The 131,243-nt window shown below is 44.5% G+C and overlaps 1 protein-coding gene across 1 annotated transcript; it reads right to left on the bottom strand.

Annotated features, from left to right (window-relative positions):
• Positions 1 to 49,038: 49,038 nt before the first annotated feature.
• LMCD1 (LIM and cysteine rich domains 1) lies at positions 49,039 to 106,967 on the bottom strand. The gene is made up of 6 exons (XM_081072372.1): positions 106,579 to 106,967; positions 79,085 to 79,173; positions 73,125 to 73,380; positions 66,168 to 66,497; positions 51,384 to 51,599; positions 49,039 to 49,696 (listed from the first exon to the last, which is right to left on the bottom strand). Exons 1-6 carry the CDS (start codon positions 106,618 to 106,620, stop codon positions 49,538 to 49,540), a joined length of 1,092 nt encoding a protein of 363 aa, XP_080928498.1. The 5' UTR covers positions 106,621 to 106,967; the 3' UTR covers positions 49,039 to 49,537.
• Positions 106,968 to 131,243: the final 24,276 nt, after the last annotated feature.

The raw sequence follows: 131,243 nt of genomic DNA, 5'->3' as shown, positions 1-131,243 counted from the left end.
GTCTCTAGGAACCCACCTGCACACGGCTAGACCAGATGTCTCACTACTGCTCAGGAGTCTGGGAGGTGGGCTGCATCTCTAATAGACCACAGGGCACTCCTGGAAACTTCCCTTTTCTTTTCTAAGAGAATGAAACCCTGAGTTTATTTGCTGGTGGAGTATTTATCAGAGTGAAAAGTGCAAAGAGAGAAAAAACACCATAGAAAGTTCTGTCTAGGGGTACTCCAGGCAGTTGGTATTTTTCCTGTACTTTGGAGCAGAACGGCCCTTTAACCTGGTCCCCAAGCTGGAGCAGAGTGTTGCTACCTATCTTTAAGTCTTCAAGTCTGGGGCATTTCTTTGCTTCCCCCCCCCCACATCAGCTGATGGAATTGAAATTTCCAGCTAAAAGAAAGGTATGACCTGAACGTGGGGAGCTCATCTTTTAGGCCAAAATTAATCGCTGTTATTTTAGTGACAGTTTCTATCGTGCGATAGGAAAGTCAGGCAGTTTAAGAGGCCTGGGACACAGGAGGGGGATATTTTATAGGGGACACGAAAGTATGTACAAGGCCACACAGTGTGGCCTCCACAGTCACAGCCTGGGGGTCACATCCTGGCTCTGCTGCCACTGCCCGTGTGGACTCAGGGACCTCTGCTCGCCCAGCGTCACACCTGTAAGACGGCAGTGCCGACTGTTGGGACTGAGGGAGATGAAATGAATAGTGTATAAGGCGTGCACGGCTCACGAATTTCACGAGGTCCGAGCTGTTAGTAGATGAGGGAATAACGGAAGGAAAATGTTGGGAGGAAGAGACAGATCCTCAGCACTGGGGGTACAGGGGAAGAAGGGTGTTATAGACTGAATGTTGTGTCTCCCCTAAAATGCATACGTGGGAATCCTAACCCCCAATGTGATGGTATTAGGGGGTGGGGCCTTTGGGAGGTGCTTAGGTCATGAGGTGGAACCTCATGAATGGGATTGGTGCCCTTGCCCTGTGAGGTTGTAGAGAGAAGATGGCTGTCTATGAACTAAAACACGGGCCTAAAACTGACTCTATCTGCTGGTGCCACGATCCAGCCTCCATAACGGTGAGACATAAATTTCCTTTGTTTATAAGCCACCCAGTCTGTGGTATTCCATTATAGCAGCCTGAGCAGACTGAGACAGAGTGTACGTAAACACAGAAGCTGAGGCCACGTGACACAGGCAGTGGTTCCCAAAGCCGGTCCAAGTATTGGGACCTGAGTGTACCAGCCTCACCTAGAAAGTGTGCTGGAAATGCGGATTTCCAGTCTCGCCCCGAGACATTTGGGGTGCTGGCTGAGATTCTGTAGTTTTAACCAAGGCTCCAAGATGATTCTTATGCACAGTCAGAACAGAAATTGACAGAAGTTGACATTTGGAATAAAAAATATTTGGATTTGGAATCCAAACTCTCAGCCTTAAATTTCAGTTCTTGGCTACCCATGGGCTTATCTTCTCTAAATCTCAGTTTCTTCTGTGCAGTTGGAACAAGCCTGGCCCTACCTGCTTACCTTGCAGGGTTGTTTGAAGGCTCACATAGACAGGATGTGAAAGTCCTCTGCAAACTAAAGCACTGTATAAACATTTTACTTATTGGGAAGGGTAAAGACAACCTGATGGTTTCAAAGGCTTCCTGCTGCCTTTCAGTCTGTCCACCAGAGGGCAGCAGGTGCACACACATGAAACCTCAGAGCAGTGTCTCCCGCACAAGCGAGTTCCCTGTGCAGTGAAATCAGAACCCTAGGAGGGTCTCTCATTCTCAGCGGTCCCTGGGCTGTTGGGTCCCTTGCAGGGAAATTGGGGTGGCTCCACAAAGTTCCTTCAGAAATGCATTTAATATGTCTTCTATTATCCGTAGACTCCAGTTAAAACTGTTTTATGCTTCCAAAGGGACACCACAGGAAACAATAGTGACATTTAGAAAGCCAGGCTTAAGATACCAAACCAGAAGTTAATGGTCTAGGTCAACACATTAGCTCTTGAATCCAATTCATTCATTCATTTCTTTCTTTCATTCATTCATTCATTCATTCATTCTGGACATGAACTAAGCCCCTTCTCTGCTGGGCATTAACTAGGCCAGGCACAGGGAGCAAAAGATAGATCAGGCATTGAACTTGCCTTGAGGACTTCTGGTCTTCAAAATAATGGTGAACATCTCTGGAGTACCACCCATATGTCAGGTGCTGTTTTCGGCTCTTTATGTGTGTCAACTGACGTGAATCCTGCTAGGTAAGTATTATTGACAGAGAAGGGAACTGAGGTCCGGAGATGTTAAACCAAGGTTCCCCATCTAGAGGCAGAGATTTGAACATGGGCAGTCTGGCTGCAGAGCCTATGCTCTATCTCACTTATTGGGGGAGGCAGACATGGTAAAGACTTAGCAATAAGAACTGTAAGAGACTCTTGCCTCAGTCACTCCTTATTCCCAGGCATACTGATGATGCTTCACTGAGCTGGGCAATGGGAAGTGCTGGGGAGATGATGTCCCTGCAAGCAGCCCTCCACCAAAGGCAGGGGAGAGAGTTGGAGGCTAAACGGGACAACTCTGAGGTGTGTTCTATATCGTCCCCTAGTTATCCCCAGTGGGACTGACCTCTAGGTGCCCACAGCAGTACCTTGCTCAATGATCCAAGCTTCCTGGCTCCTTCCCTCTCTGTCTCACTTCCTCACATTCCTACCATTGTTTCCTGGGATCACCTTCCAACTAAACTATTCCCACTGGAATCCTTGGCTCAGAGCCAGCTGCTGGGGGAGCCCTGCCTGTGACACTGTATCTCCTTGAATTGCGTATTCCTTAAGGAACAAAGGGCTAAGTGTGATTCATAGCTGCAGCCCCAGCCCAGAACATGCGAGGGCTGAGTGGACTGGAGTGAGAGGCTGCAGAGACCGGGAGTGCATTGATTTGGCCCCGTGGGGAGCAGTGAATGCTCTCAGAAGAGATAACATTTGAGTTGCTGATCTGGACTCCTCTTTACTCTTTTAAAGGCTGTTCTCCCTCACGATTTTCTCCTTGCTTTTGGAACCTACATACTTCTATTAGGTCTCAGAAAGTCATGATCCTATTCCCCATGATTCCAGAGCTTTCTGAGCCCTGATTGTTTACTCTCAAAGCATTTACTTCTGACATATTTATCAGACGTGTTAACCAAATGATTGCTTCTCCTTGACATTCCTGAGGCCACAGATTCATTAGGGGCCTCAGTTTCCACCTCTGTAAGAGGCACTTGCGAGTCTCAGTGTGATGAGGTGAGAACAGGTTCTGTCAGCTCATGGTGGCTTTGGGAACTCCCTGAGTGGGGGGTTCCACCCTGCCCCTCATGTGGGGCTGTGTCCAGCACAGAGCTCTAATCATGTGACTGAATGTAGTCCAGGCACTGGCCGCTTCTCTTCACCCCTTCCTGGGTGCCGGCAGTCTTTCAGTCTGGTCCTTGACCTCCTTGAAGGTGCCCTGGGTTCCTGGAAGAGACAGGAAGGAGAGATGCTCTCTACTTCTTACCTGTTTCTTCCAGATGCCCCCAAACACCCAGAAGTCCAAGCCTCTCACCTTAGAGGGTCATGGCCAAACAGTCCTCCCACCTCCAGGAGACCTGGCCCACATCTGGACGCTGTTATACTAACAGCCCTGGTCTCCTCCTTCTGGAGTCACTGCAAAGCTCTGGGATTCCTCTAACCTGGCCTTGGCTGGCTCCATGACAACTCCCAATTCCTGTTTCCCTTTTCCACTGATTGCAACAGACAATGATTATGGCAAACATTTATTAAGTGTTTATTAAGTGCCAGATGCTGTTCTCACCAGCAAAGTATAGAGCAGGATGTCTGGCTTTCAGTCCGGGGTGCAGATGCAGTGTGCCAGCACAGACGCTGTGCGTACGTTGTGTGTGTGTGTGTGTGTGTGTGTGTGTGTGTGTGTGTAAGGAGGGTGATCCCCGGGGACTCCAGGGATAAGTGTATAGTCCAGTTGACAGGAGCAGCAGGCTCGCACTCCTGCTGAGGCTGGGTGGGCAGGGCACCTGCCTGCTGGTGGGTGGCTGGTAACAGCTGTGGCTCTTGGGAGGCCCCAGCCTGCGGCTGCTGAGCGGAAGTATGTTATTCTTCCTGGGTAGAACATTTTGGGCCCAGCTTTCTCTGCTGCCAAAGCTGGCTTGGTCTCCTCTCAAGATGGGTTGGTCCCAAGTTACCTCTTTAACCACCCCCTAGAGCAGAAACAGCTTCATTTCGGAATGCGAGCATGGGTCCTGTCCATGGCTTCCTGTTTATGTCACTATTTTGGGCAAGGGACTAATAGGGCCCTGTGTGATCTTTCTTCCTGCCAATCATTCATGGGACTAGAATTACTTATAGATTATACAATATATGATTTACACACTCACAACATATATATGATAAGTTGTAAAATCACCCTAGATTTGAATAAATCCCAGCTATGCTCTTCTAAGCCCTAAGACCTTGATTTATCAATCTCTGTGAACTCAGTCTGCCCATCTGCAGAATGGGTTATTAGTAGTATATACTCCTCCTACGGCTCTTGTGAAGACTAATGATATGTAATGCCTGGAGAGCCCTTAGAACAGAGGCTACCACATACTACCGTGTTTCCTCAAAAATAAGACCTAGCCAGACCATCAGCTTTAATGCGTCTTTTGGAGCAAAAATTAATATAAGACCCAATCTTATATTATATTATATTATACCCGGTCTTATATTAAAATAAGACCGGGTCTTATATTAATTTTTGCTCCAAAAGATACATTAGAGCTGATGGTCTGGCTAGGTCTTATTTTCGGGGAAACACAGTAAGCACTTGATAATGATTATTATTATTAATCTAACATCTGATTATTATTATTCCTGTTACTTCTGTCTTGGAGAGTTGTTTGAGGATTTAAATGAGATAATGCTTGGCATAGAGTAAGTGGTCAGTAAAGGGCAGTTATATTATCATTATTATTATTTTGTCACTGTATTTTACTAAGTTCTTTTGCTCTCATTTGGTCCCTACTCTAGATCTGAGGGAAAGCTGGAATTCCTTTTCTCCTTTGAAAAAATGTTGAAATAGATGCATAAAAAAATCCACGTGTCTTTTTCTAAGTTTCCTAAAGAGTAAGAGTCAAAATCATGACTGAAATTTACACTATTTGGGCTCAAAAATCCTATATCCTTCCTACGAACGTCCATGAATTCCTACTTTGGGATAGGCACTGAAGGCTCCTTTAGACTATGCTCTTGTTTTGTGGGAAAGAGCTTTTGAAACCACTATTAAGTGCCTATTTATGAAACACTTTTCCATTTACCATCTCAATCTGATGCACTTATTCTTCTTTTGAGGTCCATTTATTGTAAGACCTATTTCAAACGTGAGAAAACTGAGGCTCACAGAGGATGAGCTTCCTGCCTGAAGTTATGCGGCAGGTTGGACCAGAGCCAGGGTCTCCTGGCTTCTCCAGTGTGGAATCTGAGAGAGTTCCCTTAAGACCAGAGGAGGCTTGTGTGTCCCAGGAAGCTCAGACCTCCACAGAGCACGGTTCTTCCTTCCCTGTCTTTGCTACCCTGGTCACCCCTGGCAGCTCCGACTGTTCGTGAGGCCACAGCCTCTGATTCTGGCTCTGTCCCCTCTTGTGACTGATGACTCCCGTGCGCTAGCTCTCTCGTAGAACCTAGTCGCACCCCACTTCTGCCTGCACAGACCACGCATGGACGTCCCGAGCCTCCTCTCCCAGTATCTGACCCCTGGCTGTCCCTCCTAGCTCTCATCCCAGACCCGCCAGCTTGCTGCACTGTCTGCTGTATGGCTGAGCAAGGACTCGCTCATTGCATCCTGCTGCCTCCAGACCATGGCAGGACACCCAAAGATGGAAGACAGAGGTGTAGGGAGGTGCAGAGACAGATGTTGCTGACGTCACCAAGAGTGACGCAGAGCCAGCAGAAGGAAAGTGTAGGTGCACATGTGGGCACAAGGACACTGGGTTGTGAGTGCCAGAAGCCCCGCGCACCCTGGCTGATGGACTTCGTTGGCATGCAGAACTGACTCCTGGGGCCTGGGTGTGCCCAGAGGTTCAGACAGTCTGTGGGACCGTGTTTCTCTCCACCTCTTGTCTTATTGGTGGCAAGCTGTCCACCTTAGGTCCGGCCTTACCCAGACTCTCTCAGCAACTCCTATAGCCAAGAGGACACAGCTTTCCTGGTTGCTCCAGAAAAGGTTCCAGAACTGAGACTCACTGGGCCAGCCTAGAGCCAGTCCTCACGGCCTGGGTGCTGGAATGGGATCCAGGGAATGGGATCAGCCTCAGGAAAACCCCCTGGATCCAGAAGGGGAGAAGGCTGGTTCCCTTAGGAAAATCTGGGTTCCACTCCCAGAAGGGAAGGGGGACCCAGGCAGCAAAACAACTAAAGACCAGGGCAGCTTTTGTGTGTATTCTGGACACGGGGCATGCTGCAGCCAGCCTCTTTCCCTGTGAGATAGTAAGCTTGGACCTGTCCGGTCTCATACATGAACTTGAGAAACGCTGGGTGGGGTGTTTTCTCTGAGGATGCAGGCGCTGGGCTGGAGACTCTGTCTATACTGGCCTGAGTTCAGTCTGGAGCTGGGCAGGGATGTCAGGCGCCTAACTTTCCTTCTTTCCTGCAGCCCTCACTCTCCACTGATAGTTGCCCTGCCTCAAAGCAGGGAGATGGTTCTGGAAGGCAAAAGGCCAATTGCTTCAGGTGGTGCAGAATGTAGCCTCTTCCCTTAGAGAAAGTGAATGAAGACTGGCCAGGCTGCAGAAGGCATCGTGGTCTGGCTCTGGGCAGTGACAGGCAGAGGTGGGCAGCGGGCTGTGAGTCTGTGGTTGTTGTGGAGCACAAGGGAATCTAGACACTTGCAGGGGAACAGACCAGATTTGATTATCCAAACACGAAACCCCTCCTGGTTCAAAGCATCTGCTTGTTGTTCTCATTCCCCTAGCTTGACTCAGACAGAGTATTCTCAAAGAGAAATCTACTCAGTGGCTGCTCATACAGCTGCGGAAAAGCCTCCTTAGCCTTGCCCTGGAGCAGAGCATGTAGCTGTCAATGCAGCAAATGATCCATGGAGAGGTGGGGTTTGTATTGACAGACACATGTTTATCTGGATCAATTAGGGGGAGATATATATATATATATATATATATATATATATATATATATATATTTTTTTTTTTTTTTTCTTTCTTTCTTTCTTTCTTTCTTTCTTTCTTTCTTTCCTTCTTTCTTTCTGTAGGTATTGCCATTTTATTATTCATAATTTTGATTTTCTTTTTCTGTCTAAAAAAGTCCCTGTAACATTCCTTTTACTACTGGTTTGGTGATGATAAGCTCCTTTAGCTTTTTCTTGTCTGGGAAGGTCTTTACCTGTCCTTCGATTCTAAATAATAGCTTTTCTGCGTAGGGTAATCTTGATTGTAGGTCCTTGCTTTTTATCATGTTGAATATTTTGTGCCAATCCCTTCTGTCCTGCAAAGTTTCTGTTGAGAAATCAGCTAAGAGTCATATGGGAACGCCCTTATAAGTTACTAGTTGTCTTTCTCTTGCTGCTTTTAGGATTCTCTCTTTGCCTTTAATCTTTGCCATTTTAATTATAATGTGTCTTGGTGTAGGCCTTTTGGGGTTCATCTTTTTTGGGACTCTCTGTGCTTCCTGGACTTGTATGTCTATTTCCTTTGCCAGGCTAAGACAGTTTTCAGTCATTATTTATTCAAATAGGTTCCGAATCCCTTGCTTTCTCTCTTTTCCTTTTGGTTACTCTTATGATGCAAATGCTGTTACTGCCTGTGGGAGAGGCCACTCTGCTACCCGGGGACAGCTGCCACCAGTACTGGGCCTGGGGTAGCTCCGCCAAAAGCCAGGAAACACGATGCCTACTGCCACCTGCTGGCTCCCTTAAGGTTCAGCCATGAAAACCTTGTGTGGTATACAAATTAGGTGAATCAGTCTCAGGGAATCACTAGAGAGGGAAGACTTGTGGTCACTGAGTTAATGTAGACTCTAGTTTGGTGCCAGTGCTGACTCTGGAGCTACTCAGCAAATGTCTCAGAGCACACAGAGACCAGTCACTGGCCACCTGGGGCTTGCAGGCTCTGATAGTTTTCCAAGAAAGAGTGCAATGCGGGGTGGTGGACCTGGCTTCTTGCAAGAAAATGCCTCCAGCATTGGGGGGGTTGGGTGGGGTGGGGTCACAGCTGAGTCAGCAGGGTGGAGCAGCAGAGCTCACCAGCCAATCAGACTCAGATTTGTCTGTGTGGGGGTGGGCTCAATACAAGAAAGATGGAGCCCATCTGCTGGCTGCAAGGGAGGAGGACTTCTCATAGGGAAAATGGTGTCCCCCAGCCCCACCCCCCTGAATGCCTCCGACACTTCCCGAGTCACTGCTCCTCCTCTGGAGCCCAGGGTGAGTGACTGGGTGTGAGAGTGTCTGTGCACAGGCTGTTTAAGAGGATGTCTGGGTTTCTGGCAGCCCATCCCACCTGGATGGTCAGAATTCCCACTACTGTTTTCACAGCCAGATGTTATGGGGGCTCCTCTCCCTGGCACCAGTACTCTGGGCTGGGGAGGCTGGTGTGGGACTGAGGTCCCTCTCTTCTCTGAGAGAAACCTCCATGGCTGAGATACCCCTCACAGTTCTGAACCCCACAAAGAGGTGTGAAGCCAGCCTGCTTCTCGTCTCCACTCCTCCTGCCAGTCTTTACATGGCTTCTTTATATCTTTAGTTATAAAACTTCTGTTCAGCCAGACTTCAGATGGTTCTCCAAGTGGATTGTTCCACAATTTAGTTGTAATTTTAATATGTTCATGAAAGGAAGCAGCCACAGTGTTTATCTACTCTGCCATCTTGGATCTCTGTCCAGCAGGGGCTTTCTTGCCCTCTGGCTTCCATTGAGTTTGGCCAATGGGGAGCTTAATTTGGGTTTGGCTAATGAGGAGCTTCCCTTTGGCCTTGGCAAACAGGGAACTTTGGGTTTAGCCAATGAGGAGTTTTCATTTCTGTCTGGTCAGGGCATCAGAGGGAAGAAAAGAGTGATGTTGGGGATATTTATTTCCCTGCTTCTCACTTCCGCCTTGCCTTGGGTTGGCTGTTGCTAGTTCCATGGAACCACATGACCCTTTGGGGGTTCTTTACACACTGCTCATACCTTTGTAAAATATCCTCTATTAAACACCTCTTAAATGATCCTAATTTGAGTGTGCGTTTCCTGCGGGGACTCTGACTGACCTGATTGGTGTGAGTGCATTCTCATGCAAACCTATAAAAGGGTGAGGTTCTGTCTCCTGGGTGAGGATTGAAGCAGCAGTTCACACAAAGGAAGAGCTGTCTTCCAGTTACAGCACATACATTCAGGAGCTCTCTAGGGATCTCCTGGAAGCCTGGCTGCTCCTTGCAGCCACAGTCAGTTGGAAGTAAAAAGATTTCAGTCTCAAAGTATCAGACTGCTCTAGGAGCTCACCCAGGCTGGGGCCCATTGGGCCATCAGAGAGCATTGCTACTATGACTGAGGCCGGGAGCAACCAGAATCTTGAGACCTACAGGATGGGGAACTGAGAATTGCTGGGTGTGACCATTTCACTGATGTGGAAACTGAGGCTGCCAGAGGTCCAAGTCACATGTCAGGTAGATAGTAGCATTGAAAATGCTGTAGGAAAGTGAAAACACGGCTTGGTCTAAGAACAGATATCATGCCAGCCAGAGGAGATGTCAGACAAATAAACACAGAATTGGAGTTGGCTGATGGCAGAGTATTTACATAACACTCTAGGCAAGTCAGCGGGGAGGGTTCTGTGGTGCTGAGGTTGAAAAGATGCTCCTCCATTTTTCTGATTATAAAAGCAATTCAGATTAATTAAAGAACACTTGAAAATCATGGCATAAAGTAGAAATCACCCAGGATCTTACAATTTAGACTAACTCAGTTACTACTTTAGTATATTTCCTTCCAGGGTTTTCTCTTCAATATAGCTGTAATCCTTCAGCTCTTATAATTTTGTATTCTACTTCTTGGCATTGTGAGTCAACATGATGAATAAACATGATATTTTACACTTTCTGTTTTTTCTATCATATAGATTGCTGTAATTTGTTTATATAACCATTCCCATGATAATAGACATTTCATATTTTTCTTTTATAATTTTTATTTGTTTGGTGTTGTAGCTAATAGTACATATACAGAGGGTGCCAAAAACGGTATATACGTTTTAAGAAAGGAAAAAAACTGTATTAAAATTGTAATGCTCAATATGTACCGATAGCAAAAGATGAATACGAGTCAGGTGTATGCATTATACACCCCCAGGTGTATAATGATATATATTATATTAATGTTATATATATACACACAATCTTGTACACAGACTTTATAGTCTCGTTTATGTGTTTCTCTCTCATCATTTCCTTTATTCAGAATTTAAAAAGTGGAATTATCAAAGGACAGGAACATTTTAAAAACTTTTGGTACATAAATTGCCTTCCAGAGAAGTCCTAGTCCCATTTCTCTTGCCAGTCACCTAAGAGAGTGCACATCTCAAAGCAGCTTTTCCTTTATGGAGCTTGGTAGGGCCTCACTTCAAGGCCTGGCCCTGCCCCCCAGGTTGTGGCCCCGCCCCCAGATACTGGCCCCGCTCCCAGGTCCCACCTGCATGTGTCTTAAAGATGAATCCAATGCCTGTTAGTGAACACGTGCAGTGGGTGAGGGTTGCTCTGGTTCCAAGAATAATATGTATCTGTTTTCGACTTTCCAGATGTTTCTTCCCTCTGGGGCCAGTTCCATGGCTCCCTGGAAAGTGATATGATGACCTTGGGCTTGAGTCCAAAGAGCATGGGAGATTTTTGGCAGGTTGATGGTTGGTTGGTGCCAACCACTTGAGCAAAAACACTGTATGTTGGACTCACATAGAAGAACGTGTGTGCATCTGCCCCCAATGGGCTCAGAAGCACCAGGGCCTCCCCCAGGAGACTGCCCGGGCAGCTGGATCCCTTTGGAGCAAAAGCAGGAAGGATGTGTTTTAGAAAGGATGTATGTATGGGGAGGTGATGGAAGAGGAGGTACACAGTAGGTATGGAATCAGGAGATCTGAGCCTATAGAGACCATCGGTACAAAAGCAACAGTAGTGTGAAAATTGGATATTTACCGATTTCCTCATCAGTGTAGGTTAGTGTTGGGAAGTTTTCTAGGGCCTTTTCCAATGAGTGTGCATACCCTCATGTGTGCACACACTCACAGATGTCCAAAATATATGTTCTGTTGGTTAATCCACTTGCTGGATGGTGGATAAAGTCCAACTCTGATCCATTCTTAATTTTCAACTTCCTCCTGCTTACCCTGATGCCGGAATGCACTTAGTGGATTATTAGTAGTAACTATTGAAACCCAGGGCTGTTTTCCCCCCAAACAATGACCTCTTCCTGTCATTACCTGCAGCATTTCCCCACCATTTCCTGTGACTGAGTCAAATTCATTTTAATATTAACTCTAAAAACATGATTAAGAAAGTGGACCTACAGAGCTTGTGTTTGGACTTATTCAGTGTTTATGCAGTCGCCCTGCATCACTATTCTCCCTGAGTATAGGAAACTTTGAATTGCTGGATGTGACCATCTTACAGATGTGGAAACTGAGGCTGAGAGAGGGGGCATGTTTAGCCCAAGAACACCCAGCTGGTGAGTGGTGAAGCCAGGAGCTAGAATGTAAATCTCCAGATTCCAGACTGGTGCTTTATTTATTTAACCAGTGGTTTTTAAAAGGTAGAACCCCTTAAAAATGAGTCTTACGTGCATCCTCTCAACTCAAACAACAGACAGATGGAAGTAGTAGGGAGAGGTTATGTGTGGCCCAGACCCTTATCCACTAGGGGCTTCTGAAGCAATTCCATGGATCTGTATACTTCTGCTTAGAAACTGCTGATGTTCACCAAGGAGCCTGACCCATTCATTCACTTACTCTGTTATTCAATTTTCTCTTCAGGAAACACATGCTGAATACTTATTATATCCTAGGCTCCATGCTTAGCTTAAGTGACCTACCTAGTGTTCTTCCAATAAATCCTCTGCCCTTGCTTTTCTCCTTTCTTAAATTATTCAGAATCATTTCTGTTGCTTTCCATCAAGGAGCCTTAACATTGGTAGGTGCAAAGAGTTTATACTAACTATCTTGATGACGGAGCCCCTTTGGGAGGATTTGAGCAGGGGAGTCTCGGGGACAGATTTGAGTGTGAGATTGATCATGCTGGTGGCTGAGGAAAGGATGGTTTGGTTCCCATGGGAGTTGGGGCTTGGGGGAGATAAGCAGGGAAATTGGTTAGGTAGTACTGAAGACCAGGAAAGAAATCACTGGCCTAAGCGCCAGTGATTGCAACAAAGGCAGGGAATTGCAGTGATTAAGAGCTTGGACTCTGCTCATAGATCTGGGCTTGAATCCTGCCTCTGCCACTTACTTGGTATGTAAACATGAGCAAGTCTCTTAATCTCTCCAAGTCTATTTCATTATCTGTAAGATAGGCTGGATAAAAATATCTCTGCTCGTGGGGGTGTTGGGAGGATTCACTGTGGTAACTAAAGTGGAGGCGAAGTGTGGTGCCTGGCTCACAAGAAGCAGTCAGTAAATGCTGTTATCCACTGATGATGATGATAGTGACGAGAATGATAAGGATGGTGATGATGATGGTGATAGTGATGATGGTGGTGATATGATGGTGATAGTGGTGATAATGAGGATGGTGATGATAGCGATGGCGACGATGATGACAGTAATGACGGTGATGATGGTGATGGTGGTGATGATGAGGATGGTGGTGATGATGATGGTGGTGATGATGAGGATGGTGATGATGATGGTGGTGATGATGATGATGGTGGTGATGGTGGTGATGATGGTGATGGTGGTGATGGTGGTGATGATGGTGATGATGGTGATGATGGTGATGGTGGTGATGGTGGTGATGATGGTGATGGTGGTGATGGTGGTGATGATGGTGATGATGGTGATGGTGGTGATGATGGTGATGGTGGTGATGATGGTGATGGTGGTGATGGTGGTGATGATGGTGATGGTGTTGATGATGGTGATGGTGGTGATAATGAGGATAATGATGATGGTGATGGTGGTGATGATGGTGATGGTGGTGATGATGAGGATGGTGGTGATGGTGGTGATGATGGTGATGATGGTGATGGTGGTGATGATGGTGATGGTGGTGATGATGGTGATGGTGGTGATGGTGGTGATGATGAGGATGGTGGTGATGGTGGTGATGGTGGTGATGATGGTGATGATGGTGATGATGGTGATGGTGGTGATGGTGGTGATGATGGTGATGGTGGTGATGGTGGTGATGATGGTGATGATGGTGATGGTGGTGATGATGGTGATGGTGGTGATGATGGTGATGGTGGTGATGGTGGTGATGATGAGGATGGTGGTGATGGTGGTGATGGTGGTGATGATGGTGATGATGGTGATGGTGGTGATGATGGTGATGGTGGTGATGGTGGTGATGATGGTGATGATGTTGATGATGGTGATGATGGTGATGGTGTTGATGATGGTGATGGTGGTGATGATGGTGATGGTGGTGATGGTGGTGATGGTGGTGATGATGGTGATGATGGTGATGGTGGTGATGGTGATGGTGGTGATGATGGTGATGGTGGTGATGATGATGATGATGATGATGGTGGTGATGATGATGATGATGATGGTGGTGATGATGGTGATGGTGCTAACTTTCAGGGATGGAGATGATGAGTGGGATTTGAAGGAAAAGTCAGGGATGACTCCTGAAGTTCTAGGCCAGGTGACGGAGGAAGCCCTTTTTAAGAAAAAACCAAAACCACACATATATTCATAGGGTTCTATACTTTTTGTAGAATTTGAAAAGTTGGATATTGGATATCCGAACCTCAGTTGGTTAAGATCACCTTCTCTCCCGACTCTGCCCCCCTCTCCTGCATGCCATCTCTTATGTCAGGTGGTGCTGGGGCCACTTCAGGGAGGACATGTGCTAACTTCATTAGCTCTGTGTAAAGTCTGTCTGTTTACTCACAATTTGCGGAACACCTGAACTAAATTTACTTAACATTTCTTTACATTGTCTTATGGGTGGACACGGGAAGCTAGCATCATTTCCATAAATAAAAAGTGGCTACAGATTCAAATATGATGAAAATCAAAGTTATTCAGTTTTAGCCAGACGACCTAACGGTGGCCTGCAAAGACTCCAAACCTTAGGCTTGCTGTCTTTTTGTTCAAAAGAGAGGTTAACTAGCATTAGAAAGGTGTGGAAGACCTGGCTCCAAACTGAGACTCTCCTTGCAGTAACCAGCAAGATTTGAAGAGAACTGATGGTGGAACGTGGTAAATTTCTCACTGTGTGAGTCCATGTTATTTAATGCTGGGTCCGTGGACCACCCAAAGCCATGTTCCAAACTACCAATGGAACTCACCCTACACCATGGACAGTCCTGCCCCAAAGACAGGCTGTCATAGCACCATGCCATGTGGCTGCACTATTCAGGACCTGTGGAAATTGACATCGACAGGTGGGAACAGGTAAAAATTAGCTCAGGATTAATCAGCTTGGCCTCTCAGCCTGGCTTCCTCAGGCAGGCAGAAAGGAGGCATCACCACACAAGGCTTCTATTTAGAGAAGGCATCTGAGCAACTGGGTTTGGGATGGGCCAGGCTCTGCAGAGGGGTTGCTTCAGACTCCAAAGCAGGCTTGCTGGTGGTATCACTGGAGCCAGGGCACAGCTGAGAGACCACCATGAAGCAATTAAAGGGACAAGAACCCCCCCCCCCACACACACACACACACCTTCTAGGAGCTTCCACAGAGATACCTCTTTTCACAAACCAGGCGGAAGCCAGCAAATTCGCCCCTGCAAATGAGAAGTGAGGATGAGCAACTTTTCTGATATGTTTTAATGAATGCGCTTTTCTCAATCCCTGCCTTGCTCAATAGCAATTTGCTCAGATGACTTCCAGAAAGACTAAAAAGCACTAACGTAATCACGGACACCAAAATTGACCTTTGCAAAATATTAGCATCCTTTTAAAATTCTGTTTCTAGGCTGTGACATTAGCCACAATGTTCAAAATATTGGCAACATCTCCATTTTAAATCTTTAATTACAGAAAATGTCAAACAAACACAAGAGTGCAGAGAATAGTTAAGAATAATGAGCCCCTTGTACCCAGCACCCAGTTTTAGCAATTATTAACTCAAGACCAGTCTTATTTCACCTATTACCACCTCCCTCCTCTATTACCTAGTGAGGTTATTTTGAAGAAAGCCTGGAATCATGTGACTTCATCCACAGTTGCATACTCCGTAGACAACTGCTGACAAACACATGTTTATTTCCAGGGGGTTTATTTGGCTGAGGATGCAGTGCAGTCCACCCATTTTTGGAACATCTTACTGCTCCTTCTCCTCCCTCCACGTGTCTCCATCCTTCTTCTCATATCCCCCATGTTTATAGTCATCCCAAAAGGGGAATTTGGGAAGAAGGTAAATCTGTTTTTGGTACTTCCAAGCTCTTCTGGGGGTTGTCTGCTCTCTGGGGTTCCTGTCGACCTCCTCTAGGCACTCAGAGATTGTATATTTTCTACTTATTGAGGAATTTTTATTCCGAACAGATTCTGGTTTCCTGAAAAAAAAAAAAAAGATTCCCATGAAAGGACCCATGGGAAAAAGCCAGTATATTGGAGAGTGGAAGGGGGCTCCTTGGTGCGTCTGTGCCAGTGGGCTGACATTTTTGTTTAAGAATTGACTGAGGCCTGGCCACTGCTTTGTGGCCCTGGCCAAATCACTCGACCTCTCTGGGCTCCCATTTCTTCGTGTGCCACACGAGAGAATGTTTGTTCACTTATAATTCCTGTTCTTTCCCACTATTGGAATTGAGTGTTCCCTCTTATTGCTGTAGCAAAATACCTAGCATATAGCAAGCGCTCATCCGTCTGTGGAGCAAGTGGATGAAATACTCTCAGGAACCCCTTCGGCTCTGAAGCCCCGCTGTTCCAAGACTCACCGGTCCTCCTCACCTTAAGGTGTCTCACTTCCTCCTCCTGGCTGGGGGGGTCATCTCCCATCCCCGACTGTGCTTGGCTGACTGAGAAGAAACCGACTGCAGACACCCATGGAGGGAGAAGTGGACAGAGAGGTTGGAGGCCACTTCCGCAGTGTCCTTGACTGAACGTTCTCTTCCTGGGTGACAGCCTGGGTCCCAGTGCTCAGCTCTATTTCGGTTGCCATTTGGCATGTGTCACCTTGCAGAGGCCCGGGCCCTCAGGGACAAAAGGCCAAAATCTGCTACAAGAATGGTAATTTGAGGAAACTTGGCTCCCTGCCCCTGGGGCTTCGGTGTTCTTTGGGACAAGTGGAGTGATGATATCATGGATGTAATTACTTTCTGGACTATGTAGGGTCCTTGTGTCTGGGCTCCAGCCGGTGTGAGGCCCCAGGGAGCCTAATTTAGGAAAAGGAATCAGCAGGATGACAGCTGTTAAAAGTGCTTGGCTCCACCTTCAGCCAGAGAATTTAAGAAAAAGGCCCTTAGAAACACCTAGCTCTGAAGGTAGGTCTTTCCTTCTGATGGCTCTCAGGAAAAGGCTCAGTTCTTGGGGATGAAAGGGCCCGTAGAGGTCATCTTGGCCAGCAAATACCCTTCCCAATACCCCTAAGAGGTGATGTGCTTGATTACCTCCAGTGATTCTGTGTGATTCTGGATGTGCTTGATTACCTCCAGTGATGGTGAGCTCAGCCTCTCTGGAGACAACCTGTTTCATTATTGGAGAACTCTAACTGCTAGACTGTGCTCCAACGTGACTTCTCCATTACCCCCGAATGTATTGATGCCACTTCCATTGCCCTGGTTTCACCCTTGGAGCCACATAGAACATGTTTAAATTCCTCTTCCTTGTGACAGCCCTTCAGATATTTGAAAGCAGCTCTTATGTCCCCCCTGGAGCGTCTTCTCCAGGCTAAACATAGCTCTTGCAGCCATTGCTCATATGACATGGCTTCAGTTCGCACCACTGTCCTCATCATTTTCCACTGGATGAATACCAGCTTTTCACTGTCCTTCTTAAAATGTGGGGCCCTGGAGGCGTTGAGCGAGAGGAGTCCGACACTCACTTTATTCCTACCCACACACGTCTACTATCATAGCCCTGTTTGGCACACACCCCATACTGTACACCAACAAAGTCCCCTCCATCTTTCTCACATAAGCTGCTGTTAAGCTGCACCACCCTCTCTGGGATTTGGGCAGCTGTGTTTTAGGGCCCAGGCACAGGTCTTCCAACCATCTGTCCCTATTACAGTTTCGCTCTGTAGGATTCATACAATTGTTCCAGGCTGTCTGGATATTTTAGGGTCCTAATTCTCTCATTTGACACTTGAACCCCCTCTCAGCTCTGCACTGCCTGTGTTTGCCTGGTCACTGAAACACGACCTATGGGACTGGGCAAACGTGTTCCTTTCAGGCTCATGTGCTCTTCTGGGGGTGATCATTCAACACATTACATGTCGCTCCCATTTCTTCACCCGCTCACAGGGTGCCTGGGGAAACCGGGTTGCAATCCATTTATTCTGTGTCTACACATAATCCCTCCGTACTGATAAAGGCAGTGAGGTGAGTCTGCGGGGTCCCATACAGTTAGCCCAGGTTGCTCCTGCTGACCTCTGCTCTCTCTTTGGAGGGCCACCCAGTCTCCAGATTGCCCTGGAAACCAGGGGGACGCACACCCCGAGGCAGCAATTTGGCAGGGCCGTGCCTGCTGGAGTCCTGGGGGCTGATCCCCAGTGGTGAAGACTCTAGGTTCCTGGTTAAAGTCGACAGGAAGAGCTGGGCCCGGGGTGACAGATGCAGGCTAAAGAAAACCCCCTACCTTGTCTAGGTCCGCTCACCTGCGGAACCTTTTCCAGAGGCGGGACTCAGTGGTTGTATAACTGAATGACTGTATCTCTCACTTTTCTCTGGCTTCTTTTCCTTCTTCGTTTCCCACTTTCCCTTTGTTCCTTTCTTTTTCTCCTTCCTTTCACCTTCCTTTCATTTTGCTACTTGAGCACCGTCTGTCTCTGTACTCACTATTGTTTAGGGTGCCTCTGTCCTCCAGGTCACAGGCCACTGGGTGAGACACCTGTCAATCACCAACATCCATGCCTGCCCATGGTGAGAGGCGGGCCCAAGGTGCACCCAGAGCGGGTATGCTATGGGAATAGGAATTTCTGGATAGTCCCAAGGCCTGAGGTTCTGCCTTGTGGTCTTCATAAGCCATTGAATGATCCCTGAAATAATCACACTTGAGTATCCAAATGACAACTTCCCAGATTGACTTTCCCACCTGAAGGAGATAAAATTCTTTTGTTAAACCCTGGACTTGTTTTTTGGTCTAGAAAATATGTCCCCATAATAAGTGACTTTCAAGTTAGCCCACATCATTTTGGGATTAGAATGCTATTAAATTTGGGGACAAATCCCAAAAGGGAGCTACTAACCATAGATTAGTATGATATGCTGGACCAGGGCCACTTATGGGCCAGGAACCTGAGGTGGCTAGCAACTCTTAGGACCTTCTGGAGATAGTATGGACTCTGACATTAGTTTTGGGTTTGTAAGTGGCTCTTTCTTTCTCTGGCTGTGTGACCTTTAGCATCCTAACCTCTCTGGACCTCAGTTTTCCACATCTGTAAAATGGGGGTAATACTTTGCTGATCATTGTGAAGATTTATTGAACTAATTCAGTTCCTGGTACATAGCAGACATTGTATTTATTACCTCACAGCTCTGCCTCTACTAGCATTACAAGCTCTTTTTAAAAATCTGTGACTCTTCTAAAACAGGAAAAGAATGGTGGAGAACATGAATAATGTAGATTCCATAGGATGCTTGAATTAGTTCCAAAATAATTTCTAATTTGTGTTTTCTTCGCTTTTCTTCTGTTAGGTTTTGTTAGAAAGTCTTTTCAGAGGAGAAAGTGCAGCTACATTTCAAAAGCGAAAACCTTCCACGCCTTGTAGGGCTCCACAGTCTAGGAGTTTGTCCTGTTGAGCAATGACAGGTGGGCCAGGGCCTGTGTTGCCCTGTGCAGAGAAATGCGGTATAAATCAGGGAGCCCCCAGGGTGCTGAGCTGGAAGTGCTTTTGCATGCCAGGACAAGAGGACGGGACGGTGCCATGGAGAGCCCACGGCAGGCGTAGGAGGCTTTGCCCCGCACTTCTCCTGGGCTCCTGGCCAGGATTGGGGGTAGAAGAGTATCCAAGTATTCCTTGTGCTCCTGTGACCTTCACCTCCCCCTCACCCCCCCATTTTCGAGGCCAAGATCTGAGTTCCAGGTTTTCCATCCTTGCCACTGTCCCCACCTAGCTACTGGCAGGACTCTGACCAGCCTGGCTGCCAACTCCCTACAGGTCAAGCTGACCCTTGTCTGATGATCATTTCTCTCCTGGACTTGTCTCCCACCTTCCCCTTCCTCCTGAGTCCCAGAAGTGCACCATTTCATGAGGATTTCCCAAGTCCAAATCCTGTGATATGGCCAGCGCATGCCATTTGCACTAAGTCCGCAAATTTCATTCTATTTATAGGATGGTGTGGCAATTCAGACCTGGCGCCTTGTCTGTCGGCCTGGAAGCCACAATAGACTTTGTTTTCTTTGCTCTTTTTTCTTTATTCTCTAAATTTTAAAGGTAATTATTCTCCCAATAATATGCAAACATATTCTTGCTGGAAGAGATCTTAAAAATAGAGAAATATAGAAAGAACACAAAGAGTAAAATGTTTAGGTGCCACTTCCATTCTATTCTGTTAACATTTTGGTATGTTTCCTTCCAGTATTTCTTCTATGCATTTACATGCTTATCCATGTAAATACAAATGCAAATATAGATGTGTGTGCCATAGAGAGTTTAACATTGCCCCAAAGGAGTCTGGCCTTTGCTCTTGGCTCCTGGGAGGTGATCTTTGTTTGCCTGGGGGCCTTGGGCCAGCCAGATGGCAACAAGGTGATTGAAGGTAGGGCTGGTCAAGCCAGAAAGACCAACAATGTGATTTAGGGTGGTGGCTTTGGGTCATGCGATATCAGTTGACTAGACCAACCGTATGGGCAATCGATCAGTCAATCAATCAATCATGCAGATGTAATGGGGCCCCAGTAAATGCTCTGAACACTGGGCTCTGGTGAGCTTCCTTTGTTAGTGATGCTCTGTGCGTATTGTCACACAGCCATGCCAGGAGGGTAACCTGTCCATGACCCCAGGGGGAGACGACAACGGAAGCTCCATGTTTGACACTTCTCATGGACTCCACCCTGCCCACTTCTACTCTTGGCTGATTTTAGTCTGCGTCTTTACCCTGTAACAAACCATAAGTGTGACTATAAGAGCTTTCATTACTTCTGTGGGTCCTTCCAACAAATTATTGAAATTGAGAGTTTTGGGAACCCTCCTTAATTTGCAATTGGTATGAGAAATGAAGGTGGTCTTAGGGAGAGTGCCCTCTAACTTTGTAGTTGGCCTGAACTCATAATTTGTGTGTGTGTGTGTGTGTGTGTGTGTGTATTAAAATATTGCATAATTGGGAATTACGTTCATAGCTCTGGGAATTGAATTATTTCACCTTTCATAGGCTTGGAGACCTTCTTTAAAGCTTCTGGACTCAGTTTCCTTATGTGTAAAATGGGGTTAATAACAACACCTGCATCCATAGAGCTGTTAAGAGGAGTAAATGGATGAATATTTGTAAAGCTTTTAGTACAGTACCTGCCATGAGGTTAGGGCTCCATAAGAGATGATGATGATGATGATGATTTCCAGACCATTGAAGTCTAGCTTATTGCTTTTAGTAGCTGATTAATGGATATTAATTACTTCTATTAGTTCTCTCTGGGTTTCTAACAAAGAGAATTACTGGCTGGAGTGCTTTATGAGAAATGATTCTTTTGTTGAACTACAAGGTCAGGTGAATTAGCCAACTGGTCTAGAACAAGTATTTATTGAGCACCAACTATTTATTGTACAAACATTAATTTTGCACAGACAATGTGCATGGGCCCTGTCCTGATAACTGTGGGACTATAGAGACAAGTGTATTAAGGGAAGAAAAAGAAGGGAATCCATTAGACTATCTACTAAGTGTCAGACACTATGAATTTGTTATTTCAGTTAATCTGCATGACACCCCTAGGAGGAAAATATTATGACCCCATTTTCCAGAAAAGAAAACAGAGACTCAGTTTAAGAAATGTGCCCAACTTGACATGGCCAGAATGTGTTGGGAATAAGACTGAAGTCCAGTTGTACCTTATTTCAAAGCCTGTTCATTTTGAGCTGCGTGTCACTGCTGGACAAGACAGGAATCTTGCCCTGGGAGAGCTATTGCTTCTTTGGAGAAGGGATGGTAGAGGTGGTGAATATGAAACATAGGACAACTGAAGAAAGCTCGGACTTTTATACATACTTCCCCATTTCTTAAGTTGCTTTGTTGCTCGACATGTCATTGGACTTTTCAGAACAACTCTGATGTAGGCAGGCATCATTATTCCCATTTACAAATGAGAAAACTGAGGCTCAGAGGGGCTAAGCACCTTGTCCAGCTTAAGCATCTAAGAAGGGGCAGACCTGGTAGTTGAATCTGCGTGCTTCAGTGAGTGAGTGACCTCCATTGTGACCAGAAAAGTCTCACTCCTGTCGACAGCCCCAAGACCTCTCCACTAGTCCCTGGAAGGTGGGCTGCATTTTCTTTGACACCCAGATTCTTTTTTTCTGGTCTAGCTGCCCAAGTCCTTGGGACGCTGTAAGCATATTCCTTTGGGTTCTTGACAATGGAGCATTTCAAAACTGAACCTAAATTAAAACGAAAAGCCTTAATCAGTTTTCTTTGCAGCTTTATCTGCAAACAAACAAATGGCTGCCTCTGGAAGGTTCTCTCCATTTTTCCAGGCATGGTTCATCGTCAGATACATGCTTCCTTCAGGATCCAGTGGAAAACTAATGAGAACTTAATCTCTGATGAGCAGCGTAGGAAAAATCCAAGTTGAGTACAAGTTGAGTGCAGGAATGGTCACAGGGCAATCAGCGAGTGACTTAGAAAGCTTTTGTTTATGACCTCAGTGTGGGCTTCAAAAGACTGGCTGAAAGGGGGATCAAATATATGGTGATGGAAGGAGAATTGACTCTGGGTGGTGAACACACAATGGGATTTATAGATGATATAATACAGAATTGTGCACCTGAAATCTATGTAAATTTACTAACAATTGTCACCCCAATAAATTTAATAATAATAAAAAAGACTGGCTGAGCTCTGAGCTACCAAAAGAAGATCATGAATAAAATTTATTTTTTTGCATATAGTTCAGTTTCTGAGACACCCTGTGGACGGTGCCCTCCCCATGGAGGGGGCTATGTGGGCAGAACCTGGCAGCCTTTGTAAAGACACCAGCCATTCCTCTCTCTGGCACAGCTGCTATGGCCTAATGGTGTCCCTATCTTTCCTGGAACTCGGGATCGTTTTCGTTTTGGAATCATAAATAAACTTGGGACAAATATTGTGACCATCCTCTCAGGCTCTTGTTCTGAGGCCCACAGGATTGCTGGGATTTGGGGGAATTATTCAGGAAACTTCTCCTCTGACAAACCTTTGCTCAGTGGAAGCAATAGCTATTAATTTGCCCATTGATCCAGCTAGTTTTAATTGGGCCCCTACTATGTCAATGTACTAGGAACTGGAGGGACAATAAGGAATGGACAAAATGTGGATTCCCCAGGAAGCTTGAATACTCTTTAATCACGATAAAGTGTTTTCATAGCCACAGCTGTAGCTGGTGCCCACAGCAAATATGTAGGGAGGGCAGGAGCTGGTTATACCCATCTTCCAGATAAGGAAACTGAGGTTGGAGAAGGTAAAGTGACTTGCTGATAATCCACAAACCAGTGATTTTTTTGAGGAACCAGGTCTTCAAAATTGCAGCTTTTTTTGTTGTTGTTGTTTAAACCTTGGACTTCAAAATGAATAAACTGTGCATATTTTGGGGGGGAAGTGACTTAATATTTAGAGCCTCTGTTTCATCTCCTATAAGATGAGGGTAAGATAAACTGTTCAGCAGAGTTGCCAAAATTGTTGAGTTAGACAATGTGGATGGATATTAATTGATAGATGTCTATTTGTAGAAAAAGACAAAATAGATAATAATATGATTAAAGCATCTGATATATTGCCAAGAACATAAGAATAATCACCATTACAATAATAAATTGGCTAATATATACTGAGTCCTTATTATGTTCCAGACAAGTTCTATTATCTCCATTTTACAGCTGAGGAAACCTAAGCATAAGGAAGTGAGGTAACTCACACAGTTTATTGATAAAAATTATAAAGCAAGTATTCAAAGCTTATAATACAGGTATATATTTTATATAACTATCATCCATGTTTCCCTTTTATTTCATCAGGGGAAAAGGCGATTATTATTTTCGTTTAATTTTTTATAGTTTTTCAATGACAGTTGACATATAATATCATATTAGTTTCAGGTGTACACCATAGTGATTAGACATTTATATAACTTACAGAGTGATCACCCCAATAAGTCTAGTACCCATCTGACACCGTACATAGTTATTACAATATAATTGACTCTAGTCCCTATGCTGTACTTTACATCCTCATGACTAATTTTATAACTGGCAATTTGTACTCTTAATTCCTTCATCTTTTTCACCCATCTCTCCAACTCCCATACCATCTGGTGACCATCAATTTGTTCTCTGTATCTATGAGTTTGTTTCTGTTTTGTGTGCTCATTTATTTTGTTTTTTAGGTTCCACATATAAGTGAAATCATATGGCATTTGTCTTTCTCTAATTTATTTCACTTAGCACAATACCCTCTAGTTCCATCCATGTTGTTGAAATGGTAGTATTTCATTTTTTTTATGGCTGAGTAATATTCCATTGTATATATGTACCACATCTTTGTCCATTCATCTTATTGATGGACACTTATGTTGCTTCCATATCTTGGCCATTGTAAATAATGCTGCAGTGAACATAGGGGTTTATGTATCTTTTCGAATTAGTGTTTTGGATTTCTTAGGATAAATACCCAGGAATGGAATTGCTGAGTCATATGGTAGTTCTATTTTTAATTTTTTGAGGAACCTCCATACTGTTTTTCATAGTGGCTGCTCCAATTTACAATCCCCGACAGTGCATGAAGTTTCCCTTTTCTCCACATCTTTGCCAGCACTGTTGTTTGTTGGTTTATTGATGATGGCCATTCTGACAGGTGTAGGTGACATCTCATTGTAGTTTTAATTTGCATTTCCCTGATGATTAGTGATGTTGAGCATCTTTTCATATGTCCTCTTTGTCCATCTGTATGTCCTCTTTGGAGAAATGTCTATTCAGGTCCTCTATCTATTTTTTAAATTGGATTGTTTGTTTATTTTATGTTAAGCTGTATGAGTTCCTTATATACTTTGGATATTAACTCCTTATCAGATGTATCATTGGTGAATATTTTCTCTCATTCAGCAGATTGTCCTTTGTTTTGTTGATGGTTTCCTTTGCTGGGCAAACACTTTTTTGTTTGATGTAGCCCCTTTGTTTTTGTTTGTTTCTTTGTTTCCCTGGCCCGAGGAGACATATACAAAAAAAAAATTACTAAGAGCAATGTCAAAGAGTTTACTGCCGATGTTTTCTTCTAGAAGTTTTACGGTTTCAGGTTTTACACTTAAGTCTTTAATCCATTTTGAGTTTATTCCTGTGTATGGGATAAGAAAGTGGCCTAGTTTCAATCCTGTTTACAATTGCATCAAAAATAATAAAATACCTTGGAATAAACTTAATGAAGAAGGTAAAAGACCTGTGCTTGGAAAACTATAAGACACTGAAGAAAGAAATTGAAAAAGATATAAATACATGGAAGGATATACCATGCTCATGAATGGGAAGAATTGACATTGTTAAAATGTCCACACTACACAAAGCAATCTACTGATTCGATGCAATCCCTATCAAAATACCAATGGCATTTTTCATGGAACTAGAATAAATAATTCTTCAATTTATATGGAACCACAAAAGGCCCTGATTATTCACAGCAATCTTGAGAAAGAAGAACAAAGTTGGAGATATCACGCTACCTGATATGAAACTATACTACAAGGCTATAGTAATCAAAACAGCATGGTACTGGCATAAAAAGAGACACATGGATCAACGGAATAGAATAGAAATATACCCATGTATATATGGTCAATTAATCTATGACAAAGGAGGCAACAATATACAATGGGACAATGGAGGGAAAGACAGTCTATTTAATAAATGGTGATGGGAAAAGTGGACCAATACATGCAAAGGGCAATTATTTTTAAATTATCAGAGGAAAGGATGACTTATAATAAACAGACTTTTCAGCTATTATGCTGTGTGTAGCCTCCTGAAGGAAGCCTCAGTTGTCTCACTTTTTCAATGGGGATTACTATATTTCTCTCAAGGTTATTGTGAATATTGAATGAAAAGAGTCTGAAATGCTTTTTAAACCCTGAAGTGCTTTCCACAATAATATATGCTTATTCTTGTATGTTAAACCCATAGGGCCATAGCATTCTGTTCTCTAAGTGTGCAATGATGGCATTTGACACAATGATAAATCAGTCGTCTAAGTCTACAGCCCAAAAGATGGCATTTTATTGGGGCAAAAAGACACCCAGGTGGCCATTTTGGAAATTTCAAGTATACTATTTAAATTATCGTGTTTCCCTGAAAATAAGACCTAGCCAGACCATCAGCTCGAATGCGTCTTTTGGAGCAAAAATTAGTATAAGACCCGGTATTATATTATACCCGGTATTATATTAAAATAAGACCAGTTCTTATATTAATTTTTGCTCCAAAAGACGCATTCAAGCTGATGGTCCAACTACAGTGCTTCCCCCAAAATAAGACCTAGCCGGACAATCAGCTCTAATGCATTTTTTTGGAGCAAAAATTAATATAAGACCCAGTCTTATTTTGCTATAATGTAAGACCGGGTTTTACATCACATCACATCACAACACCACACAACACAACACAACACAACACAACATAGTATAATATAATGGTATAGTATAGTATAATATAATATAATGTAATATAATATAATATAATATAATATAATACTGGGTCTTATATTAATTTTTGCTCCAAAAGATGCATTAGAGCTGATTGTCCGGCTAGGTCTTATTTTCAGGGCAACACAGTAGGTCTTATTTTTTGGGGAAACACGGTATATGCCTGGGTATCAATGACCCAGTTTTCAAACTGAAAAGCTGACTGTAATCTCATTTTTAAAGGACTTGTTCAGAAGCTGTTTTCTCTTTTTCATTTTGCCTTTAATAACTTGTCTCTTGTCTTAAAATTATGCCTGGTATCATTGTGTTGAGGTTCATAATTCAAAGGTAAAAAGAAAACAACCAAAAATTAAAATTTCTTGTTTCTCAGGAAATAAGAAAAACAGAAATTCCCTCTACTACTCCACCAAATTTCAGATATGAGACAGAAGAAACTTCAGGTAATAGTTTTTTTTATAGATTAAAAAAAAGTTATTCTTTAAAATTGTGATAGAACACATACAATATAACAAAATTTACCATTTTAACTATTTTTAAGTTTACAGTTCAGTGACCTTAAATACGTTCACAATGTTGTACAATCATTACTACTTTCCATTTCCAGAACTTTTTCATCTTCCCAAACTGAAAGTCTGTCCCCATTAAACATTGACTTTCCACCCACCCCACAGCCCTTGTTAACCTCTATTCTACTTTCTGTCTCTATGAACTTGACTACTTTAGGTAAATCATGTAAGTGGAATCACATAATATTTGTCCTTTTGTGTCTGGATTATTTGCTTAACTTAGAGTTTTCAAGGTTCATCCATGTTGTAGCATGTTATAAGCTGAATTGTGTCCCCCCAATTAAAATTCATATGTTGGGAGTGGCCGGTTAGCTCAGTTGGTTGGAGCATGGTGCTGATGGCACCAAGGTTGCTGGTTCGATCCCCGCATGGGCTACGGTGAGCTGCTCCCCTCTTAAAAAAAAAAAAAAGTTCAAAAAATTCATATGTTGAAGTCCTGAACCCCAGTACCATAGAATAAAACCACATTGAGAGATCAGGTTTTTCAGAGATAATTAAGTTAAAATGAGATCATTAAGCTGGACCCTAATCTAATATGACTGGTGTTCTCATATGAAGAGAAAATTTGGACATAGGCAAGTACAGAGGGAAGACCATGTAAAGACACAGGGAGGAGATGACCATCTAAAACCCAAGGAGAAGGGCCTAGAACAGATCCTTCCATCACAGCTCTCAGAAGGAACCAACCCTGAAGAGACCGTGTCTTGGACTTCTAGCCTCCAGAACTGTAGAAAATAAATTGTTGTTGTTTTGTGTTAAGCCATCTGGTCTGCGGTATTTTGTTATGACACCCCTAGCAAAAAACCACATGTACCATAAATGCCTCCCTTTTTATGGCTGAAAAACATTCTATTGTATGTATAGACCACGTTTTGTGTATCTCTTCATCTGTTGTTGGACACCTGGGTTATTTTCACCTATTGCTATTGTGAATAATGCTGCTGCTTTGATTATCGGTGTAAACGTATCTGCTTGAGTCTCTGCTTTTGATTCTCTTGGGTGTATTCCCAGAAAGAGAATTGCTGGATCATATGGTCATTCTATGCTGAACTTTTTGAAGAACTGCCAAACTGTTTTCCACAGTGACTGCACCATTTTACATTCTTACCAGCTAAGCACAAGTGTTCCAATGTCTCCACATCAATGACAACACTTGTTATTTTCCCTTTTTTGGGGGGTAGGGGTAGGGGTATGTTTGTCTTTTAATCCTTTTTCACCTGGAGGTATTAAATTGAACAGCAAGGAGTTCCACTTCTGGGATGGCAACGTAAGCTCCTAACAGGCGGATCCTTTCTCAGAGAACAGCTGTAAACTCTGAATGAAATACAAAAACCAGTACCTGAAGGCTCTGGAAAGTGCATAAAGGGAGCAGATTTTGAAAAGGGCCAAAACTTGAAAGAAGGGACCAACACGGAACAGTTTCCAGTTTTTATGGTTTTAGCTTGAAGGCAGGGTACAGTCACGGTGAAATGAATAGCCGTTAAAACTCCAATGGTAATTCCACCATCTTTCTGGCCTGGGAACCAGAGCTACATTCTGTGTGACTTCTGTGACCATAGGAGAATGGATAGTGGAGCCCTGGACAGGAGAGAGCTGGAGAAGGGGAACTTCTCCATATTCTTCATACTCTTTCTCCCAAATGCTTTTGATTGAACACTGTAAACATATGTGCAAGTCAGATGTAAGTCACTTCCAGCTGTGGCTAAACAACACCAATTGTGTTTTTACATATTAGCTATAAACAACTGGAAAAGGACATTTTTAGAAATTACAGTACCAACAATGAAGTAGGAATGAATTTAACCAAAGACATTCAAGACTTTTATAAGGGCAGACATCAGCAAGACTTTTACAATGGAAGACATCTTATCGGCAGGAAGAGAAAAGAAAGAAGACCCAAATAAATGGAATGATATGCCACAATCAGAGATTGGAAGACTCAGACTTGTTGTGATGACAATTCATCTCAAATTGATGTATAAATTCAACACAATCCCAGTCAAAATCCAAGCAGGCACTTTTGTAGAAATTGACGAGCTGAGTCTAAAGTTTATATGCAAATGCAAATGAATCAACCAAAACAATTTTGGAAAAGAACAAAGTTGGAAGAGTTAGACTTACCCTGCCTTGTCTCAAGACATACTATAAAGTCACTGTGACCAAGGCAGTGTGGTATTGGCAAAGCGTATACATGCATATATATAGATCAGCGGAACACAAGAAAGTCCAAAATAGATTCACACACACACATATGGTCAACTGTTTTTCAACAAAGGTGCCAAAGCAATTCGATGGGGAAAGAATAATTTTTACATTCTATTAGCCAAAGCAGGCCATAAGACTAGTCCAGATTCAAGGAATAGGGAAATAGATTCAACTTTTGATGGGAAGGTCAGCAAAAGTCACATTGCAAAGGGCGTGCCGACAGGAAGATGTGATGGACTGGATCCATTTTGGAGTCTATCACCCCAGGGAACATGGATGAGCCTTTGGGACCACTCATCAGACAACCCTACTTGTCTGCCCTGGTCTCAGCTCAAAGGAGGTCTCACCTCCTCTGAGAAGCCTTTCCAAATTGCCCTACCTCAAGGTGACTCACAATTACCATTTATCACACTGGCCTGTTTAGCTCCTTCGAAGCTCTTCTAGAATCTTGTTCAGTCATTTCTTCATCTGTTCATTGTCTGTTTTCCCCTTTAGGATGTGATGATAGTTTAAGATGGCTTTGAAATAAGTGAAAAGAATGAGACTGGGAAGGTACCCAGAGGTCAGGCCATGAAGGGGGGAAGGCCCCAGGAAAGAGTTTAGACATTAAGTTACAGAGAAACAAAGAATCAGAAGTTTAGAGCAAGGGGGTGACCTGCTAAAAATCGATATTTTCTAACAAGATTCCTGTGACAAGGGCAATAGTGGTGAATTCCTTGGGAGGCAGTGTGAAGGGAGAATTGGAGGGGGTGAGAACAGGGACACTTGAGCGTGGCTTTGATGGTCTGAGCGAGAGTCGGCCTGCGCGAAGGGCCAGTGGGGTTTGAGAGGCAGGTCCACCAAGGATTATACTGCTTGACTTCTCAACAGAGTATGGAAATTTAGATGTGTTATGTGGAATCTCGACAATTTTTCATTGTTGGCAGCTAATAAAAATGTTTAAACTATGTTGGGGGTGAGCTGTGGCCTGAGCCCCACTGAACAGCCTCTCTGCCAAGCATAACATGATCATGATTTCACAGGCGTAATTGTAGCATAACTTGAGCGCCTGGAATCCCGGTTATTGCTCTGAATGGCTTGTGTGTGCAACCTAAGATACAGCACCTAGGAGACAGGGTCAAGAGGTGGGAGGGCATGGAGTGGGAGGGAGCTGTGTGCTCCGTGGGGAGACAGAGGCCAGCTCTCTGCCGTCACTTGGGGGAACCAGGGGTTCTGATTCATGGGGAAGACTTGATGTGTAGCTCGGCTAATTCTGCACTTCAGTTACCTCCTCTGCAAAGTGGGAATATCAATTCTTACTCCTCAGAGCTGGTGGGTGGAGAAAACAAGAGCATGTAATTAAGTATGTGGTAATGACCGTGAACCACATGCAGTCCGGGACCTGTTGCCTAAATGAATTCACTGAACATTCACAGCAACTCTGTGAGGTCATTACTACATATTCCTTTTTCCTATGGGGACACTGAGGCACAGAGAAGTTCCATAACTTGTCCAAGTCTACATAGCTAGAAAGTGACAGAACAGGATTCAACCCAGGCTTCAGAATCTATGCTCCCCCCCCCATCTCTCACGCTATACTTTACTCCCAGATGTGAAAGTTTCTGGCAGATTTTAGGCCCTCAGTGCAGTTCTTAATGTATTGCATTGGTGGTTATTCCTGTGTACGGGGCTGTGTACTAGGCTTTGGAGGTGGAGTGGCAGGCAAGACAGTCAAGGCTCCTGCCTGCATTTGATCTCTATGGAGTATTTGCTGAGTGCAAGGCTGTGTTGGGGGGGAGGAAACTGAATTTAATTAAAATCTAGGTTTTTTTTATTATTCATGTATGATGAGGCTGACAAACCAGGAGAGACTGCCATTGAAAAGACAAGTTTATTACAGACAGTTCTCAGCAGGAGGGAGTAAGCCACACCCTGGGGGGCCACCCAGGGAAGCACCCCAGTCAGTCAGGAGGCAGGAGAAGCAGGAGGAATGTGTGGGCAGGAAACTGCATTGTGTTTTTCTTGGGAAGGAATGGGGAGGCAGTATAAGCAGGCTGAGGGGTTTAGGATTGGAGAGTCTGAATGATTTGTGCGGCTCTGGGCTACAGGGGCGGTCCCTAGTTGTCCATTACAGGATGGGCTTTGGGGTGATTTCGGGCAGGGGGATAGTGTACCTGAGCTGTAGGAGCCTAAGGAAAGGGCAAGGGGGCAGGACTCACATTGGTTGGTTTGCATATCAAAGGTGTGCTCCAGGCAAATTGTTTGCTGTCTGTTAAAACTGGCTAGCCCCGGAGAGGGGCAGCCCCTCTTCAGTCAGTGAGGCCCTAGAAGCCAGAGCATCAGAGTACAGGACAATAACAAAATACAGTTAATACAGGGACACAGTCTCTGACATGAAACAGACAAGGTTTAGCCCTAGAGGAATTTACAGGCCAGGATGGGTGACCAACCATGCAGGTAATAAACAGTGGCAAACTCAGATGCAGGAATTCTCTTCTTCTTCATTCCTTTATCAAGCATTTATTCATTCATTCGGTCGTACTTACTGAGTGCCTGCTATGTGCCAGGCACTGTTCCAAATACTGGGGAGTAAAGCATAGACAAGGCCCCAGCTCCATGAAGTTTACATTCTAGCTGGGGAGACAATAAGTAAACAAAAAAATAAACAGAGGTACTCCTATCATGATATGTTGTACAAAGAAAATGAACTATAGGGATTATTGAAGAATAAGAAATATATATCGGTCTCTGTGCCTGCTTCCTGAAAACAGAGTTCCCCAAACTCCTGTAAATAGGTATGCTAGGAGCATCTTTTGTTCTAATGAGGGAACTCTTGGTGGGCTTCAGGATGGGGGCTGGTCGCTAGAAACATCAAACCGTGAATGTTCGAAGCTTGGAATTTTTAGCCCTGTCTCCCATTTTCCAGAAAGGGGAGAGGAGCTGGAGACTGAGTTAATAATCAATCATGACCATGTGATGAAGTCTCCATAAAATTTCCTAAAATATGGGATTTAGAGAGCTTCCAGGCTGGTGAACACAGCCGTGTACCAGGAAATTGGTGCACCCCAACTCCACGAGGACAGAAACTCTTGTATTGGGGACCCTTCCAGAACTCACCATATGTACCACTTCATCTTGCTGTTCATCTGTGTCCTTTCCATCTTTTATACTAAACCAGTAAACATAAATTTTTCCCTGAGTTCTGTGAGTTATTCTAGCAAATTATCAAATCCATGGAGGAGGTTGTGAGAACCCTGAATTATGTCTGGTTGGTCAGAAGTATAGGTGACAACCTGGGACGTGAGATTGGTATTTGAAGTAGGGGCAGTCTTGTGGGACTGAGCCCTTAACCTGTGGCATTTGCACGGACTCTAGATAGTGTCAGAAATGAGTTAAATTGTAGGACACCCAGCTGGTGTGGGAGGATTGGTTGGTGGGGGAAAAAGCCACACACCTGGTCAAGATGTGTTCTGTGAGTAGTGAGTGTATTGAGCCGGAAAAACCAGACTTTTCCGTTAGTTGGTGAGAGGAGTTTTTCCCTCATAGAGATGTAACATAGAATGACTGAGGACGGGCCTTTCAGGTAAGGTGGTCAGGGATGGCCTCTCTGAAGGGGTGATGTCTGATTTGATGCTGGAGCTAGCCATGTGATCGGGGGAAGGAAGGAACATCCCTTTGCATAGCAAGTGCAAAGGTCCTGAGGCTGGAGCAGGCTTTGTGTGTTATACCTTAGGCACCTTGAAAAGTGAGGGAGGGAGTGGTGGAAGGTGAAGTTAGAGAGGTTGATATCCACCATGCTATGCCACAGGCCATGATAAAGAGACTCGATTTTATTCTAGAGGGAGACTTCACAGGCTATAAATGAGAAGTGACATAAGCTGCTGCATGTCAAAGTCAGCATGTGGGGAATGGGTCACAGAGGACACGAGTGGAGACCAGTTGGGAGACAAGTGAAGTCCACCTGATGAGTGATGACAAGTGCCTCCTGAGCGCCAGGTGCCACACAGAGCAATGGAGACACCACAGTCCAGTCCCCAGGGGCTCACAGTGTAGTAGAAAGCAGACCATGAGGGAACAGACCATTACAAATGTGGGACAAACATGAGCAGCTCATCCCCACCACCTGCCTTTCCATCGGGGTCAGCTTTGTGAACCTCATCACCCTAACTGGGCCATTGGGTTCTCAAAGTGTCCAACTTTCTCTCATAGAATTGCTCTCCTGCTGGGAGAAGCCAGCAAAACCTCTAGTACAGTGGCCCCTGCAGAGTGTCTGAAGGACTTGCAAAGCCCAGCTCTGCCTTGGAGTACTAGGGCCACCTCTTCCTGAAAGAGCTCGTGATGGAATGTTCTGGGCGAACTGTGAGCAGGGCTCCAGGACCGTCAGCATGTGCATTGAATCTGGGCCGGGATCTTGGGCTGTTTTTCTGCTGCTTCCTGTTATGCTTTCTGGTTGGAGTATATGGCTCAGAATGATTTCCCCCGGCTAGTCAGAATTTTAGTGTGGATTCTGGGAGAATAGAGGTTATATTTCTCTGTCATGGTTCATGGAACCACAGTCAAACTCTGGCTGACATAGAGATCTTATCAGCCAGCAGGGACTAGGCTCAGTGTGGATGAAATTAATTGGGGTAGCAGGATTCTGTTTGTTCTTAAACTGAGAGCCAGGAATAAATTGCTTTGCAGGGAGAGTCTAAGTGAAAAATTAGAATAAAACAAGAAAAACGTGTTTTGCTGGATATCTGGTAATCTATGATGATGAGTCAAAGAAACAATACCTCCTTTGCTTTCCTACCCAATTAAATTCTCTGAACTTTGGTCAAAAATGAAAAAAACAACAACGAAAATAGTGATAATAACATTATTAATAGTTGCTACTTGTCTCATTGGTTGCTTCCATAATTTAAAAAAAATTTTGAGATGTAATTGACATAACTTTTGTAATTCTAAGGTGTACAACATGTTGATTTGATACATTTATATATTGCAATACGACTGCCCCTGCAGCATTAGCTGACACTGCCGTCATGTCACATAATATCCTTTATTTTCTGTATGAAAACAAGACTACAGTTATTCCTGCACCTGCTGATTCTCAATGGCCTTTAGCTCCAAATAATCCATATGGCAAAGAAGCATATTTCTTCTAGTATCCTTCACTAATCTAGGCTTAAATTCTTAAACCACCGTCCTTAAGAAGGATCTTGTGACCAGGAACCAGGAAAACCGGGTTTCAGTCCCAGATCTAATACCTCCTAGCCATGTGGTCTTGTGAAGTCACGTTTTCCTAGGGCCTTGGTTTCCTGCAACACATTTTACCATCTGTGAAATGCTGTGACACCTATACTGGTTTGCCTGCTACCAGCCAAGTGACCCTGAGTTTGTTCCATAACTTTCCTGAGCCAGAGTTTCCTCATTTGCAAAAAAGGAGATGAATAACACCTACTTCCACGTAGGCAAAACACGGGCCCACGGTAGGACGCCCCAGCACATGCTTTCTAGGTTGTACCTTACTGCCATATTTGCCTTCTTACTTGAACGGTCCTGATGTTTTCCCTGCCATAATTTTACTCCTTTCCATGCTGGATACCAGGTAATCTACGATGATGAAGTGAAGGAAACAAACACCGTTGTTTTGAACTTGTTTTTCCAAGTGCTATGGGCTCTGTCAGTGTTGGGGGAAAAACAGGACTGAGCAAGTGTTCACCAGTAATGGGAGGCCAGAAGCTGCGATTGTGTTTCATGTATAAGATCTGTGTCTCCTGGTGTCAGACGCAAGGGGACACCCCTGCGTTCCCTCCGGACCCTTTACAAAGTGGTTCCCTTCCTGCCATCAGCATCTTGTCTGGGATAATGGCTGCGATCCTCTTCCTGGAAGACCCTGAACTCTGGTCTGGCCACTGGCAGCTCAAGGGCCAAAATGCGGCTCCAACTGATTGGTTAGTTAAGAAAAAGAAATGTGGGGAAATTTCCTTTAGTTCTCCTCCTATTCATCACCACATGGGTCGCTTGGACAAAGTTTGGGTGATGGTTTTCACTTATAGCATGTGTGAGGCTGTCATGCAAGGCTGAGCGAGATGGGACTTGAAGGGGCATTATTAAATGTGCTCTTTACAACCTTTGCCCAAATTTCCAACCTCATCTCCAGCCATGGGACTTTTCACAGTCCTGTCCTCAACGACACCCCCTTTCCTGCTCTGCTGGTTTTGAACCATGCACTCAAACTATCTGCTGTGCCTTCTCTTCCCTCTTAATGTCCCTCCTTAAGGAACTTCCAGGAGACGGGTGGGCAGCCAGGGAGGACACAGGGGATTTCTATTCCTGCCTCTCTAGTTAGGCAGCCACTAGCCAGGGATGAGAGCCTCATGATGAGATCTGGTGTAGAATTTTTCTCCTGGTTCCTGGGAACCTGAGGTCTAAAGGGCAACCTCATCTGTTGCCATCAGTTTGAAACATAAGCTGATTGGAGGGGTCTCTAGATGACTTCCTCCTGCTGTTTCTTGCAGCCCTACCTTCATTTATTTCATATATGAGGTGATTGTATAAAATTTCATTGACATAAACAGTTCAAAACATCTTTGAGCATGCCCAAATTAGCCAATTAGGTGTTACTACGAGAATATTCATCTCAAACCAGATTAAGAGAAAGCTGATATTTCTTCTGGGAATATCAAATAAGGAGGCCGTATGCACATAGGGCTCATTCTAATTTACACAAGCCTTTCTTATCTGCTCTCCTATTTGATCTGCTGCCATCCTCAGAGGTGAGCAGGATGGATGGTGTCTCCCCAATATACAGGTAAATATTGAGGTTTAGCAAGGTTTCATGACTTCTCCGAAGTAGGAAGCTCAGATCTGAGTTTAGGCTTTCTGTCTTCTAGGCCAGTGTTCTTTTTTCTTTTTTCTTTTGGCAAAAGAGTGTTTAGTCTATAGAAGAGTTTCATAAGAATTTATTTGAGCCAACATTATAAGGACATGCCAGAAGCAAAATCTCAATGGGTTGAGAAAATGCTCCAGAGAATGGCAGTTTTGCAGCTTATTTTAGACATTAGAATAAAAGGAGGAGAGATAAGGAGGGTTACATGAAATCCCTTGGTGGTAGATTAAGGGGGCGGAAGAAAGCAAAGTGGAAAAATCTCTGGGATTGGTTAAAAAGTAAAATGGAGAGACACATGCTCTTTTTACATTGGTGGGTACAGGATAAGTTAATAGTTAACATTTATAGTACAGAGAGATGGTATGTGGAGAACAAGATAAAAAAGGAGGGGTTCTGTGGTCTTGTGCTCTGGTGTGTGTGGTTGTAACTTTGAGGGGTCTAGAAAAAAATTAGGCTGAAATTTCAAAGGTATGTTACCCTAGATGCACAAGAACAATGGACAGAGATCATTTAAGGTAAAGACTGACCTTTGCTAAGGAAGCTGTAGGCCTGGGCCATAACTAATCTCCATGGCCTGTCCAGTTAGGAATTTATGATCAGAATGTCCTGTGTGGTCTCTGAGTTTGTGAGGCCTGCCATGTGAGCCCTGCCTGAGCCTGTCAGGTTTAATATCTGGCCCCCTTTTCATTCATAGTTTCATATCTAGAACCCCCTGAGAAGAACTGTGGAGTCCAGGGTTGGCTGAAAGAGGACCTTGGCTAGAAAAAGCCTAAACTAATAAAGTGTACCAGCATACACCACCCAAAAATGAATTAAAGGCCATTGAGAACCAGCAGCTGCAGGAAAAGCTGTTAAAACAGGGCACAAATGGAAATTTCTATTTATAAAGTTGTCTCCCTGACTGGTAAAAGAAAGAGAGGACTCTTATCAATGAAGAAAGTTCAGGCTTGAATCTCCCTAACTAACCTTACTAAACAACCCTTGTTTGCTGTACTTTTCCTGGTCACCTTCCCATAATTTGCCTCCCATCGCGAAACCCCTAAGACCCTTTTTCTTTGTTTAGACTAAGATGGTCTCTAAGCCTCATTCATCTGGCCACCTCCTTGAGCCACATTTATTTATTTATTTATTTATTTATTTATTTATTTATTTATTTATTTAGTGAACTGCAAATTATATAATAGGCAGTTAGTTAAAACTATTTTTTTTTCTCTGTTTTAAATCCATCTCTTATGAGTTTGATTCCAGGCCCCAGTCAATGAATCTAAGATGTGTAGAGGGGAAAATTTTTTTCCCTTTCCTATGCCAGTCTGCGGCAGTGCCCAGATACCAGAGCAGCAATGGGACGGGTGCAGCCAGCACAGTCAAAATAGTGGCCTAGTCCTCAGAAAGTTCCTCTCGCGAAGTGACAACTGGGGTTGCCTCCTTGGATGGGTAATTTGGTGCTGGGGTTTTGTGTCTGCCATTTTTCCTTTTCCTAAATTCTTTCCTGCAACACAGCAGTTACATGTTTGCAGAGAACAGCCAGATGTCTGGCCCTAAGTTTATGGGGGGTGGAAACCCCTCTTCTTCTCTGTAGAAGGAAGCCTGATGCTGTATGTATCTCTAAGGTGCTCATTAGAATAACCATTTAGACTGCTGTCCAGTTGCCTGCATTTGACTTCGCCTTTTGGAAACAGCCCTCACTGGAGAAAGGAGCTCTGATTCTGCAAGGAACAGACAAAATCCACATTCGCTCTGTTTCTTATTATTCTTTTCCTTTTGGATAGCGCCCTAGCATGGAGAGTGTCAGATTGTGTCATAAAACCTTTGTCTGGATCTGGGTTTGCCTTTAAACTTGGGATAGAAAGAAGTTTCTTAGAGTGAACAGTGCCCTGACCCCAGAGTAAAATTGATCCCCAAACTCTCCATATGAAACCAGTGGCCCATAAATAGGGCCATGTGTGCATTTTCACGAGGGGAATCCCATTGCAAGATAATAAAAAGCAATCACAAGTTGGGCAAAACACCTCACTCTAACTAGCAGATTGACAGACAGCCTAACAAAACATGAACCAAAACAAATAAGAGTATCCCCCAGAAAGCACTTGTGACTGAATATGAAAGAAAAAATAAAAGTCAAAAGAACAGCTGTCCTCCTTACGCCAGCAGTGGACTGCCAGCTATTTTCTGTGAATGATTCCTCTTCTCACTAGTTCAAAGAAGTGTCTCTGGAGCCATTGAAACTATTGTGTAGTCATTCCAGAATCAGGTATTTTCATTTTAGGCTGTGGGTGTTTCATCTAGACTAGTTGGCATTTTCTTCCAGGCCCCTGTTTTAGTAACCCTCTGATGTACAAAAATACTTTATTTGAAAAATGTGTATATAGGTAGAGTCATGGCTCATTCTTTCAGACCCACACACTAATTTGGAAGTTGTGATAATTCCGCCACTACTGAACTTATTTCCTTTAGTGAAGTTACACTGTACATATATGGTGTGAAAACCATTTGTGGGGGAGTGGGGTGTGTGTGTGTGTGGTGGGTGGTGGGTGGTGAGAGAGAGAAGTTTAACTCCTGAAAGGGAATGGCAAATTTCAAACTCTGGTTCGAGATGAATCCAGTCCATTTACCATATCAAGCCATGAGTTTCTTCTATATGGAAAAGTATAGGTTGCCCGGCCTTAGAAATTCAACTTGTCATACCCTGTCACACTGGGAACTGAGGAGCCAAACAACCTGTGTCTTTAACCAGCTCCCTCCCTGAGGAGGATTTCTTTACAGGAGTTGTTTCCAACAGATCTGATGTCACCTTATCTGTGGATTTTAGTGTCCCATCCATGCCATCCACTTCAGTAATGCCTTTGTAGGGGCCGGAGGAGGAAACTCTAGCACATTAAATGTACATTTTTAACTCTAAGATGAATCCCCATTTTAGGAATGTGGTTTTCCATGCAATGTGTCCTTTGGAGCTGTGGAAACAAGACAGTGAACGCCTGTCCTCCATGTCTGCAAACTCACAGATGACATTACTAATGTGGAAAGACACAAGAGGCAGTTTTGAAATACTGTTTTATAAGGCACGGTTTGTACAAATAGAGACCACCCCTCCCTGCAACCCCTGTTTGTCTAACCAGCTAAGGCAGGATTAGCAAACTATGGCCCACTGGCCAGATCGGGCCCAGCTCCTGATTTTGTAAATAAAGTTTTATTGGAACTCAGCCATGCTTATCTGTTTACATACTGTCTGTGGCTGCTTTCCCATTACAACAGCAGAGCTGAGTTGTTGCAGCAGAGGACACATGGCCTACAAAGCCTAAAATATTTACTATTTGGCTCTTCACAGAAGAAGTTTGCTGAACCCTGGTCTAAGGTTATCAGGGAGGCAAACTGGCTACCAGCAGACCAGTCGTAGCCTATAGTTATGTTTTGCTGGTGTTTTAAAAAGAGAAGTAAAAAGCAGCCATACACGTAGATTGGCTCCTGCTGTTGGCACCTGGACTACTTCATGCATTTACCTCACTGCCTGGATCTTGTAGGCACTGGACTTCCACCCCTGGTTGGCAGATCCAGGAAGGGTGTTGGCTTGGAAGTCAGGAGACCTCGGTTGTGGTCTTGGCTCCTCTACCTTGAGCTTGCTTTGTGACCCTGATAAAACTACTCTACTCTCTGGCCTCAGTTTCCCCACTTCTCAGGCAAGGGTTGGGTTACCTAGCCTCTAATCAACCTTTTCAACTCTAACACACTGCTACTCCCAATGTGGTCTTCAGATCAGCACCATCAGTGCCCAGAGCTTGTTAAAAATGAAGAGTCCCAGGCCCCCACCCAGACCTACAGAACCAGGACCCACATTTTAACAAGCTCCCCAGGTGATTCTTACAAATACGAGGTCTGAGAAGCACTTCTCTAGAATATCACCTTCCTGGTGTGATATTCATAGGAAACGCTTGTCTCCACTTTCCAAGTTGAAGGCCTTTGGGGATTTCAGTTTCTGAGTTGTTTTTACTCCTAGGGTGAGTTAGATGAGACATAAATTGTATGGTCTTATTCATATAATGTTTTCCCAGCCTCCTCCCATGTACTCTTTTAAGACTTTGTGGGACCCATTTTGAGTCTAAGGGTCACTCATCATTCTTAATACATACATAGCATGAATACAGGACAGACAATGCCTGGCTTTGAAATGGCAGGTAGACCTGTAAAGAAAGTGTATTGTGGGGGTGGAAAAATAATATTCCTCCCACCTTTCTAAATTTTTCTGGCTGGACTAATAGTCAAATTAACATGAGACAGATTAACAGGAGAAAATGTTTTTATTGTGTATGTACATAGGGGCATTCCATAAGAATGTGAGACCTGAGGATACATTGAGCAGTGAGGCTTATGAGCCATTTTGGACTAAAGAGAGGGAGTTACAGGTCTGGGAATTCACAGGGAAAGCAGGCAATTCACAAGTAGATGAGAAAAAGCAAATATATGGTAAAGAAATTCTTGCTTGGCTACCCAGAAGCAATGGGACACAGAGGGGAGTCTCACCAACAGACTTGCTTGTATCCTTCCTGCCTGCCCCCACTTAATTCACATATGCTAAAGTGAATATGCTAAGCTTCCCTTCCTGAAGCAGGCTTTTCTGTCTGAATTGTTCAGGCAGGTCAAAACAAAGCAAAACTCTTATTGAGTTTGTTGGACTTTTCCTTTCAGCGTAAAATAACCTGCATGCCAGGGTGGCATGTTCTGGGGAGACTCATTTTGAACCCTTACGGTACCTACATTCACAACTGTGTATGTGGGTATCAGGATGCTGAAATGTCTCTCTCAGTGGGCATTGATGCTTGGGCATTTATAGGTCTCAGAGATTAGAAAGAAGGAAAGGAAGTTTGCTGATGGACTTTAAAAAAACACATTTTTTCTTTTTAAACCACAGTCTCCAAGAGTAGAGGAGACTGCAATTGAGCCATCTTTTTCCACGGTTTGCCATTGGGTAATACAAATAACAATAATAATGATAAAAGCCGGTACTTATTGAATACTATGTGTCAGGAGCTGTTTTAAATCTTTAAACATACATAAATCCATTTAATCCTCAAAACAGCCCTATAAGGGAAATACTATTATTATCTACGTTTTATAATGGAGGAACCTGAGAACAAAGTGAAATGGCTTATCCAAGGTGCCACAGTAGAGTCAGGCTTAGATTTGAGGCCCCTCGCTCCAAAGCCCACCCCGTGCATGGCAGTGTTGCATGGCCGGATGTGTTGGCTTGTCTGGTGAGCCCCTGGGAAACATCATGACTGCTACTAACCTGTTTGCTAGAAAGCTGGGATGGGGGAGGTTAGGGAGGGGAGCGGATCCTGGGAAGGAGCACAGCTGGGATTCTGCTGGAATTACTGTCTGTTATTTCTTGATCTCTGATAGATTGTAACTCCTTTAGCACAGGAATGTGTCCTTTCTCCACTGTTGTATGTCCAATAAGTAGCACGTATAGTAGGTGCTGAGTATGTGCATGGTAAGTGAACGAGTAAAAGCATGAATTATTGAGTGAGTGAGCGAGTGAGTGGCCTGTTGCTTGGAAGACAAACCACGGAGTCTGACATAAGTACAATCTGGTCAAGGGCTAAATCAATTACATAATCGGTTGAGTCTCTGAGCATCTGGTGGAATCAGCAAGGGCTTCCTGGAAGAGAGGGCATTTGTGCCAAGAGCCTGGAAGCAGACGTGGCAGAAGTGTGACCTTTCAGGAGGGGACAGGCACCAAAACTCAAAGTTTGCAAGCCCTGGCCCAAGATGTCACAGACACCTCCCCTGCAGAGGTGGACCGCACAGGCAATGTATTGAGCTGACAGATACCTTCCTACTTGGCCTTCCGTCCAGCCCTGGCACAAATGGTCCCTTGTGTTGGCCAAAGATGCCCGCCTGTTCGCTCCTGCTCCCTCTCCCCTTATCAGCTGAAGATGAACTCCACAGAGGCCTCCTGTCAACGTAAGCCCAAGCCATTCCCTTGTAGGGCAAAGGCTTGTGATTCTTTGCAACCATATTTCATAATGCAGCAGCCTGCATAACCTAACATATTGGGATCATTAGCAGCTTGTGTCACTCTTCTATTTTAAAACTTTCCATATTTGAACTCATGGAAGTACATCCTTCACATTTATTAAACTTTTCCCATAAAAGCAATTTTAGTATGTCCCCATCAAAGTTAGTAAGTCCCCATCATGAATTAAACAGAAAAGGCCACATTAAAACCTTTTAGACATTTCCTTTAGGGAATACCATTTTATTTAGGCCTTTAAAAACATTTGTCTTTCCTTGCCAGTAATTAAAAAAATATCAAGACAAATGAGATTTTTAGTGGCATGATAATTACTTCAAGATGAAGTTTGTGACTTGGCTTCTACGCTCGCTCTTTGTTGCAGCTCCTCCCAGGTCTCTCAGGAACCTCCATTTCCCAATCCTGGGACAATCTTAGTCGCCTAGATTCCTTGGGTTAGTTCTCGTCCAGTTTCTTTGACCGCTGCTTTGCTCCTGTAGTGTTAGCCACCCTCTCTCTTTGGTGAACTGGGCCAGATCCACTTTGCGCCGAGGCTTTTCTTTGCCACCTCCAGCTCTAACAGGGCTTCTCTTTTTCTCAAACGGCCTGTTTCATGTGATTTGGGTGTGGCTGTCTTTTTGAATCCTTTCTCCTCCCCATCAGAACTTGGCATTGTGCTCGAGACACTGCCAATCATAGTACTCCAGCCACCTGGGCACAGTAGTTGGTCAAAAGATAGGCACATGACCCACATTGGGACAATCAAAGTCATTCCCAGAAAGCCCCCAAAATAGACACTTCCTTTTCATTGGGGTCACTTGTTCTAAGGACAAAAGTATCCCTAACTGCTGCTGGTGGTGGCCATGTCTGCTACAGTCTGGGTGAGCCTGCCTGAGGATAACAGAGGTGAAAGATGGAGAAAGGAAGCAGATTCTTAACTTCATAATTTGAACTACTGGGTCCAGTTGTTCCTGAAGCTGGTGCTTCTTTTGAACTTTCTCACTAGAAAGTAAATTCTATAATGTGGATACCTTCCAATTTGGGGGCAGGGTTAAACGAGTTTGAATTGAACTTCCCTTACTTGTAGCAAGGGAGTCCTGGATATTATTTCTTCTGCCTGCAAGTCCAAATCCTTTCTGCTGCTCAAAAACCAATGTTGACAAACTTAGACAAAAAAAAACTCTTTATGCTGATGCCTGCAGTTTTTATTATCATAGAATAGAATCAAACCAAGGGATCATTTTGCTTCAAACTAGTAGAATCTGACTGAACGCAAATAACAGTTGAGAAAAAAGCAAACACAATTCTTTCAACAGCATCATCTCTAATCTTGGCTTGTCAAAGGCAGAGGCATGTAAATGGCCACCCTTTCACGTAACTTTCTCGTATTTTAAGCCAAATATCTGGAGCCAAAATCTGATAACCTAGTGAGTCAAGTATTCATGCCATTATCATTTGTGTCCCCATGGGACAGACTTGATTAAAACTGCAAATGAACTGGGGAGTGTTATGGCCTCAGAAATGTGTAATTCACCCAAGCTGAAATGAGAAACATCTAGGCATCAGTCACATTGTTTTTCACTACAATTAACAAGATCCCCACTAATGAGAAACTCCATGATGAGGAAATATGTTACACAATGAGGAAATGTATCACCCTGCATAAAGAATAAGGAAATAATTGTCTCATGTAACAAGAAACCTACAGGTGAGTTCACTGGCTCGATGACATACGAGGGACCTACGCTCTGTTTCACTCTCATCTCTATCATCCTTGGCTTATTGGCTCGGTTTACTTGTCTCTCCAAGGTTCTAGGATGGCACCAGGAATTTCAACTCCAGAGCACACAGTTGAAGAAGAGGGAACTCCTTGAGAAATGGATGATTCCAAAGCTGGGGAAAATAAAATAAAAGACGAGCCAGGAACTCCTTCTTGTGACAGGATGTAAAATTGTATTTAAAGAATGATGGGGACATGTCAAAAGGACACAGCCAACTTGAAGGAGCTTTCTTTGACCAAATTTGGAACAATTTGAGCATTAAAATAAACGACAGTAGTAGATGAGAAACTATTTGATAAAATAGAAATCTGAAACTCCAAACTGATATCAATAAATGAATCAATCAAAATAGGGAGAAGATAGAGCTTTTCCTTATAGTAGAATGCTAATTAAGAAACATTGAATGAATGATTGAATTAGAGAAATCAACATTTGACAACTATCATAGTAATAATTCAGTCAAGAGACATCAATGTATGTTAAGAACCAGGAGGTGCACTAACCATCAGAGAAATGCAAATAAAAACCACAATGAGATACCACCTCACCCCAGTCAAAATGGCTATCATCAATAAATCAACAAACAACAAGTGCTGGTGCGGATGTGGAGAAAAGGGAACGCTTGTGCACTGTTGGTGGGATTGCAGATTAGTGCAGCCACTATGGAAAACAGTATGGAGGTATCTCAGGAATCTGAAAATGGAACTACCCTATGATCCAGTAATTCCACTCCTAGGCATCTACCCGGAGAAATCCAAAACTCCAATTCAAAAATCTGTATGCACTCCTATGTTTATTGCAGCCCTTTACACAATAGCCAAGATATGGAAACAACCGAAATGCCCATCGGTCGATGACTGGATTAAGAAGCTGTGGTACATTTATACAATGGAGTATTACGCAGCCATAAAGAAGAAAGAAATCTTATCATTTGCAACAACATGGATGGATCTAGAGAACCTTACGTTAAGTGAAATAAGTCAGAAAGAGAAAGACAAGTACCATATGATCTCACTTATATGCGGAATCTAAAGAAAAGAATATGTGAATGAACTAATCAGAGACAGTTTTGAGGACACAAAGAAAAAACCGAGAGTTGTTAGATGGGCGGGGGCGGGGAGGGTTGGGGATAAGGGGAAAGGTGAAGGGATTAGGAAGCAGCTGGTAACCACAAGATGGCCTCAGGGTTTTCTGAAAATTAATTTGGGGAACTTATTCAATAATGTAAAGATTTTGTTGGGTATCCGATGGACATGCGTCCTATTTGGGAGACCACCTCAGAGATAATGTGGATGCCTGATCATGGCATTGTACACCAGAAGCTAAACATTAATGAATGCCAACTATAATTTTATATATATAATGTGATGGCTCGGTGTGAGGTCGGAAGGATAATGGATGGGAGGAAGGGGTTCACAGTGTGAGGGATATAAATGATGAACGTCTAAGTATTACCTTGTCTTGTACACCTGAAACTAATAAAAAAACAAAAGAAAAAAAAAAGAATAAGCATATTAAAAAAAAAAAAAAGAACCAGGAGGTGGAATTTGATGAGGAACAGGATATTAACATAGTCTCAAAAGTACCTTCCTGCAAAATGCTCATTAAATACAAAGGGAAAAAGAGTAGCAACATTGGGAAAATCTTGCATAATCAAGTGTTTAAAATGAATATCAACACTAATGAAACAAATAAAAATCTTGTATCCTCTGATAGAGCACAATGAAAACAGCATCACCTCCATGGCATTCCTACCAAAATGCATAACTTGAATCTAATTATGAAAGAATATCAGACAAACCCAATTTGATGGACATGCTACTCAGTAAGTGGCCTTTAATCTTCTAAGATGTCAAGATCATAAATGTCAAGGAAAGAACGAGGAACACTTCCAAATTACACTAAAGACAACACTAAAGAGAACACTAAAGAGAAAAGATAACTAAATGAAATATGTAATCCTGGACCAGATCTTTCTGTTATCAAAAGCCTTAATGGGTCAAATGGTAAAACTTGAATTAGAGCTGAGGATTAGCTGATAAAGGGTTCATTCCTGATTTTAATGGTTGTTTGTGGTGATGTAGGAAAATGTTCTTGTTTGTAGGAATTACACACTAAAATATTCAGGAGTGATGAGGCACTCTGCCAGCCACACCCTCAAATGGTTCAAGAAGAAAAGTTCTTTGTTTTCTTCTTGTAACTTTTTTGGGGTAAGTTTAAAATTATATCAAAAGAAAAAGAAAGAAGGGCTATTTCCTCCAGAGCATCTCTTTTCATTAAGATAGAAAACTTTTTAAAGCATCTTCCCAATGGAAAAGCCCCTTTGGCTGGGACTGGGTCACATGTCCTTTCTCCAGCTGCAAAGGAGGCTGGGAAAGTGAGTTTATAGAATGGGACGTGGCTCTTCCCACAAGGAAGAAGGAAGTGGGGGTGGAGAATGGCAACATGTAGGCAGTCAACAGAGCCTGCCTCAGTCTGAAGTTTTGATATTTGCTTTAGGCCATTTTGGAATACAGTGCCATTAGCAACAGTGACTCATCCAAGAGCCCTCGGCTGTTTGCTGTTTCCTTTAGTTGCTGGGCATTGAACTAGGATTGGAGAGGCAAACACAATGAGACTATCCTCTCAACAAGTGCATAGGGGAGCCTTTCACAAACTAACAATTTTAGCACAATAGAATCAATGCAATGATCGCTGTAAGTCAGGGTTATTGCTACAGCACAGGTGAACCTAAAATCCCCCAGAGGGGAGGATAAGGCCAGGGAAATGTTCCTAGAGAATGGAAGTGATGCGAATGGTGACTCCTCTGCTGACAAGAGGGCTGAATCATGGACCAGTTAATAGTGTAACATTTTAAAGCACACATCATTCCGATTCTGGCACAGAATCCCACCCAGCTCTGGCGGCCCCATGGAAGAGGCCACAGTTGAGCACAGTGTGGGGAACTCCAGGAGAGGGGAGCAGCCTGAGCAATGGCACAGAGGTAGGAAAGGCGTGGGGTGCATACAGGGAGCTATAACCTGTTCATTTGGCTTCTGAAAGGGGAGCAGGAAGCAAGGTGAATTGGGGCCAGGAAAATGAAGAAACCTGAATGCAAGACAAAGGAGTTTCAATTCTGTGTGTTCCATAGGGAGCCCCTGAGTGTTCTGAGAGGAGGGTGCATGATCAGGCTGTGATTCTGGGCAGTTCACCTGAGCCGTGTGTGGACAGGGTGAGTTCGTGCCAGGGAGACTCACTAGGAGACTGTTGTCCATCTGGGCAGAAACCGTTTAAGGTGAAATATGACCTTGGAGCTGGAGGGAGAGATGAAGGGAGAGAAAGGACTGTACTGAGCGACCCACCAGGTCAGAAGGGGGAGTGTCAGCGACGATTCCTGTGTTCCAAACGCAAGGATGGGGTGTCATTAGTAGATACAGGAAGGCAGGCGCACGCTCCGGGTGGTGGCCCCTGGGGTCTGTTGTGGGTCATCACTCCCACCCTCAATGGTGTGGACAAAGTCATCAGGACAAAGTCAATTAGGCATCATGCTGGGGTTTCAGCAGAGGAGACATCATGTATTTGATAATCTCCCTGTCTAGCCATCACCAACCCCTGCTTTTTAAAAGCTCTTGGAAGGCTCCCCATTGCTTCTAGAACAGAAACCAGTCTTTTCTGTCGCCCACCAAGGTGGAGTACCTCTAATGTCTCAGTGCTAACCAAATGCCCCATCGCTCTTTGTGCTCTGGCTCCACCCATCTTCTCTGAGTCCCATGCACGGGCCATTGCCACCACTGTATCTCCAACCCCAAGAAATAGGTGTTGAATAAGCTGGTGCTGCCTCAGCCTCAAGGCCTGGAACACGTCATCCTCATGTCCTCTTCCTCTTTGCCTACTCAGGTGCACTCGTACTTTAGGTAGAAGTGTCACTATCCTAACAGCCCTCACCAGGTCTAATATCTTTCATATACTTTATAGCAACATGTACCTCCCCTCGACAGCATCCACAGTAGCTGTAATTTTACACTGACTGTGGGAGTATTTGACTAGGGCCCACCTCCCCTACAGACTGTAAAACCCAGGGGGCAGGGGGCACTGTGTTTTCTTTGCGTGCTGTACCCCTGTACTGAGCATGGGAATTGGAACTCCGTAGTGCTCAGTGAAGATCTGCGGAATGAATGAATGAGTGAGTAAATGAGGGATTATTCCATTGGTGTTTCTGGGGGGGGGGGCGTGATCGAAGGGAGTTTCTGAATGTTTAGGAGAAATTGGGAAGTGATAGGTTGGTGCATAACTGAGAAGCAGGTTATACTTGAGAAGTATCTATAGGACAGACAGAATTTCAACAGAAGGAGTGGTCTTCACTTAACCAGCTCAGAACTAGCAAAAGCATGGGGTGGGGAGAGTTTAATCGAAGGGAGTTTCTGAATGTCTAGGAGAAATAGGGAAGTATTAGGTTGGTGCAAAAGTAAACTCGGTTTTTGCAATTATTTTTAACCTTTTAAACCACAATTACTTGTGCACCAACCTAATAGAAGTCTAGAGAAATAATGGGTCCTCAGACCAGAAAGACATCTAACCCAAGTTTTGGAAGGATTCAGATGTCAGGGTGAGAACGTGGTTCTTAATTGTGTCAGTGAGGAGCCATGAAGGTTAGGTGAGGAAGACGACACAGGCACAGCTTCCCGTTGAGAAGACAGACACGACACAACAGGGAAACTGAGTGTGGCTGCAGAGTGGGCTGGCACCTTAGAAAGATATTGCAGTCGCTTTGGTCAAACTTGCAAAGCACATAAATGAGGATATTGCAGGTAAGAGATGATGGCGGAATTTGTGTGGTAACATGTACGAGACTTGGCAACAGATGGGAAGTTTAAGAAGGAAAGAAGCCCCGTGGTGATGGGACCGTAGGACTCGTGTCTTTTTTGTCCTTATAGCCACAGTAGAAAAAGAGATGTCTTTTCTTAGAAATTGTGGAAAGGAAACTAATTTGGGGGCTGCAAATGCTCAGAGAGGCCATACAAAGAGAGGACATCTTGTCCAAAGACCTATTCTATTTGGTTCATTCCATGTTCAGCTGGCAACATTTAAAGGAGAGAGTTCTCATAAAATTCCTGTATTTCTTAGGATCTGTCCACACTTGTCACCATGTCCCATGTGGCACCAACCTCTGGTTGAGCTTAGGTGGCTCTGTTTGGCAGCTTACCTGCCTGGGCTCTGAGGGCAGCTGAGTTGGGTCCCTGCTCTTCAAGCTGCTCATCGGTTCTTAGAAGGCTGCTCTTTGGTATGTCATGACACGTTGCATGTATGCCCATCAGTGATCTGGGGGTGCCTGACACTGGGATGGGGGTTCTGCTCCCAGGACCTACACTCCCCAAGAACTCTGGTGAGACGAACAGGCACACCAGCACTTACAGTGCCTTCTGCCAGACCAGCATTCAGCGTCACAGGGCTAAATGGATGCTGTGAAATCACTCTTCCAGTGTAAATAATTAGATAAAGGCATATGTGGACTGCATAAAATGTTTATTGATATGTTTATCATGCCAAGAAAAGGTTTTTATTTAACATTCAAATTCCATTTGAAAGGAGGCAACAAACAGTCGTTGGGATCCCAGCCTGCTCCTGGAGGAGCTCCCACGCTCACAGAAAAGCACGCACATTCTATAGCTATGTGATTTCATCACTCAGAATTGCATTTTGGGAAACTCCTCCTAGAGATCCCTTGCAAGATGCCAATTGTGTCTTTCACTGGTAGCTGGGAAACAACAGCAACAAAAACAAAATAACTCCATCCTACAACTTCTCAGAACATTTCTGGCTTTGAAACTATTGACTCTCACCACCACCCCACCTAGAATATATGTGTGTATATATTCCCACTGAAAAAATAAATCATTGTTTTTGTTGCTTGCTGGCTGTTGGATCAGACCCTTAGGATGGCCTCAGTGCACCTGGCTTTCCTTCTCGGTGGGCTCCCGTGGATTCCAGCCATGGGCAGGCAGCCTTTCAGGAGCGTTTGGACTTGCTACAAGTTGGGCACAGAAGCTGACCCTTGGTGACGATGTACGCCCGGCCACTCAGCAGCTGCTCACAGCCCTCACAGACAAAGTGCTTTCGGTGCCAGGCCAGGTCTTCCACGCGCTGGTAGTCATCTGAGAATATTATCTGGGGAGGAGAGCAGAAGAAATGAACCTAGTAGAAGCAGTGTATTGAGGGCAAGTTGTAGGATGGTGGTTTATCTTACCCTATTCTTGTTTTGACCCTTAAATACCTCAGTGGAGAAATCTGACATCTTGGTGACGGTTGTGGTTGCCTCTTAGCTTCTTGGATGGAAAATAAAGTCCTCCCCCATCAGCAGGTATTACTTGTCTAGTCTCTGAGATACTCTTTGGGTCAAATGCAAAGCCCAGTTTTCTTCTGAGACAGGATTACATACCCCAGTGAGGACAGCTTCATGATATTAGCTAAGTTACCCATGGCCAGCCTTCAAGAGCAAGAACACACAGGGTCACTCAGGCTTGGACTACAGTGACACTTTGCAATATATATGGTGAGAAACCTCCGAGGCTCAGAAAGAGAAGAATAGCATACTGGTTAACTGTGCCTTTGGATTTTGGGGTCAAACAGGAACCAGGGATGAGGTTTCACTTAAATACTAAACAGCTTCGTGACTAGGGGCAAATTGCTTAATCTCCCTGCATCTCAGTTTCTACATCTGTAGAATGGGGATATAAATGCTATCCATCCCATAGGGTTTTATGAGCTGCTACACATGAAGTGCTTGGTATAGTGGTGGATACAAAAGTCACTGCTGTATGACTATCATTGACCTCTCTGAGCTGCACTTTTCTCACATGTAAAATGGGGATAATGATTCTATCTCCCTAAAGGATTGTTGTGAGATATCAGGGCACATCGCACATAAAAGTATGTAGCAAATTACTGACCCATTTGTAAGCTCTTAATAAAGGATAGACTTATTACAGTGAGTATATTGTTGTGCTCACAAAAATGAGGTTGTGGGCCAGGCCTGCTGACCGTCCTTTTCCTTCCTAATATCGCTTGATGACAGAGTTATTAGGTGAGAGGCCTTAACTTCGCATGGAGACCAATGGTGGAAGGTGGTAGAGGTAGATATTGGCTTAAAGCGAAGAAGACCCTCACGTGTGCCAAAGATGAAGGTAGTGAGTTTCCCGTCACCAGATGCATGCAGATAGTAGCTATTATCCTCCTAATTATTATTGTTATTATTAATAGACCTTAGAATTCCTCTAGTGTTAACCCATATTGGAGAGTTGAACCCCTTTATAGCACGTCTAACTACTGCATTGCATCGTGTTCCGTTAATGTTGTATTATATCACGTGTGGTATCCTCAGAATAACAGCAGCTCCCACTCAGTAGTCACTTGGTCAGGCCCGTGCCAAGCATTTTCATGCGTTTTCATGCATTTCGTGCCAAGTGTCTCATTTATCTGCATAGCAGCCCAATGGGATGGGCACTGTTATCCTTCCCATTTTACAAGTAATAAAACTGAGGCACAGGAGTTAGGTAACCACACAACTAATAGTTGCAGAGTGAGGTTTGAATGTGGGTAACCCTGCCTCCTCGTGCATGTCCCCATGTTCTTCTGAGCACTTACTAAGTGCCAAGGCACTCTGTGTCTCCTGGGGGGCAAGTATCGACCCCATTTTGCAGATGAGAAAACAGAGGCTGAGAGCATGAAGTGAGACCTGAGTCTCAGTTTTCCCTTCTGTGGATCACATCATCAATGAAGCCTTTCTCCCCTTGGCCTTTGGGTCTTCTCCCACAGTAGAGGTGTCATCCCACCATCCAGCCCCACCAGCTCTTACCTCATCACAGCCGGAGCACCGGGGCCGGACACTCTCACAGTAATGGCGGCCACACCAGGGCGCACCGTCCTTCCAGAAGTAGATGAGGTCCACCAGAGGCTCGGAGCACTTGAAGCACACAAAGCAGGCAGGATGCCATTGCTTGTCGTAGCCTGCCCTGTCTGAGTAGACCACAGGGCTGTCGGCAGGGGTCACTTCCTTGCACAGCTCACAGACCTAGAAGGGTAGAGAAGGACCCCAAAGGTAGTCAGGAAGGCGTGGTGACACAGGTTTGGGTTTTGACTCCAGTCTCTTTACTTCCTTGGTGACCTTGAGCAAGTTACTATACCTCTCTGTTCCTCAGTTTTCTCATCTGCAAAGTGGGATAATAATATTGCCTACCTAGTAGGTTGTTGTGAAGACTAAATGAAGTACTTGTTTAGCACAGTGATTATCAAACGTTTTGTTCTCAGGACACTTTATACTCTTAAAAATTATTAAGAACCGTAAAGAGTTTCTGTTCATATGGGTAATAGCTATTGATATTTCCCATAAGAGAAATTGAAACTGAGAAAAAATAACTAATTATGTATTAATTCACTTAAAAATAATAAACCGATAACATGTTAACATAAATATTTGTAATGAAACATAATTCTAGTTTCCAAAACAGAAACATTTAGTGAGAAGAGTGGCATTGTTTTACATTTTTGCAACCTCTTTAATGACTGGCTCAATAGAGAACTGCAGGGTTCTTGTAACTGCTTTTGCTTTTCATCTCTTGCATTATGTTGTTTTCTTTGAAATATATGAAGACAATCTGGCCTTGCACTGATATGAAGTTGGAAAACGAAGGGAGGAGCATTTAATAGCCTTTCCCTATAACTGTAGATAGTTTTGTTTGATTCTATATCAAAATTCAAGTGGTAGTTTCTCAAAAGTTAATGCAGAATTTGAAACCATATCAATCAACCTCTCATCCTTGTTACATGAAAACTCATTGGTCCGCCTTGCACTTTGAATGGATTTTTACCCATGTATGAGTATTTTGCAATAAACTTTAAAGATTAGAACACAAAAATTGTAAAGATAGTAGAGTTCTCATGTATCCCATACCCAGTTTTCTCTGTTCTTAGCGTCTTACATTAATGTGGTATATGTGTCACAATTAAAAGTACTATACCATGTTTCTCCGAAAATAAGACCTACCCCGAAAATAAGCCCCAGTTAAGATCGTCAGCCAGATGGATACATTTACATTATGACGATGCTCCAGAAGAAGATGACATGCCTGTATTTGAATAAATGTAGATTGTTGTACATGAAAAAAATAAGACATCCCCTGAAAATATGCCCCAATGCGTCTTCTGGAGAAAAAAAATTAATATAAGACCCAGTCTTATTTTTTGGGAAACATGGTACATATGTTATTATTCACTAAAGTCTAAACTTTATTCAGACTTTAGTGTTTTTACATTTTACCTTTATTCAGACTTTAGTGTTTTTACATTTTACCTAATGTCCTTTTATTGTTCTAGGATTCCATCCAGGAAACCACATTACATTTAGTTGTCATATCTCCTTAGACTCGTCTTGGCTATGACAGTTTCTCAGACTTTCCTTGTTTTTGATGACTGGCAGTTTGGAGGAGTGCTGGTCAGATATTTTGTAGAATATCCCTCAATGGGGATTTTTATGATGTTATTATCATGATTACATGGGGAGGAAAACCACAGAGAGGTAAATTGGTATCCTCGTCACCTCTTCCTCAGAGTACATACTCGGTCCCTAAAATCTTTTGAGTCGTTTTGGTGTTAAATCTCCTCCTCAAAACTCTGATGGTGATGACAATGATAACAGCTGTCATTTCCTTAGGGCAGGTCTATGTCCAGCACTCTGCTCAGGATCTTGCACTCATTTCTAATCCCCCTTACCAAAACCCTAGGGAGTTACTTTCCCTTCTAGTTATCTCCCTTTTGGAATCATTATTTTCCCCAAGATATGGCAAAACTGAGGTTCTGAGAGATTCAGAGAATGCTTGGTAATGTATAGCTGATAGGAAGCAAAGCTGGGATTTGAACACTGACCAAACCTGCCCCAAAGCTAAGGTTCGTTCTACTATACCACGTGGCCTTTCAATCAGGTTTTGGCAAACTATGGTTGTGGCCAAATCTCGCCATGGCCTGTTCTTGCAGAACCCACCAGTTAAGAATGGACTTGACGTTTGAATTCCAATTCAGTGAAATGTTTTCTGCCCCCAAATAATTCCGTTTTTCTCATTAGTAGACCTGTGGTATGCACTAAATGGTGTGTCCCCCAAATTCCTATGTTGAGGCCCTAACCCTAATGTGACTGTATTTAAAGATGGGGCCTTTCTGGAGGTAACTAAGGTTAAACAAGGTGGTAAAGGCGAGCCCTAATCAGACAGAACTGGCGTCCCTATAAGAAGAGAGACCAGAGATTAAGCAGTTTCCTTTCTTTCTCTGTCTCCCTGCATGTTCACAGAGGAAAGGCCGTGTGAGGACACAGTGAGAAGTCAGCCATTTGAAATACAGGAAGAGAGGCCTCACCCAAACCCAACCCTGCCAGCACCTTGATCTTGGATTCCAGCCTCCAGAACTGTGAGAAAATAAATTTCTGTTGTTTAAGCCACCTGGTCTATAGTATTCTCAGTTCCTAGTTATGGCAGCCCAAACTGACTAACACAACCTGTATCACAAAACTTGTGCTTGCTTATATTTTTATACAGTTGACCCTTGAACAACATGGGTTTAAACTGTGGGGGATTCATGCAGTTTAAACCTGTGGTGTTCAAGGGTCAGCTCTATGTTGAATATAATAAAAAGAAAACGTAAAATAAAATAAAAAAATAAAAATTAAAAAGTTGTGAAAATTTGTTTTCTCTCTTGTTACATAAAGTACCAATATGATATCACTGATTTTGGCTCTTGGCCCACAACCCCTGAAATACTGACTACCTGGCTTTCCACAGCAAATGTTTGCTAACTCTGTCTTTAGATGAGAACTCCATCTTACTAAGCACCACTTACCAATTATGTGTGAGCCCAAATCAAAACAGTTATTGGTTAGCCATGCAAAGATGAGTAGGCATATGTTAAGAGTCTAAACACGTAGTTGTCTTAATTTAAATACTTTAATTACATACTTAGTATACTCCTGTATATAAAGAGGGAATAAAAATTAAGATGGTCAAAACTGAGGCAAGAAAACCAAGGGACAAAGAATGTCCATGTACTGATAGCCGTCCCTAAGCATAGTGGCTGTTGAATGAATGTCTAAAGTACGTATTTGGTTAATTGATCCTGACTGCCTGATGATGTTCCTTAGAACTTGCCTAATTTGTGGTTTCAGTTATGCCCACAAGAACGACTAGTGTGAAAATCCCATGCCTCTGCACATGGCTGAGTCCCTGGAATCCATCAGAGGGTCTGAACCAAAAAGTAAGTGATGAGTCAGCATTCATCCCCCCCCCCCCCCACTCCCATCTCTTTAGCATACCTTGTTCGTGTAAACTATTTGGCAAGGGCTGTTTGAGTACCAAGCGAGCTTTCTGTCTGTCTGACTTTCTAAATTTTACGGAATGAAATTTCCAGTCCTTTTCCTCCCACACAGAGGGACTTACTGTCGATCCACCACAGCTGGTCAGTTATCACCATGATATATCAGTGGGGCTCCTGACTCCACATTTCCAGATGTTTGCTTAACGTGCAAGTAGGAAAAGGGAGGGGTAGAAATGTCTGGATATGTCTGGCGGCTGGCACCCTCGACCCATAGGAGAAACTACAGGGATATGAGGTCCGAAAGGCAGTTTGGGGGTTATCATGGGTGGCTTTGAATCCAGGCTAGAGGTGAGGATTTCCTTCTGGAGGTCATAGAGAGCCATTAGTGGTTCTGGAGGTGAAGAGAGTAGTGTTCTGGTTTGTACTGTAGGGAGATAATTTCGGCGGCTGCATGGCAGACGGAAGAGATTTGAGCTCACAGAGCTTGGTCTCAATTTCTCAGCTATCTGAAAGTCCTTTGTCAAGGGCCTCTCTGAGGCGTGTCTCTTCCCTCATTGTTTCCCCAGAATTCCTGGCTCTTGGCCTGTTACTACCAGTAGCCAGCCCTTTTAAGTAAACAGTGTCACTGCCATTTTATGAAAACAAGATGTCTGGGTAATAAGCCCTGTCAACATGTGTCAGAAACTAATTTCCTCTTCTTCCCTCTGAGCTGTTTTCTGTGCCCCTTTCCCTGTCATCTCAAAGAATGATAGCTCTGACAGTGTCCTGGCTCTGTCAGCCTGGTAGCCTCTCAGCCATGAGGGCCAGGCTGGCACCAGGAGGCAGAATGCCTAGCCTGCTTGGGTCCTATGACCCTGGCCCGGCTTTTCTCTGCACAAACTTATTTCCTAACATCCTTGGTACTGAGGTTTACAATTTCAAAATTGCAGTGGGGCTAGCTGTGTGACCTTAGGTAAGTTACCCAATCGCTCTGTGCCTTAGTTTTCATTACCCGTCAAATGGGGCTATTAATACCCCGTGTTTCCCAAAAATAAGACCTAGCCAGACAAGCAGCTCTAATGCGTCTTCTGGAGCAAAAATTAATATAAGAGCTGGTATTATATATTATATTATATTACATTATATTATATTATACCTGATCTTATATCATATTATATAAGACCCAGTCTTATAGTAAAATAAGACCGGGTCTTATGTTAATTTTTGCTCCAAAATATGCATTAGAGCTGCTTGTCCGGCTAGGTCTTATGTTTGGGGAAACATGGTAATAATACTAACAACATTATAGGGTTGTTGCATAGATTAAATGAGATAATAGAATTAATGGCCTTTATAAGGGCTCAGTAATATTAGCTAAAGTCTCCTGTTATTCCCTACCCCAGCCCTCCTTATACACGAGAAACCTGAGGCTCAGAGGAGTTAAACCACTTTCACAAGATGACAAAGACATGTTAGAGGCAGGATTTGCATTTGGTTTAGAGGCCCGGGGTTCTGTAACACAGGGACCGGGTAGGTTGGCTGTGAGTTATGCGAGTTTCATCGTCTGTCACCACCCCAGATGCAGCTACAATTGCTGCCTGGCTCAGCAGGCCTGCTCCTCTCCCTCTCCAACCCCACTCCCTCTAAGACAGTGATTCTCAGACTTGATTCTGCCCCAGCATCCCCCAAAATTGACTGCTGGGCCCCAGCCCCAGAATGTCTGGTTCAGTAGGTCTGGGATGGGGCACGGGAATTTGCAAGTTCCCACGGGATACTTACTGGTGTGGCCAGGAAAACACACTTTGAGAACCACTGGCGTACGGTGTTTGAAAATGACCTTATATACAAGCGCAGCAGCAATGATATCACCAATTTGATTTGGTTACAGCCAAAGCCAGTTGGAATTCCTGAGATGCTTACATTCTAAACTATTTAAAAGAAAGCCCCATGTGGTCATTCTTAGGCTACTTCGAAGGAGAAAGTGTGGTTAAGTAGAAGACCTTTGGGAAACTCATAGACACAGACTATAGTTTAGTGGTTACCAGAGGGTAAGGGGGGTGGGGGGTGGGAGATAAGGGTAAGGTGGATCAAATACATGGTGATGGAAGGAGAACTGACTCTGGGTGATGAACACACAATGAGGTTTATAGATGATGTATTACAGAATTGTACACCTGAAATCTATGTAACTTTACTAACAATTGTCACCCCAATAAACTTTAATTTAAAAAAAAGGCCTAGAGAAGAATATTGATCATCAGTATATTGGTTGGTTCTTATTCATACTTACAACTATCTAAATTCAGAACTTGATCATGAGATTCTTTCTGACATTTGCCATATAATTTAGTTTGTAGACTATTTCCCCCCGGGGGAAGGAGGTGAGGCCAAGTCCTGTCATTGGTAGAATAAAGGTGAAGCTTCTCCCTGTGCCACTGAGTTTGGCCCTCTCCTTGTTCAAATGGTGAGAGATTCTTAATGAAAAGGGTCTAAATGAAAGAGCTGGGGAATTCTGTACTTTGGGCCTTTGTAATGTATGAAAACACTTGCTTTGAGAAAACTGAGGAACGTTTTAGATTTAGCTGTCTCAGGCGCTAAAACCCTGTGGATTCCTGATGGATTCCACAATCCATCAGTGTGTGGAAATGATGTCGCAAATTTTTGGACCCTTCTCCAACCAGTGGGGTATCTACGTGCCTTCCTTTGAATGGGATCTCATCTTAATGGCTTGTTTCTATCGAATGGAAGGTTTGCTACAGATCCTCAAGGAAGGTCATAAAAGGCTCTACAACCTCCACAGGGCTCCCTCTCTCAGTACACCCACCCTGGCCCTGGGCAGGCAGGCAAGAAGTCCTGAGGCCTCTATGCTAGGGCAACTGAGTGCAGAAGTCACAGAGAAGCTCCTGCTGGTCCCGCCCCAGGCCGTCTGTGTCTTCCCAGCAATAAGGCCAGACGTGTGAGTGAAGGAGCTTTAGAAGGTTTCAGCCCCCAGCCTGTGAACTGCTCCAAATGATGCCACATGGACAGAGATAAGATATCCCCACAGAGCCCTGCCCAAATTGCTGATTTGTGAGCAAAACAGATGTTACTGTTTTAAGCCTCTACATCTTAAGGTGGTTTGATAGACAGCATTAGGTAACTGGAACATCAAATGCAGATACGTGGAATTATTAAGACTTCTGAAATGGAAGTCATCAAGACACAAAGTGTTTTAGGCAATGGTAAATTGAGGACAGTGGCCAAGGGTTACACAGCCAAAGAGCTGTCTCTAAGGACTGTGTTGGCCTTCAGAGAGGGATCAGCAGATATGGAGAACCCTCTAAACCAGCAATAATCTCTCCGTCAGGGTTGCCAGAAGTTCTGTTCCAATCCTGTTGTCTCTTCTGGAAGGCTCTTATCCAAAGGCCTACCCAGTCTAAACCCAGAGTGCCTTGTGAAAATCTCACTATTACAATACAGTAAATATTAACACAAGAGCCTTGAATTAAGGCGCTGAGTTCTTTCCAATACAAATACTCAACAATTTATTTATAAACAGCATCTCTTCATTTCCTCTTATGGTGATTATTCACCATCTTTGCTTTGCAGCCTTATGTATCCCAGAGTTTTTTTCTTTTTTTTTTTTCCCTTTTGTGGCCCAGTGTCATTTCTGGCATCCTTAGCCTCTTGAGTTCTCTTCCCCCACACTGTCATCTTCCTGAGGCTCTTGATGGTGCAGGACAGGCAGTCTGGGCCAATGGTTAGGTCCATGGCCTTTGGAAGGAGGGCCATACCACGGCTTCATCACTGGTCAGACAAGTCACCCACCTCTCTGAGCCTCAGTTTCCTCATCTGAAACATGTGGCAGGCCCCTGCTCGTGGGAAATGCTTTACACGTGGAGGTCACTGTTGTTGGCCAACCACTTCACCTCACGCTTCTTCTTGGGGCAAGCTATCCAATGCGGGGCTCTCTGTCATGCAAGGTAAAACGCTAAGCATTTCTAACTGAATCTTCCTCAGTGGGTATCTGGTGAAGGGGGAAGGTGGAGACAGGAAGTGTTCATAAATGCTATGCATGTAAGAGAGAACACCAACCTGGGGTGTTCTCGAATCCAGCTTTGTGTAGGATGTGGGCAACGAGTGACTTTTTGCAAAAGGAGGCTGCTGAGTAGGGAAAAGCCTTACATCTGGGCATGGCTGGGCAGCAGACTCACATGGTGCCTCCAGCAAGGGGCTCTGGCAATGGGTGCGTCTATTATTTGGAGTCTTTGTGGGGCTTGGGGCGAGGCAGGCCTGAGTCCCAGTTCTGGCTTAATCGCTCACCAGCTAGCTGACTAGACAATGGCCTTAAGTCTGTTTTCTCAAAATTTTTTTTTTGTCTGTGACTCAGAGCAGGAAATACATTTTATGACCTGACCTAGCATATAGACACACGTACACATACACAGTTTCCAGAAGAATATTTACTACCCTTGAAGCACTGTTTGTTTTCTTTTTAAATTAAAAAGGAATTCTCATTGTAATTCACTAAAAGGATTTACTATCCACTGAAAGGTTGTGACCTGAAGTTTGAAAACAATGTCTAACTTTGCTAAAAACTTCTCTTAATGTCCTAGCCTTTAAAAGGCGGGATAATATTTGACGTATGATAATTAAGTTCGTGAATTCATGCTAGAAAAAGTGCTCCATACCTCACTGCTGAATATCACTACCGTCACCTTAGAAGTACTCCCCTTTGGGGAGCTATGCACCGACGCCAGTGCCTAGTCCACCCTACAAGGCAATTTTGGAACTTTTTTTCTGGAATGGCCATCATAGCTGTCGTCGTATTACCCCTTGATGTCCTGAATGTCATCCAAATGTCTTCCTTTCAATATTTCCTTTATCTTTGGGTAAAGAAAGAAGTCTTGGGGGCCAGATCAGGTGAATAGAGATGCTGTTCCAATACAGTTATTTGTTTGCTGACTAAAAGCTCCCTCACAGACAGTGCCGTGTGAGCTGGTGCATTGTTGTGATGCAAGAGCCATGAAGTGTTGGCGAAAAGTTCAGGTCGTCTAACTATTTCACACAGCCTTTTCAACACCTCCAAATAGTAAACTTGGTTAACTGTTTGTCCAGTTGGGACAAATTCATAATGAATAATCCCTCTGATATCAAAAAAGGTTGGCAACATTGTTGCAACAAGTTGCGAACGTAATTGTCAGACCTCATACCTTAGAGTATAAATCTTAGAATCAAATAAAATGACAGTATGAAGCCTTTGGCTAATGCCTGGCACAGCCTAGGTGATCAGTGAATGGCAGATGACATCGTGATCATCCCCATCATTCATTAACCCATAATAGCAAAATAAAATTGGGTAAAACCAAAGTAATTCATAAAAAGCTAAAACTATTTTTTATGGTTCTTCTAGTCCTGGGGTCAGCAAACTACATCCATGGGCTAAATCCAACCCACTACCTGTGTCTGCAAATAAAGTTTTATTGGAACACAGCCATGGTCATCTGTTTAGATACTGTCTGTGGCTGCGTTAGTGCCACAAGGACAGAGGCGAGTAGTTATGACAGACCGTGTGGCTGCAAGGTCTAAAAGTATTTGCTCGCTTCCTTTTACAGTAAAAGTTTGCCAATCTCTGTTTTAGTCAATGGAATATTATGCAGTCTACTTCAGAAAGAAAAAAAAAACATGCTTGTGAGGCCTGTGTGGCAACGTGGAAAAGTATTTATAGTGTAAAAAGTGGGATAAAGGGAATTTTCTGTGGAAAAAAAAATCTCCTTTCATGTTATTAAAATATTTCCACCATAAAGGAGGAGGGAGGCAGATGCAAGAAGCCTGGTAACCGTGGTGATTTTTCAGGGCTGCTTCTCTGAGCCTCTTACCCTCCTGTCGCCGAGCTCAGATGGGCACAAGACAGGGGGTGAGGCTCTGGTTTCAAATTCCCAGAGAAGGGCTGGCAGGAAAGCCAGCCTGCCGAGCCCACAAGCCAAACATCTGCTCAGACAAAGGTTTGGAAGTCCCTTGCCCACAAATATGTCTCTTGTTGGGGCTGGAGTGGGGCTGAGCCGCCAGCTGCTGTAAGTTTCCATCTGAGAGGCAGACCTCAGTGGTTGGGTGGGGACCCAGGCCTCCAGTCCCCCCTCTGTGCATTCTTATGGAGAGAGGGGACCAGATTAACACATCTCTGATTCAAGGAATGTCATTACTTCTGTTGATCTATTCTCCTTCTCCTACTCACTCTCTTTGGTGCCATCTCTTGACCTGAAAAAGGGGATGGTGTGTGGAAGAGGCTGGCCCGGGGCTTCCGGCAGGGGTGGTCAATACTAAAGGGTGGAGATTCCATTCAGTGGTATGTTCTGGCGTTCTTTCCCCTTTCTTCAGTTACAAGTTTGGGGTGTAGGGAAGGGCGGAAATGCCTGGGCAAAATGACCATGGCCAGGAAATCTGTATATTCAGTTTCTGAGAGAATATCCAGTAAGCTCTCTGAACGCAGGGAAATGGTTTGGTGGAGCTGTTTACAATCAGAGCACTAAGGGCATTGCCCCAGGGATGCAGGTGCCCATAGGTTCCACCCGGGTCGGAGAGGTGGGGAGCGGAGGGCCTGGAAGGTGGGTGTAGGGCTTCACCATTCTGGTATGAAAGGGTCCAGGTAGCTGGAGTTGGCAGCTTCCTGGCCACAGAAACTTTTGAAGCCCCCAAGGCCCATGGTGGATGGGATTGGGGTGGGGCAGGCAAATCCTTCAGTTGTTCTTGGCAGGAAGACCAGAGGACTCCCCCTTCTCCACTGTGCTGGGCTGTGAATTACTCCAAACATGGCCATTCACCACAGCAAATCTAAATACATACCCCCTTGCATGGTTGTACCCAACCTGCTGGGTCCCACCCAGGACTGCTCAGACTCTACAAAACTATGACACAGAAGGACCTGGGATGGAATCCCAGCGCTCCCTCATCAGCAAGTTAACCTCCCTGTGCCTCAGGCTTTGCATCTGTGAAATGGACATATTTCTCTTGCCCATCCTCTCTTGCTGGATGTTAGTGGGATTCAAAGAGATGAATGGGTCTGCTGTGCAGTAACAGTTCCCTCCCCTCCACGCACACACAGTGGGACAAGTGAGGGCCAGAGAGGGAGACTAAATATTTTGGTTTTTTAATTGGCCTCACTGACTTAAATGGCATGCTTTGTGAGGGACAGGGGGTGAGTTCGTGTCTGGGATTTTTCTGCCGTGGTGTTCCCTCATGAAGAAGGATTATGCTGAAGGCATTACACATGGTGTCCTGCCTCTCCTAACCTCACTCAGTGTAATCAAAACACTTTCAGAGGACTGAAAGTTGGTGTGGGCAGTCAGCGTGGGCAGCCACAGCTCTTGGGTTCATTCTCAGATGTGCCACAGCTAATTTTAGTTCTCCCTGTCCTGTCGGGGGTGGGGGAGGGTCTGTGTAAAGGTCTACGAGCTGAAAGCGGGGGTCGGGTGCTGATCTGCCACCTGTGCTCGGATCCGCATGACTAGACAGCGCTCGCCCCGAGGAGGGGTGGTGTTCAGACGGCGCTCTTCCCCCCGCCCTCCCACAGACCGGCTGGCTGGATGTTATCTGGCTTCTCTCAGAACTCAGCCTGTGGGTGGGAATTCCACACAGGCGAGTTGGAAAAGATTTTTGGCAATAATGTTCCTCTGGTCTGGATAACCCTTTCCTCTGAGGACAGTTTGGTGGAGGGGTCTGGGGAGGGCTTGGCAGCCTGACCCTACTTGCCCCAGGCTGAGCCCCTCCCAAGGTCTCTGGAGAAGGACATGACTGCAACGGGCTGAACTGCAGCACAATGGGGTCAAGTGAGCTCACAGGAGAACTGCCCTCCAGTGCAGGCTGAGCACAGCATAGGGGAAAGTGGGAGCTCATGGTCTCAGATTGCTGCGTGTCCAAGACATGGGTGGCTGGGGCTAGGTCTAAAGAGATGTGTTAGATTCTATGCCTGTGTTTCCAGAACTCAAAGAATGTGCTGTGCAGCATTCTCAAAGGACCCCTAAGCTAGGAGGCCAAATAAACCTAGAAAATGCCTGGGTTATCATCTTCTGGACCCTCACCATAGATCAAATCGGTGATATCATTTTTGCTGAGCTTATATGTAAGGTAATTTTTAACATTCTTTACCGTTGGTTCTCACAGTGTGGCCCCCAGGCCAGTATCAGCATCAACCTGGATACCTATTAGAAATGCAGTTTCTCAGGTCCTACCTGTACCTTCTAAGTAGGGAACTCTAAATTTGAACAAACCTTCCAGGAGATACTAGCTTGAAAACCACTGCTTTAGCCTACTAACAGCTCTGAGAAGTCCTGCTGTAAAGAAACCCATTTTGTTCACTCTAATGTCTCCTAAACTTACATGGCCACATGACCCTTTTATGGCTTAATATCCATTAGCTTTGTGAGGAATAAGCTTTGGGAAACAGAGAAGATGGCCTAGCGGTCGGACAGAGGTTGGTTCAAATCCCACAGCCTTTTCTCACGTCTCTGGGTGGTTAGGAGCTTGGAATCAGACGCTGCAGAGCTTAGCATTGCCCTTGGTCCACAGCAACGCACACTAACTTGTACCTGCTGCAAACAAGAACCATCACTAGTAGAGTGATAAAGTCTAACATACAAGGTGTTACCAGTATAGTTCCGGGGTAATAGTTTCACCTGTCCTTCATGATGCCTCCATTTTATTCATCAATCTCTGTTTGGATTGGAGGTGTCAGGGGGAGTCCTACAATTTCCTTCCCACACCCGCGTCCTCAAGTGGAATGCCCTCACTACTTCTAGCAAAGTTCATTGCCCTCATCAGGGGAGCAAAACTCAGAGCTCGCGCCTGACTCTTGGCTCTGGTAACTGTCCTACACTGCCCTTTTATGAGAATCAAGAGGAGCCCAGCACGCAGGATGGCCAGCACCCCCATCCACGCACTGGGGTATGGCCGAGCAGTTCAGGGAGTATAGCCTGTATCTGCACCTCATAGGTCTGTGGCCTGGCAGGCTCTCCAGCTACCTTTACAGGATTTGCTCCCCAGCTCCGAGGAGACAAAGAAGGAGTTAAATAAGAGCATCCAGTCTCCTTTCTTCCTGAAACAGACAACAAGCAGGGCTTTGTAACTCTAGAAAGAGTACTGGATCTATGTTTTTCTGCTTAGAAACTGTGGGACCTCAGAAATGTTACCTATCACCTATGAATCTCTGATTCCTTATTTGTCAAGAGGGGTTGGTGGAATTCATCCCACCAGGCAACTGTGGGAATTAAGAAAAAGACCCTGAAAGGGTAAGCACACTATTTGGCACAGAGCAGGTGCTTAGCAAATTGACCTTGAGATCTTATCATCTTCCTAGGCAAAATGGCCATCCAAATTGTCCCCATCGTTCCAGGTTCAATTTGTTCGAACATTCATTTATTCATTCATTCATGGACCACATATTTATTGAGCACCTACTATCTCTATCGAAGGCACCTGCTGCGGATACAGAGATGAGCGAGACAAGACCTCAGAATCTACAGAGGGTGACAGACATAAAGCCACCACTTACATAATCACTTACCAAATTTAGATTGGGGTTCAGGTAAGGAAGGAGAAGGCTATGTTCCCCAGCCAGCCCCAGGCCAATCAATGTTGGCTTCCTTTGGAGTCTTTACCTTATTTTCTGACTGTGGAATCTGCCATTGACTGTCTGGTCTTGTTTAAGTGCTTCCTAAGTGCCAGCACTATTTCCTAAAATTGACTGTACGCAGGGCTGTGGGACCTCAGGCCACCTTTGTCCCACTTCCACACTGAACAAAATGTGGGGCTGAGTCGAGGATAAAATACGTTCTCAGATCAGCATCTCTCTCTTGGGAATGCAACTGGGAAATGTCACAACGACTTAAAGAAGTCTCCTTCCTACTTGGAGTTACACAGCCTTTGTGCTTAAAGGACAGACAGCTATTTGAGGGTGGAGAGAAGGCAGGGCTGGGGAGGAGGTAAGTTTAGGAAACATGGTCACTGGATCTAAGTTTTTAAAAAGTCCCCGGGGCATGTATTCTTCCTGAGAAATGGGTCTCTTCAATACCATGGCCAACTCTGTGGTAGAGAAAATAAGTTTCGTTCTTTTGTGTTAGAGTTCTCAGATAAACAGTGTGAGGCCCTAGTTCACCGGATGGCACAATCCCAAATGGGGGTTGGAGATGCAGGATGCGAATTTGGGATCCCAGTGTCAGTCACCGCAGGTAAGAGAGGCCAGCCTTCTCTGTATGTAGTGACAGAATTGTTTGGGCTGGCATTCCCCTGGGATGTCTGGCTCAGCCTGTTCCCAGCAAGGCAGGTAATTTGCTTGAGGGCCTCATGTATTGGGACCTCTATCTCCAAATGTCAAATAGAAGCATGAGGCCACTTGGCTGGTGGGGTGTGGGGTGGGGCAGCCAAAGGTAGACGTGAGGCTGGGGAACATGAAACTTAGCAAACAGTAGCCCCATGGGGCACCAACCTCAAGCTAGTGCTTTTACCTCCTGGGAATAGAATAAGACAAACCCATCCCTGAGGCTTTCACTGCTTAGACCCTGGCCCCTCCTTTGTGTTTCCTCCCACAGCACATGGTCCATACTCCCACTAGAGGAAGCCTTTGGAAGCACAGCTCAGATCCCGTGCTACTTCCCACCGAAAGCCTGCCATAGCTCCCATGGCCCTCAGTGGAAAGCTCTACATCCATGGCCGTCGCCAATGTGGGGACAGTGACCTCTGCCTGTTTGATTCCCTGGGCTTGCCAGACAGTGCAGGCTGATCAATGCTTGAGTAATGAATGGATGGATGACCTGACTCTTCAGGAAGCATGCCCCTGCTGACCTTGCCGGCCTCGTGTCCTGCCTCCCCTCAGCTCACCATGCTTTCAGTCACATAGGACTTCACTGCATTGTCTGACTATACCATGCTCTCTGGAACTCAGGGCTTTTCCACTCGTGCTCATTTCTTTAGTGTGGCACAAGTCTTCCCTTCAAAGCCCGAAGGCCGGGGTGACTCCTAGTTCTTCTGAAGCCAGCTTGGGCCTCAGCTCCCAATCCAAGCCTACCCACACCCCAAGCAACCTTAGATGCACTTTCTCTAAGCTACAACAGTTTGGTTGTCTGTGACCTCCACTGGATGATGACCCCTTGAGGGCAGTGGCCTTGTCTTAGTTTCCACGGGCAGAGTCTGGCACAGAGTCAATGAGCACCAAATAGCTGTAGAGGCATGAGTGAGGGCATGAATGAGGGGAAGAAGCCTGGAGCTGGGGCACTGACCACACAGCCCTGGCCTGGGGGGTTGCAGCAGCCCTGGGGGCCTGGGGGAGACTTACATATTCTTTGGCTGGGTCACCGATGCTGCCATTGGTGGTTGGGGCGGTGGGCTCTGCGCCGTCTGGCTTTTCCTGCTGCTTCCCCTCCTCCTTGGGCAAGCCACCCTGCCCAGGGAGAGCCACTTCTCCCACGCCGAGGGCTTCGCTCTTATATTGCTTGACAAATTCTTCCATGAGTTTCAGCTCGTTCTCCAACAGTCCGCGGCAGCGAGAGGGGTCCTGGTCGTAGATGGGGAGCTGGTGCATGAGCTGGCGGCGACGGTAATAGGCACCCTCAGTGCCCGTCACCGGTTGCTTCTCCTTCGGGATGAGCTCCATGTACTGCATGCCCTGGGCAGGAGGAGAGAAACCAATCGTGATTCTTAAGCCCCCAGGCAGAGATCTGAGAATTGGTTGGATCTGGAATAGGTGGACAGTTTCCAGCTTCTTCGGGTTTTTGCGGACCCCAGGGATTCTTGAGGAAGAGATGTTGTGAATTTTGGTAACACCCAAGAGAGGCTGAAATAAGTGTTCACGCTCCCCCAAGTTGTAGTTACAGATTACGTTCTTGATGAGAATGGTGTAATTTAAGTAGATGTTCATTTTGGCTTTGCTGGTTTTGCAATATGGATTTTGTTTCCTTCAACACTAAATATTTTTACTTCACTTACCTCCATGGCAAGGCTCCCAATTGAAAAAAAATGTCAATCGAGTTTAAAATTGCTTTTCTTTGAAAAACATAATTAAATCATTATGGGTGTAAGATTTTTCATGGTTTATTAGTTGAAAAATATGCAAAGGCACCTTCTAATAGAATTGGCAGGATCTCAAGTCATAACATTTCCATGTCGATATGAATGGTAACCATCTGAATATTAATATGTTCATAGATAACTGTCCAATTTAGCCTTTTTTAAAATAAATGAACAGAAATCTTATACTTGGTGGGTCCTAGGGATGGGGAGAAAAGGGGAAATAAAGGTCAAGGCCACACAGCTTGAGAAACTGTGAAAGGAACTGTGAGAGGCCATTGTTTATCCTTTACACCTGTTCTCCATTTCTATGCCAGACCCTGACCTAGAACCTGACACACTCACCAGGTTGCCTGATTCCCACTGCCCAGGTGGCTGCTGCCAGATTTTCCCTCTTAGAACTTGCCTGCCCCATATCGCATCACTGGGGTCGGGCTCATCTTGGGATTGTGTTAATCAACTTGAAAATTCATACTGCAATTCATCATGAGCAGTCCAGTTGTTGCCTGAGTTTAAGGAGTGGTGAGGAACCTGGAGGGGCATACTAGTTCAGAGCCTGATATTAGCTGAGTTTCATCATAAATGAATTCTGGATAAGAGCGTTTTTAGAAAAGGGAGAGGAGGTGACCTGGTTCCTGCAGGACTCAGCAATTGAGGGGTGGCTGTGGATGGCCCCTTGGTGGCGCTGCCCTAGTTCCCGGGGACACCTGGCTGAGATGCCTTCTGGCACTAGGGGCTCACAGCATACCCTGTTAATCCCTGTTGTCTGCACAGTCCCTAATACACTTCAGGGTGCTTTCCCAGACACCGGAGAGGGCTTGGAAGGTGGACAGAGCCCTGGGGTGTCAGGACATTTGGATTTCTAGTTCCAACCCTGCTGCTGCTTTCTGTGTGAGACTGAGAAAGGACCCAGCCCCTCTGGGCCTCAGTTTCCTCATCTGCAATGCTCAGGGGAGACTGCATGATTGTTGGGGTCTTGACCATTGTAAGAAGTCTGTGGTGACCTCATCTCACCACAACTAAGAGAAATGGGCAGTAGCAATAACCCAAGTTTATAGCCCAGGAAAGGGGACACGGAGGTCATGGATATTCTGGTTGGCCAAAGAGGCCAAGACCCTTCACCCAACACTTGCAAGAACAAGAATCCCACATGGCTGATGAGGGCTTTTCCTTGACTCTGTCTTAGGAAGACCAGAGCAACCGTGATTTCAGTCTTGATCACTATGACGTTGCCGGTGGCTTTCCAGCACAAACACGCCAGACAGGTACGTCTGAGGAACCTAGTCTCCTACTTCACACTGCATAAGAATCACTTGGAGATCTTGTGAAAAGCGTCCTGGGCCCATCCAAAGACTGATTTGGGAGACTGGAGGGGACTAGAAGTGAGCCCTTTTACAGGTCCCCCTGTGTGTGTCTGAAGCAGGACGTGCAAGGGTTAGGACCTCTCTGGGGATAGTGGGTGGGGGGAGTGGCTATGACTATCAGAGGACAGGCAAGCAGTAGCCCAACAAGCCAAGAGGCTGGGGAAGGGCCCAGGGCCTGGGGGGTGGTTAGGGACAGCCGCTGAGGGTCAAGCACCCACACCAGCTCTTCCCATTTCTTGCCTGGGGCTTGCCTGGCTGGTCTGACACTCTTGCCTATACTTCCTAGTCATGCATTACAGACATCACTAATCAACCCTGATGAAGGTCTCAGAATCCTAAGGAACCTTAGGAAGGATTCTGGAGAAGTGGAAATGAGAGCTTGGCTCACTCTGCCGGAATGTGTTGAAGCAGTCCCAGTTACATGGCTGGTTCAGCTCATGGGAGAGTAACGTCTTCAGTGAAGGCTGCCTACTCTGTCAGGTTGAGGAGCTTGAGAGATAATAGAAATAAGTAACACTTACGTGGTGCTTACTATGTTCCAGGCACTCCTCTAAGTGCTTTACGTATGTTAACCCACTTAATTCTCACAAACCCCTATCAGAAAGGTACTCACATTACTTCTTGGGAAACTGAGGCACAGAAGTTAAGTAATGCCCCAAGGTTGCACAGCTAGTATGTGGGAGAGACAGCTTTGAACTCAGTAGCTAGGGTCTCAGCCCCTTCTATTCTGCCTGTCTAAAAGACGGATGATTTGCAAAGAGAAAAAGGAAATGTCCCCCAATTGCTGGGGGAGTTTCCCTTTGCCATCACGTCAGGGTGAGTGGACTGGGTACGTATCACCTGGGGCCAGGTGCCCCAGTCCCCGGATATGTGTGTGGCCCTGCACCCCTCCCTGCTTAGCTGGACAGATAAACTCTGTGGTAGATGTTCTGGAGCAGTGGCCGTGCCAGACAGCCTCTTGTTGATCCCTGCATTCACAGTGTCCTTTCATGGCTCCGTCCTGGCTGTGGGTGTCTGTGGCCTGCAGAGCTCATGGGTTCCTGGCTGGGGCCCTGGAGACAGAGCATTTCCTTCCCAGGAACCCAGTGTTCTTGTTGCAGCTCCAAGCCCCAGCTGGGTACCGGCTCCCTGCCTTTGCACTGTTAAGGCCACAGCATATAGCTGCCAGTGGAGTGTGTTTTGTGATGGCTAGCCTTGCCTGGCTGGCCTGACACTCTTGCCTATACTTCCTAGTCACGCATTACAGACATCACTAATCAACCCTGATGAGGGTCTCAGAATCCACCTCAACACAGCCCTTCGGGCAATCACTGTTGATGACGTGCACTTGGGGAGGGGATGCTGGGGAGAGAGGGTTGCCTCTGAGTCAGCGGCCTGTGCCACTCAGAGCCTATAAGGTATCTCTTTAGGAAGCCAAAACCTTTAGCAAGAGGTCTTTTCTCAGACCTGTTGGAAAGACTGGTTTAGGTTTTCAGTTTTTCATGAGGACCTTCCTGAGTCATTTGGTGCTTTGCTGTCTAGCTGGGACATCTTGGGTGAAGAGGTTCCCGGAATCAGGCTTTATCAAGAGAGAAATCAAAAATGCAGAGAGGACAGTGGGAGAGAAAGAGGCTCTTTTCTCAGGGTTGGGCAGTAGAACACATATGAACAGAAGACCCAGTCCTGATTCTGCTCTTCCTGATTCTTCATCTTACATGTCAATCCTAGTCAATCGCGGCCTTTGGAGTGCTGTGTTGAGAAGGATTCTGAGGCCTAATGAGGGCACAGTGGGAGACAGTGCTCTGATCAGCAATGTCTCCCATGGGTATGGGAGTAGAGGGTGAGGTACGAGTGAGTGCCACCCTGTGTAGGCTCCTCATAGCCTCTGTTTGCTCCCCTGTAAAATGGGGCTGTAATGGACTCTGCACATAGCGAGTGGTGAGGTGTTAATATTATATACAAAATGCTCAATGAAAGCTGGTTCCCTTCATCCTCTCCCTCTTGCCTCCCTCAAAGCCTGGATAGTTTTCAAAGACCCATTCAAGCCCTTCCCTGCTCTTGGAAGCCTTCCCTAGAAATGTTAACCCAAGATACTTGCCTCCCCTACTACCTGCCCAGTTTGCCTGGCTTGTCCTTGTAGGGAACAACCCAAGCTTTGGAGTCAGGGAGGACTGACTTCAAGAGCTGTCTCTGCCATTTAAGTCAGCTGTGGGACGTCTGTCTAGCTGCGTCAGCTCTCTGAGCCTTAGCTCCCTTTCTGTAGCTGAGGGTAAAAATAGCACATCCCTAACAGCTAGAAAATTAGGTGAGATTGTACTCGTATAGCTCTTAGCATAGTGCCTGGCACATAGTAAGTACTTAATAAATATTAACAATTAGGTTTATTGTGACCAGTTTTTAAAGACTTAAGAATGTCTCTGGCTTTCATTCTGGTTGGGAAGGAGGACAGGTAGCACGATTCAGTCCAATTGCCAAAATATCATCAGTTCCGATCACTTGGTAATTAAAAAAAGAGTCGGAAGGTGGGTCGGAAGGGAGAATTGTCCAATCTCAGGAATGTGGCTTGCGCAGCAGGCCAGACGCAAGGCAGACAGAGACGCCTTTATCCTGTGTGGTTTTAGGAGCCAGCATTCATCATGGCCTGATGATGCCATCCTCTGATTAGTCTGGGGCCCAAGCATTTGGGGTTTTCACCAGCCAGATCCTGACGCCCAGAGCCAACTCTTTTATGAGCTCCTTGCTTTAGTTTCCACCGACTTCTCAGGGACCCACTTGATGTCTTACCCAGATCTGGGCACTGCAGGCAGACCCGTGTTTGGAACCAGCCAGCCTTTTCCGGTGCTGCTGTTGTTCCGTGCCACCCTCTGTGGCCTGAGAGCTGCCCCTGACTAGCCCCTCGAACTGGCGAAGGCCAATGAATCATTCTGTGTTTCCTTCTGTGTAAAATAATTCCTAATTCACAGGGTAGCTGAGCTCAGAAATGCTGAAGTATTCTTTTAAAATATGCTTTTCCAAAAGTACAGCTTTAAAAAATAAATCTTTGCCTCTATTCACTTTATCTACACGGGATTTCCTCCTCTTTTCCCCCTCAAGCTATGGATTAGAACTGTGTTGCTCAAACTCTCTATGGTGAGGGATCAGGGTTATTTGGTTAGTTTTACTGCCTATTGCAGAGTGATTTGGGGGCTCACTGCATGTGATGAGAACGTAACACATGCCATGTGAGATTTCCATGTGAGTCTGACCGCAAGGGAATTCTATTCAATGAGAGGAGTTCTCTGATCACATGTTTGAATATCAATTATTACAAAATTTTCCCAACATTTAGTCTCTACTTCTTGTTGTGGACCAGTCTCAAAGATTTTGTGAAGTGGTGCCATTCCACAGACCACACGTGGCCAGAAGGGTGACACTGCACAAATATTCATCAGGCCGACGACGTGCCCTGCACAGTGAGAAGTGCCAGATAGGACAGTGCACAGGACAGCATGGTATCTCCCCTCATGGACCTCACTTCACTCTAGTGTGGGAGAGAGAGGACCACTAAACAAACACATGCATGAGACAATTACAGCTCACTTCTAAAAGGTTCTAAAGAAACAATGGAGAACTGAGAGAAAGAGAGTAGGAGGATGGCTGGCATCTCCTGTAGTTTGAGTAGTTAGAGACCTGACTGTCAAAAGGACCCAGCCATGCTAGAGCAGGGAAAGGAGGTTTCAAGTAAGGGAAGAGCAAGTGCAAAGTCACTGAGGAGGATGAAAGCTTAGTGTGTTCTTAGCAGGAAGAAGGAAGGCCCGTAAAGTATTAGGTGAGGGAGGCATAGAGAAGCTGTGGGGGAGCCTGTGTGGATGGGACGACACACGACTCCAAAGGCTCCCCTTTCCTCCCAAGGCAGATGTAACTAAGTGTCGAGCTTGCATCTTTAAAATCGTAGGACCTCTTTTAGCTCATGAACTTGCAGAAATCATCTAGGCTCTTGCTACTTCAGAGAACCAGCAGCATCAGCATAGCCTGCGAGTTTGTCAGGAGTGCAGAATTTCAGGACCGGCCCAACCTTACCGGATGTATTTCTGCAAGCTCCCCAAATGATTTATATGCTTATTGAAATTTGAGGAGCACCAGTCTGGTCCACTCGGACTTGAATGTGGCTGCATGTGGCATTACCTGGGGCATCATTTAAATGCTCGCATCTGGTAATTCTGATCTTGAAATCTGGAGCTTCTGATTTAATGGTCTGGGGCAAGGTCTGTGCATGGAGACTTTTTATGGGTCCCCAGGAGATTCCAGGGGGCAGCCAGGGTGTGACCTTGTATAAATCACCTGTTTTCTGTGGGCCTATCCTTTCTACTCTCCTCAGAGTCTCTCCAACCTTTAGCCTAAGCCTTCTCTAGGTGCTTCTTCCAAACTGTTGTGAAAAGCCAGTTTGGTTCTCCCTTCTAAGCCCAAGGGACCTCAGCTCTTAGGGAGAAGCTAGGACTGTTTCTCTTTTCTCCCAGAGGCTTACAAATGGCACATCCGTGGCCACTTTGAGGGGATATGAACATCTCACAGATGAAGACAAGCACTTGGAGGGTTCTAGATGATAAACCATCTTCTGTTTAGAAGTGAGGAGCCCAAAGGGAGTCATGAGTGACCGTGTACTAGAGCTAGAAGGGCTCTTAGAGCTCATATGAACAACTCTACCCATTTAATAGATGAGGAAAACGGAGGCCCAGGCAGTCTTTACTACAAGATCACATTGTGAAGCAGGAACAGATATGAAGCCACAGCCCTCTGTAACTGTGCCCTCTTCTTATCTTGTCTTTGAAATTCAGGAACCCATGGCATGGCTAACATTTATAAGGGCAAGAAAACAACCACTTGGTTGGAGGAAGCTGTCTTACCAGTTTCTGGGTGACTCCGGGGGGAGCCCACTCATAGGTGATGGTGTCAAAGGTGGGATCTTTCCCAGTGGCAATGGGATTAGTCATGATCATTCGATTCCTCTTATAAATCCGGATGCCGTCCCCACCTTTCACCCGGGCCGTGAGGGTAGAATACTTGGAGTCCATCAGCAAGCGGCCGATTTTTCGATCGTCTTCCAGGTCGGAGCTCAGGCAGTGGTCCTCTTGGCTGCATTTGCATGACTTGCATATTTTCCTGGGGCGGGGTTGAGAATGGGGACAAGTGAGATCAACCTTGAGAAAAGAGGGGCCGAGTTCCCTGCTGGCAGCATCCACCCTCTTGAAAGCAAGCTCAGAGTTTAACTTTAGTAACTTGGAAAGGTTAGCAGCAAACAAATGGTAACCTGAGATCAAAGGGCCTTTAAGATGGGGACTGCATTTGGAAGACTCCAGTCTTTCTATCAGTCTGTCTACCTGTGGGGAATGTGGGATACGACTTTTGCTGAAAAAAAAGCAGCAGTTTTTCCTCATGGTCATTGTGGTGGCAAAGGCTGGTTCATTCATTAGAGATGCTCTAAAGCAGGAATCTTCACGGTCTGTGGGCAGAACATAGCCCACAATCTGCCCCACAAACTGTAAATAAAGTTTTATTGGCACACAGCCATGACCATTCTCTTGCATATCGCCTGTGGCTGCTTTGAGACTATGATGGCAGCTTGAGTAGTTGCCATAAGGACCACATGGCCCTCAAAACCTAGAATATCTACTATCTGGACCTTTTCAAAAAGAGTTGTGGACCTCTGTTCAAAGAATTATGAAATTGTCTCCCAAGATTAATGAGCCTCCCAGCTTCAGCAACTTTCAAACTCTTGAGCACTCACATGGAAGTTAGAATACAGCTGGAAATTTTCTTCAAGAAACTGGTGGACAGGATCCAAGGAGAAGCTTAGAAAACCCCTTGGGCTGGAGGGATTGGTGTTCACAGGCAAGCCTTGGTCATGAAGCTGGGAGAAGGAAAAGCATCCTGGGGAAGCTTCAGATTCCCTGGAAAGCCTGACACATCTCTCTGACAATTAAAAGCAAAAGTGTTTGGCTGCTTTGTGGCATGCTGCTATGGTTTAGAAATCCAGAGAGTTCCACCGTGTGAGAGGAAAATTTTCCCCCTCCCTTTCGGGCCTGTCACCACAGGTGTGTTGTGTCCCAGATACGCTACGCATGTGATTTAAGAACTTGTTAGGTAAAGTGAGCTCTGTCAAGATGTACAGCAGGGATAGGGCGGCCGAGGCACAAGAGATGGGATAGGGCGGCCGAGGCACTTCCCAGCGAGGCATGCCTGAAAGAACCCACCTTTGCTCTTCTAAACTCAGGAAACCAATGCATTGAATCCTGTCTCATAAATAGTGACTATGGCGCTAGAGAGGCATGCCTTGATGGTATATATCAATTGTTCTCAACCAAGGTCAGTTCTGTCCCTCAGGGGGATTTGGCAATATCTGGACACATTTGATTGTCACAGCTTCTACCAGCTTCTATAGGGTAGAGAGTAGGGACGCTGCTCAACATCCTAGAATTCACAGGACAGCCCCTCCACAGCAAAGAGTTACTGGGTCCCAAATGTCAATAATGCTGAGGTTGAGGAACCTTTGTCTAGTATGATGAGAAAGAGGCCCCATCATAGCCTTCAAGGAGCCTACAGTTGGGGTGGGAGAGGGAGGGCAAATCAGACAGAAACAATAACGTAAAGTAGAATCAGGTTGAGCCATATGAGAGCAACATATGCTCTGGGTAGTTCTGCTGGCCAGGACCAGTTCCCCAGGTTGTTAGTAGGTGGTACGTGGAAAAGGGCTCAGTGGTGATGAGTCTGGAAAACAGTGGGTTACTGAAGGTTAAACACATTTCTTTAGTGTGAAGCTGCTTCTTGCTTTTAATGCACTGATGTGCAGCGTGACTTAAAGTGGAAGGAGAATGCAGCATTTCCAATATAATTTTAGGAGAAGCTTGCAGTCCAAGCTCACCTTTGGTGGGCTGCAATGGAAGAAAAGTGAAAATTGACGATTTCAAGGATAATTCTAGCACTACAAAAGAGAATATGCTCTTAAAGGTGATGCAGGGCAAAAATGAGAGGTCTTTTGTTGTTGAGGATGCTTGTTTTGGGGAATTAAGGCATTTTATGATCAGTAATATTCTCTTGCTTCTCCCTTTTACGAGGCATGAAGGAGACTGATTCTCTAAGAAGACAGGTGATAGTACCATTGGTTTCATGTGGGCAGTGACAGCAGGAAGTGGAAGGAGGAGGAAGAGGAAGGAAGTGAAGAAAGTCTGGTGTCCCATGGGTCCTCTGGCTTCACCAGTACTGTCCGGACTTGGGTGAGGAAGCTGCCCTTGGCTTACTTTGCTGAATACAGACTCTCAGGATGCTATTAGAGATGTGGGAATGCAAACACTTTGAAAGGGAAAATATTGATGCATGTGAGATGTGCTTTGAGATTGTGTCAACATTATTTCTCCTTATTTGTACTTTTCCTGTTGCCAGGGATATTTCTGGCACTTATAGAGAGTCCACCCCTCTCTTTCCAGGCACCTGGATTGTAGAGGACACAGATACACTACAAAGGTCCTCAGTGGCGTTAAAATGGCAATTTCTGCCATCTGTCATAGGCAACCTGGAATTGTGGAAAAGACACAGTCTTGGCATCTAAGCCCAGTCTGCACGCTGGCCCACCATAGGTCCATGGGTCAAGTTCCTTATCTGGGAAATGAGAGGGTCGGTCTGCATCAGGGTTGGCAAACCACAGCTCGTAGGTCAAATCTTATTTTTGTATACCTGTGAACTAAGAATAATTTTTACGTTTTTAAACGGTAAACATTTTGAGTATCTATATCCTTAAATCAATGAATGCTTTCATGCTACAAGGACCAAGGTGAATAGGTATGACAGAGACCATGTGGCCTGCAAAGCCTAAAATGATGACTCTCTGGCCCCTTATAGAAAGTTTTCTGACCCCTGGTCTAGTTGATGAGTTTTCAAACTTTGCTGCACATCCAAATCACCTGGGGAGTTGGGTAAACTTAGACAGGCTCCACCCTGGGCCCCTCTAGTCAGATCTGTGGGTCCAGAGTGGGATCCAGGTGTGGGTACTTGTGACCCTGTCCCTGAAGTGATTCTCGTGCACATCAAAGTGCCAGAGTTGCTAGTGGGTTCCTTTCAGGAAGTTAAGCAGTTCAGGTTGACTTTCTCTACACTGTCTCTCGAAAAGCACAGGAAGCCCAGCTATTACATTACTGCAGGATTATTTATGAAGAACCCTGCCCTGGTGAGAAGAGGTAGAATTAACAGTACAGTGCCCAGGGCAGCTGCTAAAGCTGGCCAGAAGGCAGGACCTCATGAGAAGGGGCGCCACCATAAGGAGGCTGGGAGAGTCTATCAAGAGTGACCCCTAAAGAATGCAAACTTTTGTAATTTGAAGAAACAGTTTTCATATTATGTTCCCTTTTTCCCTCAAATTGCGGTTTCATCTCTACCCACTGAAGTCAGTGTACATTGAAAAAATAAAGCTAATTATAATTATATATCTATATCTATATCTATATCTATCTATCTATCTATCTATCTATCTATCTATCTATCTACCTACCTACCTACCTACCTACCTACCTATCTGCATGCAAGGAAGAGACCTTGCGTTGGGCTCCCTCTGAAACTCCTGGAGTCCCGGAGGTGTGTTTTCTGCCACCTTGAAGGGAAATTCAGAATCCTGTGAGGTTGGCCAGACTGGCATGGCATATGGAAAGTGGGATGCTAAAGGTTTCCGGGGAAATGCTTCCTTATGTTAGTCCTGAAAGTCTGCTCTTGTACCCTCCTCTCTAAGTAATTCTATTCTGTACTCCTAATGCTAATCCCATTCTAATTCTCCTAACCATGGGAATCATTCATTCGATTGCAATCCAATTTGCCTGAAACTATGGAAATGTAAAGCGAGAAGGGGATCGGACAGTGCATTAGCTCCAACATCCCTCTGTTTTGGATGGGAAATCTGAGACTCAGAGAAGGGAAGCATCTTGTCCAAGCAGAGTCAGCATGTGAATTCTGTCCTGTGATGATCTGTCGAGGGCCTTTCCCACAAAACCAGGCTGGCTGCCACTTTGATCATTTAAATCTCTTTCAAACTATTGAGAGTCTGAGAACTGGAGCATAAAAATGCTTTGACCTGGTTTCCTTCCTAAGGGTCTTGGGCCTCACTGCTCCAATATGGCTTGAGTTTAGGTCCCTGTTAAAGTTGTTCAAACCAAAGATGACACTTGATATGTCAAAGATGACCTACATGTTGCAAACTGTATTTCTCAAGGATAAATTCACTTCATGTTCAAATCATTTGTAGGATTATGAGGAAATGTAGGGATTAAAACAATGCTGAATGGCTTCTGCCTCCAGCTAGGAGGAACAAGGTCCAGAATTGCCCTCCTTCCGTAAACAACTAGAAAAGCAGACAAGACATATTAAACGACTATTCTCAGATGTCAGACAATAGGAAGCGTGGGACTGTAATCCTTGAGAGAAGGGAAATGTGATGGAACTGGCTCTGTGTGTGCATTTAGGGAACATTATTCCCCTGCCCCAAGAACTCTAAAAGGAGGCCTCCTAAAAACTCTAAAAACAGGCCTCCTGTTTTAAGGATCCGAAGCTGATGAGGAGTCAACATTTTTCTACCACACCCTGATGGCAGATTCAGGACCAATGGGGTGACATGATAGGGGAGCTGACTCTCCTCTAGGTCAGAAAGAGCTCAAGTGGTCAAAGGAGATGTGTGGGGGTTTCCCCTCCTGGGAATGTTTTAGCTGTGGGAGGAATTTGTGCAGGGGACAGGAGCCGGGATTGGATGACCTTGAAGGTCCTTGCATCCAGAGACCACGTGAGCTCCTCTGGGGTAAGGACTGTCAGGGCATGAAGACAAGGAATAGTCGTGTGCTCCTAGAGCTCAGGGCCCACAATATTACAGAATGGTTGAGAGCGTGGGATGGCGTTTCCTGCAGATCCGGGTTTGAATCCTGCCATTTACTAGCATCTCCGTGTTACCCAACCCTCAGTTTCCTGATCAGCAAAATGGAGATACTAATACCTACTGCTTTGGGTCATTTCAACATTTAAATACAAAAGATTCAGCTCAGCACAATAAATATTCCTGTCATTGCCTTCTCTCAGTGGAACTCAACAGCTCGGAGACAACACCTTCCAAATTTTGTTCCCCCACGGAGTGCCCAAGGCAATGCTCTGGCAGTGGGGACAAAAGCTCCATCTTTGCCATTGTGGCCTCTAGAACTTACCCTCTCTCACACAGTCACACAGGCTGTGCCCCACACAACTCCTGGGGGTGCCATCCACATAGACGCTGATGTGAATAGTACCAGGAGTTGTGCAAAGTGGCAGCCCTACCTCTGGTTTTCAGAGTCCTCAATTAACAAAAAGAAAGAAAGCAAAGTCCAGCTGGATCTTATGGCCTTCCTGAATAGACATGAATCCCAGGTCCCGGTTTGTAAGTACTGTGGATACAATGACTTATTTCTGTCCCGGGGCACTCTCAGGTCAAAACTCACCAACAGAGATGATAGTGCAGGAGGAGATCAACCCCATATACCCAATCCCAGGAGAGACAGTTCTACCCAGCGTGGACCAGGCATCAGCTAACAACTGGCCACACTTTCTCAGTGGAGTCCTTGCTGGGCTGAACCCGGCAGCCTCCACCTTGAAATGGTTTATGGAGTGCTCAACTCCTTCTTCATCCGGGCTCCCACGAGCTTTTCTGGCATTTCTGAGTTAGGCCAAGCGGGAGTGCTTTCACTCTGGAGCCACTCCTCCCCACTACACACATCCTAAGCAGTCCCAGCAGAGAATGACCAGGGTTCCCCGAAAGGACAGCCAAGAAGTGAAGGCAGGCAGGGCCTCCCTTGACAAACTCTGTTACCTCCACGAATGTGGCTCGAAGCCTGAACACGTCCCCTTGCATCTCAAACAAGGCACACCTCTCGCTGATTGCTGCTGGCCCAGGGACATCTGGAAAATAAGCAGAAAAGAGGGTGTTTTCCTTCTAAATCTCTTGGACCGGGGATGCTTGACCTCTGAAAGACTTGGCATGCCAGCAAAGGGATTGTGGGGGGTTCAAAGGGCTTGAGATGAATACGGCATCCCTGTTTACCGGGAGCACTTACTGTTTACCATCACTTACTGTTTACCGGAAGACCAGCTGGGAAAGTCGCCCTGGAGCAGGCAAGTATGGAAGGGTGGGGCCCTTCCCGATACAAACGCAGTGGGGGCTCATTCCCTGCCTCCAGTGCTGTCTCCAGAAACCAAGGCTGCTGTGAGGGATCATCTGCTCTTCCTCCCACCCTACCCACTCTCCTGGTCCACTTGTCACTGGAATGGGACCCTCCAGGGAGTGCCTCCTCTCCTTCATTTATTGATAGGGTATGATTAAACCAGAGCACAAACAAATGTTCATGCTGCCAAATGTTTATAGCTCAAAGCATAACTTAATTTTGCTAAAACATGAAAACTCAGGAGCATTTGAAGTCTGGTCACCCTTGGGAAGGAGACCAACACACGAGTCAGGTTTTATTATTTGTTACCAGCCAAAGGTAACAAAGGTGCAATGGCTGCTGCTGCTGATAGGTTTAGACCCAAATGGCTCTCAGATGGGGTCTTTGAACCAGCAGCATTACTGGAAGCTCGCCAGAAATGCAGACCCTTAGGTCTCACCCCAGCCCTTTTGACTCAGAATATGTACTTTAACAAAATTCAAGAGACTTGTATTACATTAACATTGGAGAAGCAATGGGTTAGTATATGGACCTGCTAGCTGAGCAACTTACCCGATTCTCCACTGGGAGTGGGGGGTGAATATAGATGAGTTGGTACAGGTGTGTACATGCATTATTGTTTTATCCAAAGCAAGGCTCTGTCAATTAGTAAGATAAAGGGATAAGCTCCTCATTCAACAAACTATTGATTCATGTAACCATTTATTCAGCATCTACTATATGCCAGGCACAAGGATACATCATAAAATTCAGGTATACCCTAGAAGAAGTCACAATCTCGGGGGAGATGGAGAGCGGAAAACATACTTATCATTTGCTTCTAGAAGGGGTAAGTTTGAGGCAAGGAAACTGCCTCTTGTGTAGTAGAAAAGGCAAAGACTTTGGAGCGTGAGAGATGTGGATTCCAATCCCAGCTTCCCAACTTAACAGCCACATTGACCTTGCCCAACTGAGCCTCAGTTTTCTTAAACCTGTGTAATGGGTACAGAGATAATGTATGTAAAGTGCCTGACGGTATTCGCTACTAAAAATGGTAGCTGCTATTTTCACACAGACTTGAGGAGCACAGAGTAAGATGTCAGTAAATCCATATGGGAAATCCAGGGAGGCTTCTTAGAGGAGGTGGCTCTGGGTCAGGGCTATGAAGATGAGCCAGCAGAAAATGAGAAGGGGATTCCTGGCAGAATTTTGGCAAAGAAGGGGATTCCTGGCAGAATTTTGGCAAAGGTACAAAAGGGCTTGATGGGGAAGGTGTCAAAATCTGAGCATGCTCTTTGGAACATGTCAGCTCTCTTTGTTCTAACACACATTCACAGCCTTGGAGAGTAAGAGCCACGTTACACATATGTGAAGGGAAGTGTGTTCATATTTGTGCCTGTTTACTATTAAAATTGAAAAACAAGACGGTGTTCACAACCGACTCATCATCCTAAGCCGGGAGCTTTCATTTGCAGGCAGAGCTTTGCTCCCTAAAGCCACTGGAATATGAAACCTTGCAAACTCCCGCCTCTTATTCTTGACACCTTGGATTCTACTGGTTGAAATACAGTGATCCTTTCACAGTTACTATTTGAGTGATTCAAAGGTTGCTTTAGAAGGTGTACAATTTATGAATAAGGCTTCATCGTTGGATTGTTTTAAATAGACCCAGAGGAGTAAGGCTTGGAAACAGAAGAGCTATGGGGAAGCATTTTGAAAGTGGCCAAGCACCCTGCATGCTTGAGCAATTATAGTTCTTCTAATGAGTGGCTGATTTAACAGTCATCCTACAAGAGGCTTAGTCTGGATGCTTGGCCAGGAGAGTGGAGCTGCTGGTCCAGGGTTCAGTTCAGAAACGGTGATGTCAGGTAGCGCAGCACAGCAGAGTCCTGGCCTGCGGGATGGGGGCTGGCCCTACGTGCCAACTCTGACACATTAGCTGCGCAGCTAGAGGCAACGCATTTCTTTCCTCCTCTGTTAAATTACAAAACTGGCTTGGATTGGGGTTGCCCAAATCTTGTTCTGCAGCATCCTAGTTCTGTGAAATGATACAAAGTGGTTCATGGCTGAGGGTGGGAAACATTATATGATCAAATAAAAATGGTGGTCACTGGATATAAAATGGCTTCTAGAACCTGTGAGGTGGTAGCCTACATTGGAAGCGAGAAGAGTGGGGAAGAGCAGGCAGCTATTTATGTTAAGAGGTCCAGGATTTGGGCTCAGATGGTCAGGGTTTTAGTCCCAACGTCTGTGCCTTCCTTCTGCTGGTCTTGGGCCAGTGACTGGACTTGTGGTGTCTCAGTCTCTTTATTTGTGCTGTGGGGATAATAGGCACCAACCTGCCTCATGGAGTTACTGTGATGGTTAATTGGGTTGCTACACAGAAAGGGCTGAACCTGCATTTATTACATACGGAGTATTTGTTGCTGTCATTACAACTTGTGTAAGCAGTCTGAGAGACCCTGAATCATTTTTCCCCCCACTTCAGATTTCTAGGGAACTTCAGAGGAACTACTTTTCTAACTGAACACTGCATGTACTTTCTTACTCTTGTCTTTGTTTCATGTGTATAAAAGTTGGCTTCTCTGACTAGGTGTAGGAAGCAGAGGGTTGGCCCTTGTCTTCTTCCTGCTAGTGGGACAGTTTCCATGGCGACAGACGTCAGTGGGAGAGAAAAATAAATGTCCTTGTGAGGAAGAAATAGATTTGGGCCATCAGGCCATACTTTCAGCCAATTTCCTGGCAAACTGTTTAACAATAAGTAGCCATTTGTCCACTGCATGCCATTCATCCAGGAGCCAGCCAGACCCAGCTGTCTCCGACACAGAAAATGACGATCCCGTTTATTGAGGAGGGGAAAAATCAACCAGTGTTTCACGCAAGTGTTTTACTGTTTATTCCCATTTCTAAACAGTGGGTATTTCAGTGGGTATTTGTGACTTTGTCACAGATGAAAGAAGGCACAGTGGCCCATAGTAGCTGAGAAGGGCCTACAGGGAATTGTCACTGAAACAAATGAGTTCTTGGAATGTAGCATGTATTCTGCCTTTTTTTTTTTTTTTTTTAGGGAAGAATAAAATGTTTTGACAATTTTCTTTGGCTCAAGATAGTAGGATGTGGTTCATCTGATGTGGAACTTAATTGTGTCAAGGACTTAAAAGGACTTAGATCAGGAGTCCTCTTGGGGATGAAGGGGCAGAGGCAGCAGAGGACTCCCTCCTCTGTTGAACATTTACCTTCAAGTGCACTCCAAGGGAAATCTTAAAGGGGGGAACTGTCACCAAGAACAATGTAGGACTGTGATGGAGAGGAACTGAAAAGGGGAAATGCAATACGGAGTTTAGGGGTGAGCATGGGACCTGGAATTAGAAATGGGGGTTTTCCTCCCAGCTCGGCTTGTCTCTCTTTGTGTAACTCCGTTTCCTCCTCTGAAAAATGGGGTTATCCCTGCCCTTTTTGTCTCAATAAGGCTGTTGTAAACATCATGTAAGATTAAAAGGTTGTTTGTAAAGTGAAATAAGTAATTATCATTGTTAAAAAAAGTCATCCAAAACTTGAACATAAGGCAGAAAGATGGGTGGCACATCCTTTCAATATCATATGGTGACTATATGACATTGGCCCCTGCCTCTGAGCCCCCAAGGATTATCTAGAAAAATGTACTTTGCTCCACTCCAAGACTTGGTGTTACATGTTAACGTGTAGATTTTTCTCTAGTTGAGATACAAATATAAATAATTTTTGTATTTTTGAAAAAGATAACCCTACAGTTTTACTGTCCTGTAGGATATTAGCTAGTTATGTACCTAACCCATCAGTCTTGTCCTAACATTAAATACCTAGCTCCTCAAATGTTTTTTGAACTGGTCTAAATCTCTGATGACTCCTTTTAATTAATGAGTTGACTAAAATTTTTGCCCAGTTTCATTTTACATTTGCACAAGAGTCATGGTTTTAACTTATTGAAAAGGATATCTAACACTGTCACACGCCCTCTCCCCTATGGGGTCCCAGGAGAGAAGGTGGAGTGAGGGTGGAGATGGTTGGTGTGGGGTGGAGTTATGAGAAGGTCCAGAGAACTGAAATCATATACAGAAAAATGACCCCAGAACTACCCTACCATCATCAACAACCCCCAAATAATAACAACTTGAGAGTCCACAGAGTGATTTTGCTTACTTATGTATCATTCTCTCCCTTAACAATTATGACAAGCCTGTGAGGTTTAATCATTATTCCTGGTCAACTGGTAATGCAGGACAGTGAGTCTGAGGAGGAGAAGCAACTTGTCCGTTCAGAATGCTCTGGACTGGAGTTTCTCTGGGTGAGGGCACCTTCTAAGTCTATAATTATCTGTACTGGCCTTTAAGCAAAAATGTTTTATCTTTCTTAATGTTTATGACTGTAGCTAACATTTATTGAGTACGCCTTATGTGCCGGGCAAATGCCAAGCATTTTCATAATATTTAACTGAGGCTTCTTCATGAACCTACTTTTAGTAACATCATGTTCAGATGAGAAAACAGGCCCGGAGAGGTTAAGGGCCAATAGCTGGTAAGTGGTAGAGTCAGGAAGTGAAATCAGGCAGGTCTTCCGAGCTAGGCTCTCATTCAATCTGCGATGGCACTTTCCTCCAAACACTTCACGGCTTACAAAGTATATTCATATCAGCCCTAGGCTGTAGATATATTTGTGTGGCTCATGAGAAAAGCAAGCTCATAGGACTGAGGGGAACTGCTGCTCAGGACATGACTCACACTCACGTCTTTGGAATCCAGATCCTGTGACTTCCTACCACACCAGGAGTCTCCAGACTCCAGACACCCTCCTACAAGCTGGCCTGGACTCTGAGCATCAGGCCAGTTGGGTCCAAAGGGCAGGGCTAGTGTGTCTGTCGGGGGGGAAGTCCTAGAAGCGTCATGGTTGGGAGGAGTAGGACAAGGTCATGATCACCTCGGTTCCAGGAGTTCTACCATTCAACCCTGTTCTGCTAGATAAACTAAAGTGTAGAAGTTCAAGGCAACGGACAGGCCTCAAGGGCAGTTGGAGAGGACGTAGTCAGAGGAGCAAGTGAATCAGAACCAGTGTCATGGAAGAAAAGTGCCACGGCACTGGCTTCACCTAGTTTACCTGCATTAATGATTACAGGTCACATATGCTTAGTATCAGCCCAGGGAGCTGGAGTACACACTGTGACCCAAGTTCTGGAGCTGGTTAGATCCGTTTCCTAGAAGCTGTTTTCACTTAAAAAAACTAAAACAAAAACCAAACCAAACCATAATAACCAACTTGTTAGTCCTTTCTGGATTTACTCCCAACTCTTAAGTTTGTTTATATTGAGGATCCTAGCACCCATCTCATTTTGAAGTTATGCTGAACCACTTTCAAAGGGATAAAGGTTATTGAATGTTAGATGTCACAGGGCTCCCACGATGTGGCCCACCTCACCTGTCCAAACTTATCCATTTCTACTTCCATATCATCTACTGTTTCTACCCAGATTCTTTTCCCAATCACCCGAGCCTCTTGCAGTTCTCCTAAATATACACTCAGCGTTTTTGCTCACGGTCATCTTCACGGTCATCAAGTTACAAAACTTCAGAGCGCTTCAACCCCAACCACTCTTTAGAGACCAGCTGAAGTCCCATCTTTTCCATAATAGAAAGAATTAATAGCAGCTGTAACAAGTACTAGGCTTTGTGGTTTTCCCAGTCACTGTGCTAAGCCTGAGCTCCTGAAAATCTTGCACCGCCTGTATGAGATAAGTCATCTTGCACTGGTCCCATGCAGCGTCTGGGAACTTTTAGCCATGCAGGTAGATCCTCACTACTGACCCCAGCCCTGCTGAATCAGGCTTGTTGCTGCCCCCCCATCATTGTTTAAGCCCTCCAGGTAATTTGGATGCGCGACTAATGCAGGAGAGACACTGATCTTTGCTGGTATCCTCAGGTCGCACATGAGTTAACTGAAAGGTAACTGATTATTTTGGCTGACTCAGTGCCTGGATGAAACACTTTCAGTGATAAAACCAGGAAAGCAAACCAGGAAGAGCTGGGCTCCCTAATTCAGGGGTTTCAAGAGATCAAATTAAAGTACTAGAGCTTGGATTTGAACCCAGGTCTCTCTAAGTCCTGAATCTCCATTTTAATTTAACCAATGAACTGCAGGTGATGCCAAGAAGCCTTTTCCAGATGTTTTGGGGGCCCTTTCACTTATTTCTCAACTAACTCACAGAAATGTAGAATTACAGATGTGATCAGTGCCAGGAAGGAGAAAAAGCATGGCTTCTCAAATTCATCTGACACTCCGATTAGCATAAAGATCACCTGGGATCTAGCTCACATGCAGATTCTGGTCTAGCGAGTGTGGGGTGAGCCAGTGCTACTGATCCAGTGACCATAGTTGACTAGTGAGGGGTTATATCAGTGGTTCCCAAACTCGTCTGCACTTTAGAATCACCTGAGGATCTTTGAACACTTCCAAAGCCCAGGCCACATCCCAGAACAACTTAGTCACAATCTCCAGGGACAGGGCACAGGCTGCAATCATTTTGGAAGTTTCCCTGGGGATTCTGATATGCAGACAAGTTTGGGAACAACCAGGCCACACTGTTGTACCCTCAGCTGCTCCAACTTGGGTTTTAACATCTTTAACATCATTGGCTTAACGTTGCCCCCCCGCCCCGACTCCCCCATACTCAGCTTGCAGACCACCACTCCTACAAGGGGAGCTCTCATGGCATGCCTGACTTTTGTTATTGTCATTTCATTTTGGTCGCCTCTGCCCTGGCACAAGCCTGCCCTGCAGGCTTTCATGCCAAATGCAGTAACTCTCTAAACAGCCGGACGGACGGGAAACTACACCCTTCGTGTTCTTCTAAATGTCCCTGGCTGGCTGACTCCCCTCGGGGGCTCTCTCCGATGTTGAGACCCTCTGCTAAGCCTGAGGTCAGGGATGGCCCTCCTCAACCTGTGGGGCCACAGAGGGGAATGAGAGATCCTACCTCACGAAGGAGCCCAAGCTGGGAATACCTAAGGCCCAAATGGTTACCAGTGGCATCATGGAGAGTTTGTTTTTCCTTGTTTCCTTAAAAAGTATGATCCTTTTGGGGAGTGGCCTGGCTGGGAGGTATAAAGGGGAGGCTTGCACGTCACTTTTCCGCTCAAGAACCCCAGGATCTTGCTAGAGGTCTGGATTTCTTCTACTTTTTGAAACTCCCCAATGATTGAAAACATTAGTTACTAAAAAAGTGTTACAAAATATTAACAGAGTCATGAAATCAATATACTCACCAGTACAATAACTGCCTGTTCATAACTTCAGGTCTCCATTTGCCACCCCTTCCTGACCATAAACCCTCCCAGTGACATGTTCTTTCACCAGAGATGGAGGCTGGGGCCTGGAAACCCAGGGATGCTGGAGGAAGGCCAACAACAAGGCTCTTTCCAGCCTGTTTGCTCGGACATTAGGGTGACTTTTGGCACGCCATTCATATATATATTCTGTCATAAAATTAATGCTCCCTGTCCTCTCCAGTCCTGAGCAGAACTGTTGTTCTGTATTTGTCCTCTGGCTTCTGGCTCCCTCACCTCCCCACTGAATCTCCTCTGGTTGGGGAGGCCTCAAGCTAGGGCTATAGTTCGTGGCCAAGAGAACTTTTCCCTAAATATGAGATGAAAGAGTGGGACGTGTGGCCCAAATCCTGGAGGGTTCTATTTTTTATCTCATCCAGCCTGAAGACAACTAGCTTAGAATATGGTAGCAAGAAGCCTAAGAGTGTACAGAACTGGCTGCTGGCAATCTTTCTCCTTGTGAGAATTTCCACCCTGTGCTGTCCCACCTACGTTCTCTACGATAACGTGCAAACCAGCCATGGAAACAACTTTGGATGACGCACCTCCCAAAACCACAGCGATGCTCCCATAGACAGCCACAAGGTCCTCGTCTACATTAGAGGTGATATCTGGGGGCAGAAATGCTCTTCAGAGGGCTGTGTGTGTGTGTGCATGTGTGGCTGTGTGTCCAAATCTACCTTTCTCCCCAGGTTGTCCCTTGGCCATTTCTACTCCTCCATCTGGACAAGCACAGATGTCAAGAAATCTCTTCGGGTTAGATACCCCTTTTCCCGAATTGTGTAATGAGGCTAAAAAATGCACAGACTAAACAAACTGAGATTAACTCAACTGATCTAGTACTAGACTTCTATGGATAGAAAATTTTTCTTTTCGTTTTTAAAAACCAATCCTATTTAAAGCAACAGACTAGGAAAACAGTTGGTGAGTGATGAGCTGACTACAGAAGTGCCTGAGTCCTTAGCATTTCACAGTGCAGATTCAATTACTTTCCTATTAAATGGTTTGTGTTCACTTTATCGCATGGACTGGCTATGGTAGAAAGGGGTTAGTGTGATGGATTTAGCTGCTGATGTTAGGAGTGTCTGATGTCCCAAATAAAATTTTAAACAAATGCCCAACAGGTTACTTTTTTACTCTCTATAAGTAATGGTGTTTTGTTTTGTTTTTGTCTGTCAAGATAGTTTATCCAGGTTCAATTTTGGAGAATTTGGGGTTGGGGCCAAATATACCACGTTCTCCTTCCTGTCCTCCCTCTCTCAGCACGTCATGGTGAACAGGTAAAATTAAGTTGAAATCCGGTGGCCAGGAAGGAGTGCAGAATTCACAGAAGCCTGACACAGTGCTCTAGAGTGTGTGAAAGGTTAGCGGGAGGTGTGGTGGTCCCGGACCCTTGGGGGTGGTGAAAGGGGGCCTGCTGCTCCTGCGTCTCTCACACCAGCTGTCCCTGGAGTATATCCTAATCATCTGTTCAGGCTTCTTGATGAGCACGCCCAAGGGGAAGTTGTGGAAAACAGCATCCAAGGCTTCCTTTTGCTTCCTCAGTGAGGACCTTGATTTTCCCAGACTAAGTACCCCCTTTCCTTCCCCCATAAGAACCTAATCACCATGTATGACCCTTTATGGAACATTTCTATAGTTGTAATCACTTATTTGGTTCTGTCTTCCCCTCCAGGGGAGGAAATTGTCAGAGATCCTCAAAGTTCACATCATGTGTGAACAAAAAGGGTTAATCTGGCTATGAAAACCGAGTAGAAAAGCAAATCCATATGTGGAAAGGGAAATATGAAATGAAAGGTTTCTCTGTTTAAGACCCTGCTTTTGCCTCCCCTCCCCTCCCCTCCCCCTCTGGTCAGCCAAGCCTCACTGATTCCAGCTTGTTCTAGAAAAGCAGGAAGGCCCAGACCCAAGGCCATGAGAGGAGTAATCTCATGAAGCCTGCCTTTGGGGTGCCTGGCTCTAAAACCTCACCCCACCCCAACAGTGACCCCATCCTTAACCGTCTGCATTCAGGAAGTCTCCTCCCGATTAAAAACAAATTATTACAAGCACAGTTCCCGCTGCTCTCTGGCCTGGCTGGCTAAAGGACTCTGTTAGTAATGCCTACCTCTTACCACTTTATTACTTGGCACAATGGAGCAGCAGACACTGGGTCCTCCACCAGCCAAGACAGGGGATTGTCTGCCCGTTTCTCTTCCTTCTTTCTGTCTGCCTTTTGGATATTTCCCTCTTTTGTATTTTCAGCACTTTCATTAAAATAATAGGCAAAGAGGGGATAAGACTCAAATCGGTACATTTTTTCAAGGGTTTGCAGCTCTTGGAACGGCCTGACAGGAGGGAACGTTTGGAGGTAAGAGCTTTAGCAATGCTAGGAAACAGGGCACATGGCTGGGCTCCCTTGCCCTGTTGAAAGTGGGCAGCCTCAAAATAGTCTTTGCAGACTTTCTTTTATCTTTCAAAGGTGATGGGGCTGGGTCACTTGGAAAAGAGTAAGAAACAAAGCAAGAAGTTCCAAATCCTAAATTGAGTGATTGATGGCTGGATGATCAGATCTAGGTGCCAGGCCAAAGACAATCTAGGAAGTTGTCAGTCCCGCCCAGGGTCCAGGACTCTGACTCCTTTGATGTTCCTTTGGCAATGGATGGAGGCAGAAAAGAAGCCAGCCTCTTCTCTGCCTGCTTATCGCTGATAGCTGATGTTTACACGTGGCTGTATCCAAAACAGGTCCACAAATCTTACGTATAAGGGACCCTGTCGACTGAAGTGATAGGATTTTTAAGACTGAACAAATAGTCTTTTACACCTGCTCGCTTTAAACTAGCTGCAGAAGTGCACAGTGAATTGTACCAACAGGCTGACAACACCAGCTGAGGGGGCAAAACCATTCTATTCTGTTTTTGAGACCTTCCCAAGTTTCCAGAAAAGTAAAGCCATTATTTGAGGGGCCAGCTGCTTAATTGAGATAGTCCTAGGGAGTAGGGTCCTCCTGCCTCCCCCACTTCCAGACTTTTTTTTTTTTTTTTGGACCTTTTGAGACCATTCAGCCTCCTATGGGGTGGGCTTTGTGTTCCTTGACTATGAAAGGAATCCCCAACAGGCAACAGCTGTCCTGGCATTTCTTGTCAAATTAAGTGTGTTTAGAGACTCCAACGCAATCATTTTGTCTTGAAGCTATCCTTTTTCTTTGTTGGACAGGCCCTGCCAGCTTTTTGGAAGATGTGAGTAAAGCCACCAGCCTCATCACAAACCAGAAGTTATCCACATCCCCCTGGGGAATCTTATCTAGAGATTTACCAAGTAGCTTCAGGGATGTCAAGATAAAAGGAAATAAAGTCCCTTTAGGGACTGCCTACTCCCCTGTCCCCACTTTCTAAATGAGAACAAGTTGTTGGTGTCCCCAGACCTAATATCTTCAGATTACACTTGAAATTAAAAATCTAATTGGATTCATAGTTCTTAGGTTTCGGCTCTTAATAGACTGCTTCTCAGGCGGAAAACTGTAAGCTTTGAGGCCAGCAATACTTCCTTACCATACCTCCCCCATTTTATAAGATTCTCGTTATTTTAGTGGCCTGATGTCTTAAGAACATCATCCTTTAACGATGTAATTTGTTGTGTGTGTGTGTGTGTGTGTGTGCACGCGCATACATGTCTGCTTTTTAAAAAAATTCTTGCAGCATTACTGATCTTTCCAAAGATAACACACTTTTATTGGAATACTTTTGGAAATGGGAGATACTTAGCAAACCAAGTTGGAGAATGTCTAATCTTGCCGATTTGAATCTTAATATCTCAAAAGGAAATGTGCTGTATAAATGTACAGCACTGTTATTACAAGTCTGAAGGCTCTGCTGGGAATCTCTGGCCCAGATTCTTAGGTTAACTTATACAACAATGGACGCATTCACACACACACACACACACACACACACACACACACACACACACTTCCTTCATCCAACATTGGTGCCTTGATGTTAAAAAAACACTTGTGTTTTAGTGCAATGCCTTTAGCAAGATTTCCCCCTCCCTTGGGTTTAAAACAAGTATCCTTTTTATAAATGATTTTCCTCTTCTTGCCTTTTTGCTATCACGTGTTTTTAAAATTAACATTAAATATGCTTTCAAACATTTCTTCTTTTCCTTTATTTTCCCCCTACATATGCACTAGTTGTATGTATTTTATATAGTTGAATTCTGCATTTAAGAAAATCTAACATAGGAAAATCATAGATTCTTAGAAATTAAAACATCTTAAAGAGTATTTAGGCCAAGTTCTTCTAAGCCCAGTTTTATGAAATGGAAATTAGCAGATGGTCATTCACTTTGCAAATGATTCACTTTCTTGGTCTCACCTTTGAAGCTCATGTAACACAATGAAAATGTAAACTCAGAACTATAGAAGCCATGTTCCTTTACTGGAAATTCTCTCAAGTAAATTTAGAATTATTCATTTAACCACACACCCCAGAAAGAATGCCAAATTCTTATATACCTCTGAGCCTGCCCATATGCCGTTGCCTCTGCTTGGACCATTTCTCTCTTCCTTCACCTAACAAACTCGTATTCATCCTTCTGGAACCTGTATCATAGGATCTTAGAAAACCCTGTATCTTGTACTTCTTAGTAGTAACTATCATGAATGTGATTATTAAATCGCGGATATAACTTTTTAGTGTCATTCTTTTCTGCTAGACTATAAATTCTATGGGGGCAGGGTCTCTGCGTATCTAGTTCATTGTGCTGTCACCAGTGCCTGAAGTAATGCCTTGCACATAGTAGGTCCTCAATAATCGTTTGTTTCAATAGTTTCTTTTATAGCTTTCTTTTTATGCCTTTGATCAATGCTTCTTGGCTCATTAAAAGCTAACACATACTAGATAGCCTACATCTAAGGCTGATGCCTGCATGAGGGGTTGGAAGAAAAAAGAACCCTTCTGGTTTCCAAGATTGTAGCCTTCTCTGGTCACTTAACCCCTAGAGCCAACCCTTCGCTGCCCCCCTCAATGGTTCCCCTCTCCCTTCCAAGGTTCTAGCCCTGGCTGTTATCTCCTCTTCATTCTCAACATACTCTTCTCTTATGTTTGAATTTACTCAAATGGCTTCAACCATTCCTTCCAGATCTCAGCTTTATGTTCAGGAGTGTTTTCAGCTCCCGGAATCTCTTCATGTATAGATTGATGGGACTGCCAATCACCTTCTTTGGCGCCCAAACCCACTGGTTCTCTCATGTTTATGGTATCCCTGCCCATGGAGTCACCTGGACCTGGGGTCTGAATCCCAGTCAACTGCTCAAGGCAAGTAGACTGGAAAGAAAACTCTTCTTAGTGACCATAACCCAACTCTTCCTCCTTTGGGTCATCCCTTCCACGATATACCCCAGAAGGTAGGAGATGATCCTCTGAGGGGAGAGCCAGTTTCTGAACCTTCTGGAAGGCGGCTTGCTAGAGAGAGAAAATCAGACTTCTCCAGAGAAATTCAGAATGTAGCAACCGCAGGCTTTCCATGAAACAGAATATATACAAGCACTAGGAAATTGTGAAAACTCAGGCCAAATTCGTGAAAGTCATTAAGTTCTACAGAATTTCCATGGCATTTCTGGTCTTGGCTCCTTGCTTTGAAATATCCTTTTATCCACTCCTGCCCTTGACAGGATTTGCTGGCAGAGTTTTGGGGGAGCACTGCTCATGTTGGAGCTTGAGGACTGGCACCTGAGCCCAGGCTATTTTTTTCACCACCTGTGTGACTCCAGCAAGCAGTTTCTGCTCTATGAACCTTGATTTTTTTCATCTTTAAAATGGATCATAATACCATGTTTCCCTGAAAATAAGACCTAGCTGGACCATCAGCTCTAATGTGTCTTTTGGAGCAAAAGTTAATGTAAGACCTGGTCTTATTTTACTGTAAGACTGGGTCTTGTATAATAAATATAATAAATATAATAAGTATAATAAGTATAATGTAATATAATATAATATAATATAATATAATATAATATAATATATACCAGGTCTTATATTAATTTTTGCTCCAAAAGACACATTAGAGCTGATGGTCCGGCTAGGTCTTATTTTTGGGGAAACACGGTACCTACGAGCTTCATGGGGTTGTGAAATCAAATATGATGATGCATTTGAGACGCAAGTGCTGTAGAGATCAATAATTATGAAATATTAGCTATTTATGGGACTCCATGTTCCTCCTTCATTAATTTTGTCCTAAGTATTCTACCTGTGTGATTATTTACTTATAATTTTTCTTTAAACAAATTATTTTAAAAAAACCTTATTTCTTGAAAAAACAAAACAAAAACAACTTTATTCCTAAAATGTTTTAAAAGTAGAAGGTAACCATAAAAAAATACAGTAAATATGAATCAACATTATTAAATTCTAGCTAATACAATTGCCTTCTAAAAGCTCTGAGTCTGAGGACCACTCTCCGTCTGTTTAAAATGAAGTTGGCTACGTGTTGGAGGCATTAAAAACATCTTAGCACCAGGTGAAGACTTTCTCTTTGACATACTCAGAAGGATGGAAGAAACGGAAAGGGAGAAAGATTCTATTGTGGTTCAGTGTTGTTAGTACATGTCTATGTACCAACCAAATCCACCTTGTGACCAACATGTTCACGGCTCATCCTTCTGAAACCCTGTAAACATGTTTGGTATAGATGGGAAATGGCACACAGTGATGAGTGTGCAGCTGTGGACTGAATTTCCTACGTTTAATTCACATCCATCTCATTAGTTATGCCACCAAGGCAATTTACTTAATCCCTCTGAACCTTAGTTTACTGATCTGTAAAATGGAACTGGTGTAAACACTAGGAAAAAGCTATGTAGAACAATGCCTGCACATGGCCCATACTTGATAAGGGAAACGACTATGCCTACTGCAAGAGCAAAGCTTCTAGTTTTGCCCCTCCTATAAAGGGGAGAACATGGTTGAAGTTTCTATTGTTTTGGTTCTGAGAGGTATGGAATGACTAATAAAACTGAGGAGAAAATGTGGGGCCATTTCTCTACTGGCCAAGTAAAGAGCAGAATTAAAGTGATAAATTGAACCATTATGATTTGTAAAAGATGGGAAAACCTATCAACCAACAAAGCAATTTCCCCGCGCAAAACTTTGCATAGACTTACCATCCACTCTTTCAAAAAAGTGTTCACGGTCAGCTCAGTGTCAAGGGCTTGGCTAAAACTATAAAGCACTGAGAGGTGTTGATATTAAGTGTTTTTTAAAAAGGAGTGCCAACTCTAGGATAAGAAGAAATATGATGGGTCCAGGGCCTTCTCAGAATTTCTTGCACTTCAAAGACCATGTACTTGGCAATGGTTCCACTACTTTCCTGAGTTTGGTCAACGTGGCTGAGGAAAGGCAAAACTCTTCAAATCCACACAGATGGAACTTTTCCACTGGCCCTATTTTGGTATAAATATTAATCAAGGACTAGAAACTTAAAGTAGATATCGGGCTGAGCTATAAGTGGTTACGACTAAATTGCATCCAATTTTTAGTCGTCTTGCTGGCTCTTGTCTCTCAGGAGGGCCACCTCTCCTGAGAAGTGGCTGCTGTCGTCTAGAGATCTGAGCCAACTGCCCTCCCCAGACCATGGAAACCATTGGAGTTTTTTCTCAAGAGACTTCCAGCCAGAAACAGGGGCCTCAAGGTTCACATGAAAGTTTGAGTTAGTTGTTTGAAGGAAGGAAACGAGATAAGGCTTGGCTCACCCACCATCCTAAAGTCGATCCTTTTGTAGACAAGCTTGAAGTAGGATAATACACTTGGAACCAGATATTAAAAATTCAGGGTCTGGTTTGGAATGGTGCCTTCCCCACCCTCTCACTTTCATTTCCTTTTCATCTCAAGATCCTTCCTAAAATCCACCAAGGAGAATCCCTTCCACTCCTCTCACCTCAGTCCTATCTTGCCAGTTCCGACTGTGGTCCATGAATCAGAGGGTTTTAGATTAAGCAACATGTGTGGGGCACTGGCGGAGGTTAATGGTCATCTGTCCTATCCCACATGTGTATATTCAGCACTCATGGTCTGTCTCCCCCTTTTTGTCCCTGAAGGATTCCCCATCTCAGTCAGGAAGGAGAACCAAGTGGCTCTTACTTTCGATAACTTTCCTTCTCTCTCCTATATCCTTATTTCATTCCATTTCCTTTTCTACCCATTAACATTGTGGAGACCTTAGAGCAGGACAGGCTTTCGGGGGTGGGAAGCACACAAAGGAGACTAAGGCATGTTCCCTGCCCTCGAGGAGCTTATAAATGGGGAATTTTTAGGGTGCAGGAGTTAAGTGGACAAGACACCAACTGCACGTGTTCCAGGGCCATTCAGAAAACGAAACACCCATTCAGTAGGAGAGTAAATCCATGCTAGGAGTTCAGATGAGAGAGAACTTGGTCTGCACTGACAGCTTCCTGGTAGAGGGGACTGAGGAATGGATAGGATTTTGTCCCCTTGAGAGAAGAAGGCCTTTCCGTATGCATGTGAGGAAGAAAACCTATGGTCAGGGAACGAGTGACAGATCAGTGCCCAGGAAGCAGAATGTTGTAGTGAGAGATGAGGATAAAAAGGGACCCATCACATAGAGACTTTAATGCCAGACTAGAGTCAATGGAAAGTTTGGAAAGAGTCCTGTGGGTAGGTCTCTAAGACAAAGCTGTCCAGGAACAGGATACCTCCACAGGCTGCAGCAAGAACTCAGCTCTCAACCCCGTCTCCACATCCTTCTGCTGCTTGGAGCCATATTTTCCAGTTGTTTACCAAATACTGTCTTTTTCACTTTCTAACAATACTTCAAGGAAAATTTGCATGTAGTAAAATTTCACGAATCTCAAGTATTCCGTTGATTACTGTATATACCCTGTGACCACCATCCAGATAAAGACATGAAACCCTTCCTGTGCTCTAGAAAGTTCCCTCATTCCCCTTTCTCGTCAATAACAATCTCTTCTTATAAAGCTTCCCACTGCTCTGACTTTTAGCACCATGGAATGGTTTTGCCTGTTTTTGAGTATCACATAAGTAGAATTATACAGCATATAATCTTTTATGTCTGGCTTCTTCTGTCAAGATTACCCTTGCTGCAAAAATAATTTTTACTACTAGTTTTCTGTTGTAGAAATCTAAAGTGTTTTGTTTATCCATTCTCCTGTTGATGGACGTTTGAATTATTTCCAGTGTCTGACTATCATGAATAAAACTGCTGCAAATATTTACATTCAAGGTTTGTGTTGGACACCTGTGCTCCTTTTTCTTGGTGACATACCTAGAACTAAAACTGCTGGACAACAGGGTAGGTAGACACTTAACTTTACTGGAAGCTACCAAAAGTTTTCCAAAGTGTTTTTATCGCTTTACATTCTTCTTGGAAATGTATCTGAGTTCCAGTTGCTCCAGATTTTTGCCAACATTTGCTATTGTCATTATTTAATTTTACCATTCTGCTGGGTAGAATAATGCTATCTCATTGTGCTTTTAATCTGTATTTCTCTGATGAGTAATAAGGTATCTTTTCCTATACTTATTAGTCATTTAGATATCTTCTTTTGTGACATGCCTGTTGAAGTCATCACTTACTTTTTAAAAAAACTGGATTGCTCTTTTAAAATTATTCATTTATATATTCTGGATACAATCTTTTGTCAGATATATGTACTATGGATATTTTCTCTCTGTGGATTGTCTTTCACTTTCTTCGTGGTATCTTTCAATGGAAGGAAGTTAATTTTGATGACCAAGCTTTCATATTTGTTCATGAGCATTCCCTCCAGATGGAAAAGTCACAAGGATATAAAACTTAGATTACTTTCTTAGTGTTCTAGCATTCCACATAGTAGTAAGCTATAACATTGCAAATAATTTTTAAAAGCTTTTAAAAGCTATTACCTCTATTTACCAAAGTTTTCATCTTTTTCTCCATAACTTTCTGATTTTATATTACTCTTTCCTCCTTTTTATAAATTAGGTGTACCTAATTTATGCATTGTAGAAGAGTGCTGATTTTTCATGAGTATTTATGACATGGGTTTGGAGTACTTCTCTTAGTGCCTTAAATTTTCCTATTCCCTTTTCTCTTGGCAAGTTTTTCCACTTTAAAAACGCTCTTCCAAGAAACAAGATAGTTTGGTGGCACAGAAGTGGGTGAGGGTGGAAGGAGAGGGAAACAATCTGTCTAGATGGAGGAGGTAGCACAAGTCACAAAACTTATGCCAAACAAAAATGTCGGGCTGTCCGTTGGCCATCTCACTCAGCTAAACGCAGACGTTAGGGCTCCCAGAAGGTAAGAAGAAACCCCCCAAAATAGATGCTCTGACCTTAATCCCGACCAATATGTAAGAGTTGCTTGGCGAACCAGACTAGAACATTAAAAAAGTGGCCACTGCATCTTGAACTAAGGAAACAGGGAGAAGTTCGAGAGGGACAGGGAGAAAGAGAGGGAGAGGGAGAAGGAGAGGGAGACGGAGAGGGATTTTAGCTCAAAATAAAAAAGAGCTATCTAATAATTATAGGGGTTCAAAGAATAAAACATCTTTTCAGGAGGTATAAGTACTCATCAGTGGTATTTTTACAGCTCCTGGCTGCTCATTTCATCTCACGTTTAAGGTTCTGGATGGTGTACTTGGACAAAAGAGAGTTTTTAAGTCTTTCTGGATTTGAACTACTATGACACCCTGAATTCCAATCCTAGCTCTTCTACTAATAAGTTCTGTGATTGGGAGCAAGTCACTTAACCTGCTAGATCTGTTTTCCTTGTCTGTTAAACAAGGAAGTTGATCTAGAGAAACTCTAAGGCCCATTCCACCTCTTAAAAATTAATTCTAAGTGCTGCAACATACAGTACAAGCATTATTCAAGTAGGTAAATGATGATTTCCTTTGTGATGGTCCCAGCCTGCGCTGGGCCCAAGGAAAGGTACAGAGTGGACGACAACAGCCATCCTAATTACCGTGGATCTTCTTAGAGGGTGTGTTCTCCTCACAGGCTGTTTGAGCCTGTTGGCTGCGTAGGACGTAAGACTTGAGGAAACACAGCTTTTCCATCAAAGTTCTCCTCTTCTTCCGGTCCTTGTAAACACAGGCATGATCCCCATAATTTCATTTTTCCAGTTAACTGGCAGGGAATTGTCTGGGATGTTTTCTTTCTCTGTTTAACGTACCATATGCAACTGACAAAAATCAAGAACCACCATTCCAGTGGCATTTCGATACCCAGACCGTGTGTTTTTCATTTTGATGCATCATCTGCTCTAAAACATGGCACAGAAGGACCCACATTTATAGACCACGTCAGACATCTGAAGTCAGAACAGTGCAAAGGGAATTGTTTTGCTGCAAGATTCTGGATCTTGTTAATCAAGTTCCCCGATTTCAAAGGCCAGTTTTCTTCCTCACAGTTCATTGATGAACCCTACTTGGGATTGCTCTTCCTCAAATGATCATTTACATGATGTAAGAGTTTAAAAAGTGACTGTACTTTGAACTGTTCTCTTGTTCTGCTCACACGTGCAGTGTGCTGAATCTCACTGGTGTGTGTGTGTGTGTGTGTGTGTGCCTTGCTTTCCATATGTATTGCACATCTTCAGTTATCTTTTATTTTCTTCTGTCACAAACATGAATTTACATCTTCCTGCAAAAATTCAAACTCAGTGGGGCTAGGTTTGCTGGCACTCCATTGCTGGGCTTAGGAGAGTCTCAAGAAACCACCATAAGTTTTCTGCGTGCCAGCTTGGCAGGCCTTACTATCCTATCACCCCAAAGGGTTTCGGTTGTGAGGCAAGAGGAAAAGTTCTCAGATCAGAAAATAACAGATGAGCATCATGGATGGATAGATACAGAGGAATGTATTTCTCCACAGTTTAAGATGAATGGTATTTCCCAAATTAGAAGCTAATAGGATGGAATATCTGGGTGTCCGACTTGGAAGGCCTAAAACTGGACTGTGATCCGATCCTAATAGCTCATTCATCCTTGTGTTTCAACATGCAGCTCAAATGTCTCCTCTTCAGTAAGCCTTCCCTGACCTCGCCAGGTAAGGTTAAGTACTTCCTCTTCTGATCTCCCTCAGTCCCATGTTCGTACCTCTAATCAAGGTCTTTTAGACACTGCTGTGGTCTCTGATGGCTGAACCAGCTGTTCCTTTTCTGAAACCACCAGCCTCTGGGATTCTTTTCCTTTTACTTCTCTGCTTCCCAGGTCAGTTCCTGGCGTATAATAATTGCATAATATATGTCTGCACAGAATAAATTGTTAAAGTTGGCCAAATCAGAGGCAGGTATAAGTTTCATCAAAATAATGTTTTTGTTCTCTTACCATTTCACTCTCATTAGCTCTTTTAATAGTGATGATAACTCATGTTTAATACACACTCATTCTTTGTCAAGTATTGTGTTAAGAACTTAATAGATTATTGTTGTGAGGACAACTTTTAGGCCCATTTTATTGATGAAGAAACTGAGGCTCAGAGCTAATGTGACTTGTCCCAAGGTAACAGAAAACGGGGCAGAGCTGGGCTTTGAACCCAGTTTGTCTATACCAAGAACCTCAGATTCAATTCATTATAGTTGTATGTGTGTGTGTGTTTATATATGCATACCTGTGCATATTTGTGTGTGTGTGTATGTGTGTGTAGAACACTGTTAAAGCTTTATTTCAATGGCAGTCTTAATGTATTTGGACTCTTTTAGCTGTTTGACATCAAGGATCCCTTCTTAGAACAATGTTTTAAATGCATATAATAAAATATGTAGGATCACAAAGGAAACCGATATTACTGAAATAGTGTCAATACATACAAAGAAATCTGTGATTTAGTAACATATGTGCCTGTATTAAGTTTATTAACACGATTTAGCAATGGATCTAATTACTGCTATTTTAGAACAGGGATGAGTATAAGTGGTACACTGGGCATCCACCACAGCTGAAATAGGTTATGAACATATCATTTTTCCACTGGTATCAAGACACAGGACCTGCACCCAGTTAACTTTCCAATGTGAATATCATGTACAGTAGCTTTATTTGATTTTTTAAAAAAGGCACAGGGGCTGCTAAACTACCAGGGCTTTTGTCTTCATGCATAATTGAAGGACATGCTAAACTTCAATTAGAGGTTAGAGTTCTAAAGATGCAATATTTTTCTTCATTTACATTCCTTGATAACTTCAATTCTATCCACAGATCTCTGGTTAGAAACCTTTCCTCTACCTACTAACAAGATTTTAGAAAACATCTCCCTCCCAGACTTCCTCTAAAGTAAGAAGCGCAAGTGCTGCCCCTCCCACTCTTAGGGTCAGGCCCCCACCCACAGCGCCAGGACTAGGGTGGGGAGCAGAGGGGTAGGTGGGTGGCTCTCCTCCAGGACTAGGACAGGGATGGGCTCCACTTTCCTTCCACCTCTTCCAGCCAACGGGTGAACGGGGTCAGGGACCTCCGTGGTCAGCATCAGGACAATGCCACTTAGTCACACAGCCCCACAGATACTGTCTTCTTAAGGCAGGTTTCTTCTGGAGGCATTAGTCAGCCAAGAGCCCTTTCCCCAGGCTCCTGCCCCTTGGTGCCCCTGACACCAACACCGTGAAGGACAGAGCTTTGAAGACATAGACTGAACACAGACAACTTGTCTACACCACAGGTCTGCAAGCAGGCTGAAGGGGGCCACAGCCGAGGCCAGTTACTGGTTGCCTCCTCAGGCAAGAAGAGGGCTGCTGTTTTGAAGTGTAGCCACCAGACACCCAGGCCAAATTCTTGCCATTGTCATGATTTTGTATAGGATGTGCCCTGAGTATATTTATGACTAGGTCTAAGTTTAGCTCTAAAGAGAACGTCTTGCAATCTGATATCTTAGAACAACATGAGACGTAGGTAAACTGACCTTGGTCTTCCATGTTCCAGCACTTAACTACCTATGGGATTCCTGCACCGTGCTGATGAGAGAGGATACCAATAACAGCAGGAGGAAATATTTTTTGAGCACTTACTATGTCCCCAGGCACTTTGCTATGGTTTAAATGTAGAACTATTGCTAACTCTTCTTTCTCAAACCAGGAGCCAGAAATCCAGATACACGACTTGGCAAAGGTTGCAGACATAGCAAATGGCAGAATTATGAGCCGCATCTAGATGCCCATACATGTGATTAACCATTCCTCAAGATGGCCTCTGAACCTTGTGGCCAAAGTTAAGTTCATGGCCAAAATGTTCACTTGACCTTCTGAAGTTTGAAAGTATACAGTGGACATGAAATCAGAATATTCTGAGCATTGAAGTCACAAATATAGATGCTATTCTTTTCTCCTTCATTCATAAATAATGCTGTAAGTCAATGTACCTCTCAGTTATGTCACATGTAACTTTTGGATATTCCATTTCTTCCCCATGTCCCATCTATCACACAAAGTGATTGGCTCAGCAGATCACTAAATTCTACTCAGCTCTTTTATGTAATATTTCATTTGCATTTCCTTCAAAGATTGATTTTTACAAAGAAGGCAATGTTTGAACACAGGAGAAGGTTGAAAAAAATCTGGGAACAAATCATGTGGATTTGCAAAAGTCACCATAGGCTGGACCCCAATGCTTCTTTGTCCTTCCAGAGTGACTTGCCACATGGAGCCTTTGGTTTCTGCACGCTCAGCATTCTTATTTCCTTTTCAAATATGTCCTGGTAGGTGCTTGGGCAGTGTTTTGCTTGGTCCTGATTCATGCTGTTGGGTAGACCATGAGTCAGCCTGACCAGGCATGATGAGGTACACACACAAACTTATCCCCAGGCTAGAATTTCCTGGAAGCTCTGGGTCTGGGATCTCTAGGATTTTTTTTTTTTTTTTATCTTTTTGTCAAGTGTTACTGCTTCTTCAGTAATTTCAGGATAATATTGTATGACTCCTTAGATTGTCTATCAGCCTCTTCCCTAGAAAGTTCTACCAGTCTTCTAGAAAACCAGAAACCAGGAGAAATCTAGAAAGCCCTTGTTCTGTACCTGGGAAATGGCTTTGACTTGGTGTGGGAGGCAATATACACCTGGTTGTGACCAAGAGACATCAGAGACATACAGATGCCTGGTACCATTTGGCAAATGCTGGGCAATCCTGAATTGAACTATCACTATATAGGGAGACCTTGATTTCTGTGAAGCTCACAGTAATAGGTCACAGTTCCTCTCCACCAGACTTCCGCTTGTGATGAAAGTCTTCTTGTTTTTTCTTGTATTGGAAAGAGCTTAAGTTTTGGAATCAGAGAAGACTGGGTTTGTATTCCTAACCTGCCATCATATGGTCTTAGGCGAGTCATTTAAACCCTTAGTCTTAATGTACTCATGTGTAAAAAGGACATTAATATTTTTGCATCGTAGCCCTTAAGGCAAAATGAGATCAGATGTGAGAAAATGTCAAGCACCCAGTGTATATTCAAGAAATTATCTTTCCTTTCTCTCTTTTGTCTTCCCTCAAACTTGTCTATGCTACTTGTAGAACTGTTGTAGAACAGGTGAGGAGAAGGTATTGGAGCTGAGATGGTTTAGATTAAAGCCTAGGGGTGCTCTGATTATTAAGCTTTTTCCTGCCTCCCACCACCACAGGTGTCAGACACACTAGTGAAAGTCAGTCATTGGCCTCCAACCCCACATATTCAGATACAATATGACAAGCACGTGCAATTTACAAAGTAATGGTTTTAGCATCTGTTTTTGGACATCCTTTAAGGAGGATTCGGATAACTTCTTTTTCTTTCTTTATTTTTTTCTCCTTTTTCCCCCCCTTTTAATAGGCTCTCTTTTGGGCCAAGTTGCTTATACACCTATGGGCATGTCTCCAATGCCTTGGCTATTAAAGTCTTTAAGTGACAGCTTAATATATTTTTAAGATTGAGGGAGCCAACGACAATTCTTGAGGAGCCGTGTTTACGTTGGATCGGCTCTCCCAGGCGACGTGCCAGCAGTTTTGCAAGCTGCAGGAACTGGAGGTGAAAGCAGGAAGGGCTGAGTACAGAGGGGAGGAGAAAGCTGAAGGACAGGAAAGCCAAGAGGGATATGATGTGGAAAGGGTGGAGGGAGACGCCCAGCTGAACCTGGCAATGCACTTAGAAGAACCATCATTTAATGCTCCTCTGACATTGTGCTGAGGGGTGAAAAATAGAGCCCTTTGGAGCCAGTCCATTGGCACACACTCAGTCAACAGTGAACATGCTCTTAGATCTCTTTGTTCTGTTCCTTTCTAAATTCCTGCAAATGGCTCCTTGGCAGCCAAATGGCCTGTATTCTTGCAGGCTTTGGCACACCTTCTCAGCAATTTCAGATAAGAAGTGTGACCCCCTCTGGGCCTCAGTTTCTTTATCTAAAAAGTGAAAAGGCTCCATGTCCCCTTCCAGGCCTAAAATTCAATGGCTCCAGAATAAAATGCTCAATGACGAGAAATCTGAGTTCTGTGTAAGCAGATTTTATATCTGTTGGGCTAGAATAAAGACAGGTGGTTATTGTCCTAGCTTATCAAGGCAGAGCAGTGGGCTTTGGTTCAGCTGAATGAAAATTAATTGCTCTTCAGATGAGATAGTCTAAAGAAAAGTGTGTCCTTCACTCACCAAAAGGCTCTTTTCAGCATTCACACACTCCTCGACATGCATCAGCAGCACCCACAAAAATAATGGTTACTTCTAGTTGAGTGCTGAGACCCGTCACATATATCATCTCACTGGACAATCACAGCCACCTTGGGAGGTTGATACCACTACTGTCTCCCCAATGATCAGATGAAGACACACAACTTGTGTGAAGACACACAAGTTCATTCGCTTGCCCAAGAGCACACAGCTAGGAAGTGGTAGTGCTGGGGTTTGAACCCAGATCTGGTTACAAGAATACTAGTAACCAGTGTTCTTAAATACACTTAATGAATCCATAATAATGGTTGATTCCACCAAGAGAAATGACATTTGGCCTTTAAGACCCTTTGTTACCAAGGCATGTTGGCTATTTCATCATTCACAGGGAACTCTCTGTGCTAGGAAACCTTCTCTTTCCTAGGAGAAACACAAGCAACTCAAGAGTATCCGTTCAATGGGAGCATTTGACTTAGCACAGATGGGAGGAAGCAGGGAACTGTTTCTAAGTTCTTCTACTAACTATGTATGTGACCCATGGTGAGTCCCTCAGTCTGTCTGGGACTGGTTAGATGACCTCTAAGGCTACTCCAGTTTTCAGATTTTATATTCTCTTTTGAAGACCTTTTAATGATTTTCCAGCTGCTGGGGATTCCCCGCACCCCCATTCCTCTGGGGGCAGGGCAGTGGAGACAGCTCATATGCCATTTAAAACCATTTCTCATTTTGTAAATAGGTCCCTTGCAGCTCTAAGAGTCTATAAAATTGTTTCAAAATGCCTAAGTGTGATTATGCATCCTGAAGCCAAATGTTATAAAACCCCCCACTGGTGCAGATTTAAAAAGTAAATATGCAATAAAAGCTTTTCAGCATGCTGTTGATATGACACAGTGTTTAATCACGGCTGTACTGCTCAGCAAGGAGAGCTACCCCACTCTCTTCCTCTCCCTCAACTTTTTTGAGTTGAAGACGTTGGTCATCTTCCTCCCGGTTGTCACAATCCCAAGAGGTAAAAAAAATATCTCCCCTTTCATCTCTACCCACCACATTCTTTCTCTAAGCCTGTAATTGGATCTAAATGAAAAATAAACCCTTTGCAGGCCAAGGAAGTTGGCACTAGGGGGGACAAGAAGAAGAACATGTTCCACCTCTAACCCAGATAATCACACTCTCTTATGCAAAAATAAATAAAAACAAGACAGGGAATACAGTCAAGAATATCACAAATATTTGTATGGTGACAGATGATTACTAGGCTTATCAGGGAGGTATACAAATATCTAATCCCTATGTTGTACACCTGAAACTAATATAATATTGTATGTCAACTGTACTCTAAAAAAAAAGAAAAAAGCAAATTATAAAAACAAATAAAAGAAAAGAAAACAAGGCTTCCTCTAGGTGGTGGCCTCAGCCTTCAGTGAGGAGAGGTGTGTCTGTGTACCCGGTCTCATGTCCCACATAATCATCAGCCAGCTTGTGCTAAAACCACTTCAAATCGTCTGACTTTCCAGAGGACTGTGGAACTCTGCCTCTCTATCCCTGAACTTTTCACTTCGACTGAATTTGGGGGAGGCTCTTTAGATACAAATATCCTGGTGCTACAACAAATTTAAAAACAACAATGCACAAAATGTACTTGTCCGTGAACATTCTGATCTTAGCTTGGTGGATATTCAGAGATTCACTGGTGGTTTATTAAGTCCCACTGCGTATGGCATGCTATTTGGGAACAGAGATGAGCAAGAAAGGTTTGCCCTCAAGGAGTTTAGAAAGATGTGTAGAGAAATAAGAGCCGTGCATGCCTGACTCACTACTAGGTAGAAATTAATAGGTATTTTACCATGGTCTAAAGTTTATGAGAATGCCATAGAAGGAGAGATGACTTGATTCTGCAAATAGTCTGGCATAAGCAAGGGGCACGGTACATTCCAGAGAGATGTCCTGATGAACTCTGACTTAGTGTACACACTCAGAAGGGTCTGCTGGACTCTGTGTGGGAGTTTGGGGAAGGTCAGCTGTGTCATGGAGCAGCGATAAATCAGATGTATGAATGCTGTGCCTCTAAGTGGCTGGCTTGCATTTTATTTTGATTCTGACGTAGTTTCTTTCTTCTTTTCCCTCTTGTTTTACCCCACAGGTATTGGCAGATGTCTAAGGAGCACTTTGCCCTGCAAGACCAAATCCCCTGAAATCAGAGTTTAAACACGATTGATTTGGAACTTTTTGGAGCACCTCTCTGTTTAGGATTAAGGATGCTGCTCGATTCATGAATACTTCAATAAAGCCAATTAGATCTTTAAAAAAAAAAAAAGACTGGTTTAGGAGATTAACCCAGAAAAGTGACTTGGTCAATATGTATGGTGCAGCAAAGAAGTGTCAGGGCCAAGGTTTCAACACTTAAGGCTTTCCTTACGCTGTGCTGCCTGCTAGAACCAACTCTCTGTGACCCTGGGCCTCAGTTTCTCCATTGGCCTAGGCTGTTTCTCTGCTCCCTTCCAGCTCACATGACCTCTAAGCTTCTGGCATGTACCATCTCCCAGCTGCATACAGGTAAGTAACCAGTGGGTGTTGGAGCTGCAGGCCCCCCCTGCAGTAATTCACCGGTGACCTTCTGGGTTCCTGGCCAGCCCTTCTTGAAAGGGAAATGTGCAGACCTTAGGGACAAAAATTAGTTCCCCAGTGCTGGGACTGCTGCCATTGCCAACATCAGCAACTAAAGAAACGTGTGTGTGTGTGTGTGTGTGTGTGTGTGTGTGTAACAACACAAAACACACGGATGGCAGCAAAAGGGGAAGATTTTTTGTGAGTAAATATTACATGCCCCCCCCCTTCAGCCAGTCACCCCAACCTTCACCTTAACCACAGGAGGGGGAAAGGAGAGGGAAGGTGGCGTTTTTTTTCTCCCCTACAGACCATAGGATTACCATATAGAAAAGGTTTTTCCTTATTTAAATTTCAATTAGCATCACCAAAGAACTAAGATCCTTTGCAAATACTGTACACAAGGGCTTTGAAGAGTAAATTTGGGGAGGTGTGCCTATTGGCTCAAACGAGTATTCCCAACTATTTTGTTTTTCTGTGAAGTCTTGGAATTTAATAAGGTTCCCACTTACTTCTAGGCAAGTCTCCGCGACCACATGGGTGACGGAAACGGGGGGAAAAAAAAGATCTGGGTAAGTACAGACAGATCGCAGCTCACCTTCTGAACTCCTGGGTTTAGGTCCTTGGACACCTTTGCCATCTTCTTCGGGGCTGGAAAAACAGCGCCTGGCTTCTCAGGCGGAGGCGCGAGGGCGCGCCGTGGGGACAGCGGTGGCTGAATGGCCAGGTTCGCGGGCCTAGGGGGAGCTCTGAGCACAGCGGGGCGCGGCGGGGCCTTTAATTGGAGAGTGGGACTCCCTCTAAAACCTCGCCAGCCAATCCGCGCCCGCGCTCGCACTGGGCCAGCCAATCCCAGCGCGCGGCTCCCCCCTCCCTTTGGGCGGCCGCGGCCGGGTGGGAGGCGGCCGCTGAGCGAGCGCTACCCTGACGTCAGTGCGAGCGCGGCCCCCGCCGGCCCGGGCGTCTCCGGTCTGTCCCTCGAGCGGCAGGAATCTGTCCCCACGCCCTTCTCCTTTAAAGGACTACGGGCGGAGGGTGGGGAGGGCCGCTGGGCCCCGAGATTCATTCAGGTCAAAAGGGAGAGGGATCAAACAGGAAGGCCGAAGTATTTTTAGTGAGCTGGGTCCAAAAATAAATGCTGAGCTGTATTGTCGTAAGGGGGTGCAAGTAGCGGGGGAGAGGCAGGTGGTAGGCAGCAGCATGCATGTGGCTGCCTGACTTTCCCCAAACCCGGGCAGGTTCCCCAGTCACCGGAGAGGAGGGACGAGTCCAGTGAGTGCATGATTTTTTTTTCCAAAACTTCATGTTTGGAAAGTATTCATCTGCCGTTCACAACTTGCTGTGGTTTAAATCCTCCTGAGTCGGTGAGAAAGAGAAGAGCAGCCTGATTTTATACGTGCCTGGATAAACATCTTCACTCCTTTGGCCATCTTACTGTATCCTGGCAATCAGGCACTGTTACCATGGTGATGACGGCAACAACCGTGATCATTCCCATTCGCCAGGTGAGGAACCAGGATCAGAGAGGGTAACTGAGCTCAAGTTGAACTCCAGCAAGGCTTTAACCTGAGAGAGCGGCACTCACGGGGGAGAGGGTGCAGGGGATTACAAGCCATAACGTAGGAAATCTGGGCTGCAGCATCTAACATAACAGCTGCTATAAACCGACAATGGCCAGCTGTCCCCTCCCTACGCCATGCTGTCTGCCTATAAACCCACATCTCTCTTGAGCTAGTTCCACAACCTGGGTTCCCAGAGGTGTTTTCCCTGCCTGGGCAGAGGACTAAACACAAGCCCTTTTTCACCCCCCCCCCCCCCCCCGGAGAAAAACCGCTGTCTGTCAGGAGGGTTTTGTCCTATAACCCACACTGGCAGTGCCCCCTGCCACAAACCAGGGCTCAAGGGCGCTAAAATAAAACCGGGTTGCAGGGTGACTGAAGGGTAGTTTCAAAGTACATCAAGTGGGAATGACATGGCCATACGGTGGGGTGGGGGCCTGCAGGTCACATTTTAGGGCTTCCTTTCTTATTGGAGTCACTTTCCTCCTTAAAGCCTCCTGCTGGTGCTTCTTCACACATCATCTCCAGCAACCCCAAATCTTGACCAAGATCCCGAATTGTGACTCCTTTTTCATATTCCTGGAAAGGGCTTTCTGTTTGTGACTCCCCTTTTCTAAGACAAGAGATGGCCTTTTCCCTCTTTCGTGGATCTTTGCTCTGATTAATGTTTGTCTTGCTCCCAGCTATAGCCCCAACACCAGCTGGTGATAAACACTCAGAACACATTTGCTGAATGAACAGAGGTGGGAGTCTGGCTTTTAATCGGCCTTGAGCAGGCAAGGTGGGAGTAGGCAGAGATGGTACAGTGCTACACCTAGTCTGGTTGGTCCAAAGTGCCAAGGTGGGCTGTGCGGTAAACCAGTGTGTAAATAATTAATTGGTGGCCAACAGTAGCCTGGCCTGGGAGAGGTTTCCACATGAATAGGCCTTTCAGTAGCAAATCCTAGGCACAGTAGTGCTGGACTGGGATGGCATGCCTGAAGCCCTTATATTTCAGAGGTATGGGAACAGAAGCCAGGAGAATAACAAAGACAAGCTTTATCCCTTGCAAACTAGGCAGAAGCCTTCCCAGTGAAGTCATTTCCCACTCCCTTCCCAGCCATCCTTCTTGCCCTATCTTGAGAAATCATTGTTCCACGGAATAATTCTAATTTTATTAATGTTAACACTGTTAGCCAAACACAAGGCCCCCTTCTCCTCTCATTTTTACCCTTGGTCTCAGTTTCAAGTAAGGAGGCAGATATTGTGGCTGTTTCTTAGAATGTGAGAATCAGGAGCTGCTGCCTGGGGTGGCCCAATGTCTCCTTTCTGGAAAATAACCTTTTGTGGGCAGAAAGGTGATCCCTGCTTCCTGCTAGAACTTGCTCTCTCCCCAGCTGAGGATGCTGAATCTGACACTTTAAGCCCTAGCCTCGAGCCAAATTTTCTAGGGGACCTGTAGTGAGAATCTTGGCTGGAAACCTGGACAGACTACTTTAATTTGGGACTGTTCTGGAAAATGGAGGCAATGTGGCCATTACCCTTCAGCCTCACTCCAACTCTGAGGTCCTTTTGCTTTTCTTTGGCAGAAAATGGGGTCTCTTTTCCAGGTTGGAACAGAGAGAGATCAGACTTCCCCAAGGTTCATTGCATTGTGGCACTAGGGCTTATTAGAAGTTCCATTCATCCATCAAGCAGTTTTGGGGGACCTGCCTTAAGCCAAGCCCTGTGCTAGGTGCTGGGAACACCCAGATAAAGAAAAGGATCTCTCCCCTTCAAGAACGTCTCGGTCTAATAAATATCACTGGGGCTCTCTAGTTGACAAAGCTGTACCTTATATCTTACTTGAGCTTCAAGACAGCCATTCTGGGAGAAAACAGAGATTTGGGACAGTCAAAGGCTCTGTCCAAGGTCACATAGCCAGTCAATGGCAGAACTGAAATTCGAACTCAGGGCTTCTGACTCCAGAGTATGTCCTTTCAGTTATACCGCACTGCCTTCCATGATTGTCAAAGTTGATTACAGGGAAAGGAGTAAGCACCTGGAGAAAGATGGTGGTGTCCTCATCATTATCACTGGGTTTGTCCTGACTGGGATTTTTGACTCTGAGTCTCATGCTCTTTTCATTATTTGTCCGCTCGTTCATTCATTCATTCAACTAACATTAAGTTGAGAACTACAGTGGATTAGGCCCTGAGTTGTGGATATGACAGACAGTGAATAAGACAGGAAAGGTTCCTGCCCTCACATAGCTTCCATTCTAGTGGGGGAGACAGACATTAAGCAGGTGAACAGATAATTAGATAAGGTAACTAAGAATGGCAATGAATGCCTCAGAGGATACTAATGGAGGAAAGATTCATTGAATATGTGATCCCTTCACATCAGGTGGTCTAGGAAGGCCTAATGGAGGAGGTGACATGTGAGCTGAGACCTGAAGAAGGAGAATGAGTCAGCTATGAGTAGAGTTGCCATGGAAAGAACATTCCAGAAGGATGGAGTCATGAGTACAAAGACCCTACGGTAAGCATCGTCTTGCTATGTTTGAGGGATCATAATGTCAGTGTGGCTGGAGGGTAAGGAGGGATGGGGAGAAAACGAGAGGGCCTGCGAGAGGTAGGCGGGGATTCCATTGTGTTGGGCCCTGTAGGCCACACTAAAGGGCTTTCATTTTTTTCGGAGAACAGTGGGAAGCTATATTAGTGTTTCCAATGGAGACATAATGTGCACCACATATGTCATTTTAAAATTTCTAATAGCCACATTAAAAAAAAAGTAAAAAGAAACAGGTGAACTATTTGTAATATATTTTATTTAAGCCAGTATATCCCAAATGTTATCATTTCCACCTGTGATTGATATAGAACACTGTTGAGATATTTTACATTCTTTCTCTCATGCTACATCTTTGAAATTTGGTGTGTGTTCTATACTTACAGGGCATCTCCAACCCTGATCTTTTGGTTTCATGCCAGATACATGGAAATCCCTGATAACCCTAGCTCACAGTAACGATGTTTTTATTGTTACAGTGTAGTAAGCATGGCTTAGTTGAGTGATGGCTTCTCTTTGGTTATGATTTTAAAAAACATATTATGTTCATTAAAAACACTCTACACTTACGCGTAGGTAGATATAAATAATCCATGAACCACAGAATATTTTAATGTGTACCAATTGATATAAATATACCATGAGTCACATAATTTAATTTGTATCAAATTGGACCATCATTTGTACCGTATGTATGTGGATTGTTCACAACTTAAAATTGTTGATTTCTTTCCTGCCATCCTTGTAGTAATTTTAATATTAGAATAACTAAAATTCAATTTTAGAATAAGATTCTACTCATAGATAATGGGTAAAATCAGGCCTGCTTAACCCATCAGAAAATCTCTAATTAGCCAACGGTGGGGGGAGCAGCATGGCACCCCTGTTTATCAAGAGAACTTAAGAGACAGGGAAGAGATAAAAATCAGTATAAAGTCCTCATTAACATCTTTTCTCAGTATCACATTTTCCATTCTGTTTGCCCTGTTGGCATTTTATTTTTCCAAAGCCTCATCAACCTGTGTTACCTGGTCACATCTCCCCATGGAATATTGAAATCCTCTTATACTCTGCAAAAAAATGGTGAAGATGTTTCCGTATGTTACCTTTGGGGGCAAAGTTGACCTAAGTGTTTTGGCCAGGTTGAACTGTCCAGAGTCTTATGTATCATTTGTGATTTGAGACCAATTCTGCAGTTTAGGCTCAAGGCCAAAATTGGACTGAACTGTGATGTCTGCCTTGACCCATGTCTTCTCTGTTTCTTGCCTTGCCTCAATGACTAAATTGACCTCTCTGAGCATCCCATTCTGACCTACTTCCTTGTGTTTTATTCCATGCTGCAGCCTTATTATTCCTTTTCCCACCCATCAAAATTGACCTGTCCTAAGTACCATTCTCTCAGTGTGCCACTCAGCCTCTACCTCACTGGGTTTGGCAGCGTTCCACCGAGACAACAGTAAGGTTTTGAAGTCTGGCTTGTCTGAGTTTGAACCCTGGTTCTACCACTTATTAGCTGTGTGACCGTGGATAAGTTAACCTCTCTTAGCTTGTTCTAGCTGTCAACTGGAAATGGTCAGCCCTACCTCAAGAAAGGGGTACCAGCTTTAGTGAGGGAACATGTATAAAGCACCCAACCCATTTCTTGGCACACAGTAATACTCACAGTTTCTTTCCTCTCCCAAGATTCCTCTCCCTTCTAATGTCTAGCCAATTATTCCTTGTTTATCACAAGTGAGTTCAGAATAACAGTTCCCTGTTATTGCTTCCTCTAGCCTCAAGGAAATGAAACTGTCACGTTGGACTGGTTCTTCATAGATAGTTTTACATACTTGTCTGTGGCAGATAGTGGTTGGGTTCAGGCAAGGGGGAATGAACTTTCTTAACTGATTAGTGAGCACCTACCCAAAGCAAACTGGTACTGGGAGTTGGACAAGACCTCACAGGTATCTCACCCTCACCTCTGTGGCACCCAGCAAGATATTTCCTGCCCTCTGCTTGGATGCCTTCCATGTCCAAGAGCTCATTCTGTCACTGGACAGTTCCAGCAGTTTTGGACAGCTCTCATTGTTAGAAGATACTTCATTACTTTGGGCTGACACCTCTCTTCCTAGAGCTGTCACCCATCTGTTCTTTCCAGCCTTTGGAATCTATTCTCCCTTTCTCACATCATGATCTGTTAGAAAACTTTGGTCATGTGTTCATGAGGTCTTCTCTCCATTCTTTCCTCTATATTTTAGCCACCATTTTTTTTCTGCCTAAGTTTTATTCCGTTATTCTATTCCCTCCGATCTCAGGGGCTATGGTGCAACCTGTGGAGGGGGTAGGAGCATCAGCTTTAAAGTCAGACAGACTTGCTTCAAATCCCTGTGCAGGCATCTGCTGGGAACCTTAGTTTACCTGTCCATGAAATGGAAGCAATAATACTAATCTCAGTACTGCCATGCAGATGAAATGTACTGCTGTATAGAAAGCATGCAGTCTAGTGCCTGGCATGGAGCAGATAGGTGATACCTGGCAGCCATGTAATTATTATTTGCTAATTGCCAGGTAGGTAGTCATCATGCTTGGTTCTTTCAGAAAATCTTCCGATTGACCTTTAAGGTTTCGGTCAGCCTGGATTTGGGGAGTTTTCCCCTCTATTACACCAGGAAAACGCCGTTAAATAACTGTTTCACTTATTTTATTAAAATCACAGATTCATAGGAGGAGAGTAGGGTAGTCAAAATGCTGCTGTTCAACGGCCATTTCAAGTATGTTCATTTGAGACAGGTTATAATTGAAAAACAATTTACATCTTCTATGTCTAACCATGTACATCCTAAGAGGGCCTCTGAGAATGCAGCACAAGGTTCAGACATCCATTGGCAGAATTCCAGAGCTTCTGAAAAATGTGCATGTCCTGTGGCTGATGAATAAGGTATGAAGACACCAAATCCCCCTGACGAAGTCCAGCACTGCCTTGCTCCTGACCAGCCTTTCTGGAAAGACTGGATGAGCTTACCAGAAGAAAGGGGTGGGCAGGAGATTTCAGGAAAGATTCCTAGTTATCAGAAATGAGGCAGTAAAGGCTTCCTGTTGATTCCCTCAGTTCTCACAGACCATGACACGTGGTTTGGCCATGATGTCATCTGACATGGGTAGACACGCTGAGGCCAGAAGCTGTCAAGCAGATCCTGGATTCTGATGGAAGTTGGGAAGATTTTGTAATTTGAGGGCCATGTGAGGGTGGAGTAATATTTTCCGGTAGGGTATTATCACCTATTCCATCATTGTGGGGAGGGGAAGAATTGAACTCTAAGATATTCAGAAGCTGTTATTATATATCCCCCTCAAAGACCCTACTTTTTTAAGGTAAAATCCTGTATTTAGTGGTCTTATCTTTTGTCATGCTAGGGAAATATTTTCATATCAATCAATTGAATTTAGATGACCTATTCAATCATTAATTAATTAATTAATTCAGTCACTCATTTGGTCATCTAGTCACTTAGCCTTTGGTTCAGTCAGCCATTCAATCTGTCATTCTATTGATTCACTGTTTATTCAGTCTTTCAGTCATTCAACAAATAACGTTTCACATCTCTTTCCATACGGAGACCTCTGCTGGGTGTTGTGCCTGCAGCAATGAAGAAAAGATTCCCAGTATCTACTCTCCTGGGGAAGACAGATCTTAAACAAGCAATTACAACAAAAGGAGATAAATAGGGAGCATTATGACAAGAAAAGCACAGGCCCTGACGTGAAATTTCAGTTTGGCTGGAGGTTACAGTTTTTTATTACCTAAAGCATCTGATTCCAGTGGCTTAATGTCTGGGGTATCTGAATAAATAACTCCAAATACTCCTCCATTAGAAAGAATAAGAACGAACATTTATGGAGCTCTTGCCACAAAGCCAGGCACTGAGCCAAGTCCTTTGCAGATATAATCACACTTAATCCTCCCAATAATCCTCAGTTAGGAACTCACTAAGTATGTCCATTTCACAGATGGGGCAGCTGAGGCTCCAAGAGGATAAGCCATTTGTCTGTAGTCTTGTAGAGTAAAGTGGCAGAGCCAGGAGAGCCAGAACCCTGGTCTGTCTGATTCTATAGGTCATGGTAATAACCATGAGTGCTTTTGCCCCACCTCATGCCCAGGAACAGGAAAACCTATAAAAGGCACTGAGAAGTCAGGGCAAAGGGAGTCTCTCAACCTTCCTAGTGTACTTCCAAAGAGCTAAGAGCTCTGCAGTGATGCTCACAGCCCATGGGAACAAGAGCAAGAACCTGGGGTGGCCAGGTCAGAGAGCATTTTGGGGCGGGCGACTGTCCTGCATCCCAGAAGGCATGAGAAAGCTTTGTGAGAAGTTATTTGTAATGGTAGAAAGACCTTAGGCAATCCAACCGAGAAACAATCAATTTTGTGCTTGCATGTGCAATTTAAATGTAGCTGGAATAATATAAACTGAGTTAGTAAGCCTCATGTCCACATGACATCTTTATTTGGTTGTAAAGCAATCCGTTACACACACTCTCTTTCCTTTTCAGTGATCAGAAAAATAAAATGAGTCAGTCATTTTTGCAAAAATAGATCATATATTTCAAAAGAACATAGTTTTCTTAGCGAACATAGCCTTCCTTCTATTTTTTTCTTTCCTTATGTCCCTTCCTCTAACTCAGTAATGTATTATCTCTTGTCCAGATGTTAGATCATTTTGAGCTAATTTGGAAATCTTCATGCTTAATTTAGAAATGATTCATCTACAAATTGAGTAGTACCTAAATTTGGCGAGGGATGGGTGTAGTTGCTAGCGGTGGTGGTGATTCAGGCTCGCCAGTGAGCGATCCATCTTCTGTCGCTTGAGATGTTACTGAATTGCTATGATGACTCAGCTTGAGTCCGTACACCCGTGAATACAATGCTGAGCTCCCTCAGCAACTTCTCCTGGTGTCCCTGCACGTGCTCTGAGATGATTCTGTGCTCCTGGGCACTGCTGAGTTTGTGCCGTGTATTCTCAATGAAGGCGTGAGTGAGTCATGTTTCCATGTGTTTCCCAGTCAGTTCTATTTGGGATTCTGCAGTTACTACAGGATTAGTTCATACATCATCTCCTTTCCCAATGGGATTCTTTTACCCAATATCTCATGATCATTAAAGATGTCTCATTTCTTTCCAGACTCAAGAACAATAAGCCTCAGAATCTAACTAATCTGTCTAGATCCGGTATAATTACAATGGTGCTACCTCTTCTCGGCAACAACTAGTACACTCTACTAGTGCAATACTGCAATGACCGCTACCACCACCACCGCCACCATCACCACCACTGTCACCACCACCATGACTGCCCTACCACCACCACTGCCACCATCATCACCACCATCACCACCACCATCACCATCACCACCACCGTGACTGCCCTACCACCACCACTGCCACCATTACCACTACTGTCACCACCAGCACGACTGCCCTACCACCACCACTGCCACCATCATCACCACCATCACCACCACCATCACCATCACCACCACCATCACGTCCACCATCATCACCACCGTCACCACCATCATCATCACCACTGTCACCATCACCACCTCTGTCACCACCACCACGACTGCCCTATCACCACCACCACCACCACCACCACCACCGGTGCTCTTACTACTAGTAGGAAATATTTTGGAACACTAACATGTTACAGACACTGGTTGTATATGGTGTATCTCAGTTAGTCCTTGTACCAGTCACATGTGATGGTTGCTATTTGGATCCTGATTTTGCTTGGGAAGAAAAAACCAAGGCTCAGTAAGCAAAGCAACTCACCTAATGCCTTACCTTTAGCCAATGGCAGAGGCATTATCTAAATCCAACTTCTCTGACACTATGTTTTTAACCGCGACATCAGTATTTCCTGCCTTCATGATCTTTTCTACCACCCAATAGCATATCCCCTCCGTGCTGTTACTGACATAATACTGGCTGCCTGGTACTCGCCACTCTCACATACACAAGGCTGTAAGAGCAGACCAGCCATTTTCAACATGTGGTACTTTTAACCTACTGATACATTGACCACACTCTGCATCAGCCATCAAAGTAAATCCGGTGAAGGGAAACAGAAACCCTGTGCCAGCATGGACTCAGAAGGATGGGTTTTAAGCTCCTAGTCTCCCCTCTGTGGCAGAACCTTTTCTTACCCATCTCCATGCAAGAGAGCCATTCTCTAACTCGTTCCTCTTCTGCTACATTACTTCTTTTCCCTACTATACTATAATTTCATTTATTCTAGAGAGGACCTTAGTGCTTTCTGGGAATAGTCTGAGGACATCTATAAGGTTTGGGGCAAACTTTATTTCTCCAGGTGGAACAACTCTAATCTTTGCCCAGGAGGACCTGGTGGCATTTTTGGATATTGAAAATTATCTCATGGTTTCTAATTTTAAGGGGCCTCCAGTGAATGGTGGCTCCCAGCATTGTCTTTAGACTCAGGCAAGAGTGGCTCCTGTCCTGGGGACCACACTCTGGCCCTCTGGTCATCCTTCCAGGCCAGACTTAGGTTCCCTGGACCCCAGAGTTCCCTGTTTGAAGGGACCTCATCCCACTTCTAGAGCAGAGTGGGCTTCTTTCCTAGGGCTATTCTTCTCCAGGGATGGACCCTAGATCCTGAGGGTTGGAGGAAGCCAAGAGGTGGCTGTTTATGGGGTGTGGATGGAGTTTGAGTATCTGCACTTATGTGAGAAAGACGCCTTGTGGGGTGGGACAGAGCTAGGTGTGGGAAGAGAAGATAGAGACAGACCAGAAGCCAGAGGGAAGTGCCAGAGCTCAGAGTTCAAACCTGGCCTTCCAGGTTGTTTTGAAGACATTTATTATGGTAGGAGGATGGAACATATTTTTATTTAGGAGTGTTTTAGCTTGATCTATAACTTCTATATATTTAGACATATACTACAGAAACCTCTACTTACACCTTTTTGTCCTGGGTCACTCAAGCATCAGCGTTAGGCAGTTACCTACCATGAGGGCCGTCGGTCATTCCAGTTTACCTGAGACTAAGGGGTCCCCATGGATGCAAGATTTAAACTACTAATGGAGAAAGCCCCAGGCATACTGAAACAAGGCAAGTTGATCACTCTAGACCACCCACTATCTAAAATACAGTGACAGTTATTGATTTGTATAACTATCTAGAACTTAGACTCTTTCTTTCTGGAGCAAGAAAGAACTTCTGTTTACCTTTTCATCATAATAGCACACTGGAAATTCCATTTAATGATAGACCTGCTTTCAGAGTCAGGAGATAATTAAAGGTCATTTAACCATAGGCAGGATGCAGCCATTAGCAGTCACCTTTGTAAAATTGCCTCCAAAATCAACAGTGAGCATTCATTGGCCATGAGAAGAAGAAATATTGAAATTATTGCTGGAAGTCAAAATAGCTTTCTATACCTAGGACTGTCTTATGTCTCCAAGAGCACAGAGGCAGGGGATGATTCCGTGTGACATTTTCCTATCAATATCCAGTTCCAGCTTGGCCACTAAAACAACTTTCCAGAGAGCCTACAGGTAACTAAGATCTGTGGATACTTTGAGGTATTTGGCAACTGCCAAAAGAGTAGGTGGAAGCACTTTAGCCAAACAAATTTCTAGGCAAAATTGAGAAGTAGGTGAAGTTAATTTCTACCCATGCTGCTACTTCGTTTTTCCCACCATCTTGTTTCCCAACTTCTTGGGAATATGACATTCATTCATTCATTCATTCATTCAGCAAATGAGGTCAAGAATAGTAGCATAGAGCAAAAGGAACTGTCAGAACGAAGGCCCTGTGGCAGGAACATACTTGAAGATGTAAAAGCAGGATAGAGAGGTGGGCTGTGAGAGGCAGAAAGGGGGGTGAGATGGGGTCTGAGATGGGGGAGGGGCCGGGTCCCAGAGGACCTTAAGGGTCATACATGGTCAAGACTTCGGATTTTACCAAGTGCACTGGAAAGGCAGTGTGACAGGCTGCATAGTGACCCCCAAAAGATAGCCACACCCTCTCCCCGGAACCTAAAATTTGATATTTGTTATGACAAAAACAGACTTTGCAGATGTGATTAAGTCAAGGATCTTGAGAAGGGAGATTATCCTGGATAATCCTGGATAATCCTGGATACGCAGGTGAGCCCTAAATGCCCTCACATACATCTCCATAGAGAGGGAGGCAGAAGAAGAGTTGATACAGACAGAAGAGGAGGAGGCAGTGTGACCACAGTCAGAGATTGGAGTGGTGCAGCCGCAAGCCCAGCGATGCTGGCAGCTTCCAGAAGATGCAAGAGGCAAGGAGCGTTTTCCTCCGAGCCTGCAGAGCGAGCACAGCCTGGCTGACATGTGGATTTCAACCTGGTAATACTGAGTTTGGACTTCTGGCCTCCAGAACTGGGAGACAATAAATGTTTGTTGCTTCAAGCTACCATGTTTGTGGTAATTTGTTACGGCAGCCAAAGCATACTGATACAGGCTGTTCTTAGCTTTAGGCTGGATTGAGTTTTGTATGGGGCAGAGATCAGAGGGGCACAGGAGTCGGAGCAGAGAGACCAGCTGGGAAGTGCTTGGCAGGCATGAGACGTGATACAGCAGTGGGGGTGGAGAGAAGGAGAACATTTAAGATTTTCTTAGGAGGTAAAATGACAAGACTTGCCAACAGATTGCCATCAGAGAAAGGAGGCCCTGAAAAGTCATCAACAAAGTAGTCTGAGTGTGAATGTGCTTTTTCTTTCGAGGAAAACCTGTAATTTAAAAAAAAGAAGTAGGATGATAACCCAGTAGTGGGATTTTAGGCTCTGTAATACCCCCCAAATGTGGAGAAAGGTACTTAGTGGGTTGTGGGCTTGTAGAGTTTTCCTTTAATCTACTCCGTTGTGCTGCTTTACTGACCACCTGCTCTGTTGAAAAGCTGTCACACATCCCTTTTTAGAGGTAGATGGGCTACAAATCCACTGATGATATTGTCCATGCCAGTTCTAGGAGAATTTTTGTGACACTCCTGGGTGGCGGAGACATCTGAAAGATGTAATTTGAATGAATGCCACCATATTGACATCCTCAAGACATTTCACAGGTTTTCTGCGCTGGTTCTCAAAGTTCGGCAGGTATCCAGTTCCCCTGGGGCGTTTCCTATGTCAAGCAGATTCAGAATTGTAGCTCCAGGGATTCTGATCCAGGTGAAAACCTGCTCTAGGACAGCACTTCTCTGGCTTTAAGGATTCTCATTCAGCGGGTCTGGGTGGAACCTGTGATTGTGCGTTTCTGACAAGCCGCCACGGGGAGGCGCCCCGGGGGCCTCTGGACAATATTTGGAGTAGTGAGCTTCTCACAGCTCATTTCCAGAGCTTTAAGCCCCCATGTGCCCAGGATGAGCCAGTTTGGATGTAACACCACATGTGTCAGAAACAAAGGTAGCCCAGGCTCTCCGCCAAACCCTCTGTGCGATGGCCCCGCTGTGATCTTGTGCAGCAGATCCTTTTCCTCTCTAAACCGGGGACACTTTGCATTCTCTCCTGCTGAGCTCATGAGTGCCTCTTTGCCAAACCCAACAGGGGCAGCTTCCCAGACTGGGTTACGAGGCTGAGGTTGGCTAGGCTTCCTTCTTCCGGAAGTGCTGGAGGCCAGACGACTTCCTCAGCCCAGCCGTGTCTGTCATGCGTGGGGCTCCACGATGGTTGGCGCACCACAGACAGCATGCTGTTTCTAACACACAGTCTTGGCCATGTTCTTCCCCCATGTCACCCCCTGCCCTGTCCCTGGTCAAGCTCATTGGCACAAAGCTCTCTTCCATCTCCAGCCTTCATAATCTACACACTACCTACATGGAGCCACCATTTGTTCCTTGTTTCATATGCTTGCTTTCTCTTCTCCCAGGCCTGAGGAGTCACATTTTAACTTGGAAACCTTTTTCAGACGATGGGAAGGGATGAATATGGAGAAGAGAGAGAGGAGCACGACTGAGGCTTAAAGAGAGGCAGTGCAAACTAGTGGTTAGGAGCGCAGGCTTTAGCGTCAGTCCCAGCGTGCTCGTACCTCAGCTGTGTGGCCTTGGATGTCTCTGGGCCTCAGTTTTCTCATCTATTAAACAGGAAAAATAAATTCTTCCTCTCAGGCTGTCCAAGGGTGCAATGAGCAAATGCACTTAAGACGCTTAATTTTGGGGCAGGCTCATACCAAGTGTGGAGATCAGCAGGTCAGATCAGCTGTTTCTGCCTGGCACCCTCTTCCTTCCCAGCCTTCCTTTCTTCTCCCCTCTTTCCTTGCTTTTACTCTCAGGATCTCGGGGCCTTCCTAGAGGTACCATTCTTGACATTTCCTCTAGATGACATTCCACAGGGGTAGACCATTGATTATATTCCAGAGACTGGATTTGATCATTGACAATAGGAAAGGTTTGGGACCGTTCAAGTAGCTCCATTATCAGTAACACTTTAAAAGGAAATGAATGGAAATGCTCATTATTCTGGCCATTAGTCCAAACTTAGAGCAAACAGGAATCTTGAGGTCCAAACATTTTCCCTGTAAAGCTTTGTTTATGTTGGAGACCAACGTCAACGCAATTAGTTTTCAATATCAACAACGTGAGAAGGTTTGAAGTCCAGGGCAGCGGAAGCCTTTTATGCAGCTGGTGTCAGAGGCCACAATTAACACCTTCCTCTCTAGATTCAGAGTACCGTGTTTCCCCGAAAATAAGACCTAGCTGGACCATCAGCTCTAATGCGTCTTTTGCAGCAAAAATTAATATAAGACCTGGTCATACTGGGTCTTATATTAATTTTTGCTCTAAAAGACACATTAGAGCTGATGGTCCGGCTAGGTCTTATTTTCGGGGAAACGCGGTAGGGGGACATTTCAGGGTTGCTCCATCAGATGAAATAATCAGGAACTGACATTAGATTCCAGGAGTGGTTATATCTAGAATTATGGGGGGAGGGAGGTCAGGGGGACTCTTTGAATCTGGGCAGATAAAGTCCAAAGATAAGCATTTGCTAAGTCCCAGGCCTCTCCACTGTCAGCCAGATGAGGCATCGTTTATCTTTGGGTCACCTATGGAAGGAAATAGAGGCTTTGGCTGCGGTTCATTCATCCACATTCACCAACAAATGTTTCCCAAGCGCCTAGGAATTGACAGCCACTGTTATAGACACTGGTGGTGCCTCAGTGAAGCAAACCACAGAAATTCTTGCCTTCCTGGAGCCCACATTCCAGTTAGGGTACAGTTTTAAGTCATAAAATATCTACTTGCCCCATCCTGACTTCAGAGACAGAAAGGATTCTAAGTTCTAGGGCTTGGGGGGTGGGGGCGACGGAGAGGGGGAGCAGCTTTAAAGATCGTCTGGTCTATTGGTTCATTATCTTTCTTAGGCTCACAGTTTTCTTGGGGAATATTATAGGAGCTGCGATCCCACATCGGAGTTACACCAACTTCTGCCTCCAGTTTCAGACAGCTTGGGTCTCATCCTCCCTACTTCCCTACCTTCACGCTTCTGATCTGGTTCTACCACCTTGAGAACAATCCTCAGCATCCTTGCTAAGAGGGGCTTACCACAAGGTAGGATTTTTGTTTCAGGAGATGAAGCACTTGCTACCTCTCCGGGCCTCCCATTCCATCCCAGAGCTCCATAGACTGCAAGCTCGACCAATGTTTTTTCAGACCCAGTTTCCTGCCTCTGAGCTCTGAGAAGGGGATCTGGCACAGATCTGTCCGGCATCCTCTTCACTGGTGTTTTCTTTTTTTTCTTGAAGGTGCAATGAGAAGTGCCTAGGCCTACCACCCCCTGGGTTTGGGGCTAGTATGGGTTTGGCTGCTATTCTTTTCCCTGAAAGGGAAGGACTCCAGTAATGTTTCTTCTCCTAGTTTCTCTGTAAAGAGATTGGCCTAAGATAGGCCTCCTTAATCTCCTCCATCCCCTGTTTACCGTCTTATCTGAAAATATGACTGGATTTGCAAATTAGCCAAAGGAAACAGAGACATGTTTTTAAGGCTGGCGACTTGCTTTTTGAGCCTGCCGGTATTTATAAGGCTTAAAGGACGGCTCTGTTCTTTGTGTTGTGTGGGAGTAAAAAAAATTACCTACAGCCGGGCGGGAGAACAGTGTCCACAAGGTGCTCTCCCACCCCCACCCCCTCCCCTTCCTGCTGAAAGCCCGTTTTTCTTTTAATCCAAAGTCCAGGCCAGGTGAAATCTCTCACAAGGACGGGGCCAGAGACCCAACTATGAGAGTTCCTTCTGAAGAAACGGTGGTGCAGACAGGTCACAGCACTTTAAAGAGATTACTATTCAAAAAAAGGTTAGCGGGGAGGGGGCTGAGAGATGAGGGTAAAGGGGATCAAATATATGGTGATGGAAGGAGACCTGACTCTGGGTGGTGAACACACAATGGGATTTGTAGATGATGTAATACAGAATTGTACACCTGAAATCTATGTAACTTTACTAACCATTGTCACCCCAATAAACTTTAATTAAAAGAAAAAAGGTTTATGTAGATTTTGGAAATAAGTGGGTCTTGTCATTATATTTACCAGATGATAGCTGTGTGATCTTTAAACCACGAGGCCCAAGAGAGCCAAGAGGTTATAGTGATTTGCAAAATCGGTGGAGCCATAGGACAGAGGGAGAAGAAGCAAAAGGACGGCATTTTCTTTAGTTCCCTTCAAGCTGTCATTGAGCCACATACACGTGTAACCCAGAGCTGGCTGCTATTATGGGGTGCCTGGGAGCTGGGCCACATGGCATCCCTGCCAGGAAGGAATCTTCGTTGGCATTGTCATCGGTCTTCAGCTTCACAGACTTAAATTCATAATGACTCTGGGTTCATGACACCACTCCGAACTACCTCGTGGAAGAATGCAGTCAACGCTCACGACCTGCACTTTCCAAACCAAAGCTTTGACCTTGACACTAACTTGCATCTAAAACTACGGCTCCCTCCCCCACCCCATCAGAGGTAACCATGGTCTCGAACCCCGTGTCTACCACCCTCTGCGTTTCCTCTGTATACAACTGTGTGCATCGATGTACATTCGTAAATATATATGAGACTATTTCATTTTAGTTGTTTTCACTTTATAGAAAAGGCTACCACACTTTACCTAATTTTAGGGACTTGGTTTTTCCATGTAATGCTTTGCTAGGATCCATCCATATTATGCCCTTCCCTGTAGTTCATCTATAGGTGTAGGCTGTAGGTGATTACACTGTGGGAATATCCTACAGTTTATTCACTCACTCGTCTCAGGAGCTTTTGCGTGATCACCAGACTCTGCTGTTGTTGACAATGTGGACTTTGAACATTCTTATGCATCTTGGTTTTCCAAAATGGTTGCACAAATTTACGTACCGGCAATGTATCAAAGAGCTTTCGGATTACATTCAGTGTAGTGTTTGGAATTGTCAGATTTGAAATTTTTTTCCAAACTAGTAGACATAAGAAAAGTGGTCTCCCATTGTGGTTTTGATTTGCATTTCCTTGAGCACTAGTGATATCGAACATCGATTCATATACATGTATATACACACACACATATATATATGTATATATCTCTATGTTTCTTCTTTTGTGAATTATCTGTTTCTTTTGCCCACTTTTCCTGTTGTAGTGGTTGTATTGTACTTATTTTTTTGAGAGTTTTCACATGTTCTTGTACTAATTCAAATGACATAATATCTACATTTTATCAATGGAGAAACCAAGTGTCCTAGAAATTAAGCGACTTGCTCAAGATAACGTAGCTATCCGAATAGGGCCTGATTGGCCCAGTGTATACCCAGGACACTAGGGCCACACTGTCTTTCTGCTGAAAAGTCTGTGGACCTGCCCCTGAGGTACCACTAGGATTGGTACCCCTATGACTGGGCTTGAGTTTCCTCATCTATGCAATGATGACGTCACTTCCAGCAAAGCTCTGGGAACCTATCTCTAACTTTTTTGACTCTTACTGCTTTTAAGTACCGGTGCGGCTGCTGCTTTGAGGAAGGAATGTCCCCCACCAGCCCCTACACCATCTTGTCCAGTTCACAGCGTGGTGTGCTGGTCTTGGAAAATTGTCTGCACTGGCTGCTCCAAGGATTTTCCTTGCTTTGGGGTTTGGAGGGCCTTGAATGAACAAGGATAGTACTAATGCCTTTGTTATTCTTCCTTGATTATCATTTGCCATCTCCCTGTTTCCGGAAGACATTGATTAAACATAGCAGCAGGGTTAATTAAGGACAATCATCATGATAGCTTTTGCTTATCTTGTCCATCTAACAGGTATTAAGCACATATAGTGAGCCTGGCACACTGGACAGATAATGTGCTCACATGTCGGACAGACTTGAGGGTTTTTTTCACACTTTATCTTAACATTCAATATTATTTTATGTTAATTTCAGGTGTATAGCATAGTGGTTAGACATTTATATAATTTAAGAAGTGGTCCCCCTGACTAGTCTAGTACCCGTCTGGCACTATACATAGTTATTACCACGTCATTGACTATATTCCCTGTGCTTTACTTTTACATTGACTTTATCCCTGTGACTACTTTGTAACAACCAATTTGTACTTCTTAATCCCTTTTACCTTTTTCACCCTGCCCCACAATGCCCTCCCATCTATACCCTGATAAATGATAGCTTTGCTGGGTAGAATAGTCTTGGTTTTAGGTCTTTGCTTTTCATCATGTTGAATATTTTGTGCCAATCCCTTCTGGCCTGCAAAGTTTCTTTGGAGAAATCAGCTGATAGTCTTATGGAGCTCCTCTGTAGGTAAGTGACTGCTTTTCTCCTGCTGCTTTTAAGATTTTCTCTTTGTCTTTAACCTTGCATTTTAATTATGATGTGTCTTGATGTGGGCCTGTTTGGGTTCATCTTGTCTGGGACTCTCTGCGCTTCCTGGGCTTGTATGTCCATTTCCTTCACCAAGTTAGGGGAGGTTTTCATCATTATTTCTTGAAACAGTTTTTCAATTCCTTGCTCTTTCTTCTCCTTTATGATGTTGTCCCAGAGACCCCTTAGACTCTCCTCATTTTGGGGGATTCTTTTTTCTTTTTGCTGTTCTGATTGGATGTTTCTTGCTATCTTATCTTCTAAATCACTGATTCGGTCCTCTGCTGCATCTAATCTACTGTTGAGTCCCTCTAATGTATTCTTCATTTCAGTTATTGTATTTTTCATTTCTGACTGGTTCTGTTTTGTTTTCTATTTCCATTTCTATTTTCCTATCTTTTATTGAAGTTCTCCCTGAAATCACTGAACATCCTTTTAATTAGTGTTTGGAAATCTGTGTCTGGTGGATTGCTTGTCTCCATTTTGTTTAGCTCTTTTTCTGGAGCATTGTTCTGTTCTTTTATTTGGGACATGTTTCTTTGTCTCCCTATTTTTGCTGCCTCTCTATGTTTGTTTCTATGTATTAGGTAGGGTTGCTATGCCTCCTGGTCTTAGCAGAGTGGCCTTATGTAGTAGGTGTCCTATGAGACTCAGTAGTGCAGTCTCCCTGGTCACGAGAGCCAGGGGCTCTAGGTGTGTCCCTTGTTGTAGTTGAGCCTTGGTAGCTGTTTGCATGTCATTTGGAGGGTTGGACCCTCAGGCTGATTGCTTGTGAGGACTGGCCATGACTACAGTGGAGGAGCTGTGGTGCAGGGGCTGATTCTGCAGAGCAGGGTTCACTGTCGTGGGCCTCTGGTGCCTGCCTAGTCTGCCCTTTGGATGTATCATACTTGGAGGCAGCAGGATGATACTCCAGCTTGGTCTGAAGCTGGCCACCACGTGTGCCAGCCCTGGGGCCTCCTGGGAGGGGATGTGCTGCAGGCCAAGTTTAGCCACAGCTTGTGCCCTGCCCACGGCCACCTGGCATGAGCCATAAAACACTCTGCAGATGGCCTCTATTCACACTGGCCTTGGATGTGCCTCGAGAGGCCCAGCCTCGAACTGAGGCTAGGTCTTGCTAGTGCTGGATTTGGGGCTGCTCAGCCAGAGGTATGGGACACACTGAAGCGAGATGCAACTTGTTTGGGTTTTGTGAACTTTTGAGAGATTTTATGAAAGTCTGTAGTATGAGCTAAGACAGGTTGTTTGTATAGAAAAGCCACCGGAAGTGGCTTGGATGTGCCCCAAATTTGGGTGGGACAGGGTCTGATGGAATCACTAGGGCGGAGCAGACAATGGTGGTAGCCAGTTTCATAGAGACTCAGATATGATGTCTGCCTGCCTGTGTCTGCATGCAAGGCGGGGGAGAGCTCAGCAAAGAAACAGCTCCTCCATCTGGGAGAAAGCTGCCCCTCCAGCCCTCACCCTGAAGCTCAACAGTTCACTTTCTCCCCATATGTCCCTGGTACCTTTCAAGCTGCTGTCTCAGCATTGGAGCTCAGAGTAAGTGAGTCCATCAACAAATAAGTTCATGTGTGGGCCCTTTAAGAGGAGCACCTGGGCATATAGACATCCTCTAGCTCACTCAGGCACTATCTCCGCTGGTTTTCACAACCAGAAATTATGCAAACTTCTCTCCCCAGCACTGAAACCCTGGGCTGGGGAGCCTGGTGTACGGCTGGGACCCCTTGCTCCTCTGGGTGGGGGACCTCCAGCTATCTCTCCTGATTTTTAATGGTCACACGTGGGTGTGGGACAGCCCTTTCTGTATCTCTGTCCCTCCTACCAGTCTTGAGGTGGCTTCTTCTGTATGTATGTTGTTGTAGGGCTTTGGTCAGGTAGACTTCAGGTGATTCTCAATGATGGTCATCTGTAGCTTAGTTGTAGTTGATGTGGTCCTGAGAGGAGGTGAGCACAGCATTTGCCTACTCTGCCATCTTAACTGGAAATCCACACAGACTTGTGTTTAATGCCTTTTACTAGTTGTGGGAACATTTCGGTTGTTTCCATATTTTGGCTATTATGAATAATACTGCTATGAACATTGGTGAGTGCTTTTTAAAAGTGGAATATTGGGAGCATAAAATGAGGTAAGATATGCCTCAGCAAATAATAATAACTCAATAAATAGCAGTGATGATGAAGGTGGATTTTACCAAGGGGAGGAAATGTCAGTGAGAAAGTGCCAGAAGACTGCACAGAAGAGGTCATCTAACTACATGCACACTTGAAGTCACACAGATTGTGAGAAATGCATCTTGACTCAGTCAGAACTTTTTGTTTAGGGCTAGAAATGGAGATAGAGGCTGATGTTAATAGTGGTAAACATTTATACAGCACTTACTGTGTGCCAAGCTCTGTACTAAGTGCTTTAAACACATTAACTCATTCAATGCCCACAAGAACTTGATGAGATAGGTGACAACTAGAGATCCTATTTTACAGATGGGGAAACTGAGGTACAGAGAGTTGAATTCACTCATCCCAGGTCACACACTAGTAAATGTTTGAGCCAAGGGTGTAATCCTGACCAAATGGCTTGACAGTAGCATGACAAAGTGAGGAAAGCCAAATTCTTGTCCTTGGAAAGTTGATGTGTCCTAGGATAGACAAACATTTCAGTGTAGTGTGATCAAAAGCATCTGGATGGATTCACACAGTGTCTTGATGATGTTTACTTCTGGAGAGAGCTACAGGGTTGAAAGAGAACATTTTCTCACTCCATGTTTTGTTAGGATTACATTGAATATGTCACACTTTGGTAATAAAAAAAAAACCCACCATATGTCAGATACAAAACAAGGAAGTATGACAGAGGTGATAACAAAGTTGTAGGCTGTGTCTGTGGGAGCCAAGATGAGTCAGTGCCTAACTCTGGAGGAGGATGTGGTGGAGAGTTTTGCAGGATGAGTAGGAGTGCTCTGGATGGAGATGAACAGAGAGATTATTCCAGAAAGAAGGGATCCTTGGGTAGAAGCAAATATAGTTGCCCTCAAAGTAAGCATTGGCCCAGGGTGTGGGACAGAAGAGATGCTCAGTTAATGTTAGATTTCCAATCTAGCACCTCAGGATATAGGGGGTGGCTGTTTGTGTGTTTCTCCTGGATTCTAATTATTAATATTATGTTAGTTACAATTTTTTTGTAGCCATTGATAGAGAACCAAACTTTGCATTTGTCACAGTATAAGCCTGGCCACCCAGGGAAAGTGAAGTTTACTCCTGCTCATTTGGCAATAAAGCCTCAAATAGTCAGGAGTCAGTCTCCCCACCTATCTCTCAGCTTTCCCCTCTGGCAGGGACCCCCCTCAGTCTCCCTGCCACCATACTCCTCATGCAGGTGCAGGCACAGGCAGGAAAGGAGTGCTACTCTTCCTGATGTTTCCCCCAGAAGCCTCAGGCTCCTTCTTAGGGGCCCAGGTGGAACTGTGAGCTGGGCCTGAACCAATCACTGTGGCCAGGCAAACAAATATGCCAATTGGTGAGACCTGGGTACTTCAGGTGCCCTTGGCACTGGGAGGAGAGCTCTCCTTTCCCAACCCCCCAAACACAAACGGGAGGTGGTAGCATTCCTCCAGGAAAATTAGGATGATGCTTCCGTGAAAAGAGAGAATAGATACTAGGCAGACAAAACCAAACCAAACAGAAAAAGCAGGTTTTTAGCAATAAAAAATGGTTTTATTATGATATGAGCTCATGTAGAGAGCCCCTGATAAGTCCACATGGAAATTCCTTGTATGTCTCTCTGAGCTCATGAAGATTTTGGATTAACAAAGAGAAAACTATCGTAGAACATGGCTCTTTTCTGTTTCTTCTAACTTATCTCTCTTATCTCCATTTTTGGATATTTTCAGGCTGGGAAAATGTGATCCCTTGGAATACATTTTTAATAATGTTTCTCATCCAAGAAGTGACTTACTTTTATAGACATTCATTCAAATCCACTGTTGTCATTGTTTTCATTCTTGGTGTTTCCAAAGGTGAGCTCCAAAGGCTGGGTCAGGGCAGCCCAGCCCTGCGTGAGGGAGTAAAGTTCATTCCCAATGTATTTTTGAAGCATCAGCGTTGTCATAAACATAGACATTAGCGAGGTCCTGTATCTCTAATAGGTCTGTGTATCTATTGTGACTTTGAGAAAGCTATGTTCTTTAGAGAGTTCTTTTCCAGACTGGTACTCACTTCTCAACTGGTATGATTGGGCCATAATGTATAGACACCTACAACCTAAGGAATGGAACCTTATTAGGGATTCAGACTTGTGTTCAAATCCTGGCTCTACCACTTATTAGCTGTGTAATCTTAGGCAAGTTACTTAACCTCTCTGAGTTTTAGTTTTTCATCTGTAAAATGAGGATAACATTGGCATTGAGAGGACTAGATGTGATAATGATTGTAAAATTTAGCCCAGGGAGAGGGCAGACCCAGTCTTTGTTCTCAACGAGTTAATAGTAAAATGACTATTAATAAAATAGACAAGCCCCTCTAGTGTGTTATAGCAAGAATGCAAACGATGGCTTCTGATTATCTGGATTCCAACTCTGGCTGTCCACTTAACAACTGTGTGGACTTACTATTCTTTTCTCTGTTATGAGTATGAGGATACTACCTCTCAGCGTTAGGAGGCAAGTTAAGGCAACGTACTTGTATATAAACCACTTGGCACAATGCCTGGCACAAAGCCCATGCGCATCCAATGGTACTATCCTTCACTTTCCTTTCTTCCTGAGAAGTTGGGGCCAGTTCGCATCCCTGTGCTCCAGGCGGGGTGGCTGCTATTGGTATGGCACAAACCGGTTGAATTCACTGGGGTGGAGCGAGGGTATTTCACAATGTATTTCAAACACCGTTATTTCAGTACTGAAAGCTGCCAAATCCCCACTTCTGGGTACCCAGAAAGTGCTTATTAAATTCCCCTTTGAACAGGTTTTGACTTGTAGGATAATGCCTCTGCTATGCCCAGAGCAAGCATCGTTTGCCACACAGGGAAGCCAGGGGCCACGACCAGGGGTGACCTCAGTTTTCCTTTGTGGCCAGGGTTGTACTGTGGTGGCTGCCTTGCTCACCATCTAAGTTACTGGGCAGCTCTGAGTAGTGGCATTTCACTTCCGTGACCCCACAGAAGAGAGCACGTCAGCAACAATTAATTGCAATGTAGGAATCTGGGTGGGAGTGCTTGGCTTCCAGAGTGAATCGTTCACTCCACACAAACAGTCCCCAGCCACCTCCCACCGATGGGATGCTGCTTTTCATCCTTGAACTGCTGCAGCTCGGGGCTGGCTAAATTGAAGAGGCAGTGGCAGGGTAACATGGCCAGAAGTGGGATTAAATGAAGGTGGGTTTGCCTAGAGCTGAGACTCTTGCAAATCTCCTTTGGGGGCCATCAGCAGTGGGAGATATTGAGGATACTACATGACTCTTTTCACTGGTGATGTTTTTCTCATCCTAACCTGTTGTTCTTTTTGCATTCAAAACCATTCTTGTCTCTCCATCCTATTTTGTTTCCCACTCTGTCCTCTGTGTCTTTCTCATTGTCTGACTCAGTAGTGTCTCACAGGGCAGCCCTGCTCTCAGCTGGCTGGAGAGACATGGAGAGCTCTCATCCCCCAAACTGATCCTCCTTAAAATATATTTCTCATTGTCTCCTTGCAAGGCCCTGAAAGTCCACTGTGCCATTAGACATTAGGATTTCAGGAGGCTCATGCCATAAGGGAGTAGATCACCCAGACTAGCACCCAAATCCACAGATGCCCGATGTATTTGTCAGCAGGTAACAAAGCAGCCCATGATTGTGGGGTACACAATTTTGCTTGTAGGTCTGTGCATTGGCCTCAGTGGCTGGGTTGGCTCAGCTGCACATGTGTTCATTCTGGGTCCAAGCTGAAGGGGAGGTGAGTTCCTGGAGGACCCATTTCATGGGGATGGCAGACGTATCAGAGGGTAAGCTCCACTGCACAAGCACAGTTGAAGCCCCAAGGAAAGGGATGGGGTCCTGCAATTTGCCTTTTGTGAAAGAACTGCATGGCCTCATGGCAAAGTGTACCAGTTACAGAGAGGGTTGAAAAATTGGGGTCAATAATACAATTTATGATAGCCATTAACACCTGAGTATGAATTAGGCAGCTTAGACCAGGGAGAGAGTAGTGATGAGAAGGCCTGGCAGCCAGGATTCATCCAATTCCATGAGGGGAGGGAAATAGAATAAAGTCTACTTACTTTCTAGATGGAGCAGCAATTTGGACACCTCGAAGACAACGTGAGGGCACTGGTACCCAAGAGCAGTGGTTCTCAAACTAAAGGCATCAGAATCTCCTGGAGGG

Source organism: Rhinolophus hipposideros (genome assembly GCF_964194185.1).
Source record: "Rhinolophus hipposideros genome assembly, chromosome: 14".
Classification (NCBI taxonomy): domain Eukaryota; kingdom Metazoa; phylum Chordata; class Mammalia; order Chiroptera; family Rhinolophidae; genus Rhinolophus; species Rhinolophus hipposideros.
The sequence above is the reverse complement of the archived record's forward strand: the minus strand, read 5'-3'. Positions and strand labels throughout refer to the sequence as shown.

What these genes read in the sequence shown, in the direction of transcription:
- LMCD1 (XM_081072372.1), bottom strand. Translation starts at nt 106,620, where the DNA reads ATGGCAAAGGTGTCCAAGGACCTAAACCCAGGAGTTCAGAAG. An exon ending in TAAACCCAGGAGTTCAGAAG is followed by an intron (nt 79,174 to 106,578) that starts GTGAGCTGCGAT and finishes CTTATTTTCCAG; the next exon opens with ATGTCCCTGGGCCAGCAGCA. An exon ending in GGTGCTCCGGCTGTGATGAG is followed by an intron (nt 49,697 to 51,383) that starts GTAAGAGCTGGT and finishes TCTCCTCCCCAG; the next exon opens with ATAATATTCTCAGATGACTA.